The sequence below is a fragment of the Scyliorhinus torazame genome, chromosome 4 (assembly GCF_047496885.1).
Source record: "Scyliorhinus torazame isolate Kashiwa2021f chromosome 4, sScyTor2.1, whole genome shotgun sequence".
Taxonomy (NCBI): Eukaryota; Metazoa; Chordata; class Chondrichthyes; order Carcharhiniformes; family Scyliorhinidae; genus Scyliorhinus; species Scyliorhinus torazame.
In genome coordinates, this window is record NC_092710.1 from 46,725,559 (window position 1) to 46,869,737 (window position 144,179).

The 144,179-nt window shown below is 44.6% G+C and overlaps 23 non-coding genes across 23 annotated transcripts; 7 read left to right on the forward strand and 16 right to left on the reverse strand.

Annotated features, from left to right (window-relative positions):
• Positions 1-29,943: 29,943 nt before the first annotated feature.
• trnak-uuu (transfer RNA lysine (anticodon UUU)) lies at positions 29,944-30,016 on the reverse strand. Its single transcript has one exon. It is a non-coding gene; the product is annotated as a tRNA-Lys (tRNA).
• A 7,647-nt stretch (positions 30,017-37,663) lies between these two features.
• On the reverse strand, positions 37,664-37,745 carry trnat-agu (transfer RNA threonine (anticodon AGU)). Its single transcript has one exon. It is a non-coding gene; the product is annotated as a tRNA-Thr (tRNA).
• A 3,237-nt stretch (positions 37,746-40,982) lies between these two features.
• On the reverse strand, positions 40,983-41,056 carry trnat-agu (transfer RNA threonine (anticodon AGU)). Its single transcript has one exon. It is a non-coding gene; the product is annotated as a tRNA-Thr (tRNA).
• Positions 41,057-45,972: 4,916 nt separating this feature from the next.
• On the reverse strand, positions 45,973-46,046 carry trnat-agu (transfer RNA threonine (anticodon AGU)). The gene has a single exon. It is a non-coding gene; the product is annotated as a tRNA-Thr (tRNA).
• A 1,572-nt stretch (positions 46,047-47,618) lies between these two features.
• Positions 47,619-47,692, reverse strand: trnat-agu (transfer RNA threonine (anticodon AGU)). The gene has a single exon. It is a non-coding gene; the product is annotated as a tRNA-Thr (tRNA).
• Positions 47,693-49,279: 1,587 nt separating this feature from the next.
• trnat-agu (transfer RNA threonine (anticodon AGU)) lies at positions 49,280-49,361 on the reverse strand. The gene has a single exon. It is a non-coding gene; the product is annotated as a tRNA-Thr (tRNA).
• A 1,563-nt stretch (positions 49,362-50,924) lies between these two features.
• trnat-agu (transfer RNA threonine (anticodon AGU)) lies at positions 50,925-50,998 on the reverse strand. Its single transcript has one exon. It is a non-coding gene; the product is annotated as a tRNA-Thr (tRNA).
• A 1,572-nt stretch (positions 50,999-52,570) lies between these two features.
• On the reverse strand, positions 52,571-52,644 carry trnat-agu (transfer RNA threonine (anticodon AGU)). Its single transcript has one exon. It is a non-coding gene; the product is annotated as a tRNA-Thr (tRNA).
• A 1,572-nt stretch (positions 52,645-54,216) lies between these two features.
• trnat-agu (transfer RNA threonine (anticodon AGU)) lies at positions 54,217-54,290 on the reverse strand. Its single transcript has one exon. It is a non-coding gene; the product is annotated as a tRNA-Thr (tRNA).
• A 4,885-nt stretch (positions 54,291-59,175) lies between these two features.
• Positions 59,176-59,257, reverse strand: trnat-agu (transfer RNA threonine (anticodon AGU)). Its single transcript has one exon. It is a non-coding gene; the product is annotated as a tRNA-Thr (tRNA).
• A 9,889-nt stretch (positions 59,258-69,146) lies between these two features.
• Positions 69,147-69,220, reverse strand: trnat-agu (transfer RNA threonine (anticodon AGU)). The gene has a single exon. It is a non-coding gene; the product is annotated as a tRNA-Thr (tRNA).
• Positions 69,221-70,812: 1,592 nt separating this feature from the next.
• trnat-agu (transfer RNA threonine (anticodon AGU)) lies at positions 70,813-70,886 on the reverse strand. Its single transcript has one exon. It is a non-coding gene; the product is annotated as a tRNA-Thr (tRNA).
• An 8,244-nt stretch (positions 70,887-79,130) lies between these two features.
• On the reverse strand, positions 79,131-79,204 carry trnat-agu (transfer RNA threonine (anticodon AGU)). Its single transcript has one exon. It is a non-coding gene; the product is annotated as a tRNA-Thr (tRNA).
• Positions 79,205-80,796: 1,592 nt separating this feature from the next.
• On the reverse strand, positions 80,797-80,870 carry trnat-agu (transfer RNA threonine (anticodon AGU)). The gene has a single exon. It is a non-coding gene; the product is annotated as a tRNA-Thr (tRNA).
• A 1,593-nt stretch (positions 80,871-82,463) lies between these two features.
• On the reverse strand, positions 82,464-82,537 carry trnat-agu (transfer RNA threonine (anticodon AGU)). Its single transcript has one exon. It is a non-coding gene; the product is annotated as a tRNA-Thr (tRNA).
• Positions 82,538-84,129: 1,592 nt separating this feature from the next.
• trnat-agu (transfer RNA threonine (anticodon AGU)) lies at positions 84,130-84,203 on the reverse strand. The gene has a single exon. It is a non-coding gene; the product is annotated as a tRNA-Thr (tRNA).
• Positions 84,204-94,982: 10,779 nt separating this feature from the next.
• trnas-uga (transfer RNA serine (anticodon UGA)) lies at positions 94,983-95,056 on the forward strand. The gene has a single exon. It is a non-coding gene; the product is annotated as a tRNA-Ser (tRNA).
• A 1,062-nt stretch (positions 95,057-96,118) lies between these two features.
• On the forward strand, positions 96,119-96,191 carry trnak-uuu (transfer RNA lysine (anticodon UUU)). Its single transcript has one exon. It is a non-coding gene; the product is annotated as a tRNA-Lys (tRNA).
• A 453-nt stretch (positions 96,192-96,644) lies between these two features.
• On the forward strand, positions 96,645-96,718 carry trnat-ugu (transfer RNA threonine (anticodon UGU)). The gene has a single exon. It is a non-coding gene; the product is annotated as a tRNA-Thr (tRNA).
• A 1,062-nt stretch (positions 96,719-97,780) lies between these two features.
• trnak-uuu (transfer RNA lysine (anticodon UUU)) lies at positions 97,781-97,853 on the forward strand. The gene has a single exon. It is a non-coding gene; the product is annotated as a tRNA-Lys (tRNA).
• An 11,050-nt stretch (positions 97,854-108,903) lies between these two features.
• On the forward strand, positions 108,904-108,976 carry trnak-uuu (transfer RNA lysine (anticodon UUU)). The gene has a single exon. It is a non-coding gene; the product is annotated as a tRNA-Lys (tRNA).
• Positions 108,977-109,530: 554 nt separating this feature from the next.
• trnak-uuu (transfer RNA lysine (anticodon UUU)) lies at positions 109,531-109,603 on the forward strand. Its single transcript has one exon. It is a non-coding gene; the product is annotated as a tRNA-Lys (tRNA).
• A 1,599-nt stretch (positions 109,604-111,202) lies between these two features.
• On the forward strand, positions 111,203-111,275 carry trnak-uuu (transfer RNA lysine (anticodon UUU)). The gene has a single exon. It is a non-coding gene; the product is annotated as a tRNA-Lys (tRNA).
• Positions 111,276-144,179: the final 32,904 nt, after the last annotated feature.

Below are 144,179 nucleotides of genomic sequence, written 5' to 3' on the forward strand. Positions count from 1 at the left end.
TGATGTTCAGTCATACTCATGGACATGATTGCTCTCTTTCACCATGGTAATTTGTTGGGAAACATCAGTGAGACCAAAATATCATAGAATGGTTGCAATCCAGCAGTTGGGTATTGGGACTCGTCTGTCCGTATCGGCGCGCTGCACGAACACCACCTCTCATTTTCAAGTCTCCTCATAATCTCCTTGTTTTATTTTCTCGTCAGTTGCTTATCCAGTTCTCTCCTGATTAAGCCTGGATTCTCCACCCTTTCAGGCAGTTCATTTCAGACCCTAACCATGGACTGTCCAAAGATGAACCAGTCCACAAACGATGGTTGAAATTTAAATTCAAGATCAAGTCTTGAATGGCGGTGGACAATTAAACACTGAACTGGAGGAGGAGGCATCGACAATATCCCCATGCGCTGTGATGTCAGAGCCAGTCATTGCAAAAGACGGTACTGAACCCTTTGCAAAAAGAAAATCAAACAAAGGTTTCATGTGAATAATCCAACTCGAACCTCCTCCGGGGGTCCCCTTAATCACAGATGCCAGTCCACAGCCCATTCGATTCACTCTGTGTGATATCCAATCAAGGGATACTGCAAAAGTTACGGGCCCTGACACTATTCTGCGCAATTCTTGGTCTCCAGAACTAGTCGCACCACTAGTCACGTTTCTCACGCTACAACCCTGACATCTGCCGAGCATTTTGGGAAATTGCCCAGTTATGGACAGTCCACAGAAACTGGATAAAATCCAAGCAGGCTAATTACGCCTCATCACTCTACTCGCGATCATCAGTTAAGTGATGGAATGTATCATCGATAGTGCCACAATAAGGCACTTACACAGCAATAACTTCCTCCCTGATCCTCAGCTGATCTCAAGGCAGTGTTTGACCATATGTGGCATCAAGGAGCCCGAGCAAACCTGAAGTCAATGAGGGTTACGAGAAACAGCAAACTCCCAGTTGGACCTGTTACAAAGGAAAATGGTGGCAGTGGTTGGACATCAAACCTCTGCGACCCGGTGCTTCACTGTAGGAGAGTCTCACTGTATTGGTCTCAGTCCAACCGCCTTCAGGTGCTTCACCAATGACGTTCCCTCAACCATAAGGTCAGAATTGGCATTTTCACTGATAATTGTGCAATGTTCCACATCACCCGCGGCTCCACAGATACTCAAGCAGTGCGTGACCATCTGATGCAATACTTGGACGGTATTCAGTCTTGGGTTGACAAGTGCAAACAATATTTTTGTCACCATAGACCATAAGACCATAAGACATAGGACCAGAATTAGGCCACTCGGCCCATCGAGTCTGCTCCGCCATTCAATCATGGCTGATATTTTTCTAATTCCCATTCTCCTGTCTTCTCACAATAACCCCTGATCCCCTTATTGATCAAGAACCTATCTATCTCTGTCTTAGAGATACTCAGTGATTTGGCCTCCACACCCTTCTGCGGCAAAGAGTTTCACAGATTCACTACCCTCTGGCTGAAGAAATTCCTCCTCATCTCTGTTTTAAAGGATCGTCCCTTTAATCTGAGATGGTGTCCTCTGCTTCTAGTTTTTGCTACAAGTGGAAACATCCTCTCCATGTCCATTCTATTCAGGCCTTGCAGTATCTTGTACGTTTCAATAAGGTCCCCTCACATCCTTCTAAACTCCCAATGAGTACAGACCCAGAGTCCCCAACCGTTCCTCATACGACAAGTTGTTCATTCCAGGGATCATTCTTGTGAACCTCCTCTGGACCCTTTCCAAGGCCAGCACATCCTTCCTTATATATGGGGTCCAGAACTGCTCACAATACTCTAAATGGGGTCTGATTAGAGCCTTATACAGCCTCAGAAGTACATCCCTGGTCTTGTATTCTAGCCCTCTCAACATGAATGCGAACATTGCATTTGCCTTCTTAACTGCCGACTGAACCTGCACATTAACCTTAAGAGAGTCATGAACAAGGACTCCCAAGTCCCTTTGTGCTTTCCGAAGCTTTTCTCATTTAGAAAATAGTCTATGCCTAGATTCCTCCTTCCAAAGTGCATAACCTCACAATTTTCCACATTGTATTTCATTTGCCACTTCATTGCCCACTCTCCTAGCTTGCCCAATTCCTTCTGCAGCCCCCTTGCTTCCTCAATACTGCCTGTCCCTCTACAGATCTTTGTCGCATCTGCAAACGTAGCAAAAGTGCCTTCAGTACCTTCTTCCAGATCATTAATGTATCGTGTAAAAAGTTGTGGTCCCAGCACAGACCCCTGAGGCACACCACTAGTGACCGGCTGCCACCCTGAAAAAGACCCCTTTATCCCCACTCTTTGCCTTCTGCCAGTCAGCCAATCCTCTATCTATGCCAAGATCTTACCCTGAACACCATGAGCTCTTAACTTATTTAACAGTCTCCTGTGCGGCACCTTGTCAAAGGCCTTCTGGAAATCTAAATATATCACGTCCACTGGTTCTCCTTTGTCTAACTTCCTTGTTACCACCTCAAAGAACTCTAACAGATTTGTCAGACACGACCTCCCTTTGACGAAGCCGTGCTGACTCAGTCCTATTTTACCATGCACTTCCAAGTGCTTCGCGATCTTATCTTTAATAATAGACTCTAAAATCTTACCAATGACCGAAGTCAGGCTAACCGGCCTATAATCTCCTGTCTTCTGCCTCCCTCCCTTCTTAAACAATGACAATGACATAAGTGCTGGGCAATTAGTATACGGAGCGAGAGATAATCTACTCATATTACCTTGACATATAATAACGTTTCCATCGTTGAATATTTCATGATCAACATCCTGATAGTTGCCATAGACCAAAAACTGAACTGGACTAATGATATAAATATCGAGTCTACAAGAACAGGTTGGATGCTGGGAATTCTGCAGTGAGTAACTCACGTCCTGAGCCCCCAAGCTCTGGCCAAAATCTGCAAAGTACACACCAGGGGTGTCTTGGCACACTCTCCACTTGCCTGGATGAGTGCAGATCCAATAACAATCAAGAAGATTGACACTGCCCAGGAAAAAGCAGCCCGCTGGACTGGCACTCCATTCACCAACTTTAACATCCGGTCCCTCCACCATCAACACTCAGTGGCAGCAGTGTGAACCATTTACAAGATGCACTGCAGAAAATCACCAAGACTCCGTCAACAGCACCGCTACATACCATGCTGTCTTGGATATCTATCGCCATTCCATCATTGTCACTGGATCAATATTCTGGAACTCCTCTGTAACTGGACTATGGGTGTCCCTGTTACACTTGTACTGCAGAGGTGCAAGGAATTGCTTCCGCACCAATATCTCAACCGCAATTCGGGATGGGCAATAATTGTTGGCCTCCCCTGCGGTGTCCAGATCCTGTGAAAGAATAACTTAGAATATAATTTCCTTAATGTCACTGTTGATTAAAAAATGAAATGAAATTTGCTTATTGTCACAAGTAGGCTTCAAATCAAGTTACTGTGAAAAGCCCCTAGTCGCCCCATTCCAGCACCTGTTCGGGAGGCTGGTATGGGAATTGAACCGTGCTGCTGGCCTGCTTTAAAAGCCAGCTATTTAGCCCTGTGCTAAACCAGCCCCTGGTTACATTGTTAACCGTCTGAAACCTGTGTCCTATGGTTTTTGACATTTATTCTCTATCTGAGATCAAAGCAAATTACTGCGGCTGCTGGAATCTGAAACAAAAACAGAAAATACTGGACAATCAAAAGATTTGACAAAGTGTCATCCCGACTGGAAATGTTAACTCCCTTCTCTCTCCACAGATGCTGCCAGACCTGCTGAGATTGCCCAGTATTTTCTGTTATTCTCTATCTACCCATTTTAAAGTGAGTCCTCCAAACCCGACCCCATCCTGAGTTTCAGCACAATTCAATTTACTCTCAAACTTCCCTTCCCTGAGAAAACAAATGCAGTTTCTCTAATCTATCTGCAAGACGGAAGTTCCTCAAACCTGGAAAAACCTCACGCCCGTTTTGCGACTTTTGAAATGCGTTCACATTGTTCCTCAGGTGTAAATCTCTCTCTATCACTCCGTCTCTGGAATTCTCAGGGTACCTGTTTAACATCTTTATCCTACACAGCGATGACTGCGTTTGTTTCAATTCATTCTTTCATTCTGATTTCGGAAACCTCATTAATTTTATCTCGAATACAGGCCCAATCAAACCAACTCTCCTCAAAGGACAGTTGCTGCAATCCTGATATCAGTGTACTGAGCCTGTGCTACATGCTCTCCTTGGTAGTTATATCCGTTGTCAGGTAGGGAGCCAAAAACTGAACACAGTACTCCAGCTGTGGTCTCACCAAGGCCCTGTGTTACTACACTAAGATATGTGTACTTCTGAACTCAACTCCTCTTGCGATGAAGGCTAACTTGCCATTTGTCTTTCTAATTGTTTGCTGCATCTGCCTCTTCACTTTTGTTTACAAGGAAACACTTTGTACATCCACATTTCCCAAAATATCACCATAAAAACAGCGTCTTCAACGCCCACTCTTTTGTAACAGTGTTCATATCAAAGAACAAATAGAACAAAGAACAAAGAACAATACAGCACAGGAACAGACCCTTCCGTCCTCCAAGACTGCGCCGATCACGTGTCCTATCTAGACCAACCGCCTGTATCCTTCCATACCCCGTCTGTTCATGTGCCTATCCAGATAAGTCTTAAAGGTCACTAACGTATCTGCCTCAACCACCTCACGTGGCAATGCCCTATGTGTAAAAACCTTCCCCCGCACATCACCACCGAACCTATCCCCCCTCACCTTGAACTTGTGCCCCCTTGTAATTTTCAATTGTGCCCTGGGGAAAAGTCTCCAACTGTTCACCCTATCTATACCACTAATAATTTTATAAACTTTTTTCAGGTCACCCCTCAGCCTCCATCGCTCGAGGGAAAACAATCCCAGTTTATTCAATCTCTCCTCATAGCTAATGCCCTCCATACCAGGCAACATCCTGGTAAGCCTTTTTTCTACTCTCGCCAAAGCCTCCACGTCCTTCTGGTAGTGTGGTGATCAAAATTGGACACAGTATTCCAAATGTGGCCTCCCCAATGTTTTGTATAACTGTAACATAATTTTCGAGCTTCCCCAGCCACCACCTTGTAAAACAATGCTAATCTCTGCCTTTGTTGTCATACTCCTGTGATGATACTCTCACTATTATTGAGACTCAAGTTTGTTCCCGATTTATTTCTTTAGTCAAATATATTCCCCCAGCTGGTGGAACTTTCACTCCAGGACTCCGAATTATTACCCCAGTAATTTAACCACTGCACTAGCGTTCCAGGTGGACATAAGGAATGTGTCACATCTGAATCATGTTATGTACATGATTTAGACTCTCTGAAGATGAGTCCAGAATATGGGTTGTTACAGTGTCAATTTATTGCATAAAATGTGTCTCAGGAGAACGCGAGTGGGCTCTCCTGGCAGCCAAGGTCAGTTTCAGAGTGAAATGACAAGTGATGGAATGAACAGAGGTCATTGATGTATATTTCATCAATCTTTATTCTGATCAGTGGGGAATTTGGAGAAAGGTGTTCACCAGTCAATGATTTATCGACCCGCAGCGACAATTGTGACTGACTGATTACTCATGTAATAACTGTTACATTTCCGTCTCAATCACAGCCAGATAGGGGAGAGATTTCCCATACCCTCTTTTATTGTTTTTTGCCTCGAGTCTTGAGTTTTTCTTTTCCAATTCCACGGTAAGTTTTTCTCTGGCATTCTGCACCATCTATTTCTTCTTAAACACTGAATGCCTTCCCCGTCATTTACCTACAAACATTGCATACATCCTATAGTTTAACCTTCTACACAACTCTCCTCTGTCCTATTTCTTACCTAACAATCAATATGTTCCATTAAGTTCCCTTCTTCTCTATTCCTAATTAAACATCACAGCACTTCATTCAAGTTATTTTTATTCTATTCTAATAATAAGTCACTTTGTCCCATTAAATCCACTTTGCTTTGACAAATTACATTATTGTTGCATTCCTCAAAATTCCAATATCCTCCAGTTACAGTTTACGAGTTACCAATTTTGAACTTCCTTTATTCCCATTGTAATTAAGCAATTTCCCTCAATTCACTTCCCTCTCTCTTCAAGGAGCTCCTGTATTACCAGCTCCCCTCTGTTTTTTCTATTTCCGGTCTTAATTCTTTAAGCTCATTAGTGCGAATTCTATCCAACTCGTGACCTCTTAACCCGATTCACCTGTTGATCGTTCCGAACTGCAGGCTAGCTGATAATACGAATGGTTTATTATATCCGTCTCCCTTTTCAATTAGCCAAAATCTCGTAGCTCTGACCAAATACACTTTTGGGTCCTGTGGTTCTAATCTACTAGCCCAGCTCCATCCTGCATTCCCTCTCCAGAATCCTTCAATGTTTTCTCGTCTGCCCAAACCTCTCATCCGCCTGAGGTTTCAGTTTTGTGCCTTTGACACAGCAGTGAAATAACCTTTCACAAAGTTTGAAAAAGGCGATGGTGTCATTCATCCTGTCTTTGACATGGTTGGAGCGCGCCTTCCACTCTAAACTCAAGGCTCCAGTTAGCAGGTGGGTGGAACTGCCCTCGCCTGGTCGCACTCTTACCTCTGTGGTCAGATACAGAGAGAATATCCTGGAATGATTCACCATCGAGTGCTGGCACTGCTTCCTCCGCCCTTTCCACTGGTTGTCTCGCTCACCTTGTTATTCTTCATTGTCCAGGCTAACTTTGGCGAAGTTATTGAGAAACACCTGATCAGATTTCAGGGACACAAAGCAGGCACTCCTCGGCGCCACTTTTCTCGACTACTCCATTGCCTCTTTGTGGTCAAATTCCTTGAGCATGTTCTGCATGTTCAGGGAACATTTTTTCTGTCATGACATTAAACCAAATATCGGAACAGATGACTCTAGTGCAGAGAACCTAGAAGTGACTGTATAACACGGTGCACACACTTCCAGTGAGAGTAACATATTACATAGAATTTACAGTGATTTGGCCCGTCGGGTCTGCACCTTGGAAAAAGCACCCTACTCAAGCCCACATCTCCGCCGTATCTCCCTGCGGCCAATCCACCTAACCTGCACATCTTTGGACTTGTGGGAAGAAACCGGAGCACCCAGAGGAAACCCACACAAACACAGAAAGACAGTGCTGCCTCCACACGGACAATGACCCAAGCCGGGAATTGAACCTGGGACCCTGGAGCTGTGAAACAACAGTGCTAACCACTGTGCTCCCGTGCTGCCGATTAATCCGGTTCCCACCTAAACTCAGACCCTGGGTCAGTGAGGTGTAGAACAAGCCAAAAGTAGAAGGTTTCCCATGTGATGTGGCGGGCATGTAAGGTTAGGTTACTAAGGATCAATGTTTTAGACAATACAAATGTGAGGGGCCTTTCATTGTTGCAGTTAAGGGTCCATCAATATGCGAGGGTTTGTGTCTCAAAGATTCATTGTTTGGTCCTCGGCTCCATTTGTGATGTCAGCTGGAGACGGGAATCAGCCCCTAGTTACAATTCATTACCTGGAGTTACCCTGGGCACTGAGTGGAATTACTATCACACCTAAATAAGAGGAGTTATGGCTGGACGAGATGTAGATCCTCACATTATTAATCTGTGTCTGTGCCTATTCCCCAGGTTTAAATGGGCGGAGAAAGGTTTGCAGCCTCGTGATCTTGTCCTTCCGTCCCAGTGACTCCCATGGCTCCCTCCCAGAGATGGAGAGAAGCATTTGTGACTGTCTCCTGCACAAACATTTTAACCAAGGGGAAATAAAGAGGAGGAGACGCAGGGTGCCACCCAGCAGATGCTTGTCTTGGTGGAGGCCCATTTAGAAGTGTGCATGAGGATGAGGCCAGGAACCCTTCCTCTGTAGCTCAGAGGGACTGCCAGCAATGTGATGGAGGCTCAATAAGTAAATAGAGCGATTTTGCACAACAGGAGACTGACAACCTGCAGCCGCAGGTTAGCTCTCCAATCCCCACACGCACTCATTCCAGCCAGGAAGACGACAGCACAGAGAGCGGAAGCTGATTCGTAGATGCAGAGCTCAGGTCCCTGCTGGACGCCATGGAAGAAAGGTGGGTCACCCTGTTCCCCAAGGTGGGAAGGAGGATGCCAACTGCCATCATACAATGGGGCTGGGCGCTGGTGGCAGAGGCTGTGAGTGCCGTGGGCCCCACCATCAGGACTGGACAGCAATGGTGGAAGACGCTGCACCAGTTTCTCAGGGCCGTCAGGGTGAATAGGCAGAATTGTGCCCCTGGCACTAACGCCCATCCAAAACACCTGTAACCCCCCCTCCCCCACACCAAACCCCACCCGCCGGCGGTGTGCACGCACCCCGCACTGCAACAAATGTCAACACCCATATCGGCCACCATGGCTGGTGCCCTGACCACGGACGCCACCAGCTGCTCCACCGAGTGTGGCACGGGTCTGACTGCCGAACACTGTCCACTTTCTGTCTCCTCCCTCCCGCAGGAGAAGATGGCGAATAACCACAGTGAGAGAGGGGACCGCAGCGGGACCGCTTGACCTCAGCAGTTGCGGAACAGCGGCACTGGACTTTGTAGGTTGGCTCGGAGAGAGGGCAGTCACCGAGACGGAGATCTGAATCGGGCAACCAAGTGAGCTCCTCGCTGCGTGGTGGATTCCCATGGAACGCATGGGCACCACGCCCACCCCACCACCACCCCACCCCACACCCACACCACCCACACACCACCTCGTCCCACACCCACACCATCCCTCCCCCACCCCACCCCACATCACACCACCCCACCCCACCCCCACACCACCCGCATACCACCCCCACACCATCACCACTCTCCCACCACCCCCACACCATCCCACCCCACCCTCACACCACCCCCACAGCACCCCGGCCCACCCCCACACCACTCCCTCATCACTCCACCCCACCCCGACCCCACCCCACTCTCCCACCACCCCCTCACCATCCTCTCACCACCCCAACACCATCCTCTCACCATCACCCTCCAATCATGGGTCACGAATTGTGTCTTGCAGGATCACCGGGCGATGATGCGGGCCCTTCTGGTGTCCCCAACCCCAATACCAGGAGAGCAGCGAGGAGGATGCAGACACGGGCACGGGTGGGCGCCCTCGACCCGCAGCCAGAGGTACCCCAGAGCACCAGTCTGGGGATGAAATTGACTTCCCATCAGAGCTGTCTCCAACACCCTCCACCATCCCAGAGACACTCACCTGGGCTGGGCAATTCACTGAAGTGGGCCTTGTGGCAGGATCTGGTGCACATCACTCACGTGGAGCAGTACAGCAGGTGGAGGGAGGATCCCCCGAAGGGGTGGACGGTGGGACGGTGACCCTTTCCCAGGGACCAGCTGCCTTGTGGGCAAGTTTCGGCCTTCAGGAAAGGGCGGTCCCATCTATTGTGGAGATGCAGTCTCAGAGCCAGGGACTACATCAGGGGAGTCGGCAACCACCCATCGCCTGAAGGTGCAGTTAGAGCTGGTGAACCAGCTGTAGGGCAGGAGATGGTGCCGACCATGCGTACTACTGAGGTCAACACCGTACGTGCAGTATCTGCAATGGAGGCCTTGAGGGCGAAGATTTCGGCCATGGGTCAAGATGTCCAAGGCCTGGGCCACTCTGCACTGTCAGTGGCCAAGGCCCAGGCCAGGGCTACCCTCTCACAGGCAGCCATGTGCCAGGGCCACCTGGATTTTGCAGCAGCACTCCTGGGCATGGCCCAGTCACAGGGGGACCAGGACTGAGGGCCTCGGCAGCATTGCCCGTGTGCTGGCCGCCGTGCCACAGACCCAGAGGGAGGTGGCACCGTCACTGTCCGATGTAGCACAGACCCAGAATGTGGTGGGCCAGTCCCTGGGTGAAATGGCGCAGTCCTAGAGGGATGAGTTCCACTCCCTGCCCTCCATGGCTGCAAGCATTGCGACCTTGGTCTGGGCGCCTCAAAGAGTTCATGAACCGCCAAGTGCGCCAAGGTAAAGGTGCCGCGCGCACTACCCGGGTTTCGGGCGCAGACGTGCATAATGCCCAGGTTTCGGGTGAAGAGGTGCATGATGCACATCTCATGGTCACACACCAGCTGCACGTTCATCGAGAGGAACCCCTTTCAGTTTGTGAAGACCAGCCTGTCCTGTACCGGAGCTCGTAGGGTGACATGCATCCCATCAATCACCGAGCTCTGTGAGATTCCCGACAAGCCCCCACTCAGCGCTTGGAAGTTCCCCGTTTCATAAAGGATCTGGGCGACCATCACCTTGATGGCCAATGGGAGCGGGTGTACTCCCCCATTCCCCCGGGGTGCCAAATGCACCATGATCTGGTAGATATGCCTTAGACGGCATGCTCGATCCGGCAGGTCCTTGGATCACATGTGCTACCGGTACACATGAGGCTTTATGCGGAACCTCCTTTACACCTCCTCCTCCTCGGCCTGTTGGGCGACTGCCTTCCATCCTAAGCGACTGACTCCCGTGCCTCTGGGGCAGGCTTCGCTACTGAAACGTCCTCCTCAATCACCACCAGATAGCACAGCCTGTGCATCCCAGGGCTGCCGTGACTACGCACAAGGCCACCATTCAAGGTTGAATCCCAATGCCCATTGTCTGCAGGGGTGAAGGTCAGACATGTAGCATGGTGCATACCTCTGTGCTCAACCAGATCCAAAGGGATACACGGTGGTTCCGGCCTGCATTGAAGACCCTGCCCCCGCATGTCCCCCTCTCCCATCCTGCCGCTCGCAGTCCCACACCGTTAATGATGTGGAAACATCGTTTAATGTACATGCGGAGGAGAACGCATTGATGCTGCTGTCGAGGTGCCGGACATTACAAATTGGTGCACGCCCGGCACCCACCATGATTTTGGCTTCACGACCAATTCTCCCCCCAATCTCCTTTCCCGATTTCCCAGTCGGCCTGGGGAGAATCCCGCCAATGATGAGGATAAAGGGAAGTGAGATTAGCTGAACTGATCTTCCAGAGAGTGTGAAAGAGAAACATGTGCCAAATGGCCAACAGCAGCTGTGTGTTACCCATCGATAATCTGCCTTGGACTCGAAGATTTCTCCAATTGAATTTCAACTGGTGAAAGAGAGCAGCCATATGCGAGAGTGTAAAGGAACTGCCCAAACTGGGCACGCTGACGTTAGCATTACTGAATGGTAAATAAAGACAAAGGCCACGCAACAATCACAGATTTGTCCAGAGCAAGATAGACGGAGGGTTTCAAAGCTGGCATAGGGCAGGCATTAAAAGGATGGGGGACCTGTTCATAGACGGGACCTTTCCCAGCCTGAAAGCGCTGGAGGAGAAATTCAGTTTGCCCCCTGGAAATGCTTTCAGATACCTTCAGGTACGCGCATTTCTAAAAAAACAGGTGGTGTCATTTCCGCTGCTACCCCCACACAGGATACAGGTTAGGGCGGTCTCCGGCACCTGGGTAGGGGAGGGGAAGTTGTCGGACATCAACCAGGAATTTCAGGAGGCGGAGGAAGCCCCAGTGGAGGAACTTAACGGTAAATAGGAGAAGAAGCTAGGTGGGGAGCTAGATGCGGGCCTGTGGACAGATGCCCTAAACAGGGTTAATTCTTCATTATCATGTGCCAGGCTTAGCTTAATCCAGTTTAAGGTGGTCCACCGGGCACACATGACGGCAACCAGGATGAGCAAGCTCTTTGGGGTTGAGGATGTGAGGTGTGCGGGAAGCCCTGCAGATCATGTCCATATCTTCTGGGCATGGCCGGCTCTTGAGGGTTTCTGGCAGGGTTTTGCTCTGGCAATGTCCAAGATCTTAAACACGCGGGTGGTGCCGAGTCCAGTGATAGCGATCTTTGGTGTGTCAGACGTTCCGGGAGTTCAGGAAGCGAAACAGGCCGTCGTATTGGCCTTTGCCTCCCTGGTAGCCCAGAGACGGATCCTTTTAATGTGGGAGGACTCGAAGCCCCCGAGTGTAGAGACCTGGGTTAGTGACATGGCTGGCTGTCTCAGTCTCGAGAAAATAAAGTTTGCCTTGAGAGGGTTCTCTCGGAGGAGGCAGCCATTCCTCGACTTTCTAGGAGAGCAGTAATGTTCAGCAGCAGCGGCATCGCGGGGGGGGGGGGGGAGGAGAATTGTTATGTTGTATTGTTCTTTTCTTTGTATATATGATTAACTTTTACTTCATTTTGTTATGTTAATGGTTGCGCACGGTTATGCAAAAATTATGTATTTGACAAAAATTTTGAATAAAAATAATGTAACAAATAATAAAGACAAAGGCCATTGGGTGAAATGATATGAAATCTAAATATGGGAATCATGCTGTTTACAGGAACGATTCTAATACTGGTTAATACAGCTTCCAATTGTTTTTTATTACATGTGATGGGACTTGTACACTCTTGTGGTAAGGAGGTGGATGGAGTACAATTGCATCACAGAGTTTCGACAAGGGAATTCATTCAGCTGTCGAAACTTGTTTGTGGGAAATTACAAAAAAACAACTTGAACCTTTTTCTAACCTCAGCTTCCCTGGAGAGATCCTGGAGAGTATAAAATGAATGCAGTTTAATTGAGAGACATTGGTTGCTTATCAACGGAAGAGATTCACTCCACACAGAAAATGCATCGACCAATTCAGATGGTCAGGAAAATATACTACTTGATACTTGCCATAATTGGTGTTCCAGGTAAGGGTTTATAACAAATGAAGTTGTGAAATTATGCACATGCGCTGGTTTCCGGAATTCACCTTCTCATGGCTGCTTTAGTCACAGAAAATCTTTCATCACGAAGGATTAAGAACATTATTGTTTAATTCAAGGACACTGGTTGTTGCTGTTCCTGGAAATCACAGCATTTTAAAAAGTGCCTGGAAAACGGCTTACAAGCTGTTTCTTGGTTTTGGTCTGCGTGCTGAATGCAGAAATTGTTACATAATATATTTTATGTTCGTGGCAGTAATGTGGCTAACTAATCTATGTTAAGGTGTCCAGTCTCTGTATCAGCTAAAGCTGTGCTTCTGTGTTGTAAAAGGCGTGGCCATTATTGATGACAACCACTTGATTATTTAAAATTCAAGCAACCAATGGAAATGTGTTTTGATTGCTGGAGATTCACTGGAGTACAGATAATTTTACAAGGAGTGGTGGTCAGTCCTAGCTAAACAGGTCATGGAACCTAGTGGGCTACAGATTATATAATCAATGGGAGAAGCCAGATCTGTGTGCAGTTTTTCAGTCTGCCAGAAGGTTTGAGTGGAATAGCAGGCTTGCCAAATGCAGTCTGGCTGGGCACAAGAGTCTGATAAGACAGAAGGATTTTCAGACTTCCTGAAAGGGAACTCTCTCCAATGGTCTGCACAAATAAGCAGGGAAAGCGTTGTGTTAACTTTACTTCTAAGTGGCATTTGAACCACCTTGGGTTGCTTAGTTGGAATATATATGGCGATGGTGTAAGGCATCAGTTTGAGATTTCCCTTATGTTTAAGAGCTCTTTAACTGATAATTGTAAAACTATCTTCTTTGCTCTAAATGTGGGTAATTCTGTTCTTAAATTAAAGTTTGTTTGAAATAAAGGATACTTATTAATCAGAGTGATCACTCAGTTTAAGGGGGAATTTACTGGTAAGATTACTCTTTCAGTGAGGACGGGTTTCCTGGGTGTGGAAGAGGTTACTCTAGTTGTTTTGCAAAGAGTGGTTAAAACAAAACTTTTGGCTTTGGCGGTCAAACTGCAATTGACTTTACCTGAAGGGGTGCAGACGTTGGAGATAATTAAAGCGATAGCTCAGCATTTAAATTCACCAAAGGCATCATTCGGAATCACTAGAACTAGCTAAAATTTAATTACGAGTGAAACATTTTGAAATGGAGGAAAAGCTTGAGCTCCTCAAAAGAAAATTGAAATGAGGAAACTTGTTGTGGAAATGGAAAGATGAGCAAGGGATGAAAAGGAAAGAGGCAAACGAAGAAGAAAAGGTAAAGGAAAGAGCAGCAACGGTAGAGGGAAAAGACAAGCAGAGAGATTTTGAACTTCGGAAAATGAATCTGCAAATAGATTACAAACTGAAAAGTTTGCAGTTAAATGCGGACATTGAGGCTGTTGTATTATATTACTTCACCTGGTAGCATGTTATATTACTTGAAGTAATGTGTGTTACACATTTGTTTATGCCGAGAAGTTCTTAACTTTGATGATGATGAATACTCAAAGTCATCTCGTGATAGCGAATAATTTATTGAGCAACTAATCAATTAACTTGTGAGTTTGATTCTTCAATACGTTTATCAATACTTTTACTAGCAGTTAAATTAAACAAGATAGGATTGGATTAACTATGAATATTATACTTGTTCTCTGAGCTACCTCTACGCTTCTGTTCTCTAGTCACAACACACCCAAAGAGAACGGGGAAACAGATTGAGCCTGTATTTATACCCCCTATTAGTGTTGCCCTCTAGTGATCAGTTGACTGTACTGACTAACCATTAACCCTTTATGTATATACATATACAGAGATCACTACAGAGGCAAGTTCAGAGGAAGGCAGGACCCCTCTTTGTCAAAAGCCTCAAGTGAAAATGTTTGAATATATTCATGAACTTCCTACGGTTGACGAGAAAGATGTCGAAAAACGTCTTTTGTCTCGTTGTGAAATTAGCCAAATACCATGTGGGTATTGTTGGTTCAAACAAAATTGTTAGATGGAGCGAGTGAAGTGTTTGCATTGTTAGCAGAGGAGTTATCTAGGGATTATGATGAGGTGATAAAAGCCAATTAAATGCATATGGACTAGTGCCAGATTCCTATGGATGAAAGTTTCGAAATCTATGGAAGGAATCATGTCAGACGTATATGGAATTTGAAAGAATTAAACAAAATAATTTTGATATGTGGTTAAGAGAATTAAAAATTGACCGAACGCATGAAACCCATGGGGACATAGTTATTTGTTGACCAATGTGAAGATTCACTTCCTATAGTAGTGAGAACTGCTGTGAAAGAGCAAAGGGTTAAAATTACTCGACTGGCAGCAGAGCACTGTCAATTAGTTCATAAATCAAGGTTTGTAGTTCAACATCAATTTTAAACTGTGAAGGATATGAGCTGGGGAAATGAGAAGACTGCAGGTAGTGAAGGCAAAGCAAGTCTCGGAGATATTGATGACTTTTCAGCTCAGGTCAGAAAGGAATCGTCTGGGTGTGGAAGAGATTGAAGAAAAGTTCAATGTTTTCATTGTAATAAGTTTGGATCCACCAAGTCACGGTGTTGATGTCTTAAGATAAAAACTAGGTAGATAAACAGGATAAACTAACAGGGTTTATTAAAATGGGAAAAATGAGGAATTCAGAGATAAAGTTGATCAGAAAGCATACACAGAGATAGAATCTGAGTAGCCAGGAGTGTTATTACACAATAAATAATGTATTAATAAGGAAGTGAAGCCCTTTAAATGCTCAGGTTGTTGATAAAAGGTCAGAGCTTGATCACATGGTATTAACAGTGCATTATAGAAATGAAGTTCTGTGGGTAGCACATGAGATTCCTGTAGGGGGTCATTTAAGAGTAAGGACAACTCCAGCAAATATACAAAAACATTTTCATTGGCCTGTCCTGCAGCGGGATGTAGTTGAACTTTGCCATACATGTCATACTTGATTGGTATTGGAAAATCTTAAACAACAATCAAGCCAGCTACCTTAATACCCATTCTTGCATTTGAGGAAACATTTGTTGAGGCCTCAATTGTTAAGACGTTAAAAATAAATCAATGTTTGTTGACAATAATGGGTGTGTTTGCTAGATTTCCGGAAGCAATTCTGTTGCAAAATATTACAGCAAAAAAGATTGTAGAGGACTTAACTTTGTTTTTGCCACAAACGGGCTACCAAAAGATATCTCGTCGGATCAGGGATCCAATTTTATGGCAACATTATTCAGGGAAGTTATTAATAGCTGAGGAATAAAGTGCATCATCCAGCATCAGAAGGAGCTTTAGAAAGGTGGCATTTGAAAAGTGGAATCAGACTTTAAAGACAACATCCATATTGACTGTGTTGACATCTTTATTTCTCTGTGAACCACAAGCTGTTTCCTGTATTGACTGAATGACCGCACAACTGGAGTATTAGTTCAAAGACAGTTTTCTGAATAACACAAGACTTACATCTATATGCAATGATACACGCGACTACGCACTAAATTAGACCTAATCCCAAAGATGACCTTTACTTCACTTCGGGGTGACTGGCTCTGTGCGAGAGATCAGGCCTTTATCTGTGTCCACGTGGGTCGGTTGGAAGTCTTCAGGTTCATCTCGGCTGGACTCGTCCTTCTGGTAGCGATCACGGGTCCTTGAAGTTGGCTAGTTGATATGTTGCAATTGGTCACACACAGGCTGGTTCAAAAGAGGCCGATCTTTCGGTTTGCAGTTCTTCTTATCCCCCTGGGCTTTTGCCCCCTTTGGGCGGTCCTAACTGCAGATCCAGTAGATCGATAGGGTTTCGATCACACTCTTTGACCCTAGTCATTTAGGGGCGGATACCTCGGTGGCTGGGCAGGTCCTAGCTACCATTGTCATAGGCACATCGGCCTTTCCAAATAACAGGAAGTGGCGCCGGTTAGTCTGCTACCGTTGTAACACCTTGATTCAAACTTGAGTGTGCTGGGGGACATGGTGATTGACTCTTAGTGGATATAAGTTTCAGTCAGGCCTGGCTTCTTTGCACAATACACAGAGGCTGTGTACCTGTCTGTGTCCAAGCTGACCACAATTCCCATGATCCTTTGCAGGTGGCCATTTTAGATAGCTACCGATACAAAGATTGTTCAGATACAAAAGGAGATTGCAAGCACCCTTAAGAATATCATTGAAGTCAATTACAACGATTGGAGATCAACTATTGTGATGGTACCAAAACCAGATGGAACAAAATGATTGTGTGTTGCACAAGCAAAGAGTAATATCAAAGTTTATTTACTAAACGTATACTGACAAGTACCTTTAACAGACAGGGTGATAGAGATTCTGGCTTTTGTATCACCAAATGGCCTGCATCAGTTTAAAGTGGTGCCATTTGGAATGAATAATGCGTGAGCAACATTGTGAAGACTAACTGGACTACACAATTGTGCAGTGTACACTGCAGGTTTGGTGGTGTTCAGGTCTCTGCGAAAGGAGCTTTTGGAACATCTGAAGGATTTGCTCGATTGTCCACAGTGGAATGATTTGGTGGCAAACCTGATTCAACGTCTGTTTACCAAAATGAAACCACATTATTTAGCCACATTGTTGCTCATGGTCAGATTAACGCATGGAATGAGAAACTTAAAAGCAATTGGGCACTTCACAATGCCATCGATGAGAAGAGAACTTCTGAGATTTCTGGGCACGTGTTCCTTTTGGCAGAAACCCCACGCCACATTTCACCACGATGGTTGTTCCACTGTGTTCCGCCACCCTGGGCTAGTGCGCGGTCAATTCCAGCCTCACTTTACCCTGAGTCGCAGCACAATTTAAATTGACAATTAATTCTTCGAAAATATCCGCGGGCTCTGGACTGTCGCTGACAAAAGACGACAGTCATCAGGTTTGTAAATGTAAACACATTTTGAAAAATTAATAACAGTAACTATAATTAACTATGCAGTAGATGAACGTGGTTAACTATTATCTAATTACTAATCCACCTCTTTTACTCACCCCCACTCTCTGTACACACAAACGCAAGACTGACAAACAAACACAGAGGGGAAAAAGGTGTAAATACAATGATGGAAGTAAAAGGATAAGGGTCTTTGTTTCAAATGGTTGTATTATAGTTCAGCTTTTTCATACGTTAGCCTTCTCGTACACCTTTCTCCAGTCTAGGCCTTCAGATTGCGGTTTGTGTTTTCAGTCCATAATGGTTTTCACTACAGATTCATCCAAGTCTAAAGAACCTCTCCACAGGTACAGACATCTTCATTAGGCAGCATTAATGGAGGAAGAGAGAGAGAGAGAGAGCGTGAAAGAGAAAGATACACATTCACAGCTGCTCAACTCAGCATCCAAGCTCCGAATGTCCTGATTATCTGAAACAATTCCACTCAGGTAGGACCCATCATTGCCTGTCACCGGGCAGAATATGGCCCTTTGCCAATTCATTGGCTACCAGCCAACCAATTGAACCGCCTACCTCCGATCTCTCGGGTGCCACAAAGTCTGAGTTCTGCTGTTCAAAAACTCCACAGTTCATTATTTTACAACGTTTGAGTTCCTTGCTTGCTCTTTCGCCTTAAAGGTATATGTTCAGAAAATATCCATGATCAAAATGATAACCACCAAGTAAAAGGAATGGGAAATAAAGGAATCACCACAAAAGACACCTTACAACTGACTGACCTTGGAAGAAAGAACTAGAAATTCCTTTGGATGGCTGACCGTTTGGAGGTACTGACAAACTGAAAACTATGCTAGCTGTCGCATCAGTTTGAATCACACCGAATTACCACAAGCAATTTCAGGTGGCCATTGATGCCAGTGATGTGGGCCTTGGTGCTGTTATGTTACAAGAAAATGAAGAAGCTATGGAAAGACTTGTTTGCTCCCCCACCCCCCAAAAGCCAAATACTCGTCAAAGGATGTATTCGACCATTGAGAAGGAGGCGTTGGGTTTGGCATTGGCTTTGCAACCTTTTGGCATTGATGTTGCTACAAATTCATCAGCGATAATTGTTTGCACAAACCATAATCCATTGAAGTATTTGCTGAAATTTAAAAATTGAAACAAAATACTAATTCGATGGAATTTATTGCTGCAACAATTTAACTTGAAAGGTATACATGTGGCAGGAAGAGAGAATGTGAATGCCGATATTTTATCATCATTTGAGATGAAAGAAGAATGGAACGTCAAAATTGGGAAAGACAGACTTAAATGTACTATACTGCTGTTTAAATGTTCATGCATAAATATGAGGGGATATGTATCATATAGAGCAATGTGAGTGCATAGTAATGAGTAGTGTTTAAAGTTGAAAATGTTATGCAAAATGAAGCCATATTTTCATATTGCTAGTTCATTCTGTTAAGGGGTTAAGTGTGAGGAATGTACAGAATTGGTATATTTCTATTGCATTTCATATCTGTTGCAGGAATGCTCTTCAAAGCCTGGTTAAGGTAATATCTGTTGCAGTCATATTATTAAAGAACCTTGATTATGATATCCAGACTGTGTTTCTGTTAAAACTTATTTTAAGATGAGTAAAACATTAGGTAAACACTGTTTCTATCTATTTATGTCTTTTCATACAGAAAGCTAATGAAACATTGTTATTGTTTCTGGAAATCCCCTGGGTAATAGATCATTTATGAGAGATTGTATTTTGTGCTAGCTGATTAAGTGACGGGACATTATAGTGGGATACAAATGATGAAATTAGTGGGAGGAGCCTTGTATTGCTGTCGTTTTGCAGTGTGTAATCAGCTTTTATGTTGAACAGCAGTTATGCAAATTCTGCCAGGGCCTATTAAGACACAGTGTATTGAATCTGCTGTTGAAAAAGTCTCTCTTTCTCCAAAAGGTCTACACCGAGATAAGCAAGTAACCTATTTTGTCAACTTTACGTAGAAATGATATTTGAACTGTATTGGGTTGCTTCATTGGAATGAGTGGGTTAGGTGCAGACAGTAAGTACACGTTTTTTATTTTATTTAAGACCTGTTAACAAAGTTATTTATTTGATGCTAATCTTGTTAATTCTGTGTTTAAATTAACATGTGTTTTAACATAGAATATACTTATTGGTCAGAGTTATCATTCCTGGGGTGAAGTACCCTTCATTACTGTTTTACAAATAGAAAAAGAGCTCTGGGTTCCCGTCTGGTATTCAAAGAAAATTTGGGGCCTGTCCGTTTCCCCAATAGTATTAGTTTTAAAAGACATTTTGTAAGAGCTGACTGAAAGTTCAGAAATCTGCTGATAAAAGGTGTCTTTTTGGACAGACGCAGCATTTGTGTGAAATTGTTGGGAAGCGGCATATTCATTCGCATAGAGTCCTGTTGATCAGTTGAATGCAATGATTTCAACATAGGCTAGGATGATTTTTTAAACCGGCAGTTGCAAGTTTGGCTTTAAAAAATAAACAATCTCTTCATATTGCTAGTTAGGGGGAAGGTCTGATGTATGTAGAACTTGTTATATATTACATATAATAATTATATTTGTGGCAGTAATGTTTTAATAGCCTGGATAAGGTATATATTTGTTGCAGTAATATTATTAAATAATCTATGTTGTGATAGCCAGACTGTATGTCTGATAAAGCTGTAATTAAGAGTGGCAAATGGTGGGGAAATGCTTGATCCCGACCATTCTCTTCTTTTTACAGATAAATGAGCTTTTAACTTGTGTTCCGATTGCTGGAGATTCCCCGGAGTGTCGGTAATTCATGGGGCAGTGGTGCTAAGTCCAAGCTAAGCAGGCCATGGAACTTAGTGGGATACAAGGATATAATGAATGCAGGCTAGGTATATCTGTAGTTTTGCTGTCTGCGAGAAATTTTAAGTTGAACAGCACTTTTGCCAAATGTGGTCAGCTTGGGAGGAGAATTCTGACAAGACCGATGAATTTTCAGTTTGTTCCTGAAAGGGAATCTCTCTCCAAAGGTCTGAACAAATAAGCAAGTAAACATGTTCTGCTAACTTTATTTATCAGTAGAATTTTAACCTTATTGTGTTACTTTGTTGGAATGGAGAAATCGTGGAGGTATGAGGCGTGAGTTGAAGTTTTTCCTTGTGTTCAAACACTGTTTACCCAATAATTGCTGTTATTTTCCTTGATGTTAATGCGGTTACTTCTTTGTTTAAATTTGCCATTCTCATCCCGTACCAATGCAATGTTGTGTTCTGGACCGGGATCTTGACATCTGGAAGAAAGGAGAAGGATCAACTGGGTGCTTGAAGATATCAACTCTTTGCATTTCAGAGCGTGCCCACAGCGGCACATAATTAGAAGCTGAGTGTCTGAAGATTATTCTCATGTCCGCCTGAAAACCAGTGCAAGAGTCATGGTTGGATTTATTGAGCTATGACCCAATTGTAAGCCACACATATTATCTGGCTAATGCTTCCTGCCTGGTCTCAGGAATAGGCAATATTTTCTGTAATTCCACTCTCTTTTCCTTTTTATGTTTTACAGTGAATTTGGTGTCAATTTTGATTATTTCCCGTGGAAAGTGCGGCCTCTCCACCTGCACCACACGCTACTTGGTGGCTATGGCAACAGCGGATCTTCTGGTCATTATCACTGAGGTCATACTAAACCGAATTTGATTATTTCCCATTGATTTTCCTAAGTATCACCCCTGTGTGTAGTGTTCGCTACGTCCTGCTCTGTATAGCCACAGACTGTTCTGTCTGGTTCACCGTCACTTTCACTTTTGATCGATTTGTCGCATTTGTTGTCAGAAGCTGAAATCTAAATATTGCACCAAGAGAACTGCAGCTGTGGTCCAAGCAATTATCGGCATTCTGTTCACATTCAAAAACATCCTCATCTACTTTCGATTTAAACCTAGAAGGATTATCGACAATGTACCATGGCAATGTTCAAATAAGCGGAGCTATTTTACTGACCCTGTTTGGATTGGATTCAGAAAATTTGCAACGGTTTTAACGCCACTGATACCATTCGGTTTAATTTTGCTACTGAACGTACTGACAGACACATTTTGGTGACCAGTCGGGTCCGTAAGCAACTGAGAGGTCAGAGCGTGGGGGATAATCACAGTGACCCGGAGATGGAGAGCAGAAGGAAGTCGATGATTTTACTCTTCTCCATATCCGGCAGCTTCATCCTCCTGTGGTTTGTTTATGTTTTGTATTTCTTTGATGTAAATGACCTCTTAGATGCAGATTCATTTTACATCTTTGAAAATGTTGCCTATATGCTGCGGAACTTAAGTCACTGCACAAACACCCTGATTTATGTCCTGACTCAGTCTAACTTCAGAGAACAATTGAAGAGCATGCTGAAATACCCAGTTATATCAATTATTAAATTAATTAATAAACAACACATCTGAGACCAATCAGATGGTGAGGCAGTGCTGAAATGCAAGAGGATGAAGCAGGATGCTCGGAAAGGAAAGGCCAGGAGGAGTGGGGAAAACAAAATAACTGTTAGGGATGGGCAAGGGTGAATATGAATGTTCACATATTAGGAATATTACTGTGACAATGCATTATTATTATTTATTTATCAATATATTCATTTAGTCAATAAACGCTTTATTAAATCTGAGTCCCGAGCTTTCTTAACGCCTAGCTGGGTAATTGGGAAGGTGGGGAATGGGAAGATGGGGAATGTGGTATATGGGAGTTTGTGGAAGGTGGGTGATGGGGAAGAGCGGGTTTGGGAAAGGTGGTGTGTGGAGTGGGAAGGTTGACTAGGTGATGTGGAAGATGGGCTTAATGAACATGCGGGATGGGGCAGGTGGGACTGGAATTTGTGGGAAATGGGAAGGTGAGAGGGTGGAGAATGTGGAGGATGGGAAATGTAGTGGATGCGGATTGTGGAGGATTGAAAATGTGGGTTGGGGCAAGTTGAGGAATGGTTAAGTTGGGGGATGGGAAAATGGGCAATGGGAAAGTTGGGTGACGAGGAAGGGGGTGGGGTTGGGAATGTGTTGTTGGTGCAGGTGGGTGTGAAATTGGTGCCATGGGGTGGAGTGGGGTATTGGCATGGTGAGGGTGGGAAAGTTAGGGGATGGGGAGGTGTAGCCATCTGGGATGGCCACTTCCAGAACACAAAATTGACACACACAAAGAATGTAGGGGAATGTGGACATTGCTGGACAGCAAGCATGCACAGTGCCTGAATGTATATTTGGGAAGCAGTTACCAGACGGAATTGAAACTTTGGGTCGATTAGCATATTGATGGCCCGTCTCCGAGAAACAAAGGACTAACACTCAGGTAGTTGATATAGTTCCACAGTTACAGTACACAGATACAGTGCACAGATATGTACACAGATACATAGTTACAGGGGCTGGTTTAGCAGACTGGGCTAAATCATTGTCTTTTAAAGCAGACCAAGGCAGACAAGCAGCACGGTTCAATTCCCGTACCAGTCTCCCTGAAAAGGCGCCGGAATGTGGCGACTAGGGGCTTTTCACAGTAACTTCATTTGAAGCCTACTTGTGACAATAAGCGATTTTCATTTTCATTTTTCAGACATCCCGGCACCAGAAAGACACAAACAAAGCCAGGCCAACGGCCACCTAGGACAGGCCCAGCCATCAGGGCACCCACCCCTTTCACGCCCAGCCATCAGGGCACCCACCCCTTTCACGCCCAGCCATCAGGGCACCCACCCCTTTCTTGGACAAGATCGATAACAATGATCGAGAAGCGGCCCAACTAATTGGGGCCAAGTTTAAGGCCAGCCTAAATGCGCAAAGCCCCTCCAAGTATAAGAAGGAACCCCCACGAGAGAATTGCTCCCTTGGATTCGGCTCTCAAAGTGGAGACACCCATCCACCAGCATCACCAGAAGCAAGTAAGTTCAAGGTCAGCGCTCGCTACCAGACGGACGACCTTAGCTGTTCTCCTGTATCTGTTCGAACCCAACAGCCTCAGATCCGAACAACGGCCATTGTTCCTCTGGCTGAGTGGGCGCCCGAAGTTAAGTATAGGCGTTAGCGTTAGAGATAGTTTAGTTTGTAGTACTGTTGTGCATGAGTAGATCTTACTGTGTGTGTAAATAAATAGTATTGACATTGAACTAACTAACTGGTGTACTGGCTCTTTGATCAGTATTCGGGTTTGAACCTTGTGGCGGTATCGAGAGATACCTGACGACTCTAAATGTAAACATAATAATGATTAAGGAAGGCGGCCATATTGACCGCCATATTTATAACCAGATCAACAGAGGTTGGGATGGCGAAGGTGTCCAATGTGGAACATTCATGATTGGGAAGGTGGCGACAGGAGAAGGTATGGAATGTGGTACATCAGGGATGGGGAATGTTGGGAATGAGGAATGTGGAATACACAGAAGGTGGGGGGTGGGGAAGATGGGGATGGTGAATTTGCCGGATGTGAAAGGTGGGGTGTGGTCAAGCCTAGACTCTGGCAGAGCGGTGTGGAGGTTGGTCGTCACCACCAGGACCCATTTTCCTTGTGGGGTGGCTGTGGGAGGACGGGGTGGGGAGGTCTTAGGGAGGGGAGCCGAGATCCTTGGCCATGTCAGTCGGGAATGCATTCTCATTGCTCACTTCGAAGTCTCATATTGTATCGTTTGAATTTCCTTCATTGGTAATTCAGCCTCTCCAGCTGGTGTTTGTTGTGGCAGAGAGTGAACGCAAGTAAGCTCATCCAGTAAAGTAGCAAATTATGCAGATCGCAACGTTTCAGGGTGTAAATAGATCTGTCAACGCCACATCTTCATGGAAAACGCCCCATCCTTTATACCGCCCAAATCGTTCTTGCTGACATGCAGCAACTTATATCGTCCAATAAAAAGGCAAATTACTGCAGATGTGAAATCTGAAAAAAAACAGGAAATGATGGAAAATCTCAGTGGGTCTGGCAGCATCTGTGAAGAGAGAACCGAGCTAACGTTTCGAGTTTGGGTCACTCTTCATCAGAGTAAATCATTTAATCATTCAATCTTTGCTCACAGACATCGCTGACAAACATTCAAAATGTTCCTACTGGATTTCCTGAGGTCAATCCTGTCGTGCATTCAAAGGAAAATACTGCACATGTTGTGAATCTGCATGAGAAACTAATAATGATTGGATTAAAGCTCAGAAAATTAGAGGATGTCAGTGGAGCCAGACACAGGGTTAATGTTTCAAATCCGTGTGATCCTTATTCAGAGCTGAAGCGAGGAGTACATACAATGGAGTAAATGAGGACTGATGTGACCATCAATTCACACGAGACGATTAGTAGAAGTGAACAGCGGTTTTAATAAGCTAGATCGGTGCCTGCCTGCGACTGCTCTGTACTGAGGGCCGCCACAGGCTGCAGATTTATATACCACCCCCGAGGGGGCAGAACCACAGGCGGAGCCCACAAGGCCATCAACATAATACAATACAGAACAGTGGTGAATTGGAGTAGCAATACGTTCACCACATTCACCCGCTGTTTGAAGTCCAACGGGGGTGAAGTGGGCTCACAATCGAGTCTGTCCGGCGCCTTGATTGTTCTCTGTGATCGGCTCAGCTCCGGCTTTGCTGCGGGCACGGGTGTTGAACTCGTCGCTGCAGACACGGGTGTTGGGCTCTTTGACTCAGGGAGTGTGTCGCCTGGAGCTTCATCACGGTGGGTCGGCGATGGGGGTAGGGGGTGTGTAGGCCGTGTAGGGGCGGGGGCGGTGTTCGGCGTAGGGGGAGCGTAGGTGATGGTCGCTGGGGAACCGGCGGGTGCCAGATCCCGGAGGGAGACTGTATCTTGTCGGCCGTTGCGGTGCGCCATGTAGGCGTACTGAGGGTTGGCATGTAGATGGTGGACCTTCTCGACCAGTGAGTCGGACTTAAGGCTCCTCACGTGCTTCCGGAGGAGGACAGGCCCCGGTGTTGTCAGCCAGGACGGAAGCGAGACCCCTGAGGTGAATTTCCTGGGGAAGACAAACAGACGGTCGTGAGGGGTCTCGTTCGTGGCTGTGCAGAGGAGCGACTGAATGGAGCGGAGCGTGTCGGGGTGGATCTCCTGCCAGCGGGAAACTTGGAGACTCCTAGACCGTAGGGCCAGAAGGACAGCCTTCCATACCGTCACGTTCTCCCTCTCCACCTGTCCGTTTCCCCGGGGGTTGTAGCTGGTAGTCCTGCTCGAGGCAATGCCCTTACCGAGCAGGTACTGACGCAGCTCATCGCTCATAAACGAGGAGCACCGGTCTCTGTGGACGTAAGTGGGGAAACCGAACAGGGTGAAGATGCTGTGCCTTAATGACAGTGGCCGAGGTCATGTCGGGACATGCGATGGCAAAGGGGAAACAGGAGGACTCGTCAACGACGTTGAGAAAATAAACGTTGCGGTCAGTGGAGGGGAGGGGCCCTTTGAAATCGACGCTGAGGCGCTCAAAGGGGCGGGATGCCTTCACCAGGTGGACCTTGTCTGGCCGACAGAAGTGCGGCTTGCACTCAGCGCAGACTTGGCAGTCCCTGGTCATGGCCCTGACCTCCTCGGTGGAGTAGGGCAGGTTGCGGGCCTTGATGAAGTGGAGAAGCCGGGTGACAGGGGTCATTGTGGATGGCCCGAAGTCGGTCATCTTGTGCACTGTGCATGTGCTGTGGGACAGGGCATCTGGGGGCTCGTTGAGCTTCCCCGGACGATACACAATATCGTAATTCTAGGTGGAGAATACGATTCCCCACCACAAGATTTTATCATTCTTGATCTTGCCCCGCTGTGTGTTGTTGAACATAAAGGCTACCGACCGTTGGTCGGTGACGAGGGTGAACCTCCAATGCCGCACAGCTTCCACAATGGCTTGAGCTTCCTTTTCGACAGAGGAGTGTCGAATCTCGGAGGCATTGAGGGTACGGGAAAAGAAGGCCCCGGGCCTGCCTGCCTGGTTAAGGTTAGCGGCCAGGACAACATCTGACGCATCGCTCTCCACCTGCAAGGGGATGGACTCGTCCACTGCATGCATCGCGGCCTTGAAGCGGCTGAAGGCCAGGCGGGCCTCAGTCGTCAGGGGAAAGATGGTGGCTTTGATAAGTGGAAGGGCTTTGTCCGCATAGTTGGGGACCCACGTGGCATAATATGAAAAGAACCCCAGGCATCTTTTCAGGGCCTTGGGGCAGTGGGGAAGGGGGAGTTGCAGGAGGGGGCGCATGCGGTCGGGGTCGGGCCCTCGGACTCCGTTTTCCATGACATAGCCGAGGATGGCTGGAGGATGGGTGCGGAAAACGCATTTCTCCTTGTTGTAGGTGAGATTGAGGGCTTGGGCAGTTTGAAGGAACTTCTGAAGGTTAGCGTCGTGGTCCTGCTGCTCATGGCTGCAGATGGTGATGTTATCCAAGTACGGGAACGTGGCCCGCAGCCAGTACTGGTCAACCATTTGGTCCAACATTCTTTGGAAGACCGAGACCCCATTAGGTGATGCCGAAGGGGACCCTGAGGAAGTGGAAGAAGCGGCCGTCTACCTCAAAGGCAGTGTAGTGGCGGTCTTCCGGGCGGATCGGAAGCTGGTGGTATGCGGACTTCAGATCTACCGTGGAGAAAACCCAATAGTGTGCAATCTGATTAACCATGACCGCTATGCGGGGAAGGCGATACGCATCGAGTTGCGTGTACCGATTTATGGTCTGGCTGTAGTCTACAACCATCCGGTTCTTTTCCCCGGTCCTGACGACCACCAGGGGACTATAACTGGCCTCGATGATATCCTCCCTCAAGAGCCGCTGGATCTCTGACTTGATAAAAGTCCTGTCCTGGGCACTGTACACTGTCCTGGTGGCGACGGGTTTACAGTCGGGTCGCAAAGAGCGAGGGAGGGGCGAGCTTAAGGGTCACGAGGCTACATACGGTGGGAGGGGGTAGGGGTCCGCCAAACTTCAGGGTCAGGCTTCTGAGGTAGCACTGGTAATCCAGTCCTAACAGGAGAGGAGCGCAGAGATGGGGGAGGACATATAGTTTAAAATTAGCGTACTCGCCGCCCTGTATCGTGAGGTTCGCGACACAGTACCCCTGGATCTGCACTGAATGTGATCCGGAAGCAAGGGAGATTGTTTGGGATGCGGGGGAAATCTGGAGGGAACAGCGCCTTACCGTGTCCGGATGGATGAAGCTCTCCATGCTCCCAGAGTCAAACAGAAAGGGCGTTTCATGCCCATTGACCCAAACGGTCATCATGGAGTTCTTGAGGTGCTTGGGCCGTGACTGGTCGAGAGTGACAGCGCCAAGCTGCGGGTAGCTGGCGTGGTCGGTGGTAGCGGGGTGGTCCCAAGATGGCAGCTAAGATGGCGGCCCCCGTCGGTCGCACGTGTCGGGCGGCATTGAAGATGGCGGTCAAATGGCGGCCCCCGTCGGTCGTACGTGTCGGGTGGCGTTGAAGATATCGGCCAAGATGGCGGCCCCATGAGTCGCACGTGTCGGGTAGTGTTAAAAATGGCGGCCCCCACGGATAGCACGAGGCGGATGACACATCAGAAGGGGGCGGTACCGGCAGGAACACAGCCACGCTGCGGGGTCTGCGGACCTGTGAGTCGGGCCTGCGATTTTGAAACTTTGGGTCGGGCCAAACAGACTTTGGCAAAATGTCCTTTCTTGCCGCAGTCGCTACAGGTCGTGTTCCGAGCTGGGCAACGCTGCCTGGGATGCTGGTTCTGGCCGCAGAAATAGGAAGGCGCCACCCCCCAGGTTGGGCGGGCAGCCTCGCGGCACAGGCCTGGGCCACCCTCGGGATTAATCGAAGACGCAACCAAGGAACCTGGGACACCCTCGGGCCGGGTGATGGTCACGCCTCCGCTGCCCATGAGGAAATCGCGTGGTCGGAGGGGAAAGCATTTAGGCTATGGAAGGCTTCCTCTAATTAGGTGGATAGTTTTACCGTCTCGTCTAGGCCGAGGGCGCCCTTTTCGAGCAGGCGCTGTCTGACATAGTTGGAGCAGACTCCAGCCACATCGGTGTCCCGGATGGCGAGTTCCATGTGCTGCGAGGCCGTGACGTCCTTGCAGTTAAAATTTCGAGTGAGTACCCTCAGGTCGCGTAGATGTTCCTCCAGCGTTTCCCCGGGGCGTTGACAACGTACGGTGAGGAGATGCCGCGCGAACACTTCATTCACCGGCCTCACGTAATGTCTTTTCAGGATCGCGACCGTGTCTGCGTATGTGGTCGCGTCTTCGATTTGTACCGAGATTCTGTGGCTCACCCGGGCATGGAGGAGACTCAGCTAATGTGCCTCAGTGACGGCGGGCAAGGAGGAGGCGGCGAGGTAGGCCTCAAAGCAGCGGAGACAGTGTGAAAAGATTCCTTTGGCTTCAGTTGCCTGTGGGTCGAGTTCCAGTCGATCAGGTGTGAGGGTGGCTTCCATTGCGATATCTTAGCTTATTAAATTGATGCGACCATCAATTCACACGAGACGATTAGTAGTGCCTGCCTGCGACTGCTCTGTACTGAGTGCCGCCTACAAGCTGCAGATTTATATACCACCCCTGAGGGGGCGGAGCCCACAAGGGCATCAACATAATACAATACAATGCAGTGGTGAATTGTAGTAGCAATACGTTCACCACAAGGACAAAGTAAGTTGCGTGAAAAATGGGAGCTAAGGAAGGTTTGAATAAAGTTTGACATAAAGCAAACTTCAAGGTTGGTGCCACAGAGATTTTGCCAACAATTTCTGCATTCATCATTAAATTGGGAGCATTGCTTCACAGGCTACTTGCTTGGACCTAAAGGCATGAAAGCACTGCTTAAATTTGAAGTCAGGATCTCCTGTTTACAAAACAGGCGCTTTAACCATCTAAGCCACAGCACCAATCTGCAAGACAACTTTGCAAGTATAGAACAGATTTCAATTGTTTTGATTAAACATCGGTATTGTTGATTTCTCCTGCTGACTTTGAGAGTGCAAACTAAAATATTCATCGTCACTGGGCTTTTGAAACTGTAAAGATTGCAGTTATTTCTGAAAGTTATTAATTTAAAAGCAGTTCTGCAGGAAAGAAGTATACAAACAGGAAATATTTTGCGAATTGGGAAGTGATTAAACATGGCCAGAAAACTACAGTGGTATAATGCAGGACAAGACAAGGAGAGAGTTTTACATTCACTGAAAATCTAGCAAAAATTCTTGAAAATTCTGGACGGCTGTTGCAATTTGGCAAACACGACGTTGTCACGGTTCTTCCACTTTCCATAAAGCATCCTGCATTCTTTATTTTTATTTCCTACCATTCACTGGGAAGCAAACGCCTTGAGCCAAAATCAAAGCCCTGACAGGGACTTGAACCCTGGACCATCAGATTAAAAGTCTGATGCTCTAGCGACTGAGCTACCAGGGCCCATTATAAAAATGTTCTCATAGCTCACTTCAAAGTCTCATATTGTATCTTTTGAATTTCCTTCACTGGTCATTCAGCCTCACCAGCACATTTCCCTCACAAGCAGACCGGCAGCCTCCCTTTGGCTTTCTTTCTCAAATTCTTCAACTTGTACTCGCTTTTTACCAGTGACTTGTGATGTGACAACTGTTTACCCAGGGACCTGCACTGGGACTTCAAGACTTTGAAGATTACGTTTAGTTCGGTGAGATCTGAGTGGGAAGCTACAGTGACAAAGATTGTATTTTGAGAGAGGGAATAAAAGGTATCATCTGGTATTTGTTGTGGCAGAGTGTGAACGCAAATAAATTCATCTAGTAAACTAGCAAATTATGCAAATCGAAAAATTTTCAGGATATAGATAGATCTGTCACCACCACAGCATCATGGAAAATAACCCCATCCTTTATCCCGCCCGAGTCGTTCTTGCAAACGTGCAGCAACATTAATCGTTCAATATAAAAGCTAATTACTGCGGATGTAAAATCTGAAAGAAAAACAGGAAATGATGGAAAATCTCAGCGGGTCTGGCACCACCTGTGAAGAGAGAACCGAGATAACATTTCGAGTCCGGGTCACTCTTCGTCATAGTAAATGAATTAATCATTCAATCGTTGCTCACAGATATCGCTAAAAAACATTCAAAAAGTTCCTTCTGGATTACCGGAGGTAAATCCTGTCATGCATTCAAAGAAAATACTGCGGATGTTGCAAATCTGCATGAGCAGCTAAACATGATAGGATTGAAGCTCAATAAATCAGAAAATATATGTGGAGCCAGACACAGAGTTAACATTTCAAATCCGTGAGATCCTTAATCAGAGCTGAAGTGAGGAGTAAATGCAATGGATTAGATGAGAAAATGGAAGTTGTGGGAAAAATGGAGCTATGAAAGGTTTGACAAAAGAGTAGTGAAAGCACCTTCAAGGTTAGTGCCATACATTGTGCATTCACCATTAAATAGGTGCTTTTCTTCACAGGTTACCTGTTCTGACGTAAAGGTGTAAAGGCACTGCTGAGATTCGATCTCAGGATCGCCTGTTTACTAGACAGGCACCTTAAGCATCTAAGCCACAGTACCAACTTGCAAATCTGGTCTGCAAGTTTGGAACAGATTTCCATTATTTTGATTACACCTCAGGATTGTTGATTTCTCATGCTGACTTTGAGAGTGCAAATTAAAATATTCATCGGCACTGGACTTTTGAAACTGTAAAAATTGCAGTTATTTCTGAAAGTTATTAGATTATAGCATTCTGCAGGGAAGAAGTAAACAAACAGGAAATATTTTGTGAAATGGAAGTAATTAAACATGACCACAAAACTATCGTGTTATAATGCAGGACAAGACCAGGAGAGAGTTTTTACATGAACTGAATATCTAGCAAAAATTCTTGAAATTTGTAGACGGCAATTGCAATTTGGCAACACGACGTTGTCACGGTTCATCCACTTTCCGAAAATCACCCTGCATTCTTTATTCCTGTCGCTCATTGGGAAGCAAACGCCTTGCAACAAAGTTGAAGCCCAGACAGGGACTTAAACCCATCGATCTTCAGATGAAAAGTTAGATGCTCTACCGACTGAGCTACCAGGGCCCATTCCAAACACAGTCTTATAGATCACTTCAAAGTCTCATATTGTATCTTATGAATTTCCTTCAATGGTAATTCAGCCTCACCAGCTCATTTCCCTCGCAAGCAGACCGGCAGCCTCCCTTTGGCTTTCTTTCTCAAATTCTTCAGCTTATACTCGCTTTTTACCAGTGACTTGTGATGTGACAACTGTTTACTCAGGGACCTGCACTGAGACTTCAAGACTTTGATGATTACGTTTAGTTCGGTGAGATCTGAGTGGGAAGCCACAGAGACAAAGGTTGTATTTTGAGAGAGGGAATAAATGGTATCATCTGGTGTTTGTTGTGGCAGAGTGTGAATGCAAATAAATTCATCTAGTAAACTAGCAAATTATGCAAATCGCAAAGTTTCAGGATATAAATAGATCTGTCAGCACCACATCATCATGGAAAATAACCCCATCCTTTATCCCGCCCGAGTCCTTCTTGCAAACGTGCAGCAACATAAATCGTTCAATATGAAAGCAAATTACTGCGGATGTAAAATCTTAAAGAAAAACAGGAAATGACGGAAAATCTCAGCGGGTCTGGCACCACCTGTGAAGAGAGAACCGAGTTAACATTTCGAGTCCGGGTCACTCTTCGTCACAGTAAATCAATTAATCATTCAATCGTTGCTCACAGATGTCGCTAAAAAACATTCAAAATGTTCCTTCTGGATTACCGGCGGTAAATCCTGTCATGCATTCAAAGAAAATACTGCGGATGTTGCGAATCTGCATGAGAAGCGAAACATGATAGGATTGAAGCTCAAAATTTCAGAGGATATATGTGGAGCCAGACACAGAGTTAACATTTCAAATCCGTGTGATCCTTAATCAGAGCTGAAGTGAGGAGTAAATGCAATGGAGTAGATGAGAAAATGGAAGTTTAGTGATAAATGGAGCTATGAAAGGTTTGACATAAGAGTAGGGAGGGGATCTTCAAGGTTAGTGTCATGGAGATTTTGCCAATAAACTCTGCACTCACCATTAAAGTGGGAGCTTTTCACAACAGGTTGCTTGTTTTGACGTAAAGGTATAAATTCACTGCTGAGATTTGAACTCTAGATCTCCTATTTACTAGACAAGCACTTTAACCATCTAAGCCACAGCACCTACTTTCAGACCACCTCTGCAAGTTTGGAGCAGATTTCCATTATTTTGATTACCGCTCAGTATTGTTGATTTCTCATGCTGACTTTGAGAGTGCAAATTTCATCGGCACTGGACTTTTGAAACAGCAAAAATTGCAGTTATTTCTGAAAGTTATTAGATTATAGCATTCTGCAGGGAGAAGTAAACAAACAGGAAATATTTTGTGAATTGGAAGTAATTAAACATGACTACAAAACTACAGTGGTATAATGCAGGACAAGACCAGGAGAGAGTTTTTACATTAACTGAAAATCTAGCAGAAATTCTTGAAAGTTGTCGACAGCAATTGCAATTTGGCAAACACGACGTTGTCACGGTTCATCCACTTTCCCAAAATCACCCTGCATTCTTTATTTTTTTTTCCTGTCGTTCATTGGGAACAAAAACGCTTTGAGACAAACTTGAAGCCCAGGCAGGGACTTAAACCCATCGATCTTCAGATTAAAAGTCAGATGCTCTACCGACTGCGCTTCCAGGGCCCATTCCAAACGCAGTCTTATAGCTCACTTCAAAGTCTCATATTGTATAATTTGAATTTCCTTCAATTGTAATTCAGCCTCACCAGCACATTTCCCTCGCAAGCAGACCGGCAGCCTCCCTTTGGCTTCCTTTCTCAAATACTTCAGCTTGTACTCGCTTTTTACCAGTGACTTGTGATGTGACAACTGTTTACCCAGGGACCTGCACTGGGACTTCAAGACTTTGAAGATTACGTTTAGTTCGGTGAGATCTGAGTGGGAAGCTACAGAGACAAAGATTGTATTTTGAGAGAGGGAATAAAAGGTATCATCTGGTGTTTGTTGTGGCAGAGTGTGAACGTAAATAAATTCATCTAGTAAACTAGCAAATTATGCAAATCGCAAAGTTTCAGGATATAAATAGATCTGTCAGCACCACATCATCATGGAAAATAACCCCATCCTTTATCCCGCCCGAGTCGTTCTTGCAAAGGTGCAGCAACATAAATCGTTCAATATAAAAGCAAATTACTGGGATGTAAAATCTGAAGGAAAAACAGGAAATGATGGAAAATCTCAGCGGGCCTGGCACCATCTGTGAAGAGAGAACCGAGTTAACATTTCGAGTCCGGGTCACTCTTCGTCAGAGTAAATCAATTAATCATTCAATCGTTGCTCACAGATGTCGCTAAAAAACATTCAAAATGTTCCTTCAGGATTACCGGAGGTAAATCCTGTCATGCATTCAAATAAAATACTGCGGATGTTGCGAATCTGCATGAGAAGCTAAACATGATAGGATTGAAGCTCAAAAATTCAGAGGATATATGTGGAGCCAGACACAGAGTTATCATTTCAAATCCGTGTGATCCTTAATCAGGGCTGAAGTGAGGAGTAAATGCAATGGAGTAGATGAGAAAATGGAAGTTGCGTGAAAAATGGAGCTATGAAAGGTTTGACATAAGAGTAGGGAGGGCATCTTCAAGGTTAGTGCCATGGAGATTTTGCCAATAAAATCAGCATTCACCATTAAATTGGAGCTTTTCATAACAGGTTACTTGTTTTGACATAAAGGTATGAAGGCACTGCTGAGGCGCATTAACCATCTAAGCCACAGCACCTACTGGCAGACCAGCTCTGCAAGTTTGGAGCAGATTTCCATTATTTTGATTACCGCTCAGTATTGTTGATTTCTCATGCTGACTTTGAGAGTGCAAATTTCATTGGCACTGGACTTTTGAAACTGCAAAAATTGCAGTTATTTCTGAAAGTTATTAGATTATAGCATTCTGCAGGGACTAGTAAACAAACAGGGAATATTTTGTGAATTGGAAGTAATTAAATATGACCACAAAACTATAGTGGTATAATGCAGGACAAGACCAGGAGAGAGTTTTGACATTAACTGAAAATCTAGCAAAAATTCTTGAAAGTTGTCGGCGGCAATTGCAATTTGGCAAACACGATGTTGCCACGGTTCATCCACTTTCCCAAAATCACCCTGCATTTTTTATTTTTTTTTCCTGTCGTTCATTGGGAACAAAGACGCCTTGAGACAAAGTTGAAGCCCAGGCAGGGACTTAAACCCATCGATCTTCAGATTAAAAGTCAGATGCTCTACCGACTGCGCTTCCAGGGCCCATTCCAAACGCAGTCTTATAGCTCACTTCAAAGTCTCATATTGTATATTTTGAATTTCCTTCAATGGTAATTCAGCCTCACCAGCACATTTCACTCGCAAGCAGACTGGCAGCCTCCCTTTGGCTTCCTTTCTCAAATTCTTCAGCTTGTATTCACTTTTTTCCAGTGACTTGTGATGTGACAACTGTTTACCCAGGGACCTGCACTGGGACTTCAAGACTTTGAAGATTACGTTTAGTTCGGTGAGATCTGAGTGGGAGGCTACAGAGACAAAGATTGTATTTTGAGAGAGGGAATAAAAGGTATCATCTGGTGTTTGTTATGGCAGAGTGTGAACGTAAATAAATTCATCTAGTAAACTAGCAAATTATGCAAATCGCAAAGTTTCAGGATAAAAATAGATCTGTCAGCACCACATCATCATGGAAAATAACCCCATCCTTTATCCTGCCCGAGTCGTTCTTGAAAACGTGCAGCAACATAAATCGTTCAAGATAAAAGCAAATTACTGCGGATGTAAAATGTGAAAGAAAATCAGGAAATGATGGAAAATCTCAGCGGGTCTGGCACCATGTGTGAAGAGAGAACCGAGTTAACATTTCGAGTCCGGGTCACTCTTCGACACAGTAAATCAATTAATCATTCAATCGTTGCTCACAGATGTCGCTAAAAAACATTCAAAATGTTCCTTCAGGATTACCGGAGGTAAATCCTGTCATGCATTCAAAGAAAATACTGCGGATGTTGCCAATTTGCATGAGAAGCTAAACATGATCGAATTGAAGCTCAAAAATTGAGAGGATATATGTGGAGCCAGACACAGCGTTAACATTTCAAATCCGTGTGATCCTTAATCAGAGCTGAAGTGAGGAGTAAATGCAATGGTGTAGATGAGATGGAGTAGATGAGAAAATGGAAGTTGCGTGAAAAATGGAGCTATGAAAGGTTTGACATAAGAGTAGGGTGGGCATTTTCAAGGTTACTGCCATGGAGATTTTGCCAATAAACTCTGCATTCACCATTAAATTGGGAGCTTTTCATAACAGGTTACTTGTTTTGACGTAAAGGTATAAATGCACTGCTGAGATTTGAACTCAGGATCTCCTGTTTACTAGATAGGCGCTTTAACCATCTAAGCCATAGCGCCTACTTGCACATCAGCTCTGCAAGTTTGGAGCAGATTTCCATTATTTTGATTACCGCTCAGTATTGTTGATTTCTCATGCTGACTTTGAGAGTGCAAATTTAATTGGCACTGGACTTTTGAAACTGCAAAAATTGCTGTTATTTCTGAAAGTGATTAGATTATCGCATTCTGCAGGGAAAAGTAAACAAACAGGAAATATGTTGTGAATTTGAAGTAATTAAACATGACCACAAAACTATTGTGATACAATGCAGGACAAGACCAGGAGAGAGTTTATACATTAACTGAAAATCTAGAAGAAATTCTTGAAAGTTGTCGACGCCAATTGCAATTTGGCAAACACGACGTTGTCACAGTTCATCCACTTTCCCAAAATCACCCTGCATTCTTTATTCTTTTTTCCTGTCGTTCATTGGGAACAAAAACGGCTTGAGACAAAGTTGAAGCCCAGGCAGGGACTTAAACCCATCGATCTTCAGATTAAAAGTCAGATGCTCTACCGACTGCGCTTCCAGGGCCCATTCCAAACGCAGTCTTATAGCTCACTTCAAAGTCTCATATTGTATATTTTGAATTTCCTTCAATGGTAATTCAGCCTCACCAGCACATTTCCCTCGCAAGCAGACCGGCAGCCTCTCTTTGGCTTCCTTTCTCAAATTCTTCAGCTTCTACTCGCTTTTTACCAGTGACTTGTGATGTGACAACTGTTTACCCAGGGACCTGCACTGGGACTTCAAGACTTTGAAGATTACGTTTAGTTCGGTGAGATCTGAGTGGGAAGCTCCAGAGACAAAGATTGTATTTTGAGAGAGGGAAAAAAAGATATCATCTGGTGTTTGTTGTGGCAGTGTGTGAACGTAAATAAATTCATCTAGTAAAAGCAAATTATGCAAATCGCAAAGTTTCAGGATATAAATAGATCTGTCAGCACCACATTATCATGGAAAATAACCCCATCCTTTATACCGCCCGAGTCGTTCTTGCAAACGTGCAGCAACATAAATCGTTTAATATAAAAGCAAATTACTGCGGATGTAAAATCTGAAAGAAAAACAGGAAATGATGGAAAATCTCAGCGGGTCTGGCACCACCTGTGAAGAGAGAACCGAGTTAACATTTCGAGTCCGGGTCACTCTTCGTCCCAGTAAATCAATTAATCATTCAATCGTTGCTCACAGATGTCGCTAAAAAACAATCAAAATGTTCCTTCAGGATTACCGGAGGTAAATCATGTCATACATTCAAAGAAAATACTGCGGATGTTGCGAATCTGCATGAGAAGCTAAACATGATAGGATTGAAGCTCAAAAATTCAGAGGATATATGTGGAGCTAGACACAGAGTTAACATTTCAAATGCGTGTGATCCTTAATCAGAGCTGAAGTGAGGAGTAAATGCAATGGAGTAGATGAGATGGAGTAGGTGAGAAAATGGAACTTGCGTGAAAAATGGAGCTATGAAAGGTTTGACATAAGAGTAGGAAGGGCATCTTCACGGTTCGTTCCATGGAGATTTTGCCAATAAACTCTGCATTCACCATTAAATGGGAGCTTTTCATAACAGGTTACTTGTTTTGACGTAAAGGTATAAATGCACTGCTGAGATTTGAACTCAGGATCTCCTGTTTACTAGACAGGCGCTTTAACCATCTAAGCCACAGCACCTACTTGCACACTAGCTGTGCAAGTTTGGAGCAGATTTCCATTATTTTGATTACCGCTCAGTATTGTTGATTTCTCATGTTGACTTTGAGAGTGCAAATTTCATTGGCACTGGACTTTTGAAACCGCAAAAATTGCAGTTATTTCAGAAAGTTATTAGATTATAGCAGGGACTAGTAAACAAACAGGAAATATTTTGTGAATTGGAAGTAATTAAACATGACCACAAAACTATCGTGGTATAATGCAGGACAAGACCAGGATAGAGTTTTTACATTATCTGAAAATCTAGCAGAAATTGTTGAAAGTTGTCGACGGCAATTGCAATTTGGCAAACACGACGTCACGGTTCATCCACTTTCACCAAATCATCCTGCATTCTTTATTCTTTTTTCCTGTCGTTCATTGGGAACAAAGACGCCTTGAGACAAAGTTGAAGCCCAGGCAGGGACTTAAACCCATAGATCTTCAGATTAAAAGTCAGATGCTCTACCGACTGCGCTTCCAGGGCCCATTCCAAACGCAGTCTTTTTGCTCACTTCAAAGTCTCATATTGTATATTTTGAATTTCCTTCAATGGTAATTCAGCCTCACCAGCACATTTCCCTCGCAAGCAGACTGGCAGCCTCCCTTTGGCTTCCTTTCTCAAATTCTTCAGCGTGTTCTCGCTTTTTACCAGTGACTTGTGATGTGACAACTGTTTACCCAGGGACCTGCACTGGGACTTCAAGACTTTGAAGATTACGTTTAGTTCGGTGAGATCTGAGTGGGAGGCTACAGAGACAAAGATTGTATTTTGAGAAAGGGAATAAAAGGTATCATCTGGTGTTTGTTGTGGCAGAGTGTGAACGTAAATAAATTCATCTAGTAAACTAGCAAATTATGCAAATCGCAAAGTTTCAGGATATAAATAGATCTGTCAGCACCACATCATCATGGAAAATAACCCCATCCATTATCCCGCCCGAGTCGTTCTTGCAAACGTGCAGCAACATAAATCGTTCAATATAAAAGCAAATTACCGCGGATGTAAAATCTGAAAGAAAAACAGGAAATGATGGAAAATCTCAGCGGGTCTGGCACCATGTGTGAAGAGAGAACCGAGTTAACATTTCGAGTCCGGGTCACTCTTCGTCACAGTAAATCAATTAATCATTCAATCGTTGCTCACAGATGTCGCTAAAAAACATTCAAAATGTTCCTTCAGGATTACCGGAGGTAAATCCTGTCATGCATTGAAAGAAAATACTGCGGATGTTGCGAATCTGCATGAGAAGCTAAACATGATAGGATTGAAGCTCAAAAATTGAGAGGATATATGTGGAGCCAGACATAGCGTTAACATTTCAAATCCGTGTGATCCTTAATCAGAGCTGAAGTGAGGAGTAAATGCAATGGAGTAGATGAGATGGAGTAGATGAGAAAATGGAAGTTGCATGAAAAATGGAGCTATGAAAGGTTTGACATAAGAGTAGGGTGGGCATTTTCAAGGCTAGTGCCATGGAGACTTTGCCAATAAACTCTGCATTCACCATTAAATTGGGAGCTTTTCATAACAGGTTACTTGTTTTGACAGAAAGGTGTAAAGGAACTGCTGAGATTTGAACTCAAGATCCCCTGTTTACTAGACAGGCGCTTTAACCATTTAACCCACAGCGCCTACTTGCACACCAGCTCTGCAAGTTTGGAGCAGATTTCCATTATTTTGATTACCGCTCAGTATTGTTGATTTCTCATGCTGACTTTGAGAGTGCAAATTTCATTGGCACTGGACTTTTGAAACTGCAAAGATTGCTGTTATTTCTGAAAGTTATTAGATTATAGCATTCAGCAGGGAGAAGTAAACAAACAGGAAATATTTTGTGAATTTGAAGTAATTAAACATGACCACAAAAATATTGTGATACAATGCAGGACAAGACCAGGAGAGAGTTTATACATTAACTGAAAATCTAGCAGAAATTCTTGAAAGTTATCGATGCCAATTGCAATTTGGCAAACACGACGTTGTCACAGTTCATCCACTTTCCCAAAATCACCCTGCATTCTTTATTCTTTTTTCCTGTCGTTCATTGGGAACAAAAACGCCTTGAGACAAAGTTGAAGCCCAGGCAGGGACTTAAACCCATCGATCTTCAGATTAAAAGTCAGATGCTCTACCGACTGCACTTCCAGGGCCCATTCCAAACGCAGTCTGATAGCTCACTTCAAAGTCTCATATTGTATATTTTGAATTTCCTTCAATGGTAATTCAGCCTCACCAGCACATTTCACTCGCAAGCAGACTGGCAGCCTCTCTTTGGCTTCCTTTCTCAAATTCTTCAGCTTGTACTCACTTTTTACCAGTGACTTGTGATGTGACAACTGCTTACCCAGGGACCTGCACTGGGACTTCAAGACTTTGAAGATTACGTTTAGCTCGGTGAGATATGAGTGGGAGGCTACAGAGACAAAGATTGTATTTTGAGAGAGGGAATAAAAGGTATCATCTGGTGTTTGTTATGGCAGAGTGTGAATGTAAATAAATTCATCTAGTAAACTAGCAAATTATGCAAATCGCAAAGTTTCAGGATAAAAATAGATCTGTCAGCACCACATCATCATGGAAAATAACCCCATCCTTTATCCCGCCCGAGTCGTTCTTGCAAACGTGCAGCAACAGAAATCGTTCAATATAAAAGCAAATTACTGCGGATGTAAAATCTGAAAGAAAATCAGGAAATGATGGAAAATCTCAGCGGGTCTGGCACCACCTGTGAAGAGAGAACCGAGTTAACATTTCGAGTCCGGGTCACTCTTCGACACAGTAAATCAATTAATCATTCAATCGTTGCTCACAGATGTCGCTAAAAAACATTCAAAATGTTCCTTCAGGATTACCGGAGGTAAATCCTGTCATGCATTCAAAGAAAATACTGCGGATGTTGCGAATCTGCATGAGAAGCTAAACATGATAGGATTGAAGCTCAAAAATTCAGAGGATATATGTGGAGCCAGTACCCAGCGTTTCAAATCCGTGTGATCCTTAATCAGAGCTGAAGTGAGGAGTAAATGCAATGGAGTCGATGAGATGGAGTAGATGAGAAAATGGAAGATGCGTGAAAAATGGAGCTATGAAAGGTTTGACATAAGAGTCGGGAGGGCATCTTAAAGGTTAGTGCCATGGAGATTTTGCCAATAAACTCTGTATTCACTATTAAATTGGAAGCTTTTCATAACAGGTTCCTTGTTTTGACGTAAAGGTATAAAGGCACTGCTGAGATTTGAACTCAGGATCTCCTGTTTACTAGACAGGCGCTTTAACCATCTAAGCCACAGCGCCTACTTGCACACCAGCTCTGCAAGTTTGGAGCAGATTTCCATTATTTTGATTACCGCTCAGTATTTTTGATTTCTCATGCTGACTTTGAGAGTGCAAATTTCATTGGCACTGGACTTTTGAAACTGCAAAGATTGCTGTTATTTCTGAAAGTTATTAGATTATAGCATTCTGCAGGGAGAAGTAAACAAACAGGAAATATTTTGTGAATTTGAAGTAATTAAACATGACCACAAAACTATTGTGATACAATGCAGGACAAGACCAGGAGAGAGTTTATACATTAATTGAAAATCTAGCAGAAATTCTTGAAAGTTATCGATGCCAATTGCAATTTGGCAAACACGACGTTGTCACAGTTCATCCACTTTCCCAAAATCACCCTGCATTCTTTATTCTTTTTTCCTGTCGTTCATTGGGAACAAAAACGCCTTGAGACAAAGTTGAAGCCCAGGCAGGGACTTAAACCCATCGATCTTCAGATTAAAAGTCAGATGCTCTACCGACTGCGCTTCCAGGGCCCATTCCAAACGCAGTCTGATAGCTCACTTCAAAGTCTCATATTGTATATTTTGAATTTCCTTCAATGGTAATTCAGCCTCACCAGCACATTTCACTCGCAAGCAGACTGGCAGCCTCCCTTTGGCTTCCTTTCTCAAATTCTTCAGCTTGTACTCACTTTTTACCAGTGACTTGTGATGTGACAACTGTTTACCCAGGGACCTGCACTGGGACTTCAAGACTTTGAAGATTACGTTTAGCTCGGTGAGATATGAGTGGGAGGCTACAGAGACAAAGATTGTATTTTGAGAGAGGGAATAAAAGGTATCATCTGGTGTTTGTTATGGCAGAGTGTGAATGTAAATAAATTCATCTAGTAAACTAGTAAATTATGCAAATCGCAAAGTTTCAGGATAAAAATAGATCTGTCAGCACCACATCATCATGGAAAATAACCCCATCCTTTATCCCGCCCGAGTCGTTCTTGCAAACGTGCAGCAACATAAATCGTTCAATATAAAAGCAAATTACTGCCGATGTAAAATCTGAAAGAAAATCAGGAAATGATGGAAAATCTCAGCGGGTCTGGCACCACCTGTGAAGAGAGAACCGAGTTAACATTTCGAGTCCGGGTCACTCTTCGACACAGTAAATCAATTAATCATTCAATCGTTGCTCACAGATGTCGCTAAAAAACATTCAAAATGTTCCTTCAGGATTACCGGAGGTAAATCCTGTCATGCATTCAAAGAAAATACTGCGGATGTTGCGAATCTGCATGAGAAGCTAAACATGATAGGATTGAAGCTCAAAAATTCAGAGGATATATGTGGAGCCAGTACCCAGCGTTTCAAATCCGTGTGATCCTTAATCAGAGCTGAAGTGAGGAGTAAATGCAATGGAGTCGATGAGATGGAGTAGATGAGAAAATGGAAGATGCGTGAAAAATGGAGCTATGAAAGGTTTGACATAAGAGTCGGGAGGGCATCTTAAAGGTTAGTGCCATGGAGATTTTGCCAATAAACTCTGCATTCACTATTAAATTGGAAGCTTTTCATAACAGGTTCCTTGTTTTGACGTAAAGGTATAAAGGCACTGCTGAGATTTGAACTCAAGATCCCCTGTTTACTAGACAGGCGCTTTAACCATTTAACCCACAGCGCCTACTTGCACACCAGCTCTGCAAGTTTGGAGCAGATTTCCATTATTTTGATTACCGCTCAGTATTGTTGATTTCTCATGCTGACTTTGAGAGTGCAAATTTCATCGGCACTGGACTTTTGAAACTGCAAAAATTGCAGTTATTTCTGAAAGTTATTAGATTATAGCATTCTGCAGGGAGAAGTAAACAAACAGGAAATATTTTGTGAATTGGAAGTAATTAAACATGACCACAAAACTACAGTGGTATAATGCAGGACAAGACCAGGAGAGAGTTTTTACATTAACTGAAAATCTAGCAGAAACTCTTGAAAGTTGTCGACGGCAATTGCAATTCGGCAAACACGACGTTGTCACGGTTCAGCCACTTTCCCAAAATCACCCTGCATTCTTTATTTTTTTTTCCTGTCGTTCATTGGGAACAAAAACGCCTTGAGACAAACTTGAAGCCCAGGCAGGGACTTAAACCCATCGACCTTCAGATTAAAAGTCAGATGCTCTACCGACTGCGCTTCCAGGGCCCATTCCAAACACAGTCTTATAGCTCACTTCAATGTCCCATATTGTACATATTGAATTTCCTTCAATGGTAATTCAGCCTCACCAGCACATTTCCCTCGCAAGCAGACCGGCAGCCTCCCTTTGGCTTCCTTTCTCAAATTCTTCAGCTTGTACTCGCTTTTTACCAGTGACTTGTGATCTGACAACTGTTTATCCAGGGACCTGCACTGGGACTTCAAGACTTTGAAGATTACGTTTAGTTCGGTGAGATCTGAGTGGGAGGCTACAGAGACAAAGATTGTATTTTGAGAGAGGGAATAAAAGGTATCATCTGGTGTTTGTTATGGAAGAGTGTGAACGTAAATAAATTCATCTAGTAAATTAGCAAATTATGCAAATCGCAAAGTTTCAGGATAAAAATAGATCTGTCAGCACCACATCATCATGGAAAATAACCCCATCCTTTATCCCGCCCGAGTCGTTCTTGCAAACGTGCAGCAACATAAATCGTTCAATATAAAAGCAAATTACTGCGGATTTAAAATCTGAAAGAAAATCAGGAAATGATGGAAAATCTCAGCGGGCCTGGCACCATGGGTGAAGAGAGAACCGAGTTACCATTTCGAGTCCGGGTCACTCTTCGTCACAGTAAATCAATTAATCATTCAATCGTTGCTCACAGATGTCGCTAAAAAACATTCAAAATGTTCCTTCAGGATTACCGGAGGTAAATCCTGTCATGCATTCAAAGAAAATACTGCGGATGTTGCGAATCTGCATGAGAAGCTAAACATGATAGGATTGAAGCTCAAAAATTCAGAGGATATATGTGGAGCCAGACCCCGCGTTTCAAATCCGTGTAATCCTTAATCAGAGCTGAAGTGAGGAGTAAATGCAATGGAGTCGATGAGATGGAGTTAGATGAGAAAATGGAAGTAGCGTGGAAAATGGAGCTATGAAAGGTTTGACATAAGAGTAGGGAGAGCATATTCAAGGTTAGTGCCATGGAGATGTTGCCAATAAACTCTGCATTCACCATTAAATTGGGAGCTTTTCATAACAGGTTACTTGTTTTGACGTAAAGGTATAAAGGCACTGCTGAGATTTGAACTCATGATCCCCTGTTTACTAACCTGTTTACTAGACAGGCGCTTTAACCATCTAAGCCACAGCACCTACTTGCACACCAGCTCTGCAAGTTTGGAGCAGATTTCCATTATTTTGATTACCGCTCAGTATTGTTGATTTCTCATGCTGACTTTGAGAGTGCAAATTTCATTGGCACTGGACTTTTGAAACTGCAAAAATTGCAGTTATTTCTGAAAGTTATTAGATTATAGCAGGGACTAGTAAACAAACAGGAAATATTTTGTGAATTGGAAGTAATTCAACATGACCACAAAACTATAGTGGTATAATGCAGGACAAGACCAGGAGAGAGTTTTTACATTAACTGAAAATCTAGCAGAAATTGTTGAAAGTTGTCGACGGCAATTGCAATTTGGCAAACACGACGTTGTCACGGTTCATCCACTTTCCCAAAATCACCCTGCATTCTTTATTCTTTTTTCCTGTCGTTCATTGGGAACAAAAACACCTTGAGACAAAGTTGAAGCCCAGGCAGGGACTGAAACCCATCGATCTTCAGATTAAAAGTCAGATGCTCTACCGACTTTGCTTCCAGGGCCCATTCCAAACGCAGTCTTATAGCTCACTTCAAAGTCTCATATTGTATATTTTGAATTTCCTTCAATGGTAATTCAGCCTCACCAGCACATTTCTCTCGCAAGCAGACCGGCAGCCTCCCTTTGGCTTCCTTTCTCAAATTCTTCAGCTTGTTCTCGCTTTTTGCCAGTGACTTGTGATGTGACAACTGTTTACCTAGGGACCTGCACTGGGACTTCAAGACTTTAAAGATTACGTTTAGTTCGGTGAGATCTGAGTGGGAAGCTACAGAGACAAAGATTGTATTTTGAGAGAGGGAATAAAAGGTATCATCTGGTGTTTGTTGTGGCAGTGTGTGAACGTAAATAAATTCATCTAGTAAACTAGCAAATTATGCAAATCGCAAAGTTTCAGGATATAAATAGATCTGTCAGCACCACATCATCATGGAAAATAACCCCATCCTTTATCCCGCCCGAGTCGTTCTTGCAAACGTGCAGCAACATAAATCGATCAATATAAAAGCAAATTACTGCGGATGTAAAATCTGAAAGAAAATCAGGAAATAATGGAAAATCTCAGCGGGTCTGGCACCATGTGTGAAGAGAGAACCGAGTTAACATTTCGAGTCCGGGTCAATCTTCGTCACAGTAAATCAATTAATCATTCAATCATTGCTCACAGATGTCGCTAAAAAACATTCAAAATGTTCCTTCAGGATTACCGGAGGTAAATCCTGTCATGCATTCAAACAAAATACTGCGGATGTTGCGAATCTGCATGAGAAGCTAAACATGATCGAATTGAAGCTAAAAAATTGAGAGGATATATGTGGAGCCAGACACAGCGTTTCAAATCCGTGTGATCCTTAATCAGAGCTGAAGTGAGGAGTAAATGCAATGGAGTAGATGAAATGGAGTAGATGAGAAAATGGAAGTTGCGTGAAAAATGGAGCTATGAAAGGTTTGACATAAGAGTCGGGAGGGCATCTTAAATGTTAGTGCCATGGAGATTTTGCCAATAAACTCTGCATTCACCATTAAATTGGGAGCTTTTCATAACAGATTCCTTGTTTTGACGTAAAGGTATAAATGCACTGCTGAGATTTGAACTCAGGATCTCCTATTTACTAGACAGGCGCTTTAACCATCTAAGCCACAGCGCCTACTTGCACACCAGCTCTGCAAGTTTGGAGCAGATTTCCATCATTTTGATTACCGCTCAGTATTGTTGATTTCTCATGCTGACTTTGAGAGTGCAAATTTAATTGGCACTGGACTTTTGAAACTGCAAAAATTGCTGTTATTTCTGAAAGTTATTAGATTATAGCATTCTGCAGGGAGAAGTTAACAAACAGGAAATATTTTGTGAATTGGAAGTAATTAAACATGACCACAAAACTATTGTGATACAATGCAGGACAAGACCAGGAGAGAGTTTTTACATTAACTGAAAATCTAGCAAAAATTCTTGAAAGTTGACGACGGCAATTGCAATTTGGCAAACACGACGTTGTCACGGTTCATCCACTTTCCCAAAATCACCCTGCATTCTTTATTCTTTTTTCCTGTCGTTCATTGGGAACAAAAACACCTTGAGACAAAGTTGAAGCCCAGGCAGAGACTGAAACCCATCGATCTTCAGATTAAAAGTCAGATGCTCTACCGACTTTGCTTCTAGGGCCCATTCCAAACGCAGTCTTATAGCTCACTTCAAAGTCTCATATTGTATATTTTGAATTTCCTTCAATGGTAATTCAGCCTCACCAGCACATTTCTCTCGCAAGCAGACCGGCAGCCTCCCTTTGGCTTCCTTTCTCAAATTCTTCAGCTTGTTCTCGCTTTTTACCAGTGACTTGTGATTTGACAACTGTTTACCCAGGGACCTGCACTGGGACTTCAAGACTTTGAAGATTACGTTTAGTTCGGTGAGATCTGAGTGGGAAGCTACAGAGACAAAGATTGTATTTTGAGAGAGGGAATAAAAGGTATCATCTGGTGTTTGTTGTGGCAGTGCGTGAACGTAAATAAATTCATCTAGTAAACTAGCGAATTATGCAAATCGCAAAGTTTCAGGATATAAATAGATCTGTCAGCACCACATCATCATGGAAAATAACCCCATCCTTTATACCGCCCGAGTCGTTCTTGCAAACGTGCAGCAACATAAATCGTTCAATATAAAAGCAAATTACTGCGGATGTAAAATCTGAAAGAAAAACAGGAAATGATGGAAAATCTCAGCGGGTCTGGCACCACCTGTGAAGAGAGAACCGAGTTAACATTTCGAGTCCGGGTCACTCTTCGTCACAGTAAATCAATTAATCATTCAATCGTTGCTCACAGATGTCGCTAAAAAACATTCAAAATGTTCCTTCAGGATTACCGGAGTTAAATCCTGTCATGCATTCAAAGAAAATACTGCGGATGTTGCAAATCTGCATGAGAAGCTAAACATGATAGGATTGAAGCTCAAAAATTCAGAGGATATATGTGGAGCCAGACACAGAGTTAACATTTCAAATCCGTGTGATCCTTAATCAGAGCTGAAGTGAGGAGTAAATGCAATGGAGTAGATGAGATGGAGTAGATGAGAAAATGGAAGTTGCGTGAAAAATGGAGCTATGAAAGGTTTGACATAAGAGTAGGGAGAGCATCTTCAAGGGTAGTGCCATGGAGAAGTTGTCAATAAACTCTGCATTCACCATTACATTGGGAGCTTTTCACAACAGGTATAAAGGCACTGCTAAGATTTGAACTCAGGATCTCCTATTTACTAGACAGGCGCTTTAACCATCTAAGCCACAGCGCCTACTTGCACACCAGCTCTGCAAGTTTGGAGCAGATTTCCATCATTTTGATTACCGCTCAGTATTGTTGATTTCTCATGCTGACTTTGAGAGTGCAAATTTAATTGGCACTGGACTTTTGAAACTGCAAAAATTGCTGTTATTTCTGAAAGTTATTAGATTATAGCATTCTGCAGGGAGAAGTTAACAAACAGGAAATATTTTGTGAATTGGAAGTAATTAAACATGACCACAAAACTATTGTGATACAATGCAGGACAAGACCAGGAGAGAGTTTTTACATTAACTGAAAATCTAGCAAAAATTCTTGAAAGTTGTCGACGGCAATTGCAATTTGGCAAACACGACGTTGTCACGGTTCATCCACTTTCCCAAAATCACCCTGCATTCTTTATTCTTTTTTCCTGTCGTTCATTGGGAACAAAAACACCTTGAGACAAAGTTGAAGCCCAGGCAGGGACTGAAACCCATCGATCTTCAGATTAAAAGTCAGATGCTCTACCGACTTTGCTTCCAGGGCCCATTCCAAACGCAGTCTTATAGCTCACTTCAAAGTCTCATATTGTATATTTTGAATTTCCTTCAATGGTAATTCAGCCTCACCAGCACATTTCCCTCGCAAGCAGACCGGCAGCCTCCCTTTGGCTTCCTTTCTCAAATTCTTCAGCTTGTTCTCGCTTTTTGCCAGTGACTTGTGATGTGACAACTGTTTACCCAGGGACCTGCACTGGGACTTCAAGACTTTGAAGATTACGTTTAGTTCGGTGAGATCTGAGTGGGAAGCTACAGAGACAAAGATTGTATTTTGAGAGAGGGAATAAAAGGTATCATCTGGTGTTTGTTGTGGCAGTGTGTGAACGTAAATAAATTCATCTAGTAAACTAGCAAATTATGCAAATCGCAAAGTTTCAGGATATAAATAGATCTGTCAGCACCACATCATCATGGAAAATAACCCCATCCTTTATCCCGCCCGAGTCCTTCTTGCAAACGTGCAGCAACATAAATCGATCAATATAAAAGCAAATTACTGCGGATGTAAAATCTGAAAGAAAATCAGGAAATGATGGAAAATCTCAGCGGGTCTGGCACCATGTGTGAAGAGAGAACCGAGTTAACATTTCGAGTCCGGGTCACTCTTCGTCACAGTAAATCAATTAATCATTCAATCATTGCTCACAGATGTCGCTAAAAAACATTCAAAATGTTCCTTCAGGATTACCGGAGGTAAATCCTGTCATGCATTCAAAGAAAATACTGCGGATGTTGCGAATCTGCATGAGAAGCTAAACATGATCGAATTGAAGCTCAAAAATTGAGAGGATATATGTGGAGCCAGACACAGCGTTTCAAATCCGTGTGATCCTTAATCAGAGCTGAAGTGAGGAGTAAATGCAATGGAGTAGATGAAATGGAGTAGATGAGAAAATGGAAGTTGCGTGAAAAATGGAGCTATGAATGGTTTGACATAAGAGTCGGGAGGGCATCTTAAATGTTAGTGCCATGGAGATTTTGCCAATAAACTCTGCATTCACCATTAAATTGGGAGCTTTTCATAACAGATTCCTTGATTTGACGTAAAGATATAAATGCACTGCTGAGATTTGAACTCAGGATCTCCTGTTTACTAGACAGGCGCTTTAACCATCTAAGCCACAGCACCTACTTGCACAACAGCTCTGCAAGTTTGGAGCAGATTTCCATTATTTTGATTACCGCTCAGTATTGTTGATTTCTCATACTGACTTTGAGAGTGCAAATTTCATTGGCACTGGACTTTTGAAACTGCAAAAATTGCTGTTATTTCTGAAAGTTATTAGATTATAGCATTCTGCTGGGAGAAGTAAACAAACAGGAAATATTTTGTGAATTTGAAGTAATTAAACATGACCACAAAACTATTGTTATACAATGCAGGACAAGACCAGGAGAGAGTTTATACATTAACTGAAAATTTAGCAGTAATTCTTTAAAGTTGTCGACGCCAATTGCAATTTAGCAAACACGACGTTGTCACAGTTCATCCACTTTCCCAAAATCACCCTGCATTCTTTATTCTTTTTTCCTGTCGTTCATTGGGAACAAAAACGCCTTGAGACAAAGTTGAAGCCCAGGCAGGGACTTAACCCATCGATCTTCAGATTAAAAGTCAGATGCTCTACCGACTGCGCTTCCAAGGCCCATTCCAAACGCAGTCTTAGAGCTCACTTCAAAGTCTCATATTGTATATTTTGAATTTCCTTCAATGGTAATTCAGCCTCACCAGCACCTTTCCCTCGCAAGCAGACTGGCAGCCTCCCTTTGGCTTCCTTTCTCAAATTCTTCAGCTTGTTCTCGCTTTTTACCAGTGACTTGTGATTTGACAACTGTTTACCCAGGGACCTGCACTGGGACTTCAAGACTTTGAAGATTACGTTTAGTTCGGTGAGATCTGAGTGGGAAGCTACAGAGACAAAGATTGTATTTTGAGAGAGGGAATAAAAGGTATCATCTGGTGTTTGTTGTGGCAGTGCGTGAACGTAAATAAATTCATCTAGTAAACTAGCGAATTATGCAAATCGCAAAGTTTCAGGATATAAATAGATCTGTCAGCACCACATCATCATGGAAAATAACCCCATCCTTTATACCGCCCGAGTCGTTCTTGCAAACGTGCAGCAACATAAATCGTTCAATATAAAAGCAAATTACTTCGGATGTAAAATCTGAAAGAAAAACAGGAAATGATGGAAAATCTCAGCGGGTCTGGCACCACCTGTGAAGAGAGAACCGAGTTAACATTTCGAGTCCGGGTCACTCTTCGTCACAGTAAATCAATTAATCATTCAATCGTTGCTCACAGATGTCGCTAAAAAACATTCAAAATGTTCCTTCAGGATTACCGGAGGTAAATCCTGTCATGCATTCAAAGAAAATACTGCGGATGTTGCAAATCTGCATGAGAAGCTAAACATGATAGGATTGAAGCTCAAAAATTCAGAGGATATATGTGGAGCCAGACACAGAGTTAACATTTCAAATCCGTGTGATCCTTAATCAGAGCTGAAGTGAGGAGTAAATGCAATGGAGTAGATGAGATGGAGTAGATGAGAAAATGGAAGTTGCGTGAAAAATGGAGCTATGAAAGGTTTGACATAAGAGTAGGGAGAGCATCTTCAAGGGTAGTGCCATGGAGATGTTGCCAATAAACTCTGCATTCACCATTAAATTGGGAGCTTTTCACAACAGGTATAAAGGCACTGCTGAGATTTGAACTCAGGATCTCCTGTTTACTAGACAGGCGCTTTAACCATCTAAGCCACAGCGCCTACTTGCACACCAGCTCTGCAAGTTTGGAGCAGATTTCCATCATTTTGATTACCGCTCAGTATTGTTGATTTCTCATGCTGACTTTGAGAGTGCAAATTTAATTGGCACTGGACTTTTGAAACTGCAAAAATTGCTGTTATTTCTGAAAGTTATTAGATTATAGCATTCTGCAGGGAGAAGTTAACAAACAGGAAATATTTTGTGAATTGGAAGTAATTAAACATGACCACAAAACTATTGTGATACAATGCAGGACAAGACCAGGAGAGAGTTTTTACATTAACTGAAAATCTAGCAAAAATTCTTGAAAGTTGACGACGGCAATTGCAATTTGGCAAACACGACGTTGTCACGGTTCATCCACTTTCCCAAAATCACCCTGCATTCTTTATACTTTTTTCCTGTCGTTCATTGGGAACAAAAACACCTTGAGACAAAGTTGAAGCCCAGGCAGGGACTGAAACCCATCGATCTTCAGATTAAAAGTCAGATGCTCTACCGACTTTGCTTTCAGGGCCCATTCCAAACGCAGACTTATAGCTCACTTCAAAGTCTCATATTGTATATTTTGAATTTCCTTCAATGGTAATTCAGCCTCACCAGCACATTTCCCTCGCAAGCAGACTGGCAGCCTCCCTTTGGCTTCCTTTCTCAAATTCTTCAGCTTGTTCTCGCTTTTTACCAGTGACTTGTGATTTGACAACTGTTTACCCAGGGACCTGCACTGGGACTTCAAGACTTTGAAGATTACGTTTAGTTCGGTGAGATCTGAGTGGGAAGCTACAGAGACAAAGATTGTATTTTGAGAGAGGGAATAAAAGGTATCATCTGGTGTTTGTTGTGGCAGTGCGTGAACGTAAATAAATTCATCTAGTAAACTAGCGAATTATGCAAATCGCAAAGTTTCAGGATATAAATAGATCTGTCAGCACCACATCATCATGGAAAATAACCCTATCCTTTATACCGCCCGAGTCGTTCTTGCAAACGTGCAGCAACATAAATCGTTCAATATAAAAGCAAATTACTGCGGATGTAAAATCTGAAAGAAAAACAGGAAATGATGGAAAATCTCAGCGGGTCTGGCACCACCTGTGAAGAGAGAACCGAGTTAACATTTCGAGTCCGGGTCACTCTTCGTCACAGTAAATCAATTAATCATTCAATCGTTGCTCACAGATGTCGCTAAAAAACATTCAAAATGTTCCTTCAGGATTACCGGAGGTAAATCCTGTCATGCATTCAAAGAAAATACTGCGGATGTTGCAAATCTGCATGAGAAGCTAAACATGATAGGATTGAAGCTCAAAAATTCAGAGGATATATGTGGAGCCAGACACAGAGTTAACATTTCAAATCCGTGTGATCCTTAATCAGAGCTGAAGTGAGGAGTAAATGCAATGGAGTAGATGAGATGGAGTAGATGAGAAAATGGAAGTTGCGTGAAAAATGGAGCTATGAAAGGTTTGACATAAGAGTAGGGAGAGCATCTTCAAGGGTAGTGCCATGGAGAAGTTGCCAATAAACTCTGCATTCACCATTAAATTGGGAGCTTTTCACAACAGGTATAAAGGCACTGCTGAGATTTGAACTCAGGATCTCCTGTTTACTAGACAGGCGCTTTAACCATCTAAGCCACAGCGCCTACTTGCACACCAGCTCTGCAAGTTTGGAGCAGATTTCCATCATTTTGATTACCGCTCAGTATTGTTGATTTCTCATGCTGACTTTGAGAGTGCAAATTTAATTGGCACTGGACTTTTGAAACTGCAAAAATTGCTGTTATTTCTGAAAGTTATTAGATTATAGCATTCTGCAGGGAGAAGTTAACAAACAGGAAATATTTTGTGAATTGGAAGTAATTAAACATGACCACAAAACTATTGTGATACAATGCAGGACAAGACCAGGAGAGAGTTTTTACATTAACTGAAAATCTAGCAAAAATTCTTGAAAGTTGACGACGGCAATTGCAATTTGGCAAACACGACGTTGTCACGGTTCATCCACTTTCCCAAAATCACCCTGCATTCTTTATACTTTTTTCCTGTCGTTCATTGGGAACAAAAACACCTTGAGACAAAGTTGAAGCCCAGGCAGGGACTGAAACCCATCGATCTTCAGATTAAAAGTCAGATGCTCTACCGACTTTGCTTCCAGGGCCCATTCCAAACGCAGACTTATAGCTCACTTCAAAGTCTCATATTGTATATTTTGAATTTCCTTCAATGGTAATTCAGCCTCACCAGCACATTTCCCTCGCAAGCAGACTGGCAGCCTCCCTTTGGCTTCCTTTCTCAAATTCTTCAGCTTGTTCTCGCTTTTTACCAGTGACTTGTGATTTGACAACTGTTTACCCAGGGACCTGCACTGGGACTTCAAGACTTTGAAGATTACGTTTAGTTCGGTGAGATCTGAGTGGGAAGCTACAGAGACAAAGATTGTATTTTGAGAGAGGGAATAAAAGGTATCATCTGGTGTTTGTTGTGGCAGTGCGTGAACGTAAATAAATTCATCTAGTAAACTAGCGAATTATGCAAATCGCAAAGTTTCAGGATATAAATAGATCTGTCAGCACCACATCATCATGGAAAATAACCCTATCCTTTATACCGCCCGAGTCGTTCTTGCAAACGTGCAGCAACATAAATCGTTCAATATAAAAGCAAATTACTGCGGATGTAAAATCTGAAAGAAAAACAGGAAATGATGGAAAATCTCAGCGGGTCTGGCACCACCTGTGAAGAGAGAACCGAGTTAACATTTCGAGTCCGGGTCACTCTTCGTCACAGTAAATCAATTAATCATTCAATCGTTGCTCACAGATGTCGCTAAAAAACATTCAAAATGTTCCTTCAGGATTACCGGAGGTAAATCCTGTCATGCATTCAAAGAAAATACTGCGGATGTTGCAAATCTGCATGAGAAGCTAAACATGATAGGATTGAAGCTCAAAAATTCAGAGGATATATGTGGAGCCAGACACAGAGTTAACATTTCAAATCCGTGTGATCCTTAATCAGAGCTGAAGTGAGGAGTAAATGCAATGGAGTAGATGAGATGGAGTAGATGAGAAAATGGAAGTTGCGTGAAAAATGGAGCTATGAAAGGTTTGACATAAGAGTAGGGAGAGCATCTTCAAGGGTAGTGCCATGGAGAAGTTGCCAATAAACTCTGCATTCACCATTAAATTGGGAGCTTTTCACAACAGGTATAAAGGCACTGCTGAGATTTGAACTCAGGATCTCCTGTTTACTAGACAGGCGCTTTAACCATCTAAGCCACAGCGCCTACTTGCACAGCAGCTCTGCAAGTTTGGAGCAGATTTCCATTATTTTGATTACCGCTCAGTATTGTTGATTTCTCATGCTGACTTTGAGAGTGCAAATTTAATTGGCACTGGACTTTTGAAACTGCAAAAATTGCTGTTATTTCTGAAAGTTATTAGATTATAGCATTCTGCAGGGAGAAGTTAACAAACAGGAAATATTTTGTGAATTGGAAGTAATTAAACATGACCACAAAACTATTGTGATACAATGCAGGACAAGACCAGGAGAGAGTTTTTACATTAACTGAAAATCTAGCAAAAATTCTTGAAAGTTGTCGACGGCAATTGCAATTTGGCAAACACGACGTTGTCACGGTTCATCCACTTTCCCAAAATCACCCTGCATTCTTTATTCTTTTTTCCTGTCGTTCATTGGGAACAAAAACACCTTGAGACAAAGTTGAAGCCCAGGCAGGGACTGAAACCCATCGATCTTCAGATTAAAAGTCAGATGCTCTACCGACTTTGCTTCCAGGGCCCATTCCAAACGCAGTCTTATAGCTCACTTCAAAGTCTCATATTGTATATTTTGAATTTCCTTCAATGGTAATTCAGCCTCACCAGCACATTTCTCTCGCAAGCAGACCGGCAGCCTCCCTTTGGCTTCCTTTCTCAAATTCTTCAGCTTGTTCTCGCTTTTTGCCAGTGACTTGTGATGTGACAACTGTTTACCCAGGGACCTGCACTGGGACTTCAAGACTTTGAAGATTACGTTTAGTTCGGTGAGATCTGAGTGGGAAGCTACAGAGACAAAGATTGTATTTTGAGAGAGGGAATAAAAGGTATCATCTGGTGTTTGTTGTGGCAGTGTGTGAACGTAAATAAATTCATCTAGTAAACTAGCAAATTATGCAAATCGCAAAGTTTCAGGATATAAATAGATCTGTCAGCACCACATCATCATGGAAAATAACCCCATCCTTTATCCCGCCCGAGTCGTTCTTGCAAACGTGCAGCAACTTAAATCGATCAATATAAAAGCAAATTACTGCGGATGTAAAATCTGAAGAAAATCAGGAAATGATGGAAAATCTCAGCGGGTCTGGCACCATGTGTGAAGAGAGAACCGAGTTAACATTTCGAGTCCGGGTCACTCTTCGTCACAGTAAATCAATTAATCATTCAATCATTGCTCACAGATGTCGCTAAAAAACATTCAAAATGTTCCTTCAGGATTACCGGAGGTAAATCCTGTCATGCATTCAAAGAAAATACTGCGGATGTTGCGAATCTGCATGAGAAGCTAAACATGATCGAATTGAAGCTCAAAAATTGAGAGGATATATGTGGAGCCAGACACAGCGTTTCAAATCCGTGTGATCCTTAATCAGAGCTGAAGTGAGGTGTAAATGCAATGGAGTAGATGAAATGGAGTAGATGAGAAAATGGAAGTTGCGTGAAAAATGGAGCTATGAAAGGTTTGACATAAGAGTCGGGAGGGCATCTTAAATGTTAGTGCCATGGAGATTTTGCCAATAAACTCTGCATTCACCATTAAATTGGGAGCTTTTCATAACAGATTCCTTGTTTTGACGTAAAGGTATAAATGCACTGCTGAGATTTGAACTCAGGATCTCCTATTTACTAGACAGGCGCTTTAACCATCTAAGCCACAGCACCTACTTGCACACCGGCTCTGCAAGTTTGGAGCAGATTTCCATTATTTTGATTACCGCTCAGTATTGTTGATTTCTCATGCTGACTTTGAGAGTGCAAATTTCATTGGCACTGGACTTTTGAAACTGCAAAAATTGCTGTTATTTCTGAAAGTTATTAGATTATAGCATTCTGCAGGGAGAAGTAAACAAACAGGAAATATTTTGTGAATTTGAAGTAATTAAACATGACCACAAAACTATTGTTATACAATGCAGGACACGACCAGGAGAGAGTTTATACATTAACTGAAAATTTAGCAGAAATTCTTTAAAGTTGTCGACGCCAATTGCAATTTAGCAAACACGACGTTGTCACAGTTCATCCACTTTCCCAAAATCACCCTGCATTCTTTATTCTTTTTTCCTGTCGTTCATTGGGAACAAAAACGCCTTGAGACAAAGTTGAAGCCCAGGCAGGGACTTAACCCATCGATCTTCAGATTAAAAGTCAGATGCTCTACCGACTGCGCTTCCAAGGCCCATTCCAAACGCAGTCTTATAGCTCACTTCAAAGTCTCATATTGTATATTTTGAATTTCCTTCAATGGTAATTCAGCCTCACCAGCACATTTCCCTCGCAAGCAGACTGGCAGCCTCCCTTTGGCTTCCTTTCTCAAATTCTTCAGCTTGTTCTCGCTTTTTACCAGTGACTTGTGATTTGACAACTGTTTACCCAGGGACCTGCACTGGGACTTCAAGACTTTGAAGATTACGTTTAGTTCGGTGAGATCTGAGTGGGAAGCTACAGAGACAAAGATTGTATTTTGAGAGAGGGAATAAAAGGTATCATCTGGTGTTTGTTGTGGCAGTGCGTGAACGTAAATAAATTCATCTAGTAAACTAGCGAATTATGCAAATCGCAAAGTTTCAGGATATAAATAGATCTGTCAGCACCACATCATCATGGAAAATAACCCCATCCTTTATACCGCCCGAGTCGTTCTTGCAAACGTGCAGCAACATAAATCGTTCAATATAAAAGCAAATTACAGCGGATGTAAAATCTGAAAGAAAAACAGGAAATGATGGAAAATCTCAGCGGGTCTGGCACCACCTGTGAAGAGAGAACCGAGTTAACATTTCGAGTCCGGGTCACTATTCGTCCCAGTAAATCAATTAATCATTCAATCGTTGCTCACAGATGTCGCTAAAAAACATTCAAAATGTTCCTTCAGGATTACCGGAGGTAAATCCTGTCATGCATTCAAAGAAAATACTGCGGATGTTGCAAATCTGCATGAGAAGCTAAACATGATAGGATTGAAGCTCAAAAATTCAGAGGATATATGTGGAGCCAGACACAGAGTTAACATTTCAAATCCGTGTGATCCTTAATCAGAGCTGAAGTGAGGAGTAAATGCAATGGAGTAGATGAGATGGAGTAGATGAGAAAATGGAAGTTGCGTGAAAAATGGAGCTATGAAAGGTTTGACATAAGAGTAGGGAGAGCATCTTCAAGGGTAGTGCCATGGAGATGTTGCCAATAAACTCTGCATTCACCATTAAATTGGGAGCTTTTCACAACAGGTATAAAGGCACTGCTGAGATTGAACTCAGGATCTCCTGTTTACTAGACAGGCACTTTAACCATCTAAGCACCTACTTGCACACCAGCTCTGCAAGTTTGGAGCAGATTTCCATCATTTTGATTACCGCTCAGTATTGTTGATTTCTCATGCTGACTTTGAGAGTGCAAATTTAATTGGCACTGGACTTTTGAAACTGCAAAAATTGCTGTTATTTCTGAAAGTTATTAGATTATAGCATTCTGCAGGGAGAAGTTAACAAACAGGAAATATTTTGTGAATTGGAAGTAATTAAACATGACCACAAAACTATTGTGATACAATGCAGGACAAGACCAGGAGAGAGTTTTTACATTAACTGAAAATCTAGCAAAAATTCTTGAAAGTTGTCGACGGCAATTGCAATTTGGCAAACACGACGTTGTCACGGTTCATCCACTTTCCCAAAATCACCCTGCATTCTTTATTCTTTTTTCCTGTCGTTCATTGGGAACAAAAACACCTTGAGACAAAGTTGAAGCCCAGGCAGGGACTTAAACCCATCGATCTTCAGATTAAAAGTCAGATGCTCTACCGACTTTGCTTCCAGGGCCCATTCCAAACGCAGACTTATAGCTCACTTCAAAGTCTCATATTGTATATTTTGAATTTCCTTCAATGGTAATTCAGCCTCACCCTCACATTTCCCTCGCAAGCAGACCGGCAGCCTCCCTTTGGCTTCCTTTCTCAAATTCTTCAGCTTGTTCTCGCTTTTTGCCAGTGACTTGTGATGTGACAACTGTTTACCCAGGGACCTGCACTGGGACTTCAAGACTTTGAAGATTACGTTTAGTTCGGTGAGATCTGAGTGGGAAGCTACAGAGACAAAGATTGTATTTTGAGAGAGGGAATAAAAGGTATCATCTGGTGTTTGTTGTGGCAGTGTGTGAACGTAAATAAATTCATCTAGTAAACTAGCAAATTATGCAAATCGCAAAGTTTCAGGATATAAATAGATCTGTCAGCACCACATCATCATGGAAAATAACCCCATCCTTTATCCCGCCCGAGTCGTTCTTGCAAACGTGCAGCAACATAAATCGATCAATATAAAAGCAAATTACTGCGGATGTAAAATCTGAAAGAAAATCAGGAAATGATGGAAAATCTCAGCGGGTCTGGCACCATGTGTGAAGAGAGAACCGAGTTAACATTTCGAGTCCGGGTCACTCTTCGTCACAGTAAATCAATTAATCATTCAATCATTGCTCACAGATGTCGCTAAAATACATTCAAAATGTTCCTTCAGGATTACCGGAGGTAAATCCTGTCATGCATTCAAAGAAAATACTGCGGATGTTGCGAATCTGCATGAGAAGCTAAACATGATCGAATTGAAGCTCAAAAATTGAGAGGATATATGTGGAGCCAGACACAGCGTTTCAAATCCGTGTGATCCTTAATCAGAGCTGAAGTGAGGAGTAAATGCAATGGAGTAGATGAAATGGAGTAGATGAGAAAATGGAAGTTGCGTGAAAAATGGAGCTATGAATGGTTTGACATAAGAGTCGGGAGGGCATCTTAAATGTTAGTGCCATGGAGATTTTGCCAATAAACTCTGCATTCACCATTAAATTGGGAGCTTTTCATAACAGATTCCTTGTTTTGACGTAAAGGTATAAATGCACTGCTGAGATTTGAACTCAGGATCTCCTGTTTACTAGACAGGCGCTTTAACCATCTAAGCCACAGCACCTACTTGCACAACAGCTCTGCAAGTTTGGAGCAGATTTCCATTATTTTGATTACCGCTCAGTATTGTTGATTTCTCATACTGACTTTGAGAGTGCAAATTTCATCGGCACTGGACTTTTGAAACTGCAAAAATTGCTGTTATTTCTGAAAGTTATTAGATTATAGCATTCTGCAGGGAGAAGTAAACAAACAGGAAATATTTTGTGAATTTGAAGTAATTAAACATGACCACAAAACTATTGTTATACAATGCAGGACAAGACCAGGAGAGAGTTTATACATTAACTGAAAATTTAGCAGAAATTCTTTAAAGTTGTCGACGCCAATTGCAATTTAGCAAACACGACGTTGTCACAGTTCATCCACTTTCCCAAAATCACCCTGCATTCTTTATTCTTTTTTCCTGTCGTTCATTGGGAACAAAAACGCCTTGAGACAAAGTTGAAGCCCAGGCAGGGACTTAACCCATCGATCTTCAGATTAAAAGTCAGATGCTCTACCGACTGCGCTTCCAAGGCCCATTCCAAACGCAGTCTTATAGCTCACTTCAAAGTCTCATATTGAATATTTTGAATTTCCTTCAATGGTAATTCAGCCTCACCAGCACCTTTCCCTCGCAAGCAGACTGGCAGCCTCCCTTTGGCTTCCTTTCTCAAATTCTTCAGCTTGTTCTCGCTTTTTACCAGTGACTTGTGATTTGACAACTGTTTACCCAGGGACCTGCACTGGGACTTCAAGACTTTGAAGATTACGTTTAGTTCGGTGAGATCTGAGTGGGAAGCTACAGAGACAAAGATTGTATTTTGAGAGAGGGAATAAAAGTATCATCTGGTGTTTGTTGTGGCAGTGCGTGAACGTAAATAAATTCATCTAGTAAACTAGCGAATTATGCAAATCGCAAAGTTTCAGGATATAAATAGATCTGTCAGCACCACATCATCATGGAAAATAACCCCATCCTTTATACCGCCCGAGTCGTTCTTGCAAACGTGCAGCAACATAAATCGTTCAATATAAAAGCAAATTACTTCGGATGTAAAATCTGACAGAAAAACAGGAAATGATGGAAAATCTCAGCGGGTCTGGTACCACCTGTGAAGAGAGAACCGAGTTAACATTTCGAGTCCGGGTCACTCTTCGTCACAGTAAATCAATTAATCATTCAATCGTTGCTCACAGATGTCGCTAAAAAACATTCAAAATGTTCCTTCAGGATTACCGGAGGTAAATCCTGTCATGCATTCAAAGAAAATACTGCGGATGTTGCAAATCTGCATGAGAAGCTAAACATGATAGGATTGAAGCTCAAAAATTCAGAGGATATATGTGGAGCCAGACACAGAGTTAACATTTCAAATCCGTGTGATCCTTAATCAGAGCTGAAGTGAGGAGTAAATGCAATGGAATAGATGAGATGGAGTAGATGAGAAAATGCAAGTTGCGTGAAAAACGGAGCTATGAAAGGTTTGACATTAGAGTCGGGAGGGCATCTTCAAGGTAAGTGCCATGGAAATTTTGCCAATAAACTCTGCATTCACCATTAAATTGGGAGCTTTTCATAACAGGTTACTTGTTATGACAGAAAGGTATAAAGGCACTGCTGAGATTTGAACTAAGGATCTCCTGTTTACTAGACTGGCGCTTCAACCATTTAAGCCACAGCACCTACTTGCACACCAGCTCTGCAAGTTTGGAGAAGTTTTCCATTATTTTGATTACCGCTCAGTATTGTTGATTTCTCATGCTGACTTTGAGAGTGCAAATTTAATTGGCACTGGACTTTTGAAACTGCAAAAATTGCTGTTATTTCTGAAAGTTATTAGATTATAGCATTCTGCAGGGAGAAGTTAACAAACAGGAAATATTTTGTGAATTGGAAGTAATTAAACATGACCACAAAACTATTGTGATACAATGCAGGACAAGACCAGGAGAGAGTTTATACATTAACTGAAAATCTAGCAAAAATTCTTGAAAGTTGTCGACGGCAATTGCAATTTGGCAAACACGACGTTGTCACGGTTCATCCACTTTCCCAAAATCACCCTGCATTCTTTATTCTTTTTTCCTGTCGTTCATTGGGAACAAAAACACCTTGAGACAAAGTTGAAGCCCAGGCAGGGACTGAAACCCATCGATCTTCAGATTAAAAGTCAGATGCTCTACCGACTGCGCTTCTAGGGCCCATTACAAACACAGTCTTATAGCTCACTTCAAAGTCTCATATTGTATATTTTGAATTTCCTTCAATGGTAATTCAGCCTCACCAGCACATTTCCCTCGCAAGCAGACTGGCAGCCTCCCTTTGGCTTCCTTTCTCAAATTCTTCAGCTTGTTCTCGCTTTTTACCAGTGACTTCTGATGTGACAACTGTTTACCCAGGGACCTGCACTGGGACTTCAAGACTTTGAAGATTACGTTTAGTTCGGTGAGATCTGAGTGGGAAGCTACAGAGACAAAGATTGTATTTTGAGAGAGGGAATAAAAGGTATCATCTGGTGTTTGTTGTGGCAGTGTGTGAACGTAAATAAATTCATCTTGTAAACTAGCAAATTAAGCAAATCGCAAAGTTTCAGGATATAAATAGGTCTGTCAGCACCACATCATCATGGAAAATAACCCCATCCTTTATCCCGCCCGAGTCCTTCTTGCAAACGTGCAGCAACATAAATCGTTCAATATAAAAGCAAATTACTGCGGATGTAAAATCTGAAAGAAAAACAGGAAATGATGGAAAATCTCAGCGGGTCTGGCACCACCTGTGAAGAGAGAACCTAGTTAACATTTCGAGTCCGGGTCACTCTTCGTCCCAGTAAATCAATTAATCATTCAATCGTTGCTCACAGATGTCGCTAAAAAACATTCAAAAAGTTCCTTCAGGATTACCGGAGGTAAATCCTGTCATGCATTCAAAGAAAATACTGCAGATGGTGTGAATCTGCATGAGAAGCTAAACATGATAGGATTGAAGTTTAAAAATTCAGAGGATATATGTGGAGCCAGACACACCGTTAAAATTTCAAATCCGTGTGATCCTTAATCAGAGCTGAAGTGAGGAGTAAATGCAATGGAGTAGATGAGAAAATGGAAGTTGCGTGAAAAATGGAGCTATGAAAGGTTTGACATTTGAGTCGGGAGGGCATCTTCAAGGTAAGTGCCATGGAAATTTTGCCAATAAACTCTGCATTCACCATTAAATTGGGAGCTTTTCATAACAGGTTACTTTTTTTGACAGAAAGGTATAAAGGCACTGCTGAGATTTGAACTAAGGATCTGCTGTTTACTAGACAGGCGCTTCAACCATTTAAGCCACAGCACCTACTTGCAGACTCCTTCTGCAAGTGTGGAGCAGATTTCCATTATTTTGATTACCGCTCAGTATTGTTGATTTCTCATGCTGAATTTGAGAGTGCAAATTTCATCGGCACTGGACTTTTGAAACTGCAAAAATTGCAGTTATTTCTGAAAGTTATTAGATTATAGCATTCTGCAGACAGAAGTAAACAAACAGGAAATATTTTGTGAATTTGAAGTAATTAAACATGACCACAAAACTATTGTGATACAATGCAGGACAAGACCAGGAGAGAGTTTATACATTAACTGAAAATCTAGCAGAAATTCTTGAAAGTTGTCGATGCCAATTGCAATTTGGCAAACACGACGTTGTCACAGTTCATCCACTTTCCCAAAATCACCCTGCATTCTTTATTCTTTTTTCCTGTCGTTCATTGGGAACAAAAACGCCTTGAGACAAACTTGAAGCCCAGGCAGGGACTTAAACCCATCGACCTTCAGATTAAAAGTCAGATGCTCTACCGACTGCGCTTCCAGGGCCCATTCCAAACACAGTCTTATAGCTCACTTCAATGTCTCATATTGTATATTTTGAATTTCCTTCAATGGTAATTCAGCCTCACCAGCACATTTCCCTCGCAAGCAGACCGGCAGCCTCCCTTTGGCTTCCTTTCTCAAATTCTTCAGCTTGTACTCGCTTTTGACCAGTAACTTGTGATGTGACAACTGTTTACCCAGGGACCTGCACTGGGACTTCAAGACTTTGAAGATTACGTTTAGTTCGGTGAGATCTGAGTGGGAAGCTACAGAGACAAAGATTGTATTTTGAGAGAGGTAATAAAAGATATAATCTGGTGCTTGTTGTGGCAGTGTGTGAACGTAAAAAAATTCATCTAGTAAACTAGCAAATTATGCAAATCGCAAAGTTTCAGGATATAAATAGATCTGTCAGCACCACATTATCATGGAAAATAACCCCATCCTTTATACCGCCCGAGTCGTTCTTGCAAACGTGCAGCAACATAAATCGTTCAATATAAAAGCAAATTACTGCGGATGTAAAATCTGAAAGAAAAACAGGAAATGATGGAAAATCTCAGCGGGTCTGGCACCACCTGTGAAGAGAGAACCGAGTTAACATTTCGAGTCCGGGTCACTCTTCGTCCCAGTAAATCAATTAATCATTCAATCGTTGCTCACAGATGTCGCTAAAAAACATTCAAAAAGTTCCTTCAGGATTACCGGAGGTAAATCCTGTCATGCATTCAAAGAAAATACTGCAGATGGTGCGAATCTGCATGAGAAGCTAAACATGATAGGATTGAAGTTTAAAAATTCAGAGGATATATGTGGAGCCAGACACAGCGTTAAAATTTCAAATCCGTGTGATCCTTAATCAGAGCTGAAGTGAGGAGTAAATGCAATGGAGTAGATGAGAAAATGGAAGTTGCGTGAAAAATGGAGCTATGAAAGGTTTGACATTAGAGTCGGGAGGGCATCTTCAAGGTAAGTGCCATGGAAATTTTGCCAATAAACTCTGCATTCACCATTAAATTGGGAGCTTTTCATAACAGGTTACTTTTTTTGACAGAAAGGTATAAAGGCACTGCTGAGATTTGAACTAAGGATCTGCTGTTTACTAGACAGGCGCTTCAACCATTTAAGCCACAGCACCTACTTGCAGACTCGTTCTGCAAGTTTGGAGCAGATTTCCATTATTTTGATTACCGCTCAGTATTGTTGATTTCTCATGCTGAATTTGAGAGTGCAAATTTCATCGGCACTGGACTTTTGAAACTGCAAAAATTGCAGTTATTTCTGAAAGTTATTAGATTATAGCATTCTGCAGACAGAAGTAAACAAACAGGAAATATTTTGTGAATTTGAAGTAATTAAACATGACCACAAAACTATTGTGATACAATGCAGGACAAGACCAGGAGAGAGTTTATACATTAACTGAAAATCTAGCAGAAATTCTTGAAAGTTGTCGATACCAATTGCAATTTGGCAAACACGACGTTGTCACAGTTCATCCACTTTCCCAAAATCACCCTGCATTCTTTATTCTTTTTTCCTGTCGTTCATTGGGAACAAAAACGCCTTGAGACAAACTTGAAGCCCAGGCAGGGACTTAAACCCATCGACCTTCAGATTAAAAGTCAGATGCTCTACCGACTGCGCTTCCAGGGCCCATTCCAAACACAGTCTTATAGCTCACTTCAATGTCTCATATTGTATATTTTGAATTTCCTTCAATGGTAATTCAGCCTCACCAGCACATTTCCCTCGCAAGCAGACCGGCAGCCTCCCTTTGGCTTCCTTTCTCAAATTCTTCAGCTTGTACTCGCTTTTGACCAGTAACTTGTGATGTGACAACTGTTTACCCAGGGACCTGCACTGGGACTTCAAGACTTTGAAGATTACGTTTAGTTCGGTGAGATCTGAGTGGGAAGCTACAGAGACAAAGATTGTATTTTGAGAGAGGTAATAAAAGATATAATCTGGTGCTTGTTGTGGCAGTGTGTGAACGTAAAAAAATTCATCTAGTAAACTAGCAAATTATGCAAATCGCAAAGTTTCAGGATATAAATAGATCTGTCAGCACCACATTATCATGGAAAATAACCCCATCCTTTATACCGCCCGAGTCGTTCTTGCAAACGTGCAGCAACATAAATCGTTCAATATAAAAGCAAATTACTGCGGATGTAAAATCTGAAAGAAAAACAGGAAATGATGGAAAATCTCAGCGGGTCTGGCACCACCTGTGAAGAGAGAACCGAGTTAACATTTCGAGTCCGGGTCACTCTTCGTCCCAGTAAATCAATTAATCATTCAATCGTTGCCCACAGATGTCGCTAAAAAACATTCAAAAAGTTCCTTCAGGATTACCGGAGGTAAATCCTGTCATGCATTCAAAGAAAATACCGCAGATGGTGTGAATCTGCATGAGAAGCTAAACATGATAGGATTGAGCTCAAAAATTCAGAGGATATATGTGGAGCCAGACACAGCGTTAACATTTCAAATCCGTGTGATCCTTAATCAGAGCTGAAGTGAGGAGTAAATGCAATGGAGTAGATCAGATGGAGTAGATGAGAAAATGGAAGTTGCGTGAAAAATGGAGCCATGAAAGGTTTGACATTAGAGTCGGGAGGACATCTTCAAGGTCAGTGCCATGGAGATTTTGCCAATAAACTCTGCATTCACCATTAAATTGGGAGCTTTTCATAACAAGTTACTTGTTTTGACAGAAAGGTATAAAGGCACTGCTGAGATTTGAACTAAGGATCTCCTGTTTACTAGACTGGCGCTTCAACCATTTAAGCCACAGCACCTACTTGCACACCAGCTCTGCAAGTTTGGAGCAGATTTCCATTATTTTGATTCCCGCTCAGTATTGTTGATTTCTCATGCTGACTTTGAGAGTGCAAATTTAATTGGCACTGGACTTTTGAAACTGCAAAAATTGCTGTTATTTCTGAAAGTTATTAGATTATAGCATTCTGCAGGGAGAAGTTAACAAACAGGAAATATTTTGTGAATTGGAAGTAATTAAACATGACCACAAAACTATTGTGATACAATGCAGGACAAGACCAGGAGAGAGTTTTTACATTAACTGAAAATCTAGCAAAAATTCTTGAAAGTTGTCGACGGCAATTGCAATTTGGCAAACACGACGTTGTCACGGTTCATCCACTTTCCCAAAATCACCCTGCATTCTTTATTCTTTTTTCCTGTCGTTCATTGGGAACAAAAACACCTTGAGACAAAGTTGAAGCCCAGGCAGGGACTGAAACCCATCGATCTTCAGATTAAAAGTCAGATGCTCTACCGACTGCGCTTCTAGGGCCCATTACAAACGCAGTCTTATAGCTCACTTCAAAGTCTCATATTGTATATTTTGAATTTCCTTCAATGGTAATTCAGCCTCACCAGCACATTTCCCTCGCAAGCAGACCGGCAGCCTCCCTTTGGCTTCCTTTCTCAAATTCTTCAGCTTGTTCTCGCTTTTTACCAGTGACTTGTGATGTGACAACTGTTTACCCAGGGACCTGCACTGGGACTTCAAGACTTTGAAGATTACGTTTAGTTCGGTGAGATCTGAGTGGGAAGCTACAGAGACAAAGATTGTATTTTGAGAGAGGGAATAAAAGGTATCATCTGGTGTTTGTTGTGGCAGTGTGTGAACGTAAATAAATTCATCTTGTAAACTAGCAAATTATGCAAATCGCAAAGTTTCAGGATATAAATAGATCTGTCAGCACCACATCATCATGGAAAATAACCCCATCCTTTATCCCGCCCGAGTCCTTCTTGCAAACGTGCAGCAACATAAATCGTTCAATATAAAAGCAAATTACTGCGGATGTAAAATCTGAAAGAAAAACAGGAAATGATGGAAAATCTCAGCGGGTCTGGCACCACCTGTGAAGAGAGAACCGAGTTAACATTTCGAGTCCGGGTCACTCTTCGTCCCAGTAAATCAATTAATCATTCAATCGTTGCTCACAGATGTCGCTAAAAAACATTCAAAAAGTTCCTTCAGGATTACCGGAGGTAAATCCTGTCATGCATTCAAAGAAAATACTGCAGATGGTGCGAATCTGCATGAGAAGCTAAACATGATAGGACTGAAGTTCAAAAATTCAGAGGATATATGTGGAGCCAGACACAGCGTTAAAATTTCAAATCCGTGTGATCCTTAATCAGAGCTGAAGTGAGGAGTAAATGCAATGGAGTAGATGAGATGGAGTAGATGAGAAAATGGAAGTTGCGTGAAAAATGGAGCTATGAAAGGTTTGACATTAGAGTCAGGAGGGCATCTTCAAGGTAAGTGCCATGGAAATTTTGCCAATAAACTCTGCATTCACCATTAAATTGGGAGCTTTTCATAACAGGTTACTTTTTTTGACAGAAAGGTATAAAGGCACTGCTGAGATTTGAACTAAGGATCTCCTGTTTACTAGACAGGCGCTTGAACCATTTAAGCCACAGCACCTACTTGCACACCAGCTCTGCAAGTTTGGAGCAGATTTCCATTATTTTGATTACCGCTCAGTGTTGTTGATTTCTCATACTGACTTTGAGAGTGCAAATTTCATTGGCACTGGACTTTTGAAACTGCAAAAATTGCTGTTATTTCTGAAAGTTATTAGATTATAGCATTCTGCAGGGAGAAGTAAACAAACAGGAAATATTTTGTGAATTTGAAGTAATTAAACATGACCACAAAACTATTGTGATACAATGCAGGACAAGACCAGGAGAGAGTTTATACATTAACTGAAAATTTAGCAGAAATTCTTGAAAGTTGTCGACGCCAATTGCAATTTGGCAAACACGACGTTGTCACAGTTCATCCACTTTCCCAAAATCACCCTGCATTCTTTATTCTTTTTTCCTGTCGTTCATTGGGAACAAAAACGCCTTGAGACAAACTTGAAGCCCAGGCAGGGACTTAAACCCATCGACCTTCAGATTAAAAGTCAGATGCTCTACCGACTGCGCTTCCAGGGCCCATTCCAAACACAGTCTTATAGCTCACTTCAATGTCTCATATTGTATATTTTGAATTTCCTTCAATGGTAATTCAGCCTCACCAGCACATTTCCCTCGCAAGCAGACCGGCAGCCTCCCTTTGGCTTTCTTTCTCAAATTCTTCAGCTTGTACTCGCTTTTGACCAGTAACTTGTGATGTGACAACTGTTTACCCAGGGACCTGCACTGGGACTTCAAGACTTTGAAGATTACGTTTAGTTCGGTGAGATCTGAGTGGGAAGCTACAGAGACAAAGATTGTATTTTGAGAGAGGGAATAAAAGATATAATCTGGTGCTTGTTGTGGCAGTGTGTGAACGTAAAAAAATTCATCTAGTAAACTAGCAAATTATGCAAATCGCAAAGTTTCAGGATATAAATAGATCTGTCAGCACCACATCATCATGGAAAATATCCCCATCCTTTATCCCGCCCGAGTCGTTCTTGCAAACGTGCAGCAACATAAATCGATCATTATAAAAGCAAATTACTGCGGATGTAAAATCTGAAAGAAAAACAGGAAATGATGGAAAATGTCAGCGTGTCTGGCACCACCTGTGAAGAGAGAACCGAGTTAACATTTCGAGTTCGGGTCACTCTTCGTCCCAGTAAATCAATTAATCATTCAATCGTTTCTCACAGATGTCGCTAAAAAACATTCAAAAAGTTCCTTCAGGATTACCGGAGGTAAATCCTGTCATGCATTCAAAGAAAATACTGCAGATGTTGCGAATCTGCATGAGAAGCTAAACATGATAGGATTGAAGCTCAAAAATTCAGAGGATATATGTGGAGCCAGACACAGCGTTAACATTTCAAATCCGTGTGATCCTTAATCAGAGCTGAAGTGAAGAGTAAATGCAATGGAGTCGATGAGATGGAGTAGATGAGAAAATGGAAGTTGCGTGAAAAATGGAGCTATGAAAGGTTTGACATAAGAGGAGGGAGGGCATCTTCAAGGTTAGTGCCATGGAGATTTTGCCAATAAACTCTGCATTCACCATTAAATTGGGAGCTTTTCATAACAGATTCCTTGTTTTGACGTAAAGGTATAAAGGCACTGCTGAGATTTGAACTCAGGATCTCCTGTTTACTAGACAGGCGCTTTTACCATCTAAGCCACAGCACCTACTTGCAGACTCCTTCTGCAAGTTTGGAGCAGATTTCCATTATTTTGATTACCGCTCAGTATTGTTGATTTCTCATGCTCACTTTGAGAGTGCAAATTTCATCGGCACTGGACTTTTGAAACTGCAAAAATTGCAGTTATTTCTGAAAGTTATTAGATTATAGCATTCTGCAGACAGAAGTAAACAAACAGGAAATATTTTGAGAATTTGAAGTAATTAAACATGACCACAAAACTACAGTGGTATAATGCAGGACAAGACCAGGAGAGAGTTTTTACATTAACTGAAAATCTAGCAGAAATTCTTGAAAGTTGTCGACGGCAATTGCAATTTGGCAAACACGACGTTGTCACGGTTCATCCACTTTCCCAAAATCACCCTGCATTCTTTTTTTTTTTTTTCTGTCGTTCATTGGGAACAAAAACGCCTTGAGACAAACTTGAAGCCCAGGCAGGGACTTAAACCCATCGACCTTCAGATTAAAAGTCAGATGCTCTACCGACTGCGCTTCCAGGGCCCATTCCAAACACAGTCTTATAGCTCACTTCAATGTCTCATATTGTATATTTTGAATTTCCTTCAATGGTAATTCAGCCTCACCAGCACATTTCCCTCGCAAGCAGACCGGCAGCCTCCCTTTGGCTTCCTTTCTCAAATTCTTCAGCTTTTACTCGCTTTTGACCAGTAACTTGTGATGTGACAACTGTTTACCCAGGGACCTGCACTGGGACTTCAAGACTTTGAAGATTACGTTTAGTTCGGTGAGATCTGAGTGGGAAGCTACAGAGACAAAGATTGTATTTTGAGAGAGGGAATAAAAGATATAATCTGGTGCTTGTTGTGGCAGTGTGTGAACGTAAAAAAATTCATCTAGTAAACTAGCAAATTATGCAAATCGCAAAGTTTCAGGATATAAATAGATCTGTCAGCACCACATTATCATGGAAAATAACCCCATCCTTTCTACCGCCCGAGTCGTTCTTGCAAACGTGCAGCAACATAAATCGTTCAATATAAAAGCAAATTACTGCGGATGTAAAATCTGAAAGAAAAACAGGAAATGATGGAAAATCTCAGCGGGTCTGGCACCACCTGTGAAGAGAGAACCGAGTTAACATTTCGAGTCCGGGTCACTCTTCGTCCCAGTAAATCAATTAATCATTCAATCGTTGCCCACAGATGTCGCTAAAAAACATTCAAAAAGTTCCTTCAGGATTACCGGAGGTAAATCCTGTCATGCATTCAAAGAAAATACCGCAGATGGTGTGAATCTGCATGAGAAGCTAAACATGATAGGATTGAGCTCAAAAATTCAGAGGATATATGAGGAGCCAGACACAGCGTTAACATTTCAAATCCGTGTGATCCTTAATCAGAGCTGAAGTGAGGAGTAAATGCAATGGAGTAGATGAGATGGAGTAGATGAGAAAATGGAAGTTGCGTGAAAAATGGAGCCATGAAAGGTTTGACATTAGAGTAGGGAGGACATCTTCAAGGTAAGTGCCATGGAGATTTTGCCAATAAACTCTGCATTCACCATTAAATTGGGAGCTTTTCATAACAGGTTACTTGTTTTGACAGAAAGGTATAAAGGAACTGCTGAGATTCGAACTCAGGATCTCCTGTTTACTAGACAGGCGCTTTAACCATCTAAGCCACAGCACCTACTTGCACACCAGCTCTGCAAGTTTGGAGCAGATTTCCATTATTTTGATTACCGCTCAGTATTGTTGAATTCTCATACTGACTTTGAGAGTGCAAATTTCATTGGCACTGGACTTTTGAAACTGCAAAAATTGCTGTTATTTCTGAAAGTTATTAGATTATAGCATTCTGCAGGGAGAAGTAAACAAACAGGAAATATTTTGTGAATTTGAAGTAATTAAACATGACCACAAAACTATTGTTATACAATGCAGGACAAGACCAGGAGAGAGTTTATACATTAACTGAAAATTTAGCAGAAATTCTTTAAAGTTGTCGACGCCAATTGCAATTTAGCAAACACGACGTTGTCACAGTTCATCCACTTTCCCAAAATCACCCTGCATTCTTTATTCTTTTTTCCTGTCGTTCATTGGGAACAAAAACGCCTTGAGACAAAGTTGAAGCCCAGGCAGGGACTTAACCCATCGATCTTCAGATTAAAAGTCAGATGCTCTACCGACTGCGCTTCCAAGGCCCATTCCAAACGCAGTCTTATAGCTCACTTCAAAGTCTCATATTGTATATTTTGAATTTCCTTCAATGGTAATTCAGCCTCACCAGCACCTTTCCCTCGCAAGCAGACTGGCAGCCTCCCTTTGGCTTCCTTTCTCAAATTCTTCAGCTTGTTCTCGCTTTTTACCAGTGACTTGTGATTTGACAACTGTTTACCCAGGGACCTGCACTGGGACTTCAAGACTTTGAAGATTACGTTTAGTTCGGTGAGATCTGAGTGGGAAGCTACAGAGACAAAGATTGTATTTTGAGAGAGGGAATAAAAGTATCATCTGGTGTTTGTTGTGGCAGTGCGTGAACGTAAATAAATTCATCTAGTAAACTAGCGAATTATGCAAATCGCAAAGTTTCAGGATATAAATAGATCTGTCAGCACCACATCATCATGGAAAATAACCCCATCCTTTATACCGCCCGAGTCGTTCTTGCAAACGTGCAGCAACATAAATCGTTCAATATAAAAGCAAATTACTTCGGATGTAAAATCTGAAAGAAAAACAGGAAATGATGGAAAATCTCAGCGGGTCTGGTACCACCTGTGAAGAGAGAACCGAGTTAACATTTCGAGTCCGGGTCACTCTTCGTCACAGTAAATCAATTAATCATTCAATCGTTGCTCACAGATGTCGCTAAAAAACATTCAAAATGTTCCTTCAGGATTACCGGAGGTAAATCCTGTCATGCATTCAAAGAAAATACTGCGGATGTTGCAAATCTGCATGAGAAGCTAAACATGATAGGATTGAAGCTCAAAAATTCAGAGGATATATGTGGAGCCAGACACAGAGTTAACATTTCAAATCCGTGTGATCCTTAATCAGAGCTGAAGTGAGGAGTAAATGCAATGGAATAGATGAGATGGAGTAGATGAGAAAATGCAAGTTGCGTGAAAAACGGAGCTATGAAAGGTTTGACATTAGAGTCGGGAGGGCATCTTCAAGGTAAGTGCCATGGAAATTTTGCCAATAAACTCTGCATTCACCATTAAATTGGGAGCTTTTCATAACAGGTTACTTGTTATGACAGAAAGGTATAAAGGCACTGCTGAGATTTGAACTAAGGATCTCCTGTTTACTAGACTGGCGCTTCAACCATTTAAGCCACAGCACCTACTTGCACACCAGCTCTGCAAGTTTGGAGAAGTTTTCCATTATTTTGATTACCGCTCAGTATTGTTGATTTCTCATGCTGACTTTGAGAGTGCAAATTTAATTGGCACTGGACTTTTGAAACTGCAAAAATTGCTGTTATTTCTGAAAGTTATTAGATTATAGCATTCTGCAGGGAGAAGTTAACAAACAGGAAATATTTTGTGAATTGGAAGTAATTAAACATGACCACAAAACTATTGTGATACAATGCAGGACAAGACCAGGAGAGAGTTTTTACATTAACTGAAAATCTAGCAAAAATTCTTGAAAGTTGTCGACGGCAATTGCAATTTGGCAAACACGACGTTGTCACGGTTCATCCACTTTCCCAAAATCATCCTGCATTCTTTATTCTTTTTTCCTGTCGTTCATTGGGAACAAAAACACCTTGAGACAAAGTTGAAGCCCAGGCAGGGACTGAAACCCATCGATCTTCAGATTAAAAGTCAGATGCTCTACCGACTGCGCTTCTAGGGCCCATTACAAACACAGTCTTATAGCTCACTTCAAAGTCTCATATTGTATATTTTGAATTTCCTTCAATGGTAATTCAGCCTCACCAGCACATTTCCCTCGCAAGCAGACCGGCAGCCTCCCTTTGGCTTCCTTTCTCAAATTCTTCAGCTTGTTCTCGCTTTTTACCAGTGACTTCTGATGTGACAACTGTTTACCCAGGGACCTGCACTGGGACTTCAAGACTTTGAAGATTACGTTTAGTTCGGTGAGATCTGAGTGGGAAGCTACAGAGACAAAGATTGTATTTTGAGAGAGGGAATAAAAGGTATCATCTGGTGTTTGTTGTGGCAGTGTGTGAACGTAAATAAATTCATCTTGTAAACTAGCAAATTATGCAAATCGCAAAGTTTCAGGATATAAATAGATCTGTCAGCACCACATCATCATGGAAAATAACCCCATCCTTTATCCCGCCCGAGTCCTTCTTGCAAACGTGCAGCAACATAAATCGTTCAATATAAAAGCAAATTACTGCGGATGTAAAATCTGAAAGAAAAACAGGAAATGATGGAAAATCTCAGCGGGTCTGGCACCACCTGTGAAGAGAGAACCTAGTTAACATTTCGAGTCCGGGTCACTCTTCGTCCCAGTAAATCAATTAATCATTCAATCGTTGCTCACAGATGTCGCTAAAAAACATTCAAAAAGTTCCTTCAGGATTACCGGAGGTAAATCCTGTCATGCATTCAAAGAAAATACTGCAGATGGTGCGAATCTGCATGAGAAGCTAAACATGATAGGATTGAAGTTTAAAAATTCAGAGGATATATGTGGAGCCAGACACAGCGTTAAAATTTCAAATCCGTGTGATCCTTAATCAGAGCTGAAGTGAGGAGTAAATGCAATGGAGTAGATGAGAAAATGGAAGTTGCGTGAAAAATGGAGCTATGAAAGGTTTGACATTAGAGTCGGGAGGGCATCTTCAAGGTAAGTGCCATGGAAATTTTGCCAATAAACTCCGCATTCACCATTAAATTGGGAGCTTTTCATAACAGGTTACTTTTTTTGACAGAAAGGTATAAAGGCACTGCTGAGATTTGAACTAAGGATCTGCTGTTTACTAGACAGGCGCTTCAACCATTTAAGCCACAGCACGTACTTGCAGACTCCTTCTGCAAGTTTGGAGCAGATTTCCATTATTTTGATTACCGCTCAGTATTGTTGATTTCTCATGCTGAATTTGAGAGTGCAAATTTCATCGGCACTGGACTTTTGAAACTGCAAAAATTGCAGTTATTTCTGAAAGTTATTAGATTATAGCATTCTGCAGACAGAAGTAAACAAACAGGAAATATTTTGTGAATTTGAAGTAATTAAACATGACCACAAAACTATTGTGATACAATGCAGGACAAGACCAGGAGAGAGTTTATACATTAACTGAAAATCTAGCAGAAATTCTTGAAAGTTGTCGATGCCAATTGCAATTTGGCAAACACGACGTTGTCACAGTTCATCCACTTTCCCAAAATCACCCTGCATTCTTTATTCTTTTTTCCTGTCGTTCATTGGGAACAAAAACGCCTTGAGACAAACTTGAAGCCCAGGCAGGGACTTAAACCCATCGACCTTCAGATTAAAAGTCAGATGCTCTACCGACTGCGCTTCCAGGGCCCATTCCAAACACAGTCTTATAGCTCACTTCAATGTCTCATATTGTATATTTTGAATTTCCTTCAATGGTAATTCAGCCTCACCAGCACATTTCCCTCGCAAGCAGACCGGCAGCCTCCCTTTGGCTTCCTTTCTCAAATTCTTCAGCTTGTACTCGCTTTTGACCAGTAACTTGTGATGTGACAACTGTTTACCCAGGGACCTGCACTGGGACTTCAAGACTTTGAAGATTACGTTTAGTTCGGTGAGATCTGAGTGGGAAGCTACAGAGACAAAGATTGTATTTTGAGAGAGGTAATAAAAGATATAATCTGGTGCTTGTTGTGGCAGTGTGTGAACGTAAAAAAATTCATCTAGTAAACTAGCAAATTATGCAAATCGCAAAGTTTCAGGATATAAATAGATCTGTCAGCACCACATTATCATGGAAAATAACCCCATCCTTTATACCGCCCGAGTCGTTCTTGCAAACGTGCAGCAACATAAATCGTTCAATATAAAAGCAAATTACTGCGGATGTAAAATCTGAAAGCAAAACAGGAAATGATGGAAAATCTCAGCGGGTCTGGCACCACCTGTGAAGAGAGAACCGAGTTAACATTTCGAGTCCGGGTCACTCTTCGTCACAGTAAATCAATTAATCATTCAATCGTTGCCCACAGATGTCGCTAAAAAACATTCAAAAAGTTCCTTCAGGATTACCGGAGGTAAATCCTGTCATGCATTCAAAGAAAATACCGCAGATGGTGTGAATCTGCATGAGAAGCTAAACATGATAGGATTGAGCTCAAAAATTCAGAGGATATATGTGGAGCCAGACACAGCGTTAACATTTCAAATCCGTGTGATCCTTAATCAGAGCTGAAGTGAGGAGTAAATGCAATGGAGTAGATCAGATGGAGTAGATGAGAAAATGGAAGTTGCGTGAAAAATGGAGCCATGAAAGGTTTGACATTAGAGTCGGGAGGACATCTTCAAGGTAAGTGCCATGGAGATTTTGCCAATAAACTCTGCATTCACCATTAAATTGGGAGCTTTTCATAACAAGTTACTTGTTTTGACAGAAAGGTATAAAGGCACTGCTGAGATTTGAACTAAGAATCTCCTGTTTACTAGACTGGCGCTTCAACCATTTAAGCCACAGCACCTACTTGCACACCAGCTCTGCAAGTTTGGAGCAGATTTCCATTATTTTGATTCCCGCTCAGTATTGTTGATTTCTCATGCTGACTTTGAGAGTGCAAATTTAATTGGCACTGGACTTTTGAAACTGCAAAAATTGCTGTTATTTCTGAAAGTTATTAGATTATAGCATTCTGCAGGGAGAAGTTAACAAACAGGAAATATTTTGTGAATTGGAAGTAATTAAACATGACCACAAAACTATTGTGATACAATGCAGGACAAGACCAGGAGAGAGTTTTTACATTAACTGAAAATCTAGCAAAAATTCTTGAAAGTTGTCGACGGCAATTGCAATTTGGCAAACACGACGTTGTCACGGTTCATCCACTTTCCCAAAATCACCCTGCATTCTTTATTCTTTTTTCCTGTCGTTCATTGGGAACAAAAACACCTTGAGACAAAGTTGAAGCCCAGGCAGGGACTGAAACCCATCGATCTTCAGATTAAAAGTCAGATGCTCTACCGACTGCGCTTCTAGGGCCCATTACAAACGCAGTCTTATAGCTCACTTCAAAGTCTCATATTGTATATTTTGAATTTCCTTCAATGGTAATTCAGCCTCACCAGCACATTTCCCTCGCAAGCAGACCGGCAGCCTCCCTTTGGCTTCCTTTCTCAAATTCTTCAGCTTGTTCTCGCTTTTTACCAGTGACTTGTGATGTGACAACTGTTTACCCAGGGACCTGCACTGGGACTTCAAGACTTTGAAGATTACGTTTAGTTCGGTGAGATCTGAGTGGGAAGCTACAGAGACAAAGATTGTATTTTGAGAGAGGGAATAAAAGGTATCATCTGGTGTTTGTTGTGGCAGTGTGTGAACGTAAATAAATTCATCTTGCAAACTAGCAAATTATGCAAATCGCAAAGTTTCAGGATATAAATAGATCTGTCAGCACCACATCATCATGGAAAATAACCCCATCCTTTATCCCGCCCGAGTCCTTCTTGCAAACGTGCAGCAACATAAATCGTTCAATATAAAAGCAAATTACTGCGGATGTAAAATCTGAAAGAAAAACAGGAAATGATGGAAAATCTCAGCGGGTCTGGCACCACCTGTGAAGAGAGAACCGAGTTAACATTTCGAGTCCGGGTCACTCTTCGTCCCAGTAAATCAATTAATCATTCAATCGTTGCTCACAGATGTCGCTAAAAAACATTCAAAAAGTTCCTTCAGGATTACCGGAGGTAAATCCTGTCATGCATTCAAAGAAAATACTGCAGATGGTGCGAATCTGCATGAGAAGCTAAACATGATAGGACTGAAGTTCAAAAATTCAGAGGATATATGTGGAGCCAGACACAGCGTTAAAATTTCAAATCCGTGTGATCCTTAATCAGAGCTGAAGTGAGGAGTAAATGCAATGGAGTAGATGAGATGGAGTAGATGAGAAAATGGAAGTTGCGTGAAAAATGGAGCTATGAAAGGTTTGACATTAGAGTCAGGAGGGCATCTTCAAGGTAAGTGCCATGGAAATTTTGCCAATAAACTCTGCATTCACCATTAAATTGGGAGCTTTTCATAACAGGTTACTTTTTTTGACAGAAAGGTATAAAGGCACTGCTGAGATTTGAACTAAGGATCTCCTGTTTACTAGACAGGCGCTTGAACCATTTAAGCCACAGCACCTACTTGCACACCAGCTCTGCAAGTTTGGAGCAGATTTCCATTATTTTGATTACCGCTCAGTGTTGTTGATTTCTCATACTGACTTTGAGAGTGCAAATTTCATTGGCACTGGACTTTTGAAACTGCAAAAATTGCTGTTATTTCTGAAAGTTATTAGATTATAGCATTCTGCAGGGAGAAGTAAACAAACAGGAAATATTTTGTGAATTTGAAGTAATTAAACATGACCACAAAACTATTGTGATACAATGCAGGACAAGACCAGGAGAGAGTTTATACATTAACTGAAAATTTAGCAGAAATTCTTGAAAGTTGTCGACGCCAATTGCAATTTGGCAAACACGACGTTGTCACAGTTCATCCACTTTCCCAAAATCACCCTGCATTCTTTATTCTTTTTTCCTGTCGTTCATTGGGAACAAAAACGCCTTGAGACAAACTTGAAGCCCAGGCAGGGACTTAAACCCATCGACCTTCAGATTAAAAGTCAGATGCTCTACCGACTGCGCTTCCAGGGCCCATTCCAAACACAGTCTTATAGCTCACTTCAATGTCTCATATTGTATATTTTGAATTTCCTTCAATGGTAATTCAGCCTCACCAGCACATTTCCCTCGCAAGCAGACCGGCAGCCTCCCTTTGGCTTTCTTTCTCAAATTCTTCAGCTTGTACTCGCTTTTGACCAGTAACTTGTGATGTGACAACTGTTTACCCAGGGACCTGCACTGGGACTTCAAGACTTTGAAGATTACGTTTAGTTCGGTGAGATCTGAGTGGGAAGCTACAGAGACAAAGATTGTATTTTGAGAGAGGGAATAAAAGATATAATCTGGTGCTTGTTGTGGCAGTGTGTGAACGTAAAAAAATTCATCTAGTAAACTGGCAAATTATGCAAATCGCAAAGTTTCAGGATATAAATAGATCTGTCAGCACCACATCATCATGGAAAATATCCCCATCCTTTATCCCGCCCGAGTCGTTCTTGCAAACGTGCAGCAACATAAATCGATCATTATAAAAGCAAATTACTGCGGATGTAAAATCTGAAAGAAAAACAGGAAATGATGGAAAATGTCAGCGGGTCTGGCACCACCTGTGAAGAGAGAACCGAGTTAACATTTCGAGTTCGGGTCACTCTTCGTCCCAGTAAATCAATTAATCATTCAATCGTTTCTCACAGATGTCGCTAAAAAACATTCAAAAAGTTCCTTCAGGATTACCGGAGGTAAATCCTGTCATGCATTCAAAGAAAATACTGCAGATGTTGCGAATCTGCATGAGAAGCTAAACATGATAGGATTGAAGCTCAAAAATTCAGAGGATATATGTGGAGCCAGACACAGCGTTAACATTTCAAATCCGTGTGATCCTTAATCAGAGCTGAAGTGAAGAGTAAATGCAATGGAGTCGATGAGATGGAGTAGATGAGAAAATGGAAGTTGCGTGAAAAATGGAGCTATGAAAGGTTTGACATAAGAGGAGGGAGGGCATCTTCAAGGTTAGTGCCATGGAGATTTTGCCAATAAACTCTGCATTCACCATTAAATTGGGAGCTTTTCATAACAGATTCCTTGTTTTGACGTAAAGGTATAAAGGCACTGCTGAGATTTGAACTCAGGATCTCCTGTTTACTAGACAGGCGCTTTTACCATCTAAGCCACAGCACCTACTTGCAGACTCCTTCTGCAAGTTTGGAGCAGATTTCCATTATTTTGATTACCGCTCAGTATTGTTGATTTCTCATGCTCACTTTGAGAGTGCAAATTTCATCGGCACTGGACTTTTGAAACTGCAAAAATTGCAGTTATTTCTGAAAGTTATTAGATTATAGCATTCTGCAGACAGAAGTAAACAAACAGGAAATATTTTGAGAATTTGAAGTAATTAAACATGACCACAAAACTACAGTGGTATAATGCAGGACAAGACCAGGAGAGAGTTTTTACATTAACTGAAAATCTAGCAGAAATTCTTGAAAGTTGTCGACGGCAATTGCAATTTGGCAAACACGACGTTGTCACGGTTCATCCACTTTCCCAAAATCACCCTGCATTCTTTTTTTTTTTTTTCTGTCGTTCATTGGGAACAAAAACGCCTTGAGACAAACTTGAAGCCCAGGCAGGGACTTAAACCCATCGACCTTCAGATTAAAAGTCAGATGCTCTACCGACTGCGCTTCCAGGGCCCATTCCAAACACAGTCTTATAGCTCACTTCAATGTCTCATATTGTATATTTTGAATTTCCTTCAATGGTAATTCAGCCTCACCAGCACATTTCCCTCGCAAGCAGACCGGCAGCCTCCCTTTGGCTTCCTTTCTCAAATTCTTCAGCTTTTACTCGCTTTTGACCAGTAACTTGTGATGTGACAACTGTTTACCCAGGGACCTGCACTGGGACTTCAAGACTTTGAAGATTACGTTTAGTTCGGTGAGATCTGAGTGGGAAGCTACAGAGACAAAGATTGTATTTTGAGACAGGGAATAAAAGATATAATCTGGTGCTTGTTGTGGCAGTGTGTGAACGTAAAAAAATTCATCTAGTAAACTAGCAAATTATGCAAATCGCAAAGTTTCAGGATATAAATAGATCTGTCAGCACCACATTATCATGGAAAATAACCCCATCCTTTATACCGCCCGAGTCGTTCTTGCAAACGTGCAGCAACATAAATCGTTCAATATAAAAGCAAATTACTGCGGATGTAAAATCTGAAAGAAAAACAGGAAATGATGGAAAATCTCAGCGGGTCTGGCACCACCTGTGAAGAGAGAACCGAGTTAACATTTCGAGTCCGGGTCACTCTTCGTCCCAGTAAATCAATTAATCATTCAATCGTTGCCCACAGATGTCGCTAAAAAACATTCAAAAAGTTCCTTCAGGATTACCGGAGGTAAATCCTGTCATGCATTCAAAGAAAATACCGCAGATGGTGTGAATCTGCATGAGAAGCTAAACATGATAGGATTGAGCTCAAAAATTCAGAGGATATATGAGGAGCCAGACACAGCGTTAACATTTCAAATCCGTGTGATCCTTAATCAGAGCTGAAGTGAGGAGTAAATGCAATGGAGTAGATGAGATGGAGTAGATGAGAAAATGGAAGTTGCGTGAAAAATGGAGCCATGAAAGGTTTGACATTAGAGTAGGGAGGACATCTTCAAGGTAAGTGCCATGGAGATTTTGCCAATAAACTCTGCATTCACCATTAAATTGGGAGCTTTTCACAACAAGTGACTTGTTTTGACGTTAAGGTATAAAGGCACTGCTGAGATTTGAACTCAGTATCTCCTGTTTACTAGACAGGCGCTTTAACCATCTAAGCCACAGCACCTACTTGCACACCAGCTCTGCAAGTTTGGAGCAGATTTCCATTATTTTGATTACCGCTCAGTATTGTTGAATTCTCATACTGACTTTGAGAGTGCAAATTTCATTGGCACTGGACTTTTGAAACTGCAAAAATTGCTGTTATTTCTGAAAGTTATTAGATTATCGCATTCTGCAGGGAAAAGTCAACAAACAGGAAATATGTTGTGAATTTGAAGTAATTAAACATGACCACAAAACTATTGTGATACAATGCAGGACAAGACCAGGAGAGAGTTTATACATGAACTGAAAATCGAGCAGAAATTCTTGAAAGTTGTCGACGCCAATTGCAATTTGGCAAACACGACGTTGTCACGGTTCATTCACTTTCCCAAAATCACCCTGCATTCTTTATTCTTTTTTCCTGTCGTTCATTGGGAACAAAAACGGCTAGAGACAAAGTTGAAGCCCAGGCAGGGACTTAAACCCATCGATCTTCAGATTAAAAGTCAGATGCTCTACCGACTGCGCTTCCAGGGCCCATTCCAAACGCAGTCTTATAGCTCACTTCAAAGTCTCATATTGTATATTTTGAATTTCTTTCAATGGTAATTCAGCCTCACCAGCACATTTCCCTCGCAAGCAGACCGGCAGCCTCCCTTTGGCTTCCTTTCTCAAATTCTTCAGCTTGTTCTCGCTTTTTGCCAGTGACTTGTGATGTGACAACTGTTTACCCAGGGACCTGCACTGGGACTTCAAGACTTTGAAGATTACGTTTAGTTCGGTGACATCTGAGTGGGAAGCTACAGAGACAAAGATTGTATTTTGAGAGAGGGAATAAAAGGTATCATCTGGTGTTTGTTGTGGCAGTGTGTGAACGTAAATAAATTCATCTTGTAAACTAGCAAATTATGCAAATCGCAAAGTTTCAGGATATAAATAGATCTGTCAGCACCACATCATCATGGAAAATAACCCCATCCTTTATCCCGCCCGAGTCGTTCTTGCAAACGTGCAGCAACATAAATCGTTCAATATAAAAGCAAATTACTTTGGATGTAAAATCTGAAAGAAAAACAGGAAATGATGGAAAATCTCAGCGGGTCTGGCACCACCTGTGAAGAGAGAACCGAGTTAACATTTCGAGTCCGGGTCACTCTTCGTCCCAGTAAATCAATTAATCATTCAATCGTTGCTCACAGATGTCGCTAAAAAACATTCAAAATGTTCCTTCAGGATTACCGGAGGTAAATCCTGTCATGCATTCAAAGAAAATACTGCGGATGTTGCAAATCTGCATGAGAAGCTAAACATGATAGGATTGAAGCTCAAAAATTCAGAGGATATATGTGGAGCCAGACACAGAGTTAACATTTCAAATCCGTGTGATCCTTAATCAGAGCTGAAGTGAGGAGTAAATGCAATGGAGTAGATGAGATGGAATAGATGAGAAAATGGAAGTTGCGTGAAAAATGGAGCGATGAAAGGTTTGACATTAGAGTAGGGAGGGCATCTTCAAGGTAAGTGCCATGGAGATTTTGCCAATAAACTCGGCATTCACCATTAAATTGGGAACTTTTCACAACAGGCGACTTGTTTTGACGTAAAGGTATAAACGCACTGCTGAGATTTGAACTCAGGATCTCCTGTTTACTAGACAGGCGCTTTAACCATCCAAGCCACAGCGCCTACTTGCACACCAGCTCTGCAAGTTTGGAGCAGTTTTCCATTATTTTGATTACCGCTCAGTATTGTTGATTTCTCATACTGACTTTGAGAGTGCAAATTTCATCGGCACTGGACTTTTGAAACTGCAAAAATTGCAGTTATTTCTGAAAGTTATTAGATTATAGCATTCTGCAGACAGAAGTAAACAAACAGGAAATATTTTGAGAATTTGAAGTAATTAAACATGACCACAAAACGACAGTGGTATAATGCAGGACAAGACCAGGAGAGAGTTTTTACATTAACTGAAAATCTAGCAGAAATTCTTGAAAGTTGTCGACGGCAATTGCAATTTGGCAAACACGACGTTGTCACGGTTCATCCACTTTCCCAAAATCACCCTGCATTCTTTTTTTTTTTTTCCTGTCGTTCATTGGGAACAAAAACGCCTTGAGACAAAGTTGAAGCCCAGGCAGGGACTTAAACCCATCGACCTTCAGATTAAAAGTCAGATGCTCTACCGACTGCGCTTCCAGGGCCCATTCCAAACACAGTCTTATAGCTCACTTCAATGTTTCATATTGTATATTTTGAATTTCCTTCAATGGTAATTCAGCCTCACCAGCACATTTCCCTCGCAAGCAGACCGGCAGCCTCCCTTTGGCTTCCTTTCTCAAATTCTTCAGCTTGTACTCGCTTTTGACCAGTAACTTGTGATGTGACAACTGTTTACCCAGGGTCCTGCACTGGGACTTCAAGACTTTGAAGATTACGTTTAGTTCGGTGAGATCTGAGTGGGAAGCTACAGAGACAAAGATTGTATTTTGAGAGAGGGAATAAAAGATATAATCTGGTGCTTGTTGTGGCAGTGTGTGAACGTAAAAAAATTCATCTAGTAAACTAGCAAATTATGCAAATCGCAAAGTTTCAGGATATAAATAGATCTGTCAGCACCACATTATCATGGAAAATAACCCCATCCTTTATACCGCCCGAGTCGTTCTTGCAAACGTGCAGCAACATAAATCATTCAATATAAAAGCAAATTACTGCGGATGTAAAATCTGAAAGAAAAACAGGAAATGATGGAAAATCTCAGCGGGTCTGGCACCACCTGTGAAGAGAGAACCGAGTTAACATTTCGAGTCCGGGTCACTCTTCGTCCCAGTAAATCAATTAATCATTCAATCGTTGCCCACAGATGTCGCTAAAAAACATTCAAAAAGTTCCTTCAGGATTACCGGAGGTAAATCCTGTCATGCATTCAAAGAAAATACCGCAGATGGTGTGAATCTGCATGAGAAGCTAAACATGATAGGATTGAGCTCAAAAATTCAGAGGATATATGTGGAGCCAGACACAGCGTTAACATTTCAAATCCGTGTGATCCTTAATCAGAGCTGAAGTGAGGAGTAAATGCAATGGAGTAGATGAGATGGAGTAGATGAGGAAATGGAAGTTGCGTGAAAAATGGAGCCGTGAAAGGTTTGACATAGGAGTAGGGAGGGCATCTTCAAAGTTAGTGCCATGGAGATTTTGCCAATAAACTCTGCATTCACCATTAAATTGGGAGCTTTTCATAACAGGTTACTTGTTTTGACATAAAGGCATAAAGGCACTGCTGAGATTTGAACTCAGGATAGCCTGTTTACTAGACAGGCACTTTAACCATCTAAGCCACAGCACCTACTTGCAGACCAGCTCTGCAAGTTTGGAGCAGATTTCCATTATTTTGATTACCGCTCAGTGTTGTTGATTTCTCATATAACATAGAACATAGAACAATACAGCGCAGTACAGGCCCTTCGGCCCACGATGTTGCACCGAAACAAAAGCCATCTAACCTACACTATGCCATTATCATCCATATGTTTATCCAATAAACTTTTAAATGCCGTCAATGTTGGCGAGTTCACTACTGTAGCAGGTAGGGCATTCCACGGCCTCACTACTCTTTGCGTAAAGAACCTACCTCTGACCTCTGTCCTATATCTATTACCCCTCAGTTTAAAGTCATGTCCCCTCGTGCCAGCCATATCCATCCGCGGGAGAAGGCTCTCACTGTCCACCCTATCCAACCCCCTGATCATTTTGTATGCCTCTATTAAGTCTCCTCTTAACCTTCTTCTCTCCAACGAAAACAACCTCAAGTCCATCAGCCTTTCCTCATAAGATTTTCCCTCCATACCAGGCAACATCCTGGTAAATCTCCTCTGCACCCGCTCCAAAACCTCCACGTCCTTCCTATAACTGTACGCAATACTCCAAATGCGGCCGTACCAGAGTTCTGTACAGCTGCAACATGACCTCCCGTCTCCGGAACTCAATCCCTCTACCAATAAAGGCCAACACTCCATAGGCCTTCTTCACAACCCTATCAACCTGGGTGGCAACTTTCAGGGATCTATGTACATGGACACCTGGATCCCTCTTCTCATCCACACTTTCGAGAACTTTACCATTAGCCAAATATTCCGCATTCCTGTTATTCCTTCCAAAGTGAATCACCTCACACTTCTCTACATTAAACTCCATTTGCCACCTCTGCAGCTTATCTATATCCCTCTGTAACCTGCCACATCCTTCAAGAACGATTTGGGCGGGATAAAGGATGGGGCGTTTTCCATGAAGATGTGGCATTGACAGATCTATTGACACCAAGAATCTTTCGAATTTGCATAATTTGCTACTTTACTAGATGAGCTTACTTGCGTTCACACTCTGCCACAACAAACAACAGATGACACGCTTTATTACCTCTCTCAAAATACAATCTGCACCTCTGCAGCTTCCCACTGATATCTCAGCGAACTAAACGTAATCTTCAATGTCTTGAAGTCCCAGTGCATGTCCCTGGGTAACTACAGTTGTCACATCACAGGTCATTAGTAAAATGTGAGTCCAAGTTTAAGAACTTGAGAAAGAAAGCCGAAGGGAGGCTGCCGGTCTGCTTGCGAGGGAAATGAGCTGGAGAGGCTGAATGACCAGTGAAGGAAATTCTAAAGATACAGTATGAGACTTTGATGTGAGCTATGCAAACATTGTAGAAATGGACCCTGGTAGCTCAGTCGATAGAGCATCAGACTTTTGATCTGAGGGTTCAGGGTTCAAGTTCCAGTCAGGATTTTGATTTTGGCTCAAGGCGTTTGCTTCCCAATGAACGGTAGGAAATAAAAATAAAGAATGCAGGATGCTTTATGGAAAGTGGAAGAACCGTGACAACATCGTGTTTGCCAAATTGCAACAGCCGTCCAGAATTTTCAAGAATTTTTGCTAGATTTTCAGTGAATGTAAAAACTCTCTCCTGGTCTTGTCCTGCATTATACCACTGTAGTTATCTGGCCATGTTTAATCACATCCCAATTCGCAAAATATTTCCTGTTTGTATACTTCATTCCTGCAGAACTGCTTTGAAATTAATAACTTTCAGAAATAACTGCAATGTTTACAGTTTCAAAAGCCCAGTGCCGATGAATATTTTAATTTGCACTCTCAAAGTCAGCAGGAGAAATCAACAATACTGATGTTTAATCAAAACAATTGAAATCTGTTCCACACTTGCAAATCTGTCTCGCAGATTGGTGCTGTGGCTTAGATGGTTAAAGTGCCTGTCTTGTACACAGGAGATCTTGAATTCAAATTTCAGCAGTACCTTTATACATTCAGGTTTAAGCATGTGGCCTGTGAAAGATGCTCCTCATTTAATGGTGAATACAGAAAATGTTGACAACATTTCTGTGGTACTGACCTTCAAGATTGCTTTCCCTTGCTTTATGTCAAACTTGATTCTAACTTCCATATCTCCCATTTTTCACGCAACTTCCATTTTCCTCATCTACTCCATTGCATGTACTCCGCGCTTCAGCTCTGAATAAGGATCACACGGATTAGAAACATTAACTTTCTGTCTGGCTCCACAGACATCCTCTAATTTCCTGAGCTTTAATCCAATCATTTTTAGTTTCTCATGCAGATTCACAACATGTGCAGTATTTTCCTTTGAATGCATGACAGGATTGACATCAGGAATTCCAGCAGGAACATTTTGAATGTTTGTCAGCGATGTCTGCGAGCAAAGATTGAATGATTAAATGATTTACTCTGATGAAGAGTGACCCAGCCTCGAAACGTTAGCTCGGTTCTCTCTTCACAGATGCTGCCAGACCCACTGAGATTTTCCATCATTTCCTGTTTTTCTTCAGATTTCACATCTGCAGTAATTTGCCTTTTTATTGGACAATATATTTTGCTGCATGTCAGCAAGAATGATTTGGGCGGGATAAAGGATGAGGCGTTTTCCATGAAGATGTGGTGTTGACAGATCTATTTACACCCTGAATCTTTGCGATTTGCATAATTTGTTACTTTACTCGATGAGCTTACTTGCGTTCACTCTCTGCCACAACAAACAACAGATGACACGCTTTATTCCCTCTCTCAAAATACAATCTGCACCTCTGCAGCTTCCCACTGATATCTCAGCGAACTAACCGTAATCTTCAATGTCTTGAAGTCCCAGTGCATGTCCCTGGGTAACAACAGTTGTCACATCACAGGTCATTAGTAAAATGTGAGTCCAAGTTTAAGAATTTGAGAAAGAAAGCCGAAGGGAGGCTGCCGGTCTGCTTGCGAGGGAATTAAGCTGGAGAGGCTGAATGACCAGTGAAGGAAATTCAAAAGATACAGTATGAGACTTTGATGTGAGCTATGCGAACATTGTAGAAATGGGCCCTGGTAGCTCAGTCGGTTGAGCATCAGACTTTTGATCTGAGGGTCCAGGGTTCAAGTTCCAGTCAGGATTTTGATTTTGGCTCAAGGCGTTTGCTTCCCAATGGACGGTAGGAAATAAAAATAAAGAATGCAGGATGCTTTATGGAAAGTGGAAGAACCGTGACAACGTCGTGTTTGCCAAATTGCAACAGCTGTCCAGAATTTTCAAGAATTTTTGCTAGATTTTCAGTGAATGTAAAAACTCTCTCCAGGTCTTATCCAGCATTATACCACTGTCGTCTTCTGGCCATGTTTAATCACTTCCCAATTCGCAAAATATTTCCTGTTTGTATACTTCTTTCCTGCAGAACTGCTTTTAAATTAATAACTTTCAGAAATAACTGCAATTTTTACAGTTTCAAAAGCCCAGTGCCGATGACTATTTTAGTTTACACTCTCAAAGTCAGCAGGAGAAATCAACAATACTGATGTTTAATCAAAACAATTGAAATCTGTACTACACTTGCAAAGTTGTCATGCAGATTGGTGCTGTGGCTTAGATGTTTAAAACACTTGTCTTGTCAACAGGAGATCCTGAATTCAAATCTCAGTAGTACTGTTATACATTCAGGTCAAAGCATATAGCCTGTGAAGAATGCTCCTTATTTAATGGTGAACACAGAAAATGTTGACAACATTTCTGTGGTACTGACCTTCAAGATTGCTTTCTCTTGCTTGATGTCAAACTTGATTCAAACTTCCATATCTCCCATTTTTCACGCAACTTCCATTTTCCTCATCTACTCCATTGCATGTAACCTCGCTTCAGCTCTGAATAAGGATCACACAGATTTGAAACATTAGCTTTGTGTATGGCTCCACAGACATCCTCAAATTTTATGATCTTTAATCCAATCATTTTTAGCTTCTCATGCACATTCACAACATGTGTAGTATTTTCCTTTGAATGCACGACAGGAATGATCTCAGGAAATCCAGTAGGAACATTTTGAATGTCTGTCAGCGATGTCTGTGAGCAAAGATTGAATGATTAAATGATTTACTCTGATGAAGAGTGACCCAGCCTCGAAACGTTAGCTCGGTTCTCTCTTCACAGATGCTGCCAGACCCACTGAGATTTTCCATCATTTCCTGTTTTTTTTCAGATTTCACATCTGCAGTAATTTGCCTTTTTATTGGACGATATATGTTGCTGCATGTCAGCAAGAACGATTTGGGCGGGATAAAGGATGGGGCGTTTTCCATGAAGATGTGGCATTGACAGATCTATTTACACCCTGAAACGTTGCGATTTGCATAATTTGCTACTTTAGTCGATGAGCTTACTTGTGTTCACTCTCTGCCACAACAAACAACAGATGACACGTTTTATTCCCTCTCTCAAAATACAATCTGTATCTCTGCAGCTTCCCACTGATATCTCAGCGAACAAAACATAATCTTCAATGTCTTGAAGTCCCAGTGCATGTCCCTGGGTAACAAAAGTTGTCACATCACAGGTCATTGGTAAAATGCGAGTCCAAGTTGAAGAATTTGAGAAAGAAAGCCGAAGGGAGGCTTCCGGTCTGCTTGCGAGGGAAATGAGCTGGAGAGGCTGAATTACCAGTGAAGGAAATTCAAAAGATACAATATGAGACTTTGAAGTGAGCTATGAGAACATTCTTATAATGGGCCCTGGTAGCTCAGTCGGTAGAGCATCAGACTTTTGATCTGAGGGTTCAGGGTTCAAGTTCCAGTCAGGATTTTGATTTTGGCTCAAGGCGTTTGCTTCCCAATGAACGGTAGGAAATAAAAATAAAGAATGCAGGATGCTTTATGGAAAGTGGAAGAACCGTGACAACATCGTGTTTGCCAAATTGCAACAGCCGTCCAGAATTTTCAAGAATTTTTGCTAGATTTTCAGTGAATGTAAAAACTCTCTCCTGGTCTTGTCCTGCATTATACCACTATAGTTTTCTGGCCATGTTTAATCACTTCCCAATTCGCAAAATATTTCCTGTTTGTATACTTCATTCCTGCAGAACTGCTTTGAAATTAATAACTTTCAGAAATAACTGCAATGTTTACAGTTTCAAAAGCCCAGTGCCGATGAATATTTTAATTTGCACTCTCAAAGTCAGCAGGAGAAATCAACAATACTGATGTTTAATCAAAACAATTGAAATCTGTTCCACACTTGCAAATCTGTCTCGCAGATTGGTGCTGTGGCTTAGATGGTTAAAGTGCCTGTCTTGTACACAGGAGATCCTGAATTCAAATTTCAGCAGTACCTTTATACATTCAGGTTTAAGCATGTGGCCTGTGAAAGATGCTCCTCATTTAATGGTGAATACAGAAAATGTTGACAACATTTCTGTGGTACTGACCTTCAAGATTGCTTTCCCTTGCTTTATGTCAAACTTGATTCTAACTTCCATATCTCCCATTTTTCACGCAACTTCCATTTTCCTCATCTACTCCATTGCATGTACTCCGCGCTTCAGCTCTGAATAAGGATCACACGGATTAGAAACATTAACTTTCTGTCTGGCTCCACAGACATCCTCTAATTTCCTGAGCTTTAATCCAATCATTTTTAGTTTCTCATGCAGATTCACAACATGTGCAGTATTTTCCTTTGAATGCATGACAGGATTGACATCAGGAATTCCAGCAGGAACATTTTGAATGTTTGTCAGCGATGTCTGCGAGCAAAGATTGAATGATTAAATGATTTACTCTGATGAAGAGTGACCCAGCCTCGAAACGTTAGCTCGGTTCTCTCTTCACAGATGCTGCCAGACCCACTGAGATTTTCCATCATTTCCTGTTTTTCTTCAGATTTCACATCTGCAGTAATTTGCCTTTTTATTGGACAATATATTTTGCTGCATGTCAGCAAGAATGATTTGGGCGGGATAAAGGATGAGGCGTTTTCCATGAAGATTTGGTGTTGACAGATCTATTTACACCCTGAATCTTTGCGATTTGCATAATTTGTTGCTTTACTCGATGAGCTTACTTGCCTTCACTCTCTGCCACAACAAACAACAGATGACACGCTTTATTCCCTCTCTCAAAATACAATCTGCACCTCTGCAGCTTCCCACTGATATCTCAGCGAACTAACCGTAATCTTCAATGTCTTGAAGTCCCAGTGCATGTCCCTGGGTAACAACAGTTGTCACATCACAGGTCATTAGTAAAATGTGAGTCGAAGTTTAAGAATTTGAGAAAGAAAGCCGAAGGGAGGCTGCCGGGCTGCTTGCGAGGGAAATAAGCTGGAGAGGCTGAATGACCAGTGAAGGAAATTCAAAAGATACAGTATGAGACTTTGATGTGAGCTATGCGAACATTGTAGAAATGGGCCCTGGTAGCTCAGTTGGTAGAGCATCAGACTTTTGATCTGAGGGTCCAGGGTTCAAGTTCCAGTCAGGATTTTGATTTTGGCTCAAGGCGTTTGCTTCCCAATGAACGGTAGGAAATAAAAATAAAGAATGCAGGATGCTTTATGGAAAGTGGAAGAACCGTGACAACGTCGTGTTTGCCAAATTGCAACAGCTGTCCAGAATTTTCAAGAATTTTTGCTAGATTTTCAGTGAATGTAAAAACTCTCTCCAGGTCTTATCCAGCATTATACCACTGTCATCTTCTGGCCATGTTTAATCAGTTCCCAATTCGCAAAATATTTCCTGTTTGTATACTTCTTTCCTGCAGAACTGCTTTTAAATTAATAACTTTCAGAAATAACTGCAATTTTTACAGTTTCAAAAGCCCAGTGCCGATGAATATTTTAGTTTACACTCTCAAAGTCAGCAGGAGAAATCAACAATACTGATGTTTAATCAAAACAATTGAAATCTGTACTACACTTGCAAAGTTATCATGCAGATTGGTGCTGTGGCTTTGATGTTCAAAACACTTGTCTTGTCAACAGGAGATCCTGAATTCAAATCTCAGTAGTACTGTTATACATTCAGGTCAAAGCATGTAGCCTGTGAAGAATGCTCCTTATTTAATGGTGAACACAGAAAATGTTGACAACATTTCTGTGGTGCTGACCTTCAAGATTGCTTTCCCTTGCTTTATGTCAAACTTGATTCAAACTTCCATATCTCCCATTTTTCACGCAACTTCCATTTTCCTCATCTACTCCATTGCATGTAACCTCGCTTCAGCTCTGAATAAGGATCACACGGATTTGAAACATTAGCTTTGTGTATGGCTCCACAGACATCCTCAAATTTTATGATCTTTAATCCAATCATTTTTAGCTTCTCATGCACATTCACAACATGTGTAGTATTTTCCTTTGAATGCACGACAGGAATGATCTCAGGAAATCCAGTAGGAACATTTTGAATGTCTGTCAGCGATGTCTGTGAGCAAAGATTGAATGATTAAATGATTTACTCTGATGAAGAGTGACCCAGCCTCGAAACGTTAGCTCGGTTCTCTCTTCACAGATGCTGCCAGACTCACTGAGATTTTCCATCATTTCCTGTTTTTTTTCAGATTTCACATCTGCAGTAATTTGCCTTTTTATTGGACGATATATGTTGCTGCATGTCAGCAAGAACGATTTGGGCGGGATAAAGGATGGGGCGTTTTCCATGAAGATGTGGCATTGACAGATCTATTCACACCAAGAATCTTTCGAATTTGCATAATTTGCTACTTTACTAGATGAGCTTACTTGCGTTCACACTCTGCCACAACAAACAACAGATGACACGCTTTATTACCTCTCTCAAAATACAATCTGTACCTCTGCAGCTTCCCACTGATATCTCAGCGAACTAAACGTAATCTTCAATGTATTGAAGTCCCAGTGCATGTCCCTGGGTAACAACAGTTGTCACATCACAGGTCATTGGTACATGCGAGTCCAAGTTGAAGAATTTGAGAAAGAAAGCCGAAGGGAGGCTGCCGGTCTGCTTGCGAGGGAAATGAGCTGGAGAGGCTGAATGACCAGTGAAGGAAATTCTAAAGATACAGTATGAGACTTTGATGTGAGCTATGCGAACATTGTAGAAATGGACCCTGGTAGCTCAGTCGGTAGAGCATCAGACTTTTGATCTGAGGGTTCAGGGTTCAAGTTCCAGTCAGGATTTTGATTTTGGCTCAAGGCGTTTGCTTCCCAATGAACGGTAGGAAATAAAAATAAAGAATGCAGGATGCTTTATGGAAAGTGGAAGAACCGTGACAACATCTTGTTTGCCAAATTGCAACAGCCGTCCAGAATTTTCAAGAATTTTTGCTAGATTTTCAGTGAATGTAAAAACTCTCTCCTGCTGTAGTTATCTGGCCATGTTTAATCACATCCCAATTCGCAAAATATTTCCTGTTTGTATACTTCATTCCTGCAGAACTGCTTTGAAATTAATAACTTTCAGAAATAACTGCAATGTTTACAGTTTCAAAAGCCCAGTGCCGATGAATATTTTAATTTGCACTCTCAAAGTCAGCAGGAGAAATCAACAATACTGATGTTTAATCAAAACAATTGAAATCTGTTCCAAACTTGCAAAGCTGTCTCGCAGATTGGTGCTGTGGCTTAGATGGTTAAAGTGCCTGTCTTGTACACAGGAGATCCTGAATTCAAATTTCAGCAGTACCTTTATACATTCAGGTTTAAGCATGTAGCCTGTGAAAGATGCTTCTCATTTAATGGTGAATACAGAAAATGTTGACAACATTTCTGTGGTACTGACCTTTAAGATTGCTTTCTCTTGCTTTATGTCAAACTTGATTCAAACTTCCATATTTCCCATTTTTCACGCAACTTCCATTTTCCTCATCTCTCCTGGTCTTGTCCTGCATTATACCACTGTAGTTATCTGGCCATGTTTAATCACATCCCAATTCGCAAAATATTTCCTGTTTGTATACTTCATTCCTGCAGAACTGCTTTGAAATTAATAACTTTCAGAAATAACTGCAATGTTTACAGTTTCAAAAGCCCAGTGCCGATGAATATTTTAATTTGCACTCTCAAAGTCAGCAGGAGAAATCAACAATACTGATGTTTAATCAAAACAATTGAAATCTGTTCCACACTTGCAAAGCTGTCTCGCAGATTGGTGCTGTGGCTTAGATGGTTAAAGTGCCTGTCTTGTACACAGGAGATCCTAAATTCAAATTTCAGCAGTACCTTTATACATTCAGGTTTAAGCATGTGGCCTGTGAAAGATGCTCCTCATTTAATGGTGAATACAGAAAATGTTGACAACATTTCTGTGGTACTGACCTTCAAGATTGCTTTCCCTTGCTTTATGTCAAACTTGATTCTAACTTCCATATCTCCCATTTTTCACGCAACTTCCATTTTCCTCATCTACTCCATTGCATGTACTCCGCGTTTCAGCTCTGAATAAGGATCACACAGATTAGAAACATTAACTTTCTGTCTGGCTCCACAGACATCCTCTAATTTCCTGAGCTTTAATCCAATCATTTTTAGTTTCTCATGCAGATTCACAACATGTGCAGTATTTTCCTTTGAATGCATGACAGGATTGACATCAGGAATTCCAGCAGGAACATTTTGAATGTTTGTCAGCGATGTCTGCGAGCAAAGATTGAATGATTAAATGATTTACTCTGATGAAGAGTGACCCAGCCTCGAAACGTTAGCTCGGTTCTCTCTTCACAGATGCTGCCAGACCCACTGAGATTTTCCATCATTTCCTGTTTTTCTTCAGATTTCACATCTGCAGTAATTTGCCTTTTTATTGGACAATATATTTTGCTGCATGTCAGCAAGAATGATTTGGGCGGGATAAAGGATGAGGCGTTTTCCATGAAGATGTGGTGTTGACAGATCTATTTACACCCTGAATCTTTGCGATTTGCATAATTTGTTACTTTACTCGATGAGCTTACTTGCGTTCACTCTCTGCCACAACAAACAACAGATGACACGCTTTATTCCCTCTCTCAAAATACAATCTGCACCTCTGCAGCTTCCCACTGATATCTCAGCGAACTAACCGTAATCTTCAATGTCTTGAAGTCCCAGTGCATGTCCCTGGGTAACAACAGTTGTCACATCACAGGTCATTGGTAAAATGCGAGTCCAAGTTGAAGAATTTGAGAAAGAAAGCCGAAGGGAGGCTGCCGGTCTGCTTGCAAGGGAAATGAGCTGGAGAAGCTGAATGACCAGTGAAGGAAATTCAAAAGATACAATATGATACTTTGAACTGAACTAAGAGAACATTTTTGTAATGGGCCCTGGTAGCTCAGTTGGTAGAGCATCAGACTTTTAATCTGAGGGTCCAGGGTTCAAGTCCGTGTCAGCGTTTTGATTTTGGCTCAAGGCGTTTGCTTCCCAATGAACGGTCGGAAATAAAAATAAAGAATGCAGGATGCTTTATGGAAAGTGGAAGAACCGTGACAACGTCGTGTTTGCCAAATTGCAACAGCCGTCCAGAATTTTCAAGAATTTTTGCTAGATTTTCAGTGAATGTAAAAACTCTCTCCTGGTCTTATCCAGCATTATACCACTGTAGTTTTCTGGCCATGTTTAATCACTTCCCAATTCGCAAAATATTTCCTGTTTGTATACTTCTTTCCTGCAGAACTGCTTTTAAATTAATAACTTTCAGAATAACTGCAGTTTTTACAGTTTCAAAAGCCCAGTGCCGATGAATATTTTAATTTGCACTCTCAAAGTCAGCAGGAGAAATCAACAATACTGATGTTTAATCAAAACAATTGAAATCTGTTCTACACTTGCAAAGCTGTTTTGCAGATTGGTGCTGTGGCTTAGATGGTTAAAGCGCCTGTCTTGAAAACAAGAGATCCTGAGTTCAAATCTCAGCAGTACCTTTATACATTCATGTTTCAGCATGCAGCCTGTGAAGAATGCTTCTCATTCAATGGTGGACACAGGAAATGTTGACAACGTTTCTGTGGTACTGACCTTCAACATTGCTTTCCCTTGATTTATGTCAAACTTCCATATCTCCCACTTTTCACGCAACTTCCATTTTCCTCATCTACTCCATTGCATGTAACCTCGCTTCAGCTCTGAATAAGGATCACACGGATTTGAAACATTAACTTTGTGTCTGGCTCCACAGACATCCTCAAATTTTATGAGCTTTAATCCAATCATTTTTAGTTTCTCATGCACATTCACAACATGTGCAGTATATTCCTTTGAATGCACGACAGGATTGACCTCAGGAAATCCAGTAGGAACATTCTGAATGTCTGTCAGCGATGTCTGTGGGCAAAGATTGAATGATTAAATGATTTACTCTGATGAAGAGTGACCCAGCCTCGAAGCGTTAGCTCGGTTCTCTCTTCACAGATGCTGCCAGACCCACTGAGATTTTCCATCATTTCCTGTTTTTTTTCAGATTTCACATCTGCAGTAATTTGCATTATTATTGGACGATATATGTTGCTGCATGTCAGCAAGAACGATTTGGGTAGGATAAAGGATGGGGCGTTTTCCATGAAGATGTGGCGTTGACAGATCTATTTACACCCTGAAACTTTGCGATTTGCATAATTTGCTACTTTACTCGATGAGCTTACTTGCGTTCACACTCTGCCACAACAAACAACAGATGACACGCTTTATTCCCTCTCTCAAAATCCAATCTGTATCTCTGCAGGTTCCCACTGATATCTCAGCGAACTAAACGTAATCTTCAATGTCTTGAAGTCCCAGTGCATGTCCCTGGGTAACAACAGTTGTCACATCGCAGGTCATTAGTAAAATGTGAGTCCAAGTTGAAGAATTTGAGAAAGAAAGCCGAAGGGAGGCTGCCGGTCTGCTTGCGAGGGAAATGAGCTGGAGAGGCTGAATGACCAGTGAAGGAAATTCAAAAGATACAATATGATACTTTGAACTGAACTATGAGAACATTTTTGTAATGGGCCCTGGTAGCTCAGTCGGTAGAGCATCAGACTTTTAATCTGAGGGTCCAGGGTTCAAGTCCCTGTCAGGGTTTTGATTTTGGCTCAAGGCGTTTGCTTCCCAATGAACGGTCGGAAATAAAAATAAAGAATGCAGGATGCTTTATGGAAAGTGGAAGAACCGTGACAACGTCGTGTTTGCCAAATTGCAACAGCCGTCCAGAATTTTCAAGAATTTTTGCTAGATTTTCAGTGAATGTAAAAACTCTCTCCTGGTCTTATCCAGCATTATACCACTGTAGTTTTCTGGCCATGTTTAATCACTTCCCAATTCGCAAAATATTTCCTGTTTGTATACTTCTTTCCTGCAGAACTGCTTTTAAATTAATAACTTTCAGAATAACTGCAGTTTTTACAGTTTCAAAAGCCCAGTGACGATGAATATTTTAATTTGCACTCTCAAAGTCAGCAGGAGAAATCAACAATACTGATGTTTAATCAAAACAATTGAAATCTGTTCTACACTTGCAAAGCTGTTTTGCAGATTGGTGCTGTGGCTTAGATGGTTAAAGCGCCTGTCTTGTAAACAGGAGATCCTGAGTTCAAACCTCAGCAGTACCTTTATACATTCAGGTTTAAGCATGTAGCCTGTGAAGAATGCTTCTCATTCAATGGTGGACACAGGAAATGTTGACAATGTTTCTGTGGTACTGACCTTCAACATTGCTTGCCCTTGATTTATGTCAAACTTCCATATCTCCCACTTTTCACGCAACTTCCATTTTCCTCATCTACTCCATTGCATGTAACCTCGCTTCAGCTCTGAATAAGGATCACACGGATTTGAAACATTAACTTTGTGTCTGGCTCCACAGACATCCTCAAATTTTATGAGCTTTAATCCAATCATTTTTAGTTTCTCATGCACATTGACAACATGTGCAGTATATTCCTTTGAATGCACGACAGGATTGACCTCAGGAAATCCAGTAGGAACATTCTGAATGTCTGTCAGTGATGTCTGTGGGCAAAGATTGAATGATTAAATGATTTACTCTGATGAAGAGTGACCCAGCCTCCAAGCGTTAGCTCGGTTCTCTCTTCACAGATGCTGCCAGACCCACGGAGATTTTCCATCATTTCCTGTTTTTTTTCAGATTTCACATCTGCAGTAATTTGCATTATTATTGGACGATATATGTTGCTGCATGTCAGCAAGAACGATTTGGGTAGGATAAAGGATGGGGCGTTTTCCATGAAGATGTGGCGTTGACAGATCTATTTACACCCTGAAACTTTGCGATTTGCATAATTTGCTACTTTACTCGATGAGCTTACTTGCGTTCACACTCTGCCACAACAAACAACAGATGACACGCTTTATTCCCTCTCTCAAAATCCAATCTGTATCTCTGCAGGTTCCCACTGATATCTCAGTGAACTAAATGTAATCTTCAATGTATTGAAGTCCCAGTGCATGTCCCTGGGTAACAACAGTTGTCACATCACAGGTCATTGGTAAAATGCGAGTCCAAGTTGAAGAATTTGAGAAAGAAAGCCGAAGGGAGGCTGCCGGTCTGCTTGCGAGGGAAATGAGCTGGAGAGGCTGAATTACCAGTGAAGGAAATTCAAAAGATACAATATGAGACTTTGAAGTGAGCTGTGAGAACATTTTTGAAATGTGCCTTGGTAGCTCAGTCGGTAGAGCATCAGACTTTTAATCTGAGGGTCCAGGGTTCAAGTCCCTGTCAGGGTTTTGATTTTGGCTCAAGGTGTTTGCTTCCCAATGAACGGAAATAAAAATAAAGAATGCAGGATGCTTTATAGAAAGTGGAAGAACCGTGACAACGTCGTGTTTGCCAAATTGCAACAGCCGTCCAGAATTTTCAAGAATTTTTGCTAGATTTTCAGTGAATGTAAAAACTCTCTCCTGGTCTTATCCAGCATTATACCACTGTAGTTTTCTGGCCATGTTTAATCACTTCCCAATTCGCAAAATATTTCCTGTTTGTATACATCTTTCCTGCAGAACTGCTTTTAAATTAATAACTTTCCGAATAACTGCAGTTTTTACAGTTTCAAAAGCCCAGTGCTGATGAATATTTTAGTTTGCACTCTCAAAGTCAGCAGGAGAAATCAACAATACTGATGTTTAATCAAAACAATTGAAATCTGTTCTAAACTTGCAAAGCTGTTTTGCTGATTGGTGCTGTGGCTTAGATGGTTAAAACGCCTGTCTTGTAAACAGAATGATCCTGAGTTCAACTCTCAACAGTACCTTTATACATTCAGGTTTAAGCATGTAGCCTGTGAAGGATGCTCCTCATTTAATGGTGGACACAGGAAATGTTGACAACATTTCTGTGGTACTGACCTTCAACATTGCTTTCCCTTGATTTATGTCAAACTTCCATATCTCCCACTTTTCACGCAACTTCCATTTTCCTCATCTACTCCATTGCATGTAACCTCGCTTCAGCTCTGAATAAGGATCACACGGATTTGAAACATTAACTTTGTGTCTGGCTCCACAGACATCCTCTAATTTTCTGAGCTTTAATCCAATCATATTTAGTTTCTCATGCAGATTCACAACATCTGCAGTATTTTCCTTTGAATGCACGACAGAATTGACCTCAGGAAATAGAGTAGGAACATTTTGAATGTCTGTCAGCGATGTCTGTGAGCAAAGATTGAATGATTAAATGATTTACTCTGATGAAGAGTGACGCAGCCTCGAAACGTTAGCTCGGTTCTCTCTTCACAGATGCTGCCAGACCCGCTGAGATTTTCCTTCATTTCCTGTTTTTTTTCAGATTTCACATCTGCAGTCATTTGCGTTTTTATTGGACGATATATGTTGCTGCATGCTAGCAAGAACGAATAGGGTGGGATAAAGGATGGGGCGTTTTCCATGAAGATGTGGCGTTGACAGATCTATTTACACCCTGAAATTTGCGATTTGCATAATTTGCTTCTTTACTAGATGAGCTTACTTGCGTTCACTCTCTGCCACAACAATCACCAGATGACACCCTTTATTCCCTCTCTTAAAATACAATCTGTATCTCTGTAGCTTCCCACTCATATGTCAGAGAACTAACCTTACTCGTCAATGTCTTGAAGTCCCAGTGCATTGTCCCTGCGCAACAACAGTTGCCACATCGCAAGTCATTGGGAAGATGCGAGTCCAAGTTGAAGATTTTGGGAAAGGAAACCAAAGGGAGGCTGCCGGTCTGCTTGTGACGAATGTGATATAAAATAGTTACTTTAGAGATATTAGTTAATGTAATGTAGAAATAAGCCACTTTGATTCTGGCAAGTAGAGACAAAGGATTTTAGACCGCATGGAAAAAAGCAGGAAGAGGTGTGTCTATGAGAGTGATGCTGCATTGATAGGGGCCGGAGAAAGGGATTGGAAGTGAGCCAATCAGAATAGATCAAACAAGTCAGGAGGGACATAGGATGACCTATGGGTGTCGAGTATGTGAAACTTGATGCCATTTGAATGTATCAGTACTGATCTCTTTGTGTGGGACATTTACTTAGCTCCCGGGGCTGCAGAGAGCAACATGTTATCTGTATCACTGTGGGCTAGGTAGCTTGCAAGCTGAATAAAATAACTAATGTTATACCTGCAAATCCATCTCGACTTTTATTGAGGCCAGACTGACGGATAAAGAAATTTGGGATTCAACCTTTGGTGCCGAAAACCTGGATTTCTCAGGGCGATCCTGGTTTCAACTGCGAAATCAGAATTAGACTGATTATGAACAGGAGGATGGGGAACGAGGGCCCTCAATGCAGAACTGGAAAATGACCGCACATTGATTGTTCCCCTCTTCTTATCGTCTGATTAGTCTGGTCACTCGCGGTTGGCACAGAAAGACCGCCACGATGAAATCACAGGTCAGTCTGGGGATTAGCATTTTAATTGATGAGATTTCATTTGTGAGTTAATTCGGCTGGGGTAGGCTATATTGTTGATGGGACATTTAAAACTATAAATGGTTCAACTTAATTTGTGAGTTAATTCGGCTGGGGAAGGCTATATTGTTGATGGGACATTTAAAACTATAAATGGTTCAACTTCATTTGTGAGTTAATTCGGTTGGGTTAGATTATGGGAGGTCGATGCGACATTTGAAATTGAAAATGGTTCACCTCCATGTGTGTGTGTGTTAAAAATATAGTTGATTAAGCTAAAATTGTCTCCTTGGACTGTAGTGGCGAAAAACGCAGTTCCGAGGACTAGTTGAGATTATGGGGAATTCCTTGGATAGCACAAATGATCCAGGCATGCCACTGCAAATATTATGTGATAAGTATCCGGACAAAGCGAAGGATTTTAGAAAATTGTCAGCACAGTTAAGAACTAAAATGGGAGATGAATGGCCACTAGGGGGCACCAAAGACCTAGAAATGGTTAAGAAAATCCAGGGACAAATTTGGAGAAAAAAATCAAAGTATGAAAGCTGAAGAATTAATTGGATTATGGAGGCAATATTGTCAAGAGGAAAGAGATAAGATTATGTTGTCTAGCTGGCAGGACAATGCCCTTAAAATGGGGATTCCAATTAGTGAACAGGGTAACCTAAAAACATTACAGATCTTGAAAAAGGAATGAGCATTTAAAAAAAGAGCAAGTAGAGACAGGAAAGACACGGGTCAAACAAGAGATGAGCTACGTAGTTCAATGGCTGGCCTTGAATTGACAGAAAAAGAAAAATTCAATAATTTGGAAAAGTCAGTAAAAGTTCCGTCTGCACCTGTAGCATGGTCTGCGTTCATTCCAGAACCACCAGAGTACAATAATATATACCCAGTCATTGCTCCCCAGATTCCAAATATGCCAGAAACTCAAGCCCTTTTGGATGATAGTGTGGGTGATAGTGTGGGTCCTGATTTACCAACTGCACGACCAGAAGAGCAAAAGGAACTCTGTCCCACAAGCCCAGTTAGCTCTAGGGCAAGATCTCAGACAGCGAGAGAGGGGCTTGACCCTCACCAGAAACAATTAAGCATATCACCTAAGTCTCTCCAAACTAAGGAGAAACCACAAGATTCGGGAACAAAGGAAGCTGAAACAACTTCTTTTGAAGAGAAAGAACTCCCCCTAGTGACAGGGAGAGACGTTGAAGTCTTGGAACAACCAGGGGAAATATCTAGAGTGCCCCCTGGTGACATTCAGAGACAGTTACCGATTAGGAAGATGCGAAACCCCGACGCAGTGACTGCGGGAGCGAACCCCACGATAGACGTTTACTTCCCATGGACACCCAGTGAGATGATGGCTATTATGGCTACAATCCCAGATAGAAAAAAATCTCCTGCTGCCTTCGTGGATTCCTTGAGAACTACCATCTCAATTTATCAAGCTGATTCAAGGGACCTCTGGGCCCTAGTCCAGCAGATTTTAACCCCAGCAGAGTACCGCAATTATCTTAACCACCTGAATTATGCTAGTCATGCCGCACTTCAGCAGGCCTATGCGTTAGACGACGATAGAAGGACACAGATCTTGAATGCGTTGAATACACATTTTAAAGGCCCATAAATCTTTCTGTTATCTTAGACCTAAAACCTAAGAAGACTGAAGAGCCAGAGGAATTTCTGGAGCGTTTTAATGAAATCTACCGGGGGCAGTCAGGCGATTTGCTGTATCAAAATGGTCAGAATTCTCCTCAATATTGTGCTATGTTAATGCATTGCCTACCACCTTCTGTGGTTACTGCTGTGAAATGTAATAACATGAATTGGACAGAGAACGACCCTTCCCAGATGGCAAGGGTAGTCAGATTTTATTGGAAGGAGGGTGTAGGCCAAGAAGGAGGCTCAGTTACAAAGCTTAAGACTGAGTATGTAATGAAAAAGGATGATTGGCGATCCCAACAAGCGGCAGAAATGGTAGTTTACCAGCAGGAGCCCCAATATAGTGACTTTGGGTGGGAGGATCAGCGAAGAGGAGGATACCAAACCCACCCAAAGGGACCCTCACCCCCTTTTTATGGCCCACCGAACAAATCAACAGCTCTACAACCGCAGCCCCCTCTGAGGGGACATTGGTCTACTGGAAGAAGAGGACGGGGCAGAAATAGAGGGAGCAATGCATGTTTTAATTGCGGCCGTGTAGATCACTGGCAACAGGGATGCCCCTTTAAAAGACAGGCAGTAGAAGGAGATTATCCGACCCAAAGGAGAGGGTACCCACCAAGGGGAGGACAGACGAGATACACTGACTTCTCCCAGGAAAACCCTTTCCCAACACAGGATTGACTAGCTAATTTAGCCATAAGGACTCTCCAATCGGACAGGGAACCTATTATCTCTCTGCAGATAGGAGATCAACATCACTCATTTGTAATCGACACCGGGGCAGCCATGTCTTCTGTGCAATCAGCACTTAAATTACCATTATCCGACCACACGCAGCAATTGTCAGGGTTCCAAGGACAGGTGTGTGAGTATCCTATTTCTGAACCAGTGACAGTCACTAACGAGAATAAGTCTGCAGAGCATCAGTTTGTAGTGACTACTGGATTGGACTGTAACTTGTTGGCCCGAGATTTACTGTGTATCTTGCAGCTACAGCTAGAATGCGGAGATGAGGGGGTATCGGTTACATCATGGAGGATGAGACAACAGTGCTATATTTCTATCACCCCCCAGTGGTGGACGTTAGACGTTGAACAGTCACTGCATCACGTTACCCTGGCCTATGACAGAACTGGACGAAACAGGGAGTTGGAGGACAAATACCGGCCATTACTTGAGACCGAATGGCCAGTCAAGGTTACAGCCACAGTCACGGGAAAAGAAGGTACAGCCGATTTTGTTACAATATCACCACATTTATGGCCACAGTCAGCTTCGGTAAGCCCTCATATTACACGTCAGGTCCGTGACCAGTACCATGCCAGGGATATGGGGCGAATGGTCAGAAGGGCGGTGGATCATTCGGATCCAACAGACTACGCACTTCAAGTCATGCCGGACGGCACTACCATAAAATATTTTGAGGTCCCTGAAACGATTAACACTCGACTGCAGCATCACAGGGGACATGATGTGTTGGAATATGTCAATCCACAGGTCTGGGCGGAATACCCATCACAAGTGGGAAAGACAAATGTTACACCTATTAAGGTGATGATTAAGGATCATGTAAAGCTACCTTCCATTCGACTATACCCCCTGAAATCTCAAGCTGCTTCATCAATAGATAAATTAATTCAAGAGCTGTTGAAACAGGGTATTTTGGTCCCTTGCCAATCATAATGTAACACCCCCATACTTGCTGTGCCTAAACCAGCCAAACCAGACCAGCACCGATTAGTACAGGATTTACGTTCAATTAATGCCATCGCATAGCCATTACATGCTCTCGTCCCTAACCCTGCCCACATACTGGCTCAAATTCCAGCTCAAGCCCGGGTCTTCGCCGTAATTGACCTTCAGCACGCCTTCTTTGCCCTCCCACTTGCGACTGAAAGTCAATATTTGTTTGCCTTCACTTACAATGGACAGCAGTATACCTGGACCCGACTGCCACAGGGGTTCGTCAATTCACCTACACTCTTCTCCAGATGTCTGCAGACCCAACTCCAGGCCTTGACATTGGAGCATGGTTCCACTCTGGTGCAGTATGTAGATGACATATTGGTGGCAAGTCCTGATGAGCCCAGTAATAGGGATGATGTGATCCAATTATTGAACCACCTATCCTCGTTCGGTTATGTTGTTTCACAAGCAAAGGTCTTGGTGGCTCAGAGAAAAGTTAAGTTCTTAGGAGTTTTACTTACAGCCACAGAAAGAAGTCTCGAACCCAGTAGTATTGAACCAATATGCCAATTCCCCGCCCCTACAATAGCCAAGGAGGTTCGTCATTGGCTGGGTATGATGAATTATTGTCGGCAGTGGATACCAAACATCGCTGTCTATACAAAGCTGCTGACGCCTTACACTAGTGAAGGGGGGAATTTTACTCTCACCACCGAGGCACTCGAGGCCTTCCGTTGCCTGAAGCAGGCCCTGCTACAAGCACCGGCCCTCGGTAGGCCCCTATACGACCGATCATTCCAGATTTACTGTACTGTTCTGGAAGGATGTTCAACAGCGGTACTCACCCAGCAACATGGGGACAAGCACCGGCCCGTAGCATATTACTCTTCCAAACTCGACCCAGTGGCGTTGGGCCACCCTGTTGCACCCAGATCTTGGCAGCGATATACAATAGTTTGCAGGCTGCTGCCAACATCACTCTCCAACAGGATATTACGGTGTATAGCTCCCACTCGGTAATCGCACTATTGGGGCAACTGCAGACTCAGCATCTTACCGCAGCTCGTCAGAATAGGTATGAGGTATACCTTTTGAACAATCCACGTCTGACATTTAAATACTGTACCACTATCAATCCAGCCTGTTTTCTCAGTGGTCCCCCTGTCAATGAGGAGGCGCCTGGTCACGACTGTTTAGCCTTGATTCAGGAAACTACAACAATAAGGGACGATCTGAGTGATATTCCGTTAGAACAACCTGACATGATTATGTATGTTGATGGCAGTGCATTAGTAAGCCCCACTGGCCGGAGACTGTCGGGTTATGCAATCATAGATCAGGATGGTCTGATTCTAGAAGCGGCAGCTTTCCAAACCCCTTACTCAGCACAACAAGCCGAACTTTTTGCCCTCACCCGTGCATGTTTACTGGGGGGAGATCGCCGGGTAAATATCTACACTGACTCCCGATATGCTTTCGGGGTAGTTCATGACTTCGGACAACTCTGGAAGAATAGGGGATTCCTTACCTCGGCAGGCACAGAAATATCCAACCGGGGTTTAGTTAATGACCTACTGCAGGCCCTCCTTATGCCCGCGCAGATTTCCGTTATTAAATGCGCTGCCCACACGAATGGTACAACCCCAGTTGACGTTGGTAATGAACGAGCAGATTGTGCAGCGCGAACAGCCGCGCAAATTCAGCAAGTGATGGTGCCTAAGATGTTAAGTCAGACTAAACGATCTAATATAAATATGACTGCTTCTGACAAGTCAATGCCAACCATCCAAGACGTCATAAGATTACAGGAGGACGCTCCTGAGAGTGATAAACAAATGTGGAAACGGTTAGGTTGTACATATGATTCTGTTTCCTCTTTATGGACCACGCCTGCACATCAGACTTGTATGTCTGATGTGCTGGCTTTATGGGTCATTGAATGTGTACACTTTTCAACTCATTGTGGGGCTCGAGGGACTAGTGATTTGTTGCTGGACACTTGGTGGCACCCTAAAATGCAGGGGTTGGCCCAAAGTATCAGTAATTGGTGTTTGATTTGTCAGCAATATAACACCGGAAAAGGTATCTCTTGTGGGAAGGGGCAAACCCCGTTGCCCAGTGGTCCCTTTGAGACGCTCCAAATGGATTACATTGAGTTGGAAAGGTGTCAATGTTATAAATATGTTTTGGTCATTGTGGATGTGTTCAGCAGATGGGTCGAGGCGTATCCGACTATCGATAATAAAGCTGCTACTGTGGTTAAAGTCTTGATGAGGGAAATCATTCCCCGGTACGGTATACCAGCTCAGTTAAGTTCTGATAATGGGCCTCATTTTATTGGACAAATTAACAAGGAGTTTTGCTCCCAGTTGGGCATACGCCAGCAGTTACACTGTGCTTATAGACCGCAGGCGGCCGGGTTGGTTGAGAGACACAATCAGACCCTCAAAACTAAATTGGCTAAATTAAGAGCAGACACGGGACTGACATGGCTTAAGTTGCTCCCCGTTGCCCTCTTCCAGCTGCGGGTTACACCTGCGGGACCGGCCCGGCTCTCTCCCGCCGAGATTCTTTATGGCAGGCCTCTTAGAACTCCCTGGAGCCTGCAGGTTCCCAGACTGGTTCAGTTTCATCAGATGACTGAAGAGATGACCACCTATGTTCTAGCCCTCACGCAAGTGCTCAAGGAACTCCATGGCCATGTCCGCGCGGCTCACCAGCCATCGCCCCAGTACCTAGCTCACTTTCAGTCCAGCCCGGTAGTTATGTCATGGTCAAAAATTGGACTAGGAAGGGGTCGGAGCCGCGATGGGATGGGCCCTTCCAAGTTCTCCTTACCACCCCCACAGCAGTTAAAGTGGAGGGGCGAAGTGCTTGGGTCCACCTACATCACTGTAAATTGAGTCCATCTCCACTACTGTAAAAGGTCAGATACTAAACTGCCTCCCTTCTCCAGTGCTATTTTACAGGTGTGGAGCATGATGGAGTGGCTACGCATCGTCTGTATGATATTTGGCCTCACTTCGCTTGGCGTGTTATTGGCGATGGACATGGAAAAGGGGAATATTATGTATCTGTGTAGCCCCAACCAATCTACAAGGATACATCACCTATGCAAAGGTGATGTTCTTCACTGCCCCCATATACGAGGACATGGTATCGACTCATGGAAGGTCATCAAAGTTAAGGAGAATGCAGGAGTCATGAAGCAGTTGCACCGGTCCCGGCGATGGGAAGGGAACATTATGTGGACATTGCCTTGTTTTTGGAATACATGTAAATTCGATTTTGGATGTGTTAAGAGTGGTGCAATAAAGGTAAAATCAGGCCGTCAGGAGAGCGTAGGAAGAGGCTATGAGAAAGTGAAAGGGACTAGAGAGAGGACGGGGCGTATGAGAAGGGAAGTACAGCTAGAACGTAGGTTACCGGGAGATACACTTAAGTTAATTAAAGGCCAAACTGAGGAAAACCCGGGTAGTATGAATCTCTTCTACCAGATTTACCACCGCTTGTATGGCCAGGGACGGGTTGTCTGCTACCCAAACCCCGCAGCGGTGTCTAGGTTATTTTCTGTTTCACCGCTTTGGGGCACTCCCCAAACGGTGGTTCATTGTCAGCATTCCGAGCCACTGCCCGATCAGGTCACTCTTCCTTACGATCCGGGTTCAGCACCACCGGCTATTTGCCTTCCCCTTCCTCGGGATAATTCCCATTCACAGTACGATAGGCTGCGACGGTGGAGGGTGTACATACCTAGCCACTTCACTCCCAATAGGGATTCCCGGTCGTACGAGAATTGCTTCAGCAGTGAAGAATTTGGCTGTTTGCCGGTAGAGGTGGACACAAATATAACATGTCTGTTTCCCACCTGTACGGACAGGAGGTGCCCTATCACCCAGGCGTCTGGCCAATGCGTTTGTTACAACACCACTTGCGTTCCATTGAACGCCGGCCTCCAGCTCCTTTGTGGCTGGGCAAATGTCTCTCATATCACTGTTGGGACTAGGGCTTTCCGCATTGCTAGGCGGCCCGAATGGGCGTTTCAAAGTTGGATAAACTGGGCTACTGGAGGGTCCTTACGCAACCGATATGCTGATTGTGATGCTAGCCTGCACACAGAGCAAGGATACTACTTTTTATTTAATGGTACAGCGACCAACGTTTTGTCACCCCCATTTCCCCGCCGAATTGCTATAGGGACTCTAGTCCCTACCACAGTCCCCTGCCCTTCGGCATGGAACCTGCATAATCAGTTAGCACGCCGGGCAGTCTCTGCTGAATTTTGCGAGAACTGGAAAAAACCTCAGGTTCTTGCACCCAACCGGGGCCACTCAGCCGGGTGGGGCATTCTGAGCGTATTGACACTGGGAGGTGTGGGGGGTTCCTTGGCTGTCAGTGATCGGAATTATTTTATTTGCGGCCTTACCATCTTGGGAAATGAAACCTTGGGAGCCCTCGGGGCAATAACCAAGGAGTTGTCTCAGCTACGGTTGTTTGCAATGCAGAACCGGTATGCTCTTGACTATCTTCTGGCCCGTGAGGTTGGGGTATGCGCCATAGTGCAGGGCAAGTGTATCGTGGGATTTCAAGACTTGACCGCTAACATCACTAAATTTATGGATCGCATACGGGATCACTTGGACGGGATGCAGGATCCTGGCTCTTGGGGTAACTGGGGATTTGGAGGTTGGAAGGACTGGTTGATAAATATGGCCATGTATCGAGTGGTAGCTATCGGCTGCATCTTTGTGGGCCTGGCCATCCTTAAATGTGTGATGGGTAGAATGCGGGGTGCACTGGATCAGATCACCGCCCCCAAAAATTTAACTGTTAAAATCCATGAGGGTGAAGCAGATGAAGGGGGGCTAAGACAGGAATTGGAAATGCAGCGACGGATCTTTTTAGATGAGGAACCGTAGCTATGGATTGGATAGTTCGGTTATCATGGAATGATAAAAGGAGGGAATGACGAATGTGATATAAAATAGTTACTTTAGAGATATTAGTTAATGTAATGTAGAAATAAGCCACTTTGATTCTGGCAAGTAGAGACAAAGGATTTTAGACCGCATGGAAAAAAGCAGGAAGAGGTGTGTCTATGAGAGTGATGCTGAATTGATAGGGGCTGGAGAAAGGGATTGGAAGTGAGCCAATCAGAATAGATCAAACAAGTCAGGAGGGACATAGGATGACCTATGGGTGTCGAGTATGTGAAACTTGATGCCATTTGAATGTATCAGTACTGATCTCTTTGTCTGGGACATTCACTTAGTTCCCGGGGCTGCAGAGAGCAACATGTTATCTGTATCACTGTGGACTCGGTAGCTTGCAAGCTGAATAAAATAACTAATGTTATACCTGCAAATCCATCTCGACTTTTATTGAGGCCAGACTGACGGATAAAGAAATTTGGGATTCAACATTTGCGAGGGAAATGAGCTGGAGAGGCTGAATTACCAGTGAAGGAAATTTTAAAGATACAATATGAGACTTTGATATGAGCTATGAAAGTATTGTTGAAACGGGCCCTGGTAGCTCAGTCGGTAGAGCATCAGACTTTTAATATGAGGGTCCAGGATTCAAGTCCCTGTCAGGGCTTTGATTTTGGCTCAAGGTGTTTGCTTCCCAATGAATGGTCAGAAATAAAAAATAAAGAATGCAGGATGCTTTATGGAAAGTGGAAGAACCGTGACAACGTCGTGTTTGTCAAATTGCAAGAGCCGTCCTGAATTTTCAAGAATTTTTGCTAGATTTTCAGTGAATGTAAAAACTCTCCTGGTCTTGTCCTGCATTATACCACTGTAGTTTTCTGGCCAAGTTTAATCACTTCCCAATTCACAAAATATTTCCTGTTTGTATACTTCTTTCCTGCAGAACTGCTTTTAAATTAATAACTTTCAGAAATAACTGCAATTTTTACAGTTTCAAAAGCCCAGTGCCGATGAATATTTTAGTTTGCACTCTCAAAGTCACATCACAGGTCATTGGAAAAATGCGAGTCCAAGTTGAAGAATTTGAGAAAGAAAGCCGAAGGGAGGCTGCCGGTCTGCTTGCGAGGGAAATGAGCTGGAGAGGCTGAATGACCAGTGAAGGAAATTCAAAAGCTACAATATGAGACTTTGAAGTGAGCTGTGAGAAAGCTTTTGAAATGGGCCTTGGTAGCTCAGTCGGTAGAGCATCAGACTTTTAATCTGAGGGTCCAGGGTTCAAATCCCTGTCAGGGTTTTGATTTTGGCTCAAGGTGTTTGCTTCCCAATGAACGGTAGGAAACGAAAAATAAAGAATGCAGGATGCTTTATGGAAAGTGGAAGAACCGTCACAACGTCGTGTTTGCCAAGTTGCAACAGCTGTCCAGAATTTTCAAAAATTGTGCTAGATTTTCAATTGATGTAAAAACTCTCTCCTGTTCTTATCCAGCATTATACCACTATAGTTTTCTGGCCATGTTTAATAATTTCCCAATTCACAAAATATTTCCTGTTTGTATACTTCTTTCCTGCAGAACTGCTTTTAAATTAATAACTTTCAGAAATAACTGCAATTTTTACAGTTTCAAAAGCCCAGTGCCGATGAATATTTTAATTTGCTCACTCAAAGTCAGCAGGAGAAATCAACAATACTGATGTTTAATCAAAACAATTGAAATCTGTTCTACACTTGCAAAGCTGTCTTGCAGATTGGTGCTGTGGGTTAGATGGTTAAAGCGCCTGTCTTGTAAACAGGTGTCCCTGAGATCAAATCTCAGCAGTACTTATATATATTCAGGTGAAAGCATGTAGCCTGTGAAGAATGCTCCTCATTTAATGGTGAACACAGAAAATGTTGACAACATTTCTGTGGTACTGACCTTCAAGATTGCTTTCCCTAGATTTATGTCAAACTTGATTCAAACTTCCATATCTCCCACTTTTCACGCAACTTGCATTTTCCTCATCTGCTCCATTGCATGTAACCTCGCTTCAGCTCTGAATAAGGATCACACGGATTTGAAACATTAACTTTGAGACTGGCTCCACAGACATCCTCAAATTTTATGAGCTTTAATCCAATCATTTTTAGTTTCTCATGCAGATTCACAACATGTGCAGTATTTTCCTTTGAATGCACGACAGGATTGACCTCAGAAAATCCAGTAGGAACATTTTGAAAGTCTGTCAGCGATGTCTGTGAGCAAAGATTGATCGATTAAATGAATTACTGATGAAGAGTGACGCAGCCTCGAAACGTTCGCTCGGTTCTCTCTTCACAGATGCTGCCAGACCCACTGAGATTTTGCATCATTTCCTGTTTTAATTCAGATTTCACATCTGCAGTAATTTGCCTTTTTATTGGACGATATATGTTGCTGCATGTCAGCAAGAACGATTTGGGTAGGATAAAGGATGGGGCGTTTTCCATGAAGATGTGGCGTTGACAGATCTATTTACACCCTGAAACTTTGCGATTTGCATAATTTGTTACTTTACTCGATGACCTTACTTGCGTTCACCCTCTGCCACAAGAAACAACAGATGACACGCTTTATTCCCTCTCTCAAAATACAATCTGTATCTCTGCAGCTACCCACTGATATCTCAGCGAACTAACCGTAATCTTCAATGTCTTGAAGTCCCAGTGCATGTCCCTGGGTAACAACAGTTGTCACATCACAGGTCATTGGTAAAATGTGAGTCCAAGTTGAAGAATTTGAGAAAGGAAGCCGAAGGGAGGCTGCCGGTCTGCTTGCGAGGGAAATGAGCTGGAGAGGCTGAATTACCAGTGAAGGAAATTCAAAAGATACAATATGAGACGTTGACGTGAGCTATAAGAGCATTGCTGAAATGGGCACTGGTAGCTCAGTCGGTAGAGCGTCAGACTTTTGATCTGAGGGTCCAGGGTTCAAGTCCCTGTCAGGGTTTTGATTATGGCTCAAGGCCTTTGCTTCCCAATGAACGGCAGGAAATATAAATTAAGAATGCAGGATGCTTTATGGAAAGTGGAAGAACCGTGACAACGTCGTGTTTGCCAAATTGCAACAGCCGTCCAGAATTTTCAAGAATTTTTGCTAGATTTGTATCTAGCAAAATGTATAGTGTAGTGAATGTATAAACTCTCTCCTGGTCTTATCCAGCATTATACCACTGTAGTTTTCTGGCCATGATTAATCACTTCCCAATTCGCAAAATATTTCCTGTTTGTATACTTCTTTCCTGCAGAACTTCTTTTAAATTAATAACTTTCAGAAATAACTGCAATTTTTCAGTTTCAAAAGCCCAGTGCGAATGAATATTTTAATTTGCACTCTCAAAGTCAGCAGGAGAAATCAACAATACAAAATTTAATCAAAACAATTGAAATCTGTTCTACACTTGCAAAGCTTTCTGGCAGATTGGTGCTGTGGCTTAGATGGTTAAAGCACTTGTCTTGTAAACAGGAAATCCTGAGTTCAAATCTTAGCAGTACCTTTATACGTTCAGGTCGAAGCATGTAGCCTGTGACGAATGCTCCTCATTCAATGGTGAACGCAAAAAATGTTGACAACATTTCTGTGGTACTGACCTTCAAGATTGCTTTTCCCTGTTTTATGTCAAACTTGATTCAAACTTCCCTATCGCCCATTTTTCACTCAACTTCCATTTACCTCATCTACTCCATTGCATGTAACCTCGCTTCAGCTCTGAATAAGGATCACACGGATTTGAAACATTAACTTTGTGTCTGCCTCCACAGACATCCTCAAATTTTATGAGCTTTAATCCAATCATTTTTAGTTTCTCATGCAGATTCACAACATGTGCAGTATTTTCCTTTGAATGCACGACTGGATTGACCTCAGGAAATCCAGTAGGAACATTTTGAATGTCTGTCAGCGATGTCTGTGAGCAAAGATTGAATGATTAAATGATTTACTCTGATGAAGAGTGACCCAGCCTCGAAACGTTAGCTCGGTTCTCTCTTCACAGATGCTGCCAGACCCACTGAGATTTTCCATCATTTCCTGTTTTTTTTCAGATTTCACATCTGCAGTAATTTGCCTTTTTATTGGACGATAAAAGTTGCTGCATGTCAGCAAGAACGATTTGGGCAGGATAAAGGATGGGGCGTTTTCCATGAAGATGTGGCGTTGACAGATCTATTTACACCCTGAAACTTTGCGATTTGCATAATTTGCGACTTTACTCGATGAGCTTACTTGCGTTCACACTCTGCCACAACAGACAACAGATGACACCCTTTATTCCCTCTCTCAAAATCCAATCTGTATCTCTGCAGCTTCCCGCTGATATCTCAGCGAACTAAACGTAATCTTCAATGTCTTGAAGTCCCAGTGCATGTCCCTGGGTAACAACAGTTGTCACATCACAGGTCATTGGTAAAATGCGAGTCCAAGTGAAGAATTTGAGATAGAAAGCCGAAGGGAGGCTGCCGGTCTGCTTGCGAGGGAAATGAGCTGGAGAGGCTGAATGACCAGTGAAGGAAATTCAAAAGATACAATATGAGACTTTGACGTCAGCTATGAGAACATGTTTGAAGTGGTCCCTGGTAGCTCAGTCGGTAGAGCATCAGACTTTTAAGCTGAGGTGCAGGGTTCAAGTCACTGTCAGGGTTTGGATTTTGGCTCAAGGCGTTTGCTTCCCAATGAACTGTAGGATATAAAAATAAAGAATGCAGGATGCTTTATGGAAAGTGGAAGAACCGTGACAACGTCGTGTTTGCCAAATTGCATCAGCTGTCTAGAGTTTTCAATAATTTTTGCTAGATTTTCAGTTGATGTTTAAACTCTCTCCTGGACTTGTCCTGCATTATATCACTGTAGTTTTCTGGCCATGTTTAATAATTTCCCAATTTGCAAAATATTTCCTGTTTGTATACTTCTTTCCTGCAGAACTGCTTTTAAATTAATAACTTTCAGAAATAACTGCAATTTTTACGCTTTCAAAACCCCATTGCCGATGAATATTTTAATTTGCACTCCCAAAGTCAACAGGAGAAATCAACAGTACTGATGTTTAATCAAAACAATTGAAATCTGTTCTACATTTGCAAAGTTGTTTTGCAGATTGGTGCTGTGGCTTAGATGGTTAAAGCGCCTGTCTTGTAAACAGGAGATCCTGAGTTCAAATTTCAATAATACCTTTATACATTCAGGTTTAAGCATGTAGCCTGTGAAGAATGCTCCTCATTTAATGGTGAACACAGAAAACCTTGACAAAATTTCTGTGGTACTGACCTTCAAGATTGCTTTCCCTTGATTTCTGTCAAACTTGATTCAAACTTCCATATCTCCCACTTTTCACGCAACTTCCATTTTCCTAATCTACTCCATTGCATGTAACCTCGCTTCAGCTCGGAATAAGGATCACATGGATTTGAAACATTATCTTTGTGTCTGGCTCCGCAGACATCCTCAAATTTTATGAGCTTCAATCCAATCATTTTTAGTTTCTCATGCAGATTCACAACATGTGCAGTATTTTCCTTTGTATGCACGACAGGATTGACCTCAGGAAATCCAGTAGGAACATTTTGAATGTTTGTCAGCGATGTCTGTGAGCAAAGATTGAATGATTACATAGAACATAGAACGATACAGCGCAGTACAGGCCCTTCGGCCCACGATGTTACACCGAAACAAAAGCCATCTAACCTACACTATGCCATTATCATCCATATGTTTATCCAATAAACTTTTAAATGCCCTCAATGTTGGCGAGTTCACTACTGTAGCAGGTAGGGCATTCCACGGCCTCACTACTCTTTGCGTAAAGAACCTACCTCTGAGCTCTGTCCTATATCTATTACCCCTCAGTTTAAAGCTATGTCCCCTCGTGCCAGCCATTTCCATCCGCGGGAGAAGGCTCTCACTGTCCACCCTATCTAACCCCCTGATCATTTTGTATGCCTCTATTAAGTCTCCTCTTAACCTTCTTCTCTCCAACGAAAACAACCTCATGTCCATCAGCCTTTCCTCATAAGATTTTCCCTCCATACCAGGCAACATCCTGGTAAATCTCCTCTGCACCCGCTCCAAAGCCTCCACGTCCTTCCTATAAAGCGGTGACCAGAACTGTACGCAATACTCCAAATGCGGCCGTACCAGAGTTCTGTACAGCTGCAACATGACCTCCTGACTCCGGAACTCAATCCCTCTACCAATAAAGGCCAACACTCCATAGGCCTTCTTCACAACCCTATCAACCTGGGTGGCAACTTTCAGGGATCTATGTACATGGACACCTAGATCCCTCTGCTCATCCACACTTCCAAGAACTTTACCATTAGCCAAATATTCCGCATTCCTGTTATTCCTTCCAAAGTGAATCACCTCATACTTCTCTACATTAAACTCCATTTGCCACCTCTCAGCCCAGCTCTGCAGCTTATTTATATCCCTCTGTAACCTGCTACATCCTTCCACACTATCGACAACACCACCGACTTTAGTATCGTCTGCAAATTTACTCACCCACCCTTCTGCGCCTTCCTCTAGGTCATTGATAAAAATGACAAACAGCAACGGCCTCAGAACAGATCCCTGTGGTACTCCACTTGTAACTGAACTCTATTCTGAACATTTCCCATCAACCACCACCCTCTGTCTTCTTTCAGCTAGCCAATTTCTGATCCACATCTCTAAATCACCCTCAATCCCCAGCCTCCGTATTTTCTGCAATAGCCTACCGTGGGGAACATTATCAAACGCTTTGCTGAAATCCATATACACCACATCAACTGCTCTACCCTCGTCTACCTGTTCAGTCACCTTCTCAAAGAACTCAATAAGTTTTGTGAGGCATGACCTACCCTTCACAAAGCCATGCTGACTATCCCTGATCATATTATTCCTATCTAGATGATTATAAATCTTGTCTCTTATAATCCCCTCCAAGACTTTACCCACTACAGACGTGAGGCTCACTGGTCTATAGTTGCCGGGGTTGTCTCTGCTCCCCTTTTTGAACAAAGGGACCACATTTGCTATCCTCCAGTCCTCTGGCACTATTCCTGTAGCCAATAATGACATAAAAATCAAAGCCAAAGGTCCAGCAATCTCTTCCCTGGCCTCCCAGAGAATCCTAGGATAAATCCCATCAGGACCCGGGGACTTATCTATTTTCAGCCTGTCCAGAATTGCCAACACCTCTTCCCTACGTACCTCAATGCCATCTATTCTATTAGCCTGGGTCTCAGCATTCTCCTCCACAACATTATCTTTTTCCTGAGTGAATACTGATGAAAAATATTCATTTAGTATCTCACCTATCTCTTCAGACTCCACACACAACTTCCCATCCCTGTCCTTGACTGGTCCTACTCTTTCCCTAGTCAAAGAGTAGGGAGGGCACCTTCAAGGTTAGTGCCATGGAGATTTTGCCAATAAACTCTGCATTCACCATTAAATTGGGAGCTTTTCATAACAGGTTACTTGTTTTGACCTAAAGGTATAAAGGCACTGCTGAGATTTGAACTTAGAATCTCCTGTTTACTTAAACAGGCGCTTTAACAAGCTAAGCCACAGCACCAACTTAAACCAGTACTGAGCCGACTTCCGGTTGCGGCAGGGATGAGCTAGCCGCACGTTTCGGCGGCTCCAGCTCCGACGGAACTTCGGGCTCTTTTAAGAGCCCCAATGGCCGAAAAACCCGGTGCGAGGGAAGGGAGCCCCCCCCGAACGACGGAGGGAAAAACCGGCGGCGGCGGCTGCAGCCCGAAGAATCTGCAGCCAGAAGGTCAGAGGGAGTGGAACAAAATGGCGGCGGAGAAACCACAGGTGACATGGGGGCCTGAGCAGGACGAGGTGGTGAGACGGTGCGTGGACCTGCTGAAGAAGGAGGTAATGACCCCGTTGTTACAGGCAATTGAGGGGCTTAAGGAGACTTTAAAGACCCAGGAGACTGAACTTCGCGTGGTGGAGCAGAAGGTGTCAGGTATTGAGGACGAGGTCCTGGGCCTGGCGGTCAAGACTCAGATGCACGAGGCACTTCATAAAAAGTGTGCTGACAGGATTGAGGCCCTTGAAAATGGATCGCGAAAGAAGAACCTCAGGATACTAGGTCTCCCGGAGGGTGTTGAAGGAGTGGACTGTGGAGCGTACGCAAGTAAGATGCTGAGCTCACTGATGGGTGCTGAGGCCCCTGCGGGCCCCATGGAGGTGGAGTGGGCAAATCGGATCCCGGCGAGAAGACCAAAAGCGGGAGAGCCACTGAGGACGATAATCGTGCGATTCTACCGCCTTAAGGACAGAGAAGAGGTCATGAGATGGGCTAAAAAGGTGCGGAGTAGCAGATGGGAGAATGCGGTGGTAAGGATCTACCAGGATTGGAGTGCGGAGGTGGCGAGAAGAAGGGCGAGCTTCAACCGAGCCAAAGAGGTTTTGCACAAAAGGAAGGTGAAGTTTGGGATGCTGCAGCCGGCAAGACTATGGGTCACGCATCAGGAGAGACACTATTATTTCGAGACGGCGGAGGAAGCATGGTCCTTCATCAATGAAGAGAAACTGGACCGGAACTGAGGGACTGATGCTGCAGGGAACTGTTATTGTTGTTATTATTGTTTTTGTTAATGGGATGGTGAAAGTTAATCGAGAAGTAAACAGGGAAGGGGGGGGGACACTGGGGAAATGTGGGCGCCGGTGAGGGGGGAGAGGCGGGACATAGTCGGAGAATGGGGAAGGAGAGGGGGAGGGGAAAGGGAGCTGCGCCATAAGAGGCGGGTCAGGTAAAGGGATGTTCCCGCGCCAGAAAGAATAAGTCGGGAAAACAGGCGCAAGGCGGATGGGAGTTCCCTCACACCGGGGGGGTCGAGGAGCGAGCAGGAGTAGCCGGGGTCAGTTGAAGTCAGCTGACTTACGGAAGTGATATGGGGGGAGCAATCAAGCTAGATAGGGATCTAGCGGGGCGGGGGTTGGGGGGGGGCGGGGGGGGGGAGGGGGGAAGGGGACAACTGGGTTGCTACTGCGGAAATCCAAAAGGAAATGGCTAAAGAGAGGGTGGTCGGGGGCGGAATGCGACGCTGGGGGAGCGAGCGGGAGCGCGGAGGCGGGATATGGGACTGGCCTAGAGAAGTTAATGGCTAGTCGACACGGGAGGGGGGCAGGTAGCCCCCCAGTGAGGCTGATCACGTGGAACGTGAGAGGCCTGAATGGACCGATAAAAAGGGCCCGAGCGCTCGCGCATTTGAAAGGACTGAGGGCAGACGTGGCTATGCTCCAAGAGACGCACCTAAAGGTGGCAGACCAAGTTAGGCTAAGGAAAGGATGGGTGGGACAGGCGTTCCACTCAGGACTGGACGCAAAGAACAGAGGGGTGGCCATTTTGGTGGGGAAACGGGTAGCATTTGAAGCAAAGAACATCGTAGCAGATAGTGGAGGTAGATATGTAATGGTGAGTGGTAGGCTGGAGGGAATGGAGGTCGTGTTGGTTAATGTGTATGCCCCAAATTGGGACGATGCGGGGTTCATGAGATGGATGCTGGGGCGTATTCCGGACCTGGAGGCAGGAAATTTGATTTTAGGAGGGGACTTTAATACGGTGCTGGACCCGGGGCTAGATAGATCCAGCTCAAGGACTGGAAGAAGGCCGGCAGCGGCCAAGGTACTTAAGGGGTTTATGGACCAAATGGGGGGAGTGGATCCATGGCGATTTCTTAGACCCAGGGCTAGGGAGTATTCCTTCTTCTCCCACGTCCATAAAGTGTACTCCCGGATAGATTTTTTTAGTTTTAGGAAGGTCGTTGATCTCTAGGGTGGAAGAAGCTGAATACTCAGCCATAGCGGTTTCGGATCATGCCCCACATTGGGTGGACCTGGAAGGAGGAGAGGACAGGGAGCAGAGAACACTCTGGCGATTAGATGTGGGACTGATGGCGGATGAGGGAGTGTGTGCAAGAGTGAGGGGGTGTATCGAGAGATACCTGGAGGTCAATGACGATGGCGAGGTCCCTGTGGGAGTGGTCTGGGAAGCACTAAAAGCGGTGGTCAGAGGAGAGCTGATTTCTATTGGGGCCCACAAAAGGAAAACAGAGGCCAAGGAAAGGGATAGATTACTGGGGGAGATTTTAAGGGTGGACAGGGAATTTGCAGAGACCCTGGAGGAGGAGCTGTACAGGGAGAGGAGACGACTCCAGACCGAGTTTGACCTTCTGACCACCAGAAAGGTGGAGGTACTGTGGAGGAAGGCACAGGGGAGGAGGTATGAATATGATGAAAAGGCTAGTCGCCTGTTGGCGCACCAACTGCGAAAGAGGGCAGCAGCGAGGGAGATAGGAGGAATTAGGGATGAAAGGGGAGACACTGTGCGAAGGGCAGGAAAGATAAATGAGGTGTTTAAGACCTTTTATGAAGAACTGTATTGGTCTCAGCCCCCAGAGGGAGAGGAGGGGATGTGGCAGTTCCCGGACCAGTTGAGGTTCCCGAAAGTGGAGGAGCGGGAGGTGGTAGGCCTGGGGGCACCGATTGAGGTGGACGAGGTTATTAAGGGACTGGGAAGCATGTAAGCAGGGAAGGCCCCGGGGCCGGACGGGTTCCCGGTGGAATTCTACAGAAAATATGTGGACTTGTTGGCCCCGTTGTTGGCGAGGACGTTCAATGAGGCCAGGGAAGGGGGGACACTACCCCCGACAATGTCGGAGGCGACGATAATTTTGAAGAGGGACAAAGATCCGATGCAGTGTGGGTCCTATAGACCTATTTCACTATTGAACGTGGACGCCAAACTGCTAGCAAAGGTGCTGGCATCGAGGATAGAGGACTGTGTCCCAGGGGTGGTGCACGAAGACCAGACAGGGTTCGTAAAAGGGAGACAATTGAATGTTAACGTGCGACGGCTATTAGGGGTGATAATGATGCCCTCAGTGGAGGGGGAGGCAGAGATAGTGGCGGCAATGGACGCAGAGAAGGCATTTGATAGGGTGGAGTGGGAGTATTTATGGGAAGTGTTAAGGAGGTTTGGGTTTGGGAACGGTTTTATTCGCTGGGTTAGACTACTTTATGGGGCACCAACGGCAAGCGTAGTTCCAGGTCGGCAGAGATCGGAGTATTTCCGATTAAATAGGGGAACAAGACAGGGATGCCCGCTGTCTCCATTGTTATTTGCGCTGGCAATTGAACCTCTGGCCATGGCGCTGAGAGACTCCAGGAAATGGAGAGGGGTGACTAGAGGGGGAGAAGAACACCGAGTCTCGTTATACGCGGATGACCTATTGCTATACGTGTCGGACCCAGCGGGGGGGATGATAGAGGTTATGCGAATCTTGAGGAGGTTCGGGGAATTTTCGGGGTATAGGTTAAACATGGGGAAGAGTGAATTATATGTGATAAATCCAGGGGACCAGAGTAGAGAGATAGAAGGCTTGCCGCTAAGGAAAGTGGAAAGAAACTTCCGATACTTGGGGATTCAGATCGCTAGGAGCTGGGGAACCTTGCACAGATCTGACACGGCTGGTAGAACAAATGGAGGAGGACTTTAAGAGGTGGGACATGCAGCCTTTATCGCTGGCGGGCAGGGTGCAGGCAATTAAGACGATGGTCCTCCCGAGGTTCTTATTTGTATTTCAATGTCTCCCTATTTTAATCACCAGGACCTTTTTTAATAAATTTGATAGGAGCATTACGAGCTTTGTGTGGGCAGGGAAAGTTCCGAGAGTAAGGAGGGGGTTCCTGCAGCGCAGTAGGGACAGAGGAGGACTGGCACTACCGAACTTGGGAGATTATTATTGGGCCGCCAATGTGGCAATGATACATAGATGGATGATGGAGGGTGAGGGAGCGGCATGGAAAAGGCTGGAGAGAAGGTCCTGTAAAGGGACGAGTCTCGAGGCGCTGGTGACGGCGCCGCTACCGCTCTCACCGAAAAAGTACACCACGAACCCGGTGGTGGCGGCAACACTGAACATATGGGGACAGTGGAGGCGACAGAGAGGGGTGCGGGGAGCCCTGGTGGGGTCCCCTATCAGGAACAACCATAGGTTCGCCCCAGGAAGAATGGATGGAGGATTTCAGAGCTGGTACCAGTTGGGAATTAGGAAGGTGGGAGATTTATTCATAGCTGGGACTTTTGCGAGCTTGGGAGCACTGGAGGAAAAGTATAAGTTACCCCGGGGGAATTTCTTGAGATATATGCAGGTGAGGGCGTTTACTAGACAACAGGTGAGGGAATTTCCGCGGCTCCCGACACAGGGGATACAGGACAGGGTGCTTTCAGGGGTGTGGGTCGGAGAGGGCAAGGTGTCAGAGATTTATAGAGAGATGAGGGAAGAGGGGGAGGAGTCGGTGGGCGAACTAAAAAGAAAGTGGGAAGAAGAATTAGGGGAGGAGATAGAGGAGGGTATGTGGGCTGGTGCCCTAAGCAGGGTAAATTCCTCTTCCTCATGCGCCAGGCTTAGCCTGATTCAATTTAAGGTGCTACATAGAGCACACATAACGGGGGCAAGATTGAGCAGGTTCTTTGGAGTGGAGGACAAATGTGGGAGGTGTGGCGGGAGCCCGGCAAACCACGCACATATGTTTTGGGCGTGCCCGGCACTGGAAGGGTACTGGAAGGGAGTGACGGGAGTGTTTCGCAGGTGGTGAAGGCCCGGGTCAAACCAGGCTGGGGGTTAGCTCTATTTGGAGTTGCGGAAGAGCCGGGAGTGCAGGAGGCGAAAGAGGCCGATGTCGTGGCCTTTGCGTCCCTCGTAGCCCGGCGCAGGATCCTACTCATGTGGAAGGAGGCGAAACCCCCCGGACTGGAGGCCTGGGTAAACGATATGGCGGGGTTTATTAAACTGGAGCAGATAAAGTTTGCCCTGAGAGGATCGGTTCAAGGGTTCACCAGGCGGTGGCAGCCATTTCTCGACTACCGAGGGGATCGTTAGAGGGAAGACAGATGACCAGCAGCAGCAACCCAGGCGGGAGGGGGGGGGGGGGCCCGGGGAGGGCGGGGAGGAGGCTTAGTTCAGTATAGGTCAATAGAGTACGAGGTTTTGTTACTTGTATATTATTATTATTATTGTTAAAAAGTTTTTAAAAATTCTGTTTTTTTATTGTTATCGTTTCGTTTGTTTTGTAAGCGGGAAAAATGTTGCTCAGGGAAAAAAAAATTCAATAAAACCAGTACTGAGCCTCTGACTGTGTGGCACTATCCCCAGTACTGAGCCTCTGACTGTGTGGCACTATCCCCAGTACTGAGCATCTGACTGTGTGGCTCTATCTCCAGTACTGAGCCTCTGACTGTGTGGCTCTATCCCCAGTACTGAGCCTCTGACTGGGTGGCTCTCTCTCCAGTACTGAGCCTCTGACTGTGTGGTACTATCCCCAGTCCTGAGCCTCTGACTGTGTGGCTCTATCTCCAGTACTGAGCATCTGACTGTGTGGCACTATCCCCAGTACTGAGCCTCTGACTGTGTGGCACTATCCCCAGTGCTGAGCCTCTGACTGTGTGGCTCTATCCCCAGTACTGAGCCTCTGACTGTGTGGCACTATCCCCAGTACTGAGCCTCTGACTGTGTGGCACTATCCCCAGTACTGAGCCTCTGACTGTGTGGCACTATCCCCAGTACTGAGCCTCTGACTGTGTGGCACTATCCCCAGTACTGAGCCTCTGACTGTGTGGCACTATCCCCAGTACTGAGCCTCTGACTGTGTGGCACTATCCCCAGTACTGAGCCTCTGACTGTGTGGCACTATCCCCAGTACTGAGCCTCTGACTGTGTGGCACTATCCCCAGTACTGAGCATCTGACTGTGTGGCACTATCCCTAGTACTGAACCTCTGACTGTCTGGCAGTATTATCAGTACTGAGCCTCTGACTGTGTGGCACTATACCCAGCACTGAGCCTCTGACTGTGTGGCACTATCCCCAGTACTGAGCCTCTGACTGTGTGGCACTAACCCCAGTACTGAGCCTCTGACTGTGTGTCACTATCCCCAATACTGAGCCTCTGACTGTGTGGCACTATCCCCAGTACTGAGCCTCTGACTGTGTGGCACTATCCCCAGTACTGAGCCTCTGACTGTGTGGCACTATCCCCAGTACTGAGCCCCTGACTGTGTGTCACTATCCCCAGTGCTGAGCCTCTGACTGTGTGGCACTATCCCCAGTACTGAGCCTCTGACAGTGTGGAACTATCCCCAGTCCTGAGCCTCTGACTGTGTGGCACTATCCCCAGTACTGAGCCTCTGAATGTGTGGCACTATCCCCAGTACTGAGGCTCTGACTGTGTGGCACTATCCCCAGTACTGAGCCTCTGACTGTGTGGCACTATCCCCAGTACTGAGCCTCTGACTGTGTGGCACTATCCCCAGTACTGAGCCTCTGACTGTGTGGCACGATCCCCCGTACTGAGCCTCTGACTGTGTGGCACTATCCCCAGTACTGAGCCTCTGACTGTGTTGTACTCTCCCCAGTACTGAGCCTCTGACAGTGTGGCACTATCCCCAGTGCTGAGCCTCTGACTGTGTGGCTCTATCCCCAGTACTGAGCCTCTGACTGTGTGGCACTATTATCAGTACTGAGCCTCTGACTGTGTGGCACTATACCCAGCACTGAGCCTCTGACTGTGTGGGACTATCCCCAGTACTGAGCCTCTGACTGTGTGGCACTAACCCCAGTACTGAGCCTCTGACTGTGTGTCACTATCCCCAATACTGAGCCTCTGACTGTGTGGCACTATCCCCAGTACTGAGCCTCTGACTGTGTGGCACTATCCCCAGTACTGAGCCTCTGACTGTGTGGCTCTCTCTCCAGTACTGAGCCTCTGACTGTGTGGTACTATCCCCAGTCCTGAGCCTCTGACTGTGTGGCTCTATCTCCAGTACTGAGCATCTGACTGTGTGGCACTATCCCCAGTACTGAGCCTCTGACTGTGTGGCACTATCCCCAGTGCTGAGCCTCTGACTGTGTGGCTCTATCCCCAGTACTGAGCCTCTGACTGTGTGGCACTATCCCCAGTACTGAGCCTCTGACTGTGTGGCACTATCCACAGTACTGAGCCTCTGACTGTGTGGCACTATCCCCAGTACTGAGCCTCTGACTGTGTGGCCCTATCCCCAGTACTGAGCCTCTGACTGTGTGGCACTATCCCCAGTACTGAGCCTCTGACTGTGTGGCACTATCCCTAGTACTGAGCCTCTGACTGTGTGGCACTATCCCCAGTACTGAGCCTCTGACTGTGTGGCACTATCCCCAGTACTGAGCATCTGACTGTGTGGCACTATCCCTAGTACTGAACCTCTGACTGTCTGGCACTATTATCAGTACTGAGCCTCTGACTGTGTGGCACTATACCCAGCACTGAGCCTCTGACTGTGTGGCACTATCCCCAGTACTGAGCCTCTGACTGTGTGGCACTAACCCCAGTACTGAGCCTCTGACTGTGTGTCACTATCCCCAATACTGAGCCTCTGACTGTGTGGCACTATCCCCAGTACTGAGCCTCTGACTGTGTGGCACTATCCCCAGTACTGAGCCTCTGACTGTGTGTCACTATCCCCAGTGCTGAGCCTCTGACTGTGTGGCACTATCCCCAGTACTGAGCCTCTGACAGTGTTGCACTATCCCCAGTACTGAACCTCTGACTGTGTGGCACTATCCTCAGTACTGAGCCTCTGACTGTGTGGCACTATCCCCAGTACTGAGCCTCTGACTGTGGCACTAACCCCAGTACTGAGCCTCTGACTGTGTGGAACTATCCCCAGTCCTGAGCCTCTGACTGTGTGGCACTATCCTCAGTACTGAGCCTCTGACTGTGTGGCACTATTCCCAGTACTGAGCCTCTGACAGTGTTGCACTATCCCCAGTACTGAGCCTCTGACTGTGTGGCACTATCCCCAGTACTGAGCCTCTGACTGTGTGGCACTATCCCCAGTACTGAGCCTCTGACTGTGTGGCACGATCCCCCGTACTGAGCCTCTGACTGTGTGGCACTATCCCCAGTACTGAGCCTCTGATTGTGTGGTACTCTCCCCAGTACTGAGCCTCTGACAGTGTGGCACTATCCCCAGTACGGAGCCTCTGACTGTGTGGCACTCTCCCCAGTACTGAGCCTCTGACAGTGTGGCACTATCCCCAGTACAGAGCCTCTGACTGTGAGGCACTATCCCCAGTACTGAGCCTCTGACAGTGTCGCACTATCCCCAGTACTGAGCCTCTGACTGTGTGGCGCTATCCTCAGTACTGAGCCTCTGACTGTGTGGCTCGCTCCCCAGTACTGAGCCTCTCTCTGTGTGACACTATCCCCAGTACTGAGCCTCTGACTGTGTGGCACTATCCCCAGTACTGAGCCTCTGTCAGTGTGGCCCTGTCCCCAGCACTGAGCCTCAGACTGTGAGTTGTTATTCACAGCACTAAACCTCTTGTTATGTGGAACTATCCCAAGTATTACGATCTGACAATGCGGCCGCTCTTCAATGCTGACTTGAACTCACACGGTTCTGATGCTAGAAACGGGCTGTGGTGTGCAGATTGATTGGAATAACACAATGGTTAAAATGGCTGAACTGGGAGTATGTACTCCAACCTCGAACATTATCTTGAATAAATTAAAATAAATTAAGAATAATTGGAATCATGAATATAGTAATACACAGGATCAGCAATAGGCGATTCGGCCCATCGAGCAGCGAAACCGTGGATGGCCTGATTGTGATCTTAGTTCCACTTTCCTGACAGTCCCTCTGGTCAGAGCTTCCACTGCTGGCTGGGAAAGGGAATGGAAATACCAGCGACCCTCAGGTTGAACCAATTCCCACTCCGCTCCATCTTAAATTTAACCTCGCCCCGCTTTTAATGTTCACGAAGCTCCAGATTACTGAAATGAGAGGAACATCTTCTCCTAATCTTGCCTGCCACGCCTCCTCGGAATGGGACATGTTTCACTAGGATCACCTCTAATTCTTCAAAGATTTAATGAGTATTGCCCAACATGGGCAAAGTCTCCTCCTAACCAACACCTTCATAACAGGAAAAAGCCAAGTGAAACGATTCTGAGTGTCATCTAATTGGAGCTGACCAACACTGTGTTCTCTCCAATGCCATGTACATCAAGAAATCTCGGGCGAAATTCTCCGTTATCGGCGGAAACTCCGCCGATCGGCGCAAAAAACGGCGCAAATCCCACTTGCATCACGTTATAAAAATGGGCCGATAGTCTGCGGCCCGAAATGGGCTAGCAGCGACGTAACGGGATCCGCGCTTGCGCAGTGGTTCACGCCGTGCAGCGTCATACGCGCTGCACGGCGTGACGGCTCATAAGGCCGCGCAGCTCCCCCCCACCCGACCGGAACAGCCGACCGCAACACCCGACTTGATGGCTGGCCGTCGCTCAGCCCCGAGGTTCGAGTCACGCGATGTGGAGGCGCTCCTGGATGCGGTGGAGCAGAGGAGGGACGCCCTGTATCCCGGGCACGGCCGCAGAGTTGCCCCACGCCACAGCCGGTGTCTGTGGAGGGAGGTGGCAGAGGCCGTCACCGCTGTGGCCCTAACACCACGGACAGGCACCCAGTGCCACAAGAAGGTGAACGACCTCGTCAGAGCAGGCAGGGTGAGCGTCCCCCATATCCCCCATATCCCCTCTCCCCCAAATCCCCCCCTCCCCATATCCCCCCCTCCCCCATATCCCCCCCTCCCCCATATCCCCCATATCCCCATATCCCCCATATCCCCCCTCCCCCATATCCCCCCTCCCCCATATCCCCCCTCCCCCATATCCCCCATATCCCCCCTCCCCATATCCCCCATATCCCCCCTCCCCCATATCCCCCATATTCCCCCCTCCCCCATATCCCCCCTCCCCATATCCCCCATATCCCCCCTCCCCCATATCCCCCCTCCCCCATATCCCCCATATCCCCCATATCCCCCTCCCCATATCCCCCATATTCCCCCCTCCCCCATATCCCCCCTCCCCATATCCCCATATCCCCCCTCCCCCATATTCCCCATATCCCCCCTCCCCCATATCCCCCTCCCACATATCCCCCCTCCCCATATCCCCCATATCCCCCCTCCCCCATATCCCCCTCCCCCATATCCCCCATATTCCCCCCTCCCCCATATCTCCCCTCCCCCATATCCCCCATATTCCCCCCTCCCCCATATCCCCCCTCCCCCATATTCCCCATATCCCCCCTCCCCATATCCCCCCTCTCACATATCCCCCCTCCCCCATATCCCCCATATCCCCCTCCCCATATCCCCCCCTCCCCCATATCCCCCATATCCCCCTCCCCCATATCCCCCCTCCACCATATCCCCCATATTCCCCCCTCCCCATATCCCCCCTCCCCCAGATCCCCCATATCCCCCCTCCCCCATATCCCCCCCTCCCCCATATCCCCCATATCCCCAAGTGAATCCAGCCCTAACCTTAACCTCTGCAATGCACGCGCAACCGATGGCGTGCATTCATATACCTGCCTAACACTGTTGCCTTTTACCCCTGCCACCACCCCCCCCCCCCCCCCAGGAGAAGCGCGCACACAACAATAGGGAGCATGTGAGGACTGGAGGAGGGCCCGCTGATGAGAGGCCACTGACCGTACACGAGGAAAGGGCCCTGGAACTGGCTGGCGGACCTGAGGACCGGGAGGTTGCTGATGCAGAGGTCGGGGCCCCACGAGCAAGTGAGCCACCAACAGCTCGTCCCCATATCCCCCCTCCCCTATATCCCCCTCTCCCGTATCACCTGATCACTGCCTGATGTCTCACCATGCATGCTTCATTGTGTATCGCAGGACCAAACGTCCAGGCACCCATCCCCGCAGATGCAGACCGCCCGCAGGATGCCCCTCGGAGACCACGGGAGACGGAGAGACCCGCACCCTCCAGCATGCGACGCCCGCAGGATACCCCTCGGAGACCACGGGAGACGGAGAGACCCGCACCCTCCAGCATGCGACGCCCGCAGGATGCCCCTCGGAGACCACGGGAGACGGAGAGACCCGAACCCTCCAGCATGCGACGCCCGCAGGATGCCCCTCTGAGACCACGGGTGACGGAGAGACCCGGACCCTCCAGCATGCGACGTCTGCAGGATGCCCCTCGGAGACCACGGGAGACGGAGAGACCTGGAGCAACAGGGAGACGACACCCCCGTCACGTGCGGGAGCGACCACCCAGCGATGAGGGGGGAAGCCACAGGCCCCCGTCACATCCGAGCCAGGACACCACTACCCAGGACACCACTATCCAGGACACCCCTACCCGGGACACCACTACCCAGGACACCCCTACCCGGGACACCACTACCCGGGACAGCACTACCCGGGACAGCACTACCCGGGACAGCACTACCCGGGACAGCACTACCCAGGACACCCCTACCCGGGAAGACGAAATACCGGACAGTGACTCAGAGTGGATGGGTGGAGACGAACCCCCACCCCAAAGTGCCATGGACTCAGAGTGGGACGAAGAGCACGACACAACGCCACTGCTGTCACCAACACCCTCCACCATCGCAGAAACACTCACCACGGTTGGGCACTTTAGTGATGAGGCGTCTGGTACACTCACTGGTGCGCACAACACAGCCATCCCGGTACAGCAGGTGGAGGTAGGAGCAGCAGAGGGACCGGGCAGTCGGAGGGCAGCCCAGGCCAAGCGAACATCTGCCGCCCAGATGGATCCCGGGTTCCTGCAGTTACCACACCCACACATAGATCCGATGCAACCACCGACACGGAGACGAGCGAATAGGGTGACGGGTGGCTTGCGGCGGCTGCGGTCGCAGGTGGAGGAGTCCACCCACGTCCAGGAGCTGGGAGTGGTCCCGGTCATGCGTGCCACCCAGGCTGACACCGCACGGGTGGCGTCCGCGGTGGAGGCAATGGGTGCGACGGTGTCAGACATGGGGAACGGTTTGCGAGGCCTGGGGCCTTCCGTGCAGGCGGCGTCTGTGGCCCAGGAAATGGCTGCCCTCTCACAGGAGGCCATGAGCCAGTGCCAGCGCCAGATGGCAGAGGCGCTCAACGCCATAGCCCAGTCTCAGCACGCCATAGCCCAGTCTCAGCAGGCCATGGCCCAGTCTCAGCAGGCCATGGCCCAGTCTCAGCAGGCCATAGCCCAGTCTCTGCAGGCCATGGCCCAGTCTCTGCAGGCCATGGCCCAGTCTCAGCAGGCCATCGCTGAGGGCATCGGCGCCAGTGGCCATGTGCGAGCTGGCGTCGCACTGTCGCAGACAGGGTTCGACAACCCCCTGGGCTCCATGGCTGCAAACCTGCAGACCCCTGTCGATACCAGCACGGGCCTCCAGGACTGGCAGCGCCAGATGTCGGGGGCGCGTCGGATGGCCAGTCCGTTCGCATCCCCCACCCATGTAGAGGCCTGGGGGCCATCGGGCACCCCGAGGGAGGAGGAGGTGGTGTGGTCCGTCCCGGCTCCCTCTGTAGGGGAGGTCCCGGTACACCGCGACACCTCGGACTCCCCCCCTTCCGTCCCAGGTGCATCGGGTGGGCAACGGGCAGGACAGGCTGGCAGCTCCCCATCCCAGTCGCCCGGGCCGCAGCCTGGCCCATCTAGGCCAGGACGCCCCAGGAAACGGCCGCCAAAGGGATCCAGTGTCAGAGGGCAGGAATCACAGGAGTCCACCTCCAGTTCTGCTGTACCGTCTGGGGAACCACGTAGACGTAGTCAAAGGGCCCGTAAGGCCAAACAATTAGACACTGAGTAAGTTGGCACGGGTGCAGGGCACAGATGAGTTTTAGGCGCGAGGGCACGTGCATGAACTCCTTTGGTTATTAAAGTCAATGTTACACCTACCGAAGCTGCCTTTGTGCTCTGTCCAAAGTGTGCGGGGGTGTCATGTACGTTGAGCGCAAGTGTGTGTGTGAGGGGTGGTCTTACCTCAGCCCCAGGTGAGTCTGCCCCCTTCCCCCTGGGCCGCCATCAACATCCCCCGGGCAGAGGACGGGACCGTGCGCTGCAGTGTCACAGCCGCATGCAGGGATGGTCCGGGTGGATGGTGGTACTGTGGCCATGGGTCAGACATAGTCCAACGATGTAGAGCCAGGAGCTCATCGGAGGCGGGTTGTCATCATTCTCCATGGCCTGCGATAGACAGGCGTTCACCCGCAACTGGGTGAGCCCGGCCCGTTGTGCCGCCGGTGGATCGGCAATTGGGAGTGGGGGGGTGGTGTGCATGCGGGTGGGGTGTGTGGGGTTGGGGAGGGGGGTGAGGGTGCTGGGTGGGTGGATGGGTGGGGGGTGTGGGTGGTCGGCTGTTGTCATGGTGTGCGGTCTGTGGCCATACTACCCGATTCCCACGCCCATCTAGTCAGTGAAGCGGGCGTCTATCAGTCTGTCCCGTGCCCGCTGGGCCAGCCGGTAACGGTGGACAGCCACCCGTCTGTGTCTACCCCGTCTGCCCTGACCATTGCCCCCATCCCCCTTATCTGGGGAGGACTGGGCCTCTTCCTGCTGCTCCTCCACTCCGCCCTCCTCTGCCTGCGGCACATCGCCCCTCTGCTGGGCTATGTTGTGCAGGACGCAGCACACCACAATGATGCGGCCGACCCTATCTGACCGATACTGGAGGGCGCCCCCAGAGAGGTCCAGGCACCTGAAACGCATCTTCAGCACGCCAAAGCACCTCTCGATCACTCCCCTTGTCGCTACATGGGCATCATTGTAGCGGTTCTCCGCCTCATTGCGTGGCCTCCGTATAGGCGTCATCAGCCACGATCGCAATGGGTAGCCCCTGTCGCCCAGCAACCAGACCCTCAGCCGGGCGTCCCTCGTACATGCCGGGGATGGATGACCGCGACAACACGAATGAGTCGTGTACACTGCCTGGGTGACGGGCGCAGACGTGCAGGATCATCATGCGGTGGTCGCAGACCACCTGTACGTTCATCGAATAGGTCCCCTTCCTATTAGTGAACACGGCCCTGTTATCTGCAGGTGGCCGCACGGCGACGTGCATCCCATCGATCGCGCCCTGGACCATGGGGAACCCGGCAATGGCAGAGAAGCCCACGGCCCGGGCATCTTGGCTGGCCCGGTCCACGGGGAAGCGGATGTAGCGGTGCGCCATGGCATAAAGGGCATCTGTCACTGCCCGGATGCACCGATGCACCGATGTCTGCGATATGCCGGACAGGTCCCCACTCGGTGCCTGGAATGACCCCGTTGCATAAAAGTTCAGGGCCACCGTAACCTTGACGGACACGGGGAGAGGGTGTCCCCCGCCAGTGCCACGCGGTGACAGGTGTGCCAGCAGGTGGCAGATGTGTGCCACGGTTTCCCGGCTCATCCGGAGTCTCCTCCTGCATTCCCGGTCCGTGAGGTCCTGGTATGACTGCCGGGGCCGGTACACACGGGGCGCCCTCGGGTGCCTCCGTTGCCGTGGGGCCGCGACGTCCTCCTCCCCCTCCTCGTCCTGTCGGTCAGGTGTCCCTCCAGCCTGGGCGGCTGCCGCCTGCCCCTCTGCGGCAGCCTGCGCCGCCTCTCTGGCACGCTCCTCCTCCTCCTCCTCCTCCTCCTCATCCAGGGCAACATAGACATGAGCGGCTGCCACCACGGCGGCCAACATCGCTGGATGGTCTGAAAACATGACGGCCTGGTGGGGGGGAGGGGAACGACGACATGTCATCATTGCCCATATCCCCTCCTCCCCCCAGCCAGGTGGCATGGACCGCATGGGTCCAACTGTTGGAGGCTGGCACCTGGCCAGGTGGACCAACTCATTTGCCCTCCCATCACCCACCCCGGCACGGACCCCCCCCCCCCAACCTCCACCCCGGCACGGACCCCCTCCCCAACATCCACCCCAGCACGGACCCCCCCCAACCCCCAACCTCCACCCCAGCACGGACCCCCCCCCAACCTCCACCCCGGCACGGACCCCCTCCCCAACCTCCACCCCGGCAAGGACCCCCTCCCCAACCTCCACCCCGGCACGGACCCCCTCCCCAACCCCCAAACTCCACCCCAGCACGGACCCCCCCCCAACCTCCACCCCGGCACGGACCCCCTCCCCAACCCCCAACCTCCACCCCAGCACGGACCCCCCCCCAACCTCCACCCCGGCACGGACCCCCTCCCCAACCCCCAACCTCCACCCCAGCACGGACCCCCCCCCAACCTCCACCCCGGCACGGACCCCCTCCCCAACCCCCAACCTCCACCCCAGCACGGACCCCCCCCCAACCTCCACCCCGGCACGGACCCCCTCCCCAACCCCCAACCTCCACCCCAGCACGGACCCCCCCCCAACCTCCACCCCGGCACGGACCCCCTCCCCAACCCCCAACCTCCACCCCAGCACGGACCCCCCCCAACCTCCACCCCGGCACGGACCCCCTCCCCAACCTCCACCCCGGCACAGACCCCCTCCCCAACCCCCAACCTCCACCCCAGCACGGACCCCCCCCAACCTCCAACCCGGCACGGACCCCCTCCCCAACCTCCAACCTCCACCCCAGCACGGACCCCCCCCCAACCTCCACCCCGGCACGGACCCCCTCCCCAACCTCCACCCCGGCACGGACCCCCTCCCGGCACTCCCCCGGAGCCCAGCCTACTCTAACCACCCCCCCCCCCCGCCCCCCGCCGCACACACACACAAGCCGAGACACACCTCTCCTCAGGCAATCAGTCTGCGGCCACGCCATTTCCTGCCCAGAGCCAACCACCCAGGCCGTCACTCACCTCCTCGCTGGTCGGCGTGAGCCTGGAGCACCGGGTCACGCCGATGAAAAGGAGGTTTGATTCACGTCGACGTGAACGGTCATCACGTCGACGGGACTTCGGCCCATCCGGAAGGGAGAATATCGGCAGGCCGAAAATCGGCTGCCTTGCGCAGACCCGTGACATTCTCCGCGGCAGCGGCGCCATTAACGCCCCGCCGACTTTTCTCCCTTCGGAGACTTCGGCGGGGGCGGGGGCGGGATTCACGGCGGCCAACGGCCATTCTCCGACCCGGAAAGCTCTATTCTTTCTTCTGAGACGACTGAAGGTGTTGAGAATCGAGACAGAGGAGGTGGAGGAGGCACGGGCCTGCTGTTGTATTTCCTGATGCATCAAGAAGTCCAGGTTAAAGCCCAACAGGTTTGTTTCAAATCAGTAGCTTTCGGAGCACAGCGCATTCCTCAGGTGAATGAAGAGGTGAGTTCCACATCCACATATACAGACAATGTCAATGATGCAAGACGATACTTTGAATGCGAGTCTTTGCAGGTAATTATGTCTTTACAGGTTCAGACGGAGCAACTGGGGAGAAGTATCATCGCAGGTTAAACAGGTGTCAATTGTCTCAAGCCAGGACAGTTGGTAGGAGTTTGCAAGCCCAGGCCAGATGGTGGGGGATGAATGTAATGCAACATGAGTCCAAGGTTTCGGTTGAGGCTGTAGTGCAGAACCTGGCTATCAGTTTCTGCTCGGCGATTCTGCATTGTCGTGCATCCTGAAGACCGCCTTGGAGAACGCTTACCCGAAGATCAAAGGTTAAATACCCTTGACTGCTGAAGTGTTCCCCGACTGGAAGGGAACATTTCTGCCTGGCGATTGTCGCACGATGTCCGATCATTCGTTGTCGCAGCGTCTGCATGGTCTCGCCAATGTGCCACGCTTCGGGACATCCTTTCCTGCAGCGTACGAGGTAGACAACGTTGGCCTGTTTGAGGCTGTGTGCTTGTCTGAAGGCAAGCAGTGGGGTGTGGGGATGGCCTTGTCAAGATGTTCGTCTCCATTGATGGCATGTTAAAGGCTGCGAAGAAGATGTTGTAGTTTCTCTGCCCTGGGGAAGTACTGGACGGCGAACGGTACTCTGTCGGTTGTGTCCCATGTTTGTCTTCTGTGGAGCTTGGTGCGGTTTTTTGCTGTGGCACGTTGGAACTGTTGATCGATGAGTCGTGCACCATATCCTGTTCTTACGAGTGCGTCTTTCAGTGTCTATAGATGTCTGTTACGTTCCTCCTTGACTGAACAGATCCTGTGCATATGGAGGGCTTGTCCATAGGGGATGGCTTCTTTAATGTGTTTAGGGTGGAAGCTGGAGAAGTGGAGCATCGTGAGATTGTCCTTGGGCTTGCGGGAAGTGCTGAGGTGACCGTCCTTGATGGAGATGCATGTGTCCAAGAATGCAACTGATTCTGGAGAGTAGTCCATGATGAGTCTGATGGTGGGATGGAACTTATTAATGTCATTGTGTTGTCATTTCAGTGATTCATCGCTGTGGGTCCAAAGGAAAAAAATGTCATCAATGTGTCTGTTGTTGAAGGTCCTGTGCAGTGAGGAGGTCTTGTTCGAACTTGTGCGTGATGAAGTTGGCGTATTGGGATGCAAATCTGATCCCCACGGCTGTTCCGTGAGTCTGGACGAAGAACTTGATGTCGATGGTGAAGACGTTGTGATCCAGGATGAAGCGGATGAGTTGCAGAATTGCGTCTGGAGATTGGTAGTTGTTGGTGTTGAGGACTCAGGCTGTTGCAGCAATGCCGTCGTCATGGGGGATGCTGGTGTCGAGTGATTTTGTCAATGTATGGGTTGTGGAACCCACCTCTTCACTCACCTGCTGAAGGAGCAGTGCTCTGAAAGCTAGTGATTTGAAACAAACCTGTTGGATTTAACCTGGTGTTGTCAGACTTCTTACTGTGCCCACCCCAGTCCAACGCCAGCATCTCCACATCAGTATTTCCTGATATTCAGAGACTGTGCTGTCTGTCCTCCTGGCCCCTTTACAGCCGCTCCTCTGAATGTCAGCGCTTATCCATCGTGGCCCGATCTGTCGTATTCCCTCCTCGGGGGGTTTCCTTCCAGTCCTCCTGCATTCCTCTGTTACCCTTGAGCACTGGGCCATTGAGCTCCTCTCAGTGTTTCTGTTTCTTCATTAATTTAATAATTGACACAGCCGGATATCTCACGAACTTCACAACCTGTTCTCTAAATTTGGACTGAGTCACCACATAAATAAACGCATTGGTGCAGCAATTTAAATTCCGCAGCATGTATGAGACTTTTTCAAAGATATAAGAAGAACTATTATCTAAATATCCATCGACATCAAAAAAAGATAAAATATACATAAACCACAGGAGTATGAAGCTGCCCGATAGAGTGAAGAGTAAAATCATAGATTTCCTTCTGCTCTCCATCTCTGGGTCACTGACATTCTCTCTCTTCCTCTGACCCCTTAGTGCCTTCCGGGCTCGACTGGCCACTAAAATGTGTCTGACTGTCAGAGCGTTGAGCAGCAGAATTAAACCGAATGGCAGCAAAGGAGTTAAAACCTTATCAAACATTCTGAATCCAATCCAAACCGGGTCAGTAAAGTAGCTTGGCTTATTAGAACATCTGATTTCAACATTGTTAACTATCCTGCTGGGTTCAAATCTGAAGTACAGGGGAATGTTTTTTAAACAGAGAAAAATGCCGGTTGTTGCTAGTATCACCTCCGCAGTTGTCTTGGTGCAATATTTAGATTTCAGCTTCTGACAACAAATAAGGACAAATCGATCAAAAGTGAAGGTGACGGTGAACCATACAGAACAGTCGATGCCTATACGGAGCAGGACATATCGAACTCGACACGCAGGGGTGAATTCCATTAAAACCATTGGGAAATAATAATTATTGATTCGGTTGAGTATGACCTCAGTGATAATTGACAGGAGATCTGCCATTGCCATGGCTACCAGGTAACGAACGGTACCAGCGGAGAGGCCACACTTTCCCTGCGACACGACCACAATTACCATTAAATTCGCTGTCAGAGAAAGAGGGAAGACTGAAAATTACCAATAAACATTCCTGGTTTCTGAGCCCATGTAGTAAGGACTGCTTTTGTCACGCAAACATTGGATTTGGGATTGCTTAAGAGGTAAAAAAATCGCAATAATGACCTCACCTTGTCTCCAAGCTAAACCTCCAGGCTGAACAGATAAGCAGCTGGGACATGCAGCAGATCACTTGCAGGTGGCAGGGGAAGGGGACGCAGACTGTTACCAGAATAGGGACAGAGTGTATCACAGAAAAACAATCAAGTCAGAGGGAATACAGTGGCAGTAAGTTGCAGGAGAGTAAGAGAAGGCTGAATGGCCTCTGCTTTATTAACGGAGTATTACAGGTAAAACGGATGAGTTAAGGGCGAGGATTGACACGTGGAATTATGATATAGTAGCCATCGCGGACACGTGGTTGAGAGAGGGGCAGGATTGGCAGCTTAGCCTCCCCGGGATACAGAATCTTCAGGACGGACAGGGGAGGGGGCAAAAGAGGGGGAGGAATTGCACTATTAGTTATAAAGACAATTACTGCAGTAAGGAGAGATGAGAGAGAACATACAGTGCAGAAGGAGGCCATTCGGCCCATCGAGTCTGCACTGACCCACGTAAGCCCTCACTTCCACCCTATCCCCGTAACCCAATAACCTCCCGAACCTTTTTTGGTCACTAAGAGCAATTTATCATGGCCAATCCATCCAAGCTGCATGTCTTCGGACTGTGGGAGGAAACTGGAGCAAACCCACACGGACACGGGAAGAAGGTGCAGACTCCATACAGAAAGTGACCCAGTGGGGAATCGAATCTGGGACCCTGGTGCTGTGAAGCCACAGAGCTATCCACTTCTGATACCGTGCTGCCTAGTGTTGCATCTTGGGGGTTGCATTAATTGAAGCTTTGTGGGTAGAGCTTGGAATAAAAAAGGGACAGCCACATTGCTAGGTGTTTATTATAGACCCCCGAATAGCCAGAGGGAAATTGAGAAGCAAATATGGGCGTAATTTGCAGATGTAAAAATAACAGAGTAATTATACGGGGGTGAATTCAACTTTCCCAATATTAACTGGCGTAGTCATTGTGTTAAGGGCTTATATGGAGCAGAGTTCATAAAACTTATGTGTGGAGGGTCCAACAAGTGATGTTGCAGTGCTGGACCTAATGCTGGGGAATGAAGCCAGACAGAGTGGTAGACGTGATGGCGGGGGAGCATTTTAGTGATAGCGACCTCAACATGGTGCAATGTCAATTTATTATGTACAAGGAAATAAGCAAATTGCAGAAAGTTTTGTTGGATTGGGGAAGAGCAGACTTTAATAAAATAAGGCCGGATCTGGCCAAGGTAGATTGGGAAAAGTTACTGGCGGGGAGATCTACGGAAGAGCAGTGGGTGGGGGGGGGGGGTGGGTGGTGGGTTCAAAGAGGAAATGGGGAGGGTACAGGCCCAACATGTTCCCTTTAGGGTAACAGGAAGGAGTAACAAACCCAGAGAAGCATGGATGGCCAGAGATATTCAGGATACAATGAGAAGGAAGAGAGAGGCCCTTCATAAGTACAAGGGAAACAAATCAACATACACATTCGTGGAGTACAGAAAGGGCAGGATTGAGCTTGAGAAAGCAAAGAGGGGATATGAGAAATCTCTAGCTGGTAAAAGTAGGGAAAATCCCAGGATATTCTCTCAGTATATCAATGGGAAGAGGATAACTAGAGAAACAGTAGGGTCCATTCGGGACCAAGGGGGGAATCTGTGGTGGAGCCAGAGGGATTGGTAGTGTGTTAAATTAATATTTCACATTTATCTTCACCCAGGAGAATGAGGAGGCAGCTATGGAACTCTGGGAGAGAGATTGTGAGGTTATTGAGCAAGTTGTCACAGGGAGGGAAAGTTATCGGAAAGTGTGAGGCGTTACATTTTGGAAGGAGCAAGTTGACAAGGAAATATTCAATGAATGACACCACACTGGGAAGTCCTGTGGAACAAAGGGACCTTGGCGTGTTTGTAATTAGATCTCTGAAGGCAGAAGGGCAGGTTAATAGGGTGGTGAAAAAGGCATATGGTACACTTGCAATTATCAATCGAGGCATAGATAGTAAAAGCACGGAAGTCATGTTGGAGTTATGTAGAGCATTGGTGATACCACAGCTGGAATACTGTGTGCAGTTCTAGTCATCGCATTATAGTAAGTATGTGCTTGCACTGGAGCGCCTGAAGAGGCGTTTCAACAGATGTTGCCTGGGATGGGACATTTTAGTTATGAAGAGAGGTTGGATAGGTTTGGATTGTGTTCACTAGAGCAGAGAATACTGAGGGGTGACCTAATCAAGGTGTACAAGATTATGAGGCGCATGGACAGGGTGGATGGAGAACAGCTGTTCCCCGTAGCTGAAGGCTTGGTTACGAGGGGACACAAGTTCAAGGTGAGGAGCAGATGGTTCAGGGAGGGTTTGAGGAAAAACCTTTTTACCCAGAGGGTGATGACGGTCTGGAATGCACTGCCTGGGAGAGTAGTAGAGGCAGGTTGCCTCACATCCTTCAAAACTACCGGGATGAGCACTTGGCATCTCTTAACATTCGAGGCTATGAGCCAAGTGCGGTAAATGGGATTAGGATGGGCAGACCATGCGGCGGTGCAGACTCGATGGGCCGAAGGGCCTTTTCTACACTGTATTTTTCTGTGATTCTGTGAGGCATGTTTAATATTCTAATCATGAAACAAAGAAACTGATCGGTTGGCAAACCCTTCTCTGGACTTCGGTCACTCCCGAGGTTGTAACCCATCCAGGATTCGGATCAATCCCCGGAATAGGAGACATTCCTCCCTGGCTCAAATCATTCAGTTAGACAGTGGACTCTCATTTGAATCACTGACTATTATTAGGATACCGGGGTTGCAAATGCATCAATTATTGAAATGAAAGCGAGTTTATTTTGATTATGTTAATATGCTCAAAGCACTGGGTGCATGCCTACAAGAAGACCATTAAAAGAAACAAGGTCATATTAGCTTATGTAAAACCAAGGTTATAGCACATTTAGCACAGTATATACGGTTCTAGTCTACAAATCATGTCGAGGCATTGAAGTAGGTGCACACGGTATTTTCAGTAATAATGCCACCATTGGAAATGATAGGTGTGGTGAAATATTGAACCGACTGAGGCACTATTCTAAGGATGGGAGAAGACTGCGTGATGACCCAATAGATTACCCTAAAATTATAGACTGGTTTGAGAGGGGCATATGTAGAAGTTATTTCCACATGTGAGCGTGTCTACTTAGAAAGTAAAGGCGGAACTGTTTGTTCCGAGTGGTGAGAATGGGGAATCCTTGGGAAACGGAATAGTTCAGAATCGAAACATTTAAAGGACGTGAGCTCAGTGCATGAAGGAGACAGGGATGGAAATGCATTCTGATGGGATTCGATGAGCTGGAACAGAGGAGGCAGGTGCGCAGCACAAAGTCAGATGGAACTCAGTTGGCACAAATGCCGAGTTTCTCTGCTGTAACATCTGTAACTTCATAATCATCAGAGTTTTAACTTCATAATGTTGAAGTCATTTAAAATTTAATACAGTTCATTCCTGACTCAGCCACTCTCGGGACTGAAGAAGGCAATTATTCAGTTGCAAAAGGTGCTGTCATTACCCCTACCCAGAGTAAGAAAAAGATGGTTCCCCACACCGAACGTAATTAAACAATGGAAGATTCTGCAGGAACAATATCCTAACCGTGGTGAGGTGTTACACACCAGTTAGTGATCCACACTCTGTGCTTTGTAACATTGACAGATATTCCCAGTAGCATACACTAACTGCGGTCAGATATTCCACTCTGGTTAACGATCCACACACAGTCCAATTCTACACGGACAGATAGTCCCAATGATACATTTTCACTGGAGTCAGGTATTCCACTCTGAACAGCGACAAACACAGTTGAATTATTCCCTGAAGGAACTCCCAGTAATAAATGGTCACTACTTTCAGGTATTCATTCTGATTAGTGGCCCACATTCTAGACAGACAGTAAATCTCAGTAATACATCATCAGTAGGGTCAGGTCTTCCACTATTACTCATGATTCACAGTCAAGACAATTCTACATCAACAATGGGAAATAGGAAAATATCAAGACATTTCTCTTTATACGTGCACTGCCACACATCACGAGCCAACAGAAAAGCTCTTCCTGTTTTTAAACTATTGTATTGGTGAAACACAGATGGAGCTCCATTAATTGGAGAGATACTCTCCAAATAAAGTGTCATTTCAAAATAGGGTCACCCTATTCCACTTGTATTAGTGCCTTACAGTCAGCAAAATTTAGGTGCTCCCAGTAACACATGCTAACTGGGGACCGGCATTACACTATAGTTTGTGTCTCACACTCGGTACAATTCTACACTGACAGCTGCTCCCAGTAACACATGGCAACCGGGGTCATGTAATCCACTCTTGTTCGTGACCCACACTGAGTACAATTCTACACTGACAGGTGAACCCAGAAACATATGGGGTCAGGGAGGCACTGTTGTTAGTGACCCGTAATCTGTACAATTCTGCTCCCAAAAATAGCCACAGTAACACAGGGTCATTGAGATCAGGGGCGTCATTCTCGGACCCCCCAGCGGGTCGGAGAATGGCCGTTGGCCGCCGTGAATCCCGCCGCTACCGGTTGCCGAAGTCTCCGGTACCGGAGATTGGGCGTGGGCGGGAATCGGGCTGCGCCGGTTGGCGGGCCCCCCCGCTCGATTCTCCGGCCCGGATGGGCCGAAGTCCCGCCAATAAATTGGCTGTCCCGCCGGCGTAAATTAGAGTCGCTATTTACCGGCGGGACAAGGCGGCGTGGGCGGGCTCCGGGGTCCTGGGTGGGGGGCGCGGGGCGATCTGACCCCTGGGGGTGTCCCCACGGTGGCCTGGCCCGCGATCGGGGCCCACCGATCCGCGGGCGGGCCTGTGCCGTGGGGGCACTCTTTCCCTTCCGCCTCTGCAACGGCCCCCACCATGGCGGAGGCGGAAGAGACTCTCCCCACTGCACATGCATGGGAAACTGTCAGCGGCCGCTGACACTCCCGCGCATGCGCCACCCGGAGATGTCATTTCCGCGCCAGATGACGGGGCAACAAAGGCCGTTTCCGCCAGCTGGCGGGGCGGAAATCCCTCCGGCGCCGGCCTGGCCCCTCAATGTTGGGGCTCGGCCCCCAAAGATGTGGAGCATTCCGCACCGCTGGGGCGGCGCGATGCCCGTCTGATTGGCGCTGTTTTGGGCGCCAGTCGGCGGGCATCCCGCCGTTGGGGGAGAATTTCGCCCAATATCTCTGAAATAAACTCAGGTTAGGCATTACAAGTGCAATTACTTTATACCCCGACGATCCCCACGGGGATATTGAGGTTGAAGAATTATTCCAAATGTGTTTTTTGAAGTTTGCTTAAACAGATGACGACAACTATGTTAATTCCCTGTGGTTGAAATGTAATCAAAGCTGAGAGTTAATTGGAACCTCAAGTCAGGACAAGTCTGATTATGCAGAATAGCAAATCATCATTGGAAGATGTGCTAAACAACCAAGGAAGTCTTCCTTCAAACATTAGACATCCCATCCCTGGTTCTCATATTGGTCCAGTGAATGGCCTGCACCCTTCATGTTCCTCAGAAATTAAGTTCCTAGTCTTACTAATATTGGTGATGTTCAGTCATACTCATGGACATGATTGCTCTCTTTCACCATGGTAATTTGTTGGGAAACATCAGTGAGACCAAAATATCATAGAATGGTTGCAATCCAGCAGTTGGGTATTGGGACTCGTCTGTCCGTATCGGCGCGCTGCACGAACACCACCTCTCATTTTCAAGTCTCCTCATAATCTCCTTGTTTTATTTTCTCGTCAGTTGCTTATCCAGTTCTCTCCTGATTAAGTCTGGATTCTCCACCCTTTCAGGCAGTTCATTTCAGACCCCAACCATGGACTGTCCAAAGATGAACCAGTCCACAAACGATGGTTGAGATTTAAATTCAAGATCAAGTCTTGAATGGCGGTGGACAATTAAACACTGAACTGGAGGAGGAGGCATCGACAATATCCCCATGTGCTGTGATGTCAGAGCCAGTCATTGCAAAAGACGGTACTGAACCCTTTGCAAAAGAAAATCAAACAAAGGTTTCATGTGACTAATCCAACTCGACCTCCTCCGGGGGTCCCCTTAATCACAGATGCCAGTCCACAGCCCATTCGATTCACTCTGTGTGATATCCAAACAAGGGATACTGCAAAAGTTACGGGCCCTGACACTATTCTGCGCAATTCTTGGTCTCCAGAACTAGTCGCACCACTAGTCACGTTTCTCACGCTACAACCCTGACATCTGCCGAGCATTTTGGGAAATTGCCCAGTTATGCACAGTCCACAGAAACTGGATAAAATCCAAGCAGGCTAATTACGCCTCATCACTCTACTCGCGATCATCAGTTAAGTGATGGAATGTGTCATCGATAGTGCCACAATAAGGCACTTACACAGCAATAACTTCCTCCCTGATCCTCAGCTGATCTCAAGGCAGTGTTTGACCATATGTGGCATCAAGGAGCCCGAGCAAACCTGAAGTCAATGAGGGTTACGAGAAACAGCAAACTCCCAGTTGGACCGGTTACAAAGGAAAATGGTGGCAGTGGTTGGACATCAAACCTCTGCGACCCGGTGCTTCACTGCAGGAGAGTCTCACTGTATTGGTCTCAGTCCAACCGCCTTCAGGTGCTTCACCAATGACGTTCCCTCAACCATAAGGTCAGAATTGGCATTTTCACTGATAATTGCGCAATGTTCCACATCACCCGCGGCTCCACAGATACGCAAGCAGTGCGTGACCATCTGATGCAATACTTGGACGGTATTCAGTCTTGGGTTGACAAGTACGAACAATATTTTTGTCACCATAGACCATAAGACCATAAGACATAGGAGCAGAATTAGGCCACTTGGCCCATCGAGTCTGATCCACCATTCAATCGTGGCTGATATTTTTCTAATTCCCATTCTCCTGTCTTCTCACCATAACCCTTGATCCCCTTTTTAATCAAAAACCTATCTATCTCTGCCTTAAAGACATTCAGTGACTTGGCCTCCACAGCCTTCTACGGCAAAGAGTTCCATAGATTCATCACCCTCTGGCTGAAGAAATTCCTCCTCATCTCTGTTTCAAAGGATCGTCCCTTTAATCTGAGATGGTGTCCTCTGGTTCTAGTTTTTCCTACAAGTGGAAACATCCTCTCCATGTCCACTCTATCCAGGCCTTGCAGTATCTTGTACGTTTCAATAAGGTCCCCTCACATCCTTCTAAACTCCCAATGAGTACAGACCCAGAGTCCCCAAACGTTCCTCATACGACAAGTTGTTCATTCCAGGGACAATTCTTGTGAACCACCTCTGGACCCTTTCCAAGGCCAGCACATCCTTCCTTATATATGGGGTCCAGAACTGCTCACAATACTCTAAATGGGGTCTGATTAGAGCCTTATACAGCCTCAGAAGTACATCCCTGGTCTTGTATTCTAGCCCTCTCAACATGAATGCTAACATTGCATTTGCCTTCTTAACTGCCGACTGAACCTGCACATTAACCTTAAGAGAGTCATGAACAAGGACTCCCAAGTCCCTTTGTGCTTTCCGAAGCTTTTCTCATTTAGAAAATAGTCTATGCCTAGATTCCTCCTTCCAAAGTGCATAACCTCACACTTTTCCACGTTGTATTTCATTTTCCACTTCATTGCCCACTCTCCTAGCTTGCCCAATTCCTTCTGCAGCCCCCTTGCTTCCTCAATACTACCTGTTCCTCTACAGATCTTTGTCTCATCTGCAAACTTAGCAAAAGTGCCTTCAGTACCTTCTTCCAGATCATTAATGTATATTGTAAAAAGTTGTGGTCCCAGCACAGACCCCTGAGGCACACCACTAGTCACCGGCTGCCACCCTGAAAAAGACCCCTTTATCCCCACTCTTTGCCTTCTGCCAGTCAGCCAATCCTCTATCTATGCCAGGATCTTACCCTGAACACCATGAGCCCTTAACTTATTTAACAGTCTCCTGTGCGGCACCTTGTCAAAGGCCTTCTGGAAATCTAAATATATCACGTCTACTGGTTCTCCTTTGTCTAACTTCCTTGTTACCACCTCAAAGAACTCTAACAGATTTGTCAGACACGACCTCCCTTTGACGAAGCCGTGCCGACTCAGTCCTATTTTACCATGCACTTCCAACTGCTTCACGGTCTCATCTTTAATAACAGACTCTAAAATCTTACCAATGACCGAAGTCAGGCTAACCGGCCTATAATCTCCCGTCTTCTGCCTCCCTCCCTTCTTAAACAATGACAATGACATAAGTGCTGGGAAATTAGTATACGGAGCGAGAGATAATCTACTCATATTACCTTGACATATAATAACGTTTCCATCGTTGAATATTTCATGATCAACATCCTGATAGTTGCCATAGACCAAAAACTGAACTGGACTAATGATATAAATATCGAGTCTACAAGAACAGGTTGGATGCTGGGAATTCTGCAGTGAGTAACTCATGTCCTGAGTCCCCAAGCTCTGGCCAAAATCTGCAAAGTACTCACCAGGGGTGTCTTGGCACACTCTCCACTTGCCTGGATGAGTGCAGATCCAATAACAATCAAGAAGATTGACACTGCCCAGGAAAAAGCAGCCCGCTGGACTGGCACTCCATTCACCAACTTTACCATCCGGTCCCTCCACCATCAACACTCAGTGGCAGCAGTGTGAACCATGTACAAGATGCCTGCAGAAAATCACCAAGACTCCGTCAACAGCACCGCTACATACCATGCAGTCTCGGATATCTATCGCCATTCCATCATTGTCACTGGATCAATATTCTGGAACTCCTCTGTAACTGGACTATGGGTGTCCCTGTTACACTTGTACTGCAGAGGTGCAAGAAATTGCTTCCGCACCAATATCTCAACCGCAATTCGGGATGGGCAATAATTGTTGGCCTCCCCTGCGGTGTCCAGATCCTGTGAAAGAATAACTTAGAATATAATTTCCTTAATGTCACTGTTGATTAAAAAATGAAATGAAATTTGCTTATTGTCACAAGTAG